This window comes from Schistocerca nitens, chromosome 10 (genome assembly GCF_023898315.1).
Source record: "Schistocerca nitens isolate TAMUIC-IGC-003100 chromosome 10, iqSchNite1.1, whole genome shotgun sequence".
Lineage (NCBI taxonomy): Eukaryota > Metazoa > Arthropoda > Insecta > Orthoptera > Acrididae > Schistocerca > Schistocerca nitens.
The window spans coordinates 78293287-78420567 of record NC_064623.1 but is presented as its reverse complement, the minus strand read 5'-3'; the positions used below and the strand labels follow the sequence as shown (position 1 = coordinate 78420567).

General features: G+C 42.3%; 1 protein-coding gene across 2 annotated transcripts; it reads right to left on the bottom strand.

Annotated features, from left to right (window-relative positions):
• Positions 1 to 50222: 50222 nt before the first annotated feature.
• LOC126210596 (glutamic acid-rich protein-like) lies at positions 50223 to 108858 on the bottom strand. Of its 2 annotated transcripts, none has more exons than XM_049939865.1 (4): positions 108778 to 108858; positions 72927 to 72975; positions 65844 to 65908; positions 50223 to 52759 (listed from the first exon to the last, which is right to left on the bottom strand). In XM_049939865.1, the coding sequence occupies exons 2-4, from the start codon at positions 72950 to 72952 to the stop codon at positions 51684 to 51686; spliced, it is 1167 nt and encodes a 388-aa protein (XP_049795822.1). In that variant the 5' UTR covers positions 72953 to 72975; positions 108778 to 108858; the 3' UTR covers positions 50223 to 51683. The 2 variants fall into 2 exon arrangements, with proteins under 2 accessions (XP_049795822.1, XP_049795821.1); XM_049939864.1 differs by having other exon boundaries at positions 108693 to 108831.
• Between the last annotated feature and the right edge of the window lie 18423 nt (positions 108859 to 127281).

Here is a 127281-nt window from a genome sequence, read left to right as displayed (position 1 = left end):
ACGTACTTTCGTCTGCTAATCGCACGGTTTTGCGGTGCGGTCGCAAAACACAGACACTAAACTTATTACAGTGAACAGAGACGTCAATGAACGAACTGACAGATCATAACTTTGCAAAAATAAATAAAGTAAAATTTTCACCCGAGGGAAGACTTGAACCAAGGACCTCTCGTCACGCTAACCACAGGACCACGGCACTCCTGACCTGACTATGCTTGATGTTGCTTATCTTGCACATGGACTACTCAGTTTGTATATTTTACTTATTTTTTCCATAGTTCCACACAACTTCTTCCTGTTTTCTCGACTGATCTGTGTTCAGTTTTTCAAGGCCTGTCCACTGTGCCAACTTATAACTAAATCTGAGGGGGGTGCGATGGGGAGGTTTCCTTGTGAGAACACAATTAAAATTTTAAACAAAATAGGGAACTTCAGATTAGCAAGTAGCTTTTGCAGAAGGAACAAGTCACATGGAGACTCATGTACACTTCCACATAGTGATATAAAGTATGAGACCAGAAACTGTTTTAATTATTTAAATGAAGAATGTGTGTTTGACAGCTGTTGTGTAGAAATAGTGGACTCACTAGCAAATGTTATAATAATCTCAATATACAGGATTCCAGGGACGTCAACAACAGAAGTATTCTTATCTAAGCTTCAAATTACACTAGAAGACCTTTGCGCAGAGAGAGAGAGAGAGAAACGAAAAAATTGTAATAGGATCACATGTATAGTAGCTATGCTTCAAGATTAACTGAATTAGTAAAGAAAAATGGTTTCAAATTGATTTCTTTGAATCTATCAGAGACAATGGGCAATCAGCAACCTGTATTGACTTCTAACTCATTATGTATATGAAAATGTGTATAAATTTTGTGTAGATCTAGGTATTTCAGATCATTGTGCATTGTTCATTGAGCTGCCACAGTCAGACAGGAACGTTTCACCTATGAGAACCCATGTGATCAGGAACTTGTAACATTATGTGATTGCCTTATCATTTTAAATCATTAATTAATCGAGCAGTCGCTCGGCAAATAATGTTGCGAAAATGTAAAAGGTGAACGACCTGTGACGTAACTTGTTTATTGTCGAAGCGCCGTCAGAGATGCAGTGAGATATTGACTTTGAAAACCGCGGCGCGAAAAACGGACAGAAGAAGAACACTTTTACACATTTTTTTTTTTTTTTTTTTTTTTTTTTTTTTTTTTTTTGAGGTACGAGATATTCTCGATGAACAGTTACTCATTCTTCTCTTGTCTCCTGTAACTTGTGTCGGACGCGCATGTCTTGCCGCCGTATTATTATTGTTAAAAATAATATTGTTCTAGTGTAAAGTAAATGTGTAATACTAAAAGTGCCTAGCAGTAGATTTATTGTGCGACGTGTATGTGAAAACGTCAAAGGAATTATTTTTTTTTTTTTTTTTTTTTACGAGAAGTGCCAGTCAAAACGGCATCCATGTTAAATCCTTCATTGCAGTGTAAGTTCGTCTATTAATTGCCATAAATTCAGAGTTAAATGGAACTGGTGTATGGACTATTCATTTACTATAGAATCTATGTCTCACTTCTTCATGAAATTATTTAATTTTCTATATGTTTCTGCCAAATAGAGAGTTCACAGTCACGAATTCTTTCGTCGAGTTCGGACGAAGTTGCATGCGGCGAAATATTTTCTCCGCGCCATATTCTACTGGTAAATGCATGATAAACTACGGTCCCTTAGGAAATTCATGTTGAGCTATCCAAAATAATTATATTTTGAATAGGTATTTACTCTCCTCTGCAATGCAACTTCCGACTGATCAGACGATCCAACAAGAAACAGCCGCACACGGTCGGCGTTCGCAAATATGTTTCCACCGCTGATTATAGCTATATGTTACAGCACAAAAGTAGCATATTGTTATAATTAGCGACTACGAACGGGGACATTTATAACTGTATGTTTATGTATACACATTACGTAAACATATCGTTATAATTGGCGCCCGAACAGGGACTCCAATTAAAAAAAAAAAAGAAAAGAAAAAAAAAAGAAACTTAAAGGAATAAAAATTTATGTAAGATAGGCATTGTGGAAATATTCATAAATAATTGTAGATAATCTTTTGCTTTTTATTTGTTACATGGCATCAAACACCATCCAATAAAATTTCCATTGAGCGAAAGAAACGAGATATTCAGAGTAAATTACGGAAGAGAGATTTTTTTTGGAACCGAATTTGTGCGAAAATCTAGTTGCAGCGCCCATGGCAGTCATCAGCAACGTAAGTTAAAATTTCGTTAGCCGTAACCAAGCTTCCTTAATTTCAGCTGACAATCAATTTGTGACGATCTTTAGTAGTTGCAGTAAAATTTGCTTTGAATTCAGTAGATTGCATTTAGATTGGTAATTTCTTTAAGTATTGTTTAAATTACATTGTTGTGTATTGCATATCATTTGTTTTTAAATGTCTGCTGCCTGTTCACAGAGCTGACCAGCCTTAGTTTTCATTTGTTTTGAACAGTGTGCAGCCATACTTTCTTTAAGGTCCAGAATAGTCTCTTGTTCTCGTGACGTGCATCTCCCGACATTCCGATCTTGTGACGTAGCAGTGACAACTGACTCGCAACCGATACATTACATCTCTGTCGACAGCTGACGGCCGTAGCTCAAACGAACGTCATTGACTTACTGTTTGTAAATAAGTGAGCTATGGCAGACGATAAAATGTCATCACTAGATTCAAATGAACAGAATGAAATGAGTGAAGTGTCGCGTCGCTTACGCTCCCGCATTAGTAGGGCTGAGACACCAATCGAAACAATTGTAGAAAGTGAAGTGGGAAATCTTACGGACTTTAGTGCCTCACACCATAATGTTACTGGTACTGAACTAGACAATGCCACCATAGTTTCTGCCACTAGTAGTCGTAGCCATATACCGGTTACAAGGGAGGCAGGTGAAAGCAATTCAGGGGTAGTGACAGACGATGTATTTAAACAGCTACTGAGTCAAATAAGTCAAATGATGCAGGACGGAAATCGCCAATTGAAAGAGGAAAATCGCCAAATGGTGAATTCCATTAAAAATGATTTGAAAGACGAAAATAGACAAATGTTAGCCTCGCTTGAAGATAAACTTTCTACAGTAATTGAAGATAAACTTTCTACAGTAAGCGAAGAAATAAAAACTGTTAGAGAAAACGTAGCCAAAGAAGTAGCAAAGCAAGTTAAGGATGCTGTTTCTCAAATGCGAAGTGGAATAATTTTCGAACTGAATGACACTTTAGCTACCATGCAAAGCGAGACAGCTGACATCCGAAACGCAACAAAGAATCTTGACTCCACCGTAACCACGGTTAATCACAGATTAGACAGAGTAACTACGCAGGTAGAAAAACTAACCGAGGGAATGTCAAACTTGACTCTGGAAACGGAAACGAAAGTAAAGGAGAGGCTAGATAGTCATGAGAGAGAATTTAGAGAAAAGTATGAGAACTGGATTGCTGGAAAGGACAAATTTGCCGAAGATAAAATTAACAAAGACCTAGCAGAGACTGTGAAAGCAACCACTATTGGTATCTTGTCAGCTCATGGAAGCTCCGGAGATACCGTAATGTCTGAACTCGGTAGCATTAGGCGTACCCTTCAGCAAGAATTACCAAATTGGAAGCAAGAGGTAACGGAACAGCTAAATAACCTGAAGGCACAAGTGAGTAGTAGTTCCCGAATACAGAGACCGAATTATCCTAACTCTTTAGCCTCAGAGGAAGAAGATGAATTATTTCGGCAATTCCGAATACCTGTTGTATCTAATGAACACACTTCACCACCACATATTCCAGTTAGTCACCGAAACCAAGAATCTGAATCAGTAGTAAAAATGATGAAGGAAGAAAGCATCGAGTTTTTCAAACCGTTAACCCGGAAAAACGAAATGTCCACCCAATTGCTTTTCTTCGTGGATTCTCTGGCATTTTTCCAAATTCGTGGACTGATAGACAGCGTATCCAATTTGTTACCGGATATATAGGTGGCGAATCGGCAATATGGGGAACCGAAATGGTTGATAAGTGTCGAACATATGAGGAGTTTGAGCACTGTTTCCTCAGCAAATTTTGGAGCGAAGGTGTTCAGAAGCGCCTTCGTAAAGAAGTCTATAATGCAGAACAATTTCACCCCAGGAATAGTAGCCTGAGAAAGTACTTCGAAAAATATCTTGGCAAGGTCAGGTATTGGGATAACCCTATCAATAGTAAAGATGTAATTATGATTCTCAAGTCTAAATTACCCATTTCGATTCGTGAAAGGCTGATAGCCATACCAGATGATGATCCAGATACCTTTCTGTCGATATTAGATTCCCTAGACCTGATCTATGACATGAGAGCTAACAAACCGCGGAATACTCCGCACAATTCTTGGCCACATTACGAGAGTAACAGCTATGAAAAGCCAGGGAACGGTTACAAAAATAATAACGATTGGCAAAACGGAAATAAAGGCAATGGGTATCCGCACAAAAGGAATAGACATAATCAACACAACCGATTCAATCCCGTGTATAACACGACTGGTAACCAACCGTACAAGCAGAAGTTTGCAAATCAGTCAAAAAGGTTGGCAACAGCAGAGCGGATCGCAATGGAATGCACCGTAGTTGCGCAGCCAACACTCACTTTACGGGCAGCAACAAACAGCTGATAACGCCCACTCATACCAACACAACTCCGCGCCTAGTAAAAATCAAGCGCAGGGAATGTACAGAAATACACAGTTTAACGGCAAACCACAGTGTGAAGGTGGATTTCACAGTAACAATTCCGGAAATCATAATAGTAATAAAAATCATCAGACCCCGCGAAGGCATTACAATCCCCCTGTATTTTTCGCAAACGCGGAAGACAGTAACACGTATTGGACACCAGAACAAACGCAGCAACATTTTGACACGAGGTTTGTGCATAACAGTAATTTTGTTCCTCAGTGTTCTCACAATGTCAGATTGGTCGAACTTTCTAATGATGAAGGACAATCCAAACCACACAGGCAGGAAAACTAAGTTCAGCATCTGAAAGCTCCCTAAGTGATGCTGTGAGACAGAATGGGGGCTACCACTTCGACGGAGAGACTAACCATGACGTACTTGTACTGAGATACAATGACGGGATTGACATGAGACAAGAATTATTACAAGACAAAGAGACGACTGACGGTGATGAACCGATAGATGACCAAGTGCAAGCTATGACAAAACTTCCTATAGCCGGAATTTTGACGACTGTAATCCTAGATACAGGTGCAAATATTAATGCTATGTCCTTATGTTTCTATAAGCAAATTAGTACATTAATTAAAATTCCAACATTACCCGTCCAAGGATGTTCAAGGTCTCTAACAACGTTGACCACCCACGCCAATTTACGCAAGAAGGCGTATGACAAACATATTAATAAGGTGTTAACTTATAAAGTAGGCGAAAAGGTCTTGCTAAAAACACACTTTAAACCATCGTTGCTCTTACACAAAAATCGAAAATGGCAAAGTCTTTTTGAGGGACCTTACGAGATCCTTCGTATACCGCATACAGGTTGTTATCTGATTTCTGATCCCGCAAATGAAAAAATAAAAGGGTTATACCATCACTCTGATCTTAAAAAAATCATGCTACAGAATAAGTCAAAAGGAAAGCTTTATAATGACAAGAGAAGGTTAGCCGCTAGTGACTAAGTGACAACTGATCTCACTTCGTTAACAAAAATGCTTAGAATAAATTACACGACAGTGAGTCTATCTTGCTATACAGCAGACAATTTAAAATATGTTATCTTCAGCCATAATTTAAGTACAGACAAGCTGATAAATGAAAAAAATTCTTGTTTAACAAACAAAGTGATCAACTCCAAGAACTCTAGTTTTAAGGAGGTAATATTTAAGAGAGAAAAATGAAATATAAAGCGAAGGATGTGCCTAACAAGCCGGCTTCTGCGATATGAAATGCTAAAGAAGTGAAAATAAAACATAGTATGTAAGAATTTTTTTTTTTAGTTCAAGGAGCAATGATCGAGAAATGAAATTTATTTTCGTCAAGGACAAGGGTCGCTTGACAATTATTGGTTCCTGATCCCACTAAAAAGGAAAACAAGTAACTAGTTTCTAAGTCAGCTATGTCTAGATTAAGTTCCAATGTACATAGAAATCTGGAACAGGTTCATCTCTGCATTAAAATAACGCAATGTTTACGAAGCATGTGAGTTACTTGTAAGTACCAACATGACCACGAAAGCGCTATCCTTCAGCTAGATAAACAAAGTAGCATTAATTGTAATTGCAATACTCAGGACAGATACATTCAAAGCCATAAGTGAAATAAATACCAAGTATAAGAGCGTAAGTGGCAAGGACAAAGCAATGATGACTTAAGGTCATATATAGAGGTCAATGCAGTGTAGCGCAAGCAGGCGTCAAGGCTAGAATAAAATGACAATGAAACAGCCGGCAAAACAACCCAACTAGTTCTTAACTGGAGCGCGTACGCAGTACCCAGACGTACGGCGCAAAGGGAAATTAATTTCTAAGTCATAAGGAACAAGGAGTTGTTTGCTAGATTTCTTCTTCTATTTACTATTATATCTATGTCTTTCTTCTGAATTTGTGTAAATACCCTAACCCGCCTAAACCCGTCCCGTAGACTTGACGTCACAGATTGAGAAATGCGGTTGACGTGGAAGGCTGGTTTGGCATACGATTTTCAAAAGGAAACGCGTGAACAAAATCGGGAAAAGCTAGTTTTGAAATGTCTTTATTTTTCCTTTTAAAGTCAATCCGAGACGGAAACCGAGATCGCGATAAGGAATTTGAATATTTTCTTGAATGGTGTTCTGTTCTCATGTGAGAGGGCGATCAAATGTGTGTGACTGATTGATCCTCACATCTAGTAAAAAGAGAATTTTTGTTGAAATGACAGTGATAACTTTAATGAATCTAATAAATAGAAAGAACGATTGAAATGAATTAAAATAATAATAATTGCTAACAGATCGGAGAAACTAATGTATTGTGACTGTGAACTAAAAGCATAATTAGTCTTAGAGAAAGATGATGAACAATGTAAAGCGAAATGTTAAAGATAGTTACCAACAAAGTAAAAGAAATTGAAATGGACATGATAATCGAAGCTCTCAATTAGCAAGCTTCAAAGTGAGACAAACTATTTGATTATAAACTGTAAAAAAATTGTGTACATAGTAGTGTATAAGTGAAGGCTTAAAATGCTGTGGAAGTCTGCCACAGACACGAAGCAATGCATCGTTGTTATAAGTAAGTGATAATTTCATTCACGATGAAGATAAAAAGTGTTAAACGTGCAGATAGGCCGACGGACAATGATAGTCCGGTTGTGTAACCGAAGGCGGTGATGTGATTACGTGCAGTGCATCGGAATCCAAGTGTGTTAGCTGCTTTGCGAAGTGCGAGCGCTAGCCTACCTTAAAATCTTCAAAATCGGCTGGAAAATGTGGAGACAGGGATGGTTTCAATGGAGTCTCTGTCCCTGGTAATCCTCGTCCCTCCCCACCAGCTCAGCAAACCACAACACCATCGACGCAACGTGTTCACTGAATCGTGCGCGGAAAAGCTGAAGTACCGCGTGGAGGCTAGTGAGCGCCTCGAGTTGCGATTCAGCTCTAACAATCAGCCTGTGTCAACGTCCATCGACGCAACAAACGCGTTAAAGTGATGTACTAGCACAGCACTCCCGCTGCAGTTCGACGAAACGGACTTTCCATGAAAGCCGCTCCCAAAATAAAAGACTCATATGAGTTCACAACTATGCTAATGTTATATCCCGTGAATGAAATGCGAACAGCCAAACCACACGCGAATAGTGACAAAGTCAAATTCCTATGAATCCCAAGTCCTAAAATTAGATTTATGCTCAGTTTTTAGACTAATGGGTATTTATATTTTTTGTTACATGTAACGTGTGTACCTAACGTGCGAGTGAGACTCGCCCGCCAGAGCTGATGAAAAGTTTTCTACTCGGAGACCGCAAAGTAGCGATCCAACTTCTCAAGGCATAAGCTTCACCTGGAGATGAAAAGTTTTCTACTCGGAGACCGCAAAGTAGCGACCCAACTTCTCAAGGCATAAGCTTCACCTGGAGAAGAATCAAATTTTAACTTACCTGTCAATACACAAACAATGAAAGCGTAAAAATCATAACAATAGTGAGCAATGGAATATGGACACGTGTGAGAAATTCCATGTATGAGAATTATATATGTATAAAAATGGGCGTGTGAGAAATTCCATGTGTGAGAAGTATATGTGTATAAAAATGGACACGTGTGAGAAATTCCATGTGTGAGAATTGTGTGTGTATAAAAAGATGAATCCTATGTGTTTTCTTTCAGGAGCAAAGAGCATATGAGCTCTGGACAATAACTTGAGGCCACAAAGATGGTCGTTATGAGCTCCGTAAAAAAAAAAAAAAAAAAAAAAGACTGTAATAAGTATAATGTATAATCTCCATTGTAAACTTCGTAGATTTACTGTCTTAGTTTTTAAATTTTTTTTGTGTATCTTTACCTATGAATGAGAGATCACCATATTTGTGTAATCCTAATAATCAAATGACAGGAATACTGTGTTTGATCAGTGTAAATCTGTAAAGTACTCAATCCCATAATGTTAACGGCGACATGTGAATCTTGGTAATCTCCTTGATTTCCAAGATTCCCATGGAAGGCAATGTAACATTATGTGATTGCCTTATCATTTTAAATCATTAATTAATCGAGCAGTCGCTCGGCAGCAGCTACAGTTAGCAAATAATGTTGCGAAAATGTAAAAGGTGAACGACCTGTGACGTAACTTGTTTATTGTCGAAGCGCCGTCAGAGATGCAGTGAGATATTGACTTTGAAAACCGCGGCGCGAAAAACGGACAGAAGAAGAACACTTTTACACATTTTTTTTTTTTTTTTTTTTTTTTTTTTTTTTTTTTTGAGGTACGAGATATTCTCGATGAACAGTTACTCATTCTTCTCTTGTCTCCTGTAACTTGTGTCGGACGCGCATGTCTTGCCGCCGTATTATTATTGTTAAAAATAATATTGTTCTAGTGTAAAGTAAATGTGTAATACTAAAAGTGCCTAGCAGTAGATTTATTGTGCGACGTGTATGTGAAAACGACAAAGGAATTGTTTTTATTACGAGAAGTGCCAGTCAACACGGCATCCATGTTAAATCCTTCATTGTAGTGTAAGTTCGTCTATTAATTGCCATAAATTCAGAGTTAAATGGAACTGGTGTATGGACTATTCATTTACTATAGAATCTATGTCTCACTTCTTCATGAAATTATTTAATTTTCTATATGTTTCTGCCAAATAGAGAGTTCACAGTCACGAATTCTTTCGTCGAGTTCGGACGGAAGTTGCATGCGGCGAAATATTTTCTCCAGCATATTGTTATAATTAGCGACTACGAACGGGGACATTTATAACTGTATGTTTATGTATACACATTACGTAAACATATCGTTATAAACTTTAGCAAAGAAAACTTGCTAACATTTTGTGAGAATCCAAAAGAGAAAATGTGGTCTTTTGATCATTGTAACTCAAGAAATAGTTTTCTTGGTGCCTTTAATGAAACATTTCCACCTAGACTCTGCAGCAACAAAATAACAAATAAATTAAAGTGGGTTACCCAGAGTATAAAAATTTCCAGTGTAAAGAAAAGGCAACAGCAAACAGAACTAAAATATAATAAAGATATTAATTTCATTGAATATGTTAGACACTATAAAACCATATTTAAAAGAGTTGTCAAGGCAGCAAAACAACTGGCAAATAGCAGGCTACTTTTAAATCATAAAAATAAGACAAAGGCTGTGTGGCCAGTCATAAAATCTGAGTTATGTGTTAAAGCCTGTAACCAAGAAATTTCAAATATTGACATTGAAGGAAATACTATTGTAAGTCTAACTCAGATACCAGAGTACTTTAATGAATTCTTTATAAATGTAGCAATGCCTGATGTAGGTGTAACAGATTATCACAACAAAGTAAATCCCTTTGGCCTAGTTGAAAACTCTGAAAACTTTACAAAATTCGTAAAATTTTCGGTGGAGGATGTAGAAAATGCTATTCTAACCTTAAGAAACAAAAAACCTGCAGGTTGGGATGGAATACCCACCAAAGTTATTAAAGTGGTAGACAATAAAATTGCAAACCCATCAGCTCAGCTGGGCTGGGCTGTTTCCCAGAGGTACTGAAATATGCTGAAGTCAGACTACTCTTCAAGAAGAGATCAAGAGAGATCATGGGAAATTATCATCCTAGCTCGATTCTCCCAGTCATGTCTAAAATATTTGAAAAACTTCCTGTTGCAAAAATCCAAAACTTCATTGCAAAATATTCTGTTATTCTAAACAATTGATTTGGTTTTCAGCAGGGGGAAAAAACCTTGGATGCAGTGAACAGTTTCACTGAGGAAATAAGTACATCATTAGACAAGAGAAATAAGGTGGTAGGAATTTTCTGCTACCTCACAAAGGCATTTGATTCTGTACACCATGCATTGCTTGTTTACAAACTTGAAAAGTATGGCATTAGTGGCAGTACCCTACAGTGGCTTAAGTCCTGCTTATCAAACAGAAAGCAAAGAGTTAGCATCTCTTCATATGGCACATATTTTTCTGACTGGAAAAAAATATCTCGGGGTGTTCCACAATTTTACATATAGCTTGTGTCAATTACGAGCCCTCTGCTTTTACATGTGCGTCCACAGTAAAGTACGAGTTTTAATTATGTTCACCTGAAGGTGGCCAGAAAGAATGGGTGCCAATAACGTCAAGCAAAAAAGTGTGTCGGAACGCAGAGTATTTAACATGTGGTGGACAAATAAGTACTTTTTTATACCATACAGTGATAAAGTACAGTACTTCATTTGACATGTTGTGAATCAATCTCAGTTGTGAAAGAATATAATACCCAACATCATTTTGAATTGAAACATGCTGATAGGCAAACTTGTATGATAACGAGAGGAACTTCAAGGCGTGAAATTTCCTAAAATCTGTGTCCAGTCAACAGTAATTTTTCAAGAAAGCAGAGACAGAGAGTTAAGTGGCTACAAAAGTAAGCTGCTTAATTTCTAAAGAAATTGCTGCTGCTGGATAACCTTACACAGAAAGATTTCTTAAAAAGTGCACGATGATCACTGTGTGAGAACTGTGTCCAGAAGAAAATCAAATTTTTGAAAGCATAATCTTGTTCAGGATGACAGTTTAAAGAAGAGTGCACGATATCTCTGCCAACCTTCACAGCCAGTGAAGAAATAAAACTGAAGAAGTCAAGTACTGGTAAATGATACTGCACAGTTTTTAGTTTTAATTCATGGTGTTGATAACAATTTCAGTATCATAGAAGAACCAGCAGGATTGTATACCAGGAAAGGACAAACAACCGGTGGAGACGTGTCTAACAGTAGTGAAAGAAGGCATCATGATGAAACTGGGTTTGACTTTTGAAAATATTGTGGCCATTTGCACTGATGGCGCACCTGCTCTACATATGGAAAGAAGATTGGTGTGGTATCATTGCTGGAAAAACAATAAGCAAATTACACTGTATTGTTCATCATCAAGTGTTATGCAAAAAAGTTCTTGGATACAATTGTATCATGGCAGCTGTGGTTTCTGTTCTAAACTACATCCAATCAAGAGGGCTTAAACACTTATCATTTCATGTATTTCTTGAAGAAACAGTGGGCACAAAATTCGGGGATTTATTGTATCAGATAGATGTTTGTTGACTAAGTCGTGGGAAAGTATTGCAGCACATTTTTGCGCTTAGATGGGAAAAACCAATGATATGAAAAACGATCCAAAGGACTTTCCTCGATTGAAAAATGAAGAGTGGATCAATGACTTATGTTTTTCTCTGATACAATGGCTCACTGAAACTAGCTAAACTCGAAATTACAGGGAAGTCACTGGCAGCAGTATGTGCCTTCAAAATGAATCCTGCTCTCCAAAAGCCAACTGCTGAAAGGAAACATGATCCATTTTCCTAATTGCAAAACAATTCCTTCAGATAAACATTGATAAATTACTTAAAGAATTTGACAAGAGGTTCGCATTGTCAAAAGAGGAGCCAATCATTCGAGGTTGCAGAAGATCCTTTTTCTGTCATCCCAGGAAAGCTAACTGTGGACTTACAGCTGGAGTTCACAGAAATTCAGTGTTCTCCATTCTATAAAAACAAGCTTAGAGAATGTGGTCTTCTTCATTTCTATAAAAGCTTGGACAAAAATAAATGTAATAGCCTGAGAGATACAGCAATAAAAACATTCAGCATGTTTTGGCAGCAGTTACATACGTGAACAAACATTCTCCGTTCTGAACTTAAATAAAAGCAGATTTCGCTCTTGTTTAGCTGACAAACATTTAAAACACATACTAAAAACTTCAATGTCAGATACGACTTCAGCCTCTGGAAAATGTGTGGCTGACATGTCTCACTTTAAAGCCTTGTGTCAAGCTATACTGTTTTTATGAGTAATACATTGCAAAAAAAAAAAAAATTACATCTGGAAAGACGATGATTTTGATCTAATGGCATATGCCACCTGGGGAATGGTAGGTGTACTGAAAATGGCTTCAGTGTCATCCGCCAACAGGTAGTGTAGTGGCAAAGCTGCCAGAGTGTCATCTGTGTCTACCTTTTAATACAGAATGCTGACAGCCAGAAGGCTCAGTGTGATGCAGATGTGCGAAGCAAGTAGGCGACTGTGGCACCGAGACGCACTTGTGCATCCTACAGCCAACTGAATTAGGTTGAAAGGGGTCATGAGGTTCTGGACACCCACATAGCACACACCTGCCAAGATCATTGTATTGTAAGGGCAGCAGTGGCAGTTCATACACAGCAAAGATACAGCGGCTTTTGAGCCCAGACATACCAACACAAACTGTTGCGAACCAGTTATTAGCAATGGGATTACGGGCACGCACACCTCTAGCCCATCTTCCACTCGTGCCACAGCATCGACATACGTGGCTCAACTGGTGCCATAAGAGGATCTTTTGGAAGGTGGAATGGCACACCACTGTCTTTGGTGACGAAACCAGATTCTGCCTGCATGCGAGTGACGGTCTTTTGTGTGTACGGCGTAGACCTAGTGAGTACTGTCTCGTAGGTGCATTCGTCCAAAACACACTGGGCTTATGACCTGGGGTCCTTCACCTTTGGTGTGCCTGGAGGTGTCACCGACCAGGGCTCGGTACGTGCCGAGGGCTCACTAACCAGCACTCGGTACGTGAGAATGTTGTCGGGGTTGTTGGACCGATTCTTTAGCTGTTTTTGCAACAGGAAGGTGACATGTCGTTCTAATGGGAAAATGACCGCACACATACAGACCGTGAAACTCGACATGCTCGGCAAGATGTGCAGCAAATTTCTTGGCCAGCATGAACTCTGGACTAGTCTCCAATTGATCACATGTGGGACATGATGGGACGAGAAATGATTTGTACAGCTTGTCAACCGACAGCTCTTACAGAACTGTATGAACAGGTTTGGAACAATATCGCAGGACAGTAATCACCATTTTACGATAGACTGGATGCCAGAGACAGTGCATGTATTGCCGCATGTGGAGGTTACACCATGTACTGATATGGATGATTCAGCATAGGTTGATACTTTGTACCTCAGAAGCACTTGTGCGATTGATCTGCAAATATAATCTTTTCATGTACTTCGTATGCACTGTTGCAACAATAAATATTGAGTGAATTGGAAACCTCTAAAAGTGTACTATTTTTTTCAGCAGAGTAGTTTGTCGTGCTACTATGCTACTAAATCAATCATCCCTTACTGCCACTAAATGTGTCTTTTAATAAAAATATTTTGTAAATAATGTATGTATTCAAGAGTTCAAAAATTATTTTTGTGTATACCAAGTTTAATATTTTTGGTTGCTGCTTACGTTCATAGTCTATATCTGTACTGTATGTTTTCTATTTCTGTGTCACAACTAAGTGAAAATATACAATAAAATAATAATTGAAATAATGATTAATTTTTATTAATTTTAAAGATTATATATGATCCAATTGACCAAGAAATTTACTATGGCTTGCACTTTAGATTCTCGTTTTTGTTTGGACCTGGACTACTTTTGAGTTGTGTAGCCCGGACTACTTTTGAGTTGTGTAACCATGATGTAGGGAATCTGTTCAAGGGAGATGAGCTTAGATGGCAATTTGTAGAGAGGGAGGAGAACCTAGATGAAGATGCGAGGGGGATATGATACTTCAATAAGAATTTGACTAGAGTGGCAATCCATCTGGAAAACCTGGCTTTCACAGGGAGTAAATTTTTCTGGAAAAAATAAGTAAAACCTCAGAGAAATTTATAAAATCTCAGGGAATTGTGTGTTTTTAACTACCATTGAAACTGAATTATATTAAGTTTTATAAGTCACAAATTTTAAAATACTTAATATCTCAAAGTGTGTTAATTGTTTGAATATTATTCCATATAAATTGTCAATGTTTAAAATTTGTGGTTGAAATACTGCTTATGGCTGGTATATTGCTCAGCTGAGAGGAAAGAGAAGTCATTACTGTGGTATGCTGGCCCCCACTCACCCTTAATTTATGAGGGGCTTCTGACACCATCTTCCTCCTCACACCTGCAATTCTCAGGGAATTCCCCCCCCCCCCCCTCCTCCCCCCACTCGCCCGCTCCAAGTTTAAGTAGCCACCCCCTGTTGACAGAGCACTGAAAGACGTAAGTCAAAAGACCTCTAGAGTAGTCGACATTCTGCCAGAACTACTGCCAGTCTTGAGAGAGTCAGCCGTGATTAAACTATTCCATCTGGTGTGCAAGATGTGTGAGAAGGTGAAATACCACCAGAGAACAGAGGTTCACACTATTTTATTGGTGGTGGGCTGGTTAAGAAGTTGGCTGTGGTGGAGCGCCTTTTGTGTGACACCGAACACACAATAAAATTCCCCAACACGTGGGTTCACACTGTGGAGAAGAGCACCTTTGCCCATTGTTCAGGAAAGCTGTAGTACTTCACAAAACTGGCAATAGTTTCAATGAAAAATAAGAGAAACTCGAAGTAAAAGGACTTGCTGCAATGAATGACAATTGCAGGCGACTGAGAAATCGGAGCAGAGATCAGAGAAAACCATCAGACACTGGTGCAACACATACGTATAATCTCCATCCACAATATCTACTCCGGTCCACTACCAGCAGTGGAGGATTGAAACGTCTGAAAAATTGTTAGGCAAATGTGAGCCCAAGATCATGAGACAAAAGCTGAGAGGCAATTTATCATTTATACGTTAGCCTCATTGTTTCAAGAGGTATGAAATCCTGAAGAAAGTGAACATGCAACTATAGCTTTTGCAGGCAGGAGCACGAATAAAAGGAGCCCGAATAAGCATGAACTGAGTGGACACCATCACTGAAAAGGATTATTAGCCTCAGTATTGAGTTTGCCTAAGTTTCAGATGCTTATTCGGGGTCGAAGATTGTGGTTTACACTGCTCACCGAGTGCTGTCTTTCCTAATGGAGAAAAGAGTGCTGCATAGGAGGCTTATGTGCTCGGTGCTCTTCTGCAGGAATTCAAAATACAAAGAAATTATGTAAAGGTGTCACAGAATGTGGTATCCAATGCTCTATCCAAATTACCCCTGCTGTGAACGACTTAACCAGAACAGGAGGCCCAGGAGTGATATTTGCCATAAATATCCAATCAGTTGGTTACACTAAGAATGAAGTACGTTACTCAGCATGAAAAATAAAAAATATATTTGTGGCTAGCAAACGAGATATACTAACTGTAAAAGAAATGAGTAGTGTATCAAGAATCTTTGTTTTGGAGAGTCAACAGAGGTTCAGCATTTTGGAAACTACATAGTTTCCTTAGAATGCAGAAGAGTGCCTTGTTTGATTCTTACTTGAAGGATATGGGAACTTTAAAGTTAATAAATATATTACACATATGATTAAATTTTATTATAAAAACAGTTATGAACACTTTCGACACCTGTGACTACTATGGTCCTTTACCAAAGGGAAGAGAGGAGTAACTTATATTGTAAACCTATTGGAATCTGGATTACCAGATATTTTATTTATCGCAAAACCAACGTATGTTTTATTTTCATTCTTGGAGAGCTTGGTTACTCCTCAACGATCAAGTTGCGACGCCAAAATATAAAAGGCCCCACACTCAGCAGGTGAAGCTGTTTTCCTGTCGTCACATCTTGACCAGCATAATATTTGTTTCCACTTTTAATAGTAGTCAAACATCACAATTATGAGGAAAATCCCAAAAGTAAGGTCTCCTGCATTTTCACTTATACAGCCAACCATTTATTTTCTATAAAAATAATTACATAATTTTAAAGGTGGAAGCACACTTTATTTTTCTACATAATGGCCATTTTGGTCGATGCTTTTTGGAGACGCTGAGGCAGTTTTACAAATTCCATGTCACAACAGCTTGCTGCCACGGCTTTCAGAAAGTATTGAACCTTGTTGTCGGCGGTGAAGAACCACTGTGCAGACAAACGTTCCTTCAACTTTGAGAACAGGTAGTAGTCCCAGTACCATGTCCAGACTGAATGGAGGTGAGGTTCCAACCAGAGTTTTGCAGGAGATTGACTGTTAGATGAGCAACGAGAAGAGAAGAGTAAGAACTATTGAAATGTGGTGTTAAAGAAGAATGCTGAAGATTAGATGGGTAGATCAGAAAACCAATGAAGAAAGAGGTACTGAATCGAGTCTGGGAGAGAAGATTTAAAAATATGTATGCAGGTTGCAGTAATTATCCAGAACCAAAGAGACGTTCATGGGATAGACCAGCCGGGAGACTGCATCAAATTAATTTTTGAACTGTAGACTACAACAACAACTTTATCGTCATTTGTCATATCTGAACTACCTGCGACGCCGAACATACAAGCTAATGCTCAAGTGCCTTGAAACATTTCATGTCTCTTCAAAGGGGGAATCATGCCAATTGTATTTAATCTTTCAGAAATAGTATACCAGGGACAAATATGACACTGTATTTTATTTTCAGAAACATCCAGTTTATTCCCAGGCCAATCATTTCATCTTCATTGCCACAATATGTGTATTAGAATTGCATTTAATACAGTTATTTCAGACTGGTGCCAAACAAATGACCATATTCTCCCCATGTGTTGTTTCTATTGCAGGATTACCAGACTGTACCTACACTATTCACTGTGAATACAAGGCCTCAGTTCACAATTGCCTTCTGCGAGACATCGAAGTCTAGTGAATGTTATTGAGCTCGAACATGTGACATTAAAAGCACACTTCCATTCCCGAGTTTCTCACAAGGCATGCTTTACAAGATGTGCACTGGGAAATCCTCAAGGTTCTAGAGACGTGTACTATCACTTCTCATCCCTAGTATTTTAGCAATATGACACACACTGCTGTCTGTCTGGTTGGTCCTAGAAATGGAATCTGTGCATCATGATAGTCCTATCTGGAATCATTAACACCACTTCCTTATCTCAATGGACATAAGGAGGTACAGAACAGCTAAGTAGTTTTCACATGTTGTCAAGCACTGATAAATAGTTACGTGAGAGTGAAGGCACACACAGTTGCTTTACAAATCAGGGCTGACAGCGTAATCTGTGTGTTCACTGTGTGGGACTTAAACACCACCTTCCATAGTATTTGGAGACACAAATGAGAGTTACATAAGCAAGGTGTATATGCTTCGGGAAAAACCCGTGATTTTTTTTATCTGGGAGAAAACTGGGAATTTTTCATTGTTTTAGTCTTGATTTAAATTTTTGTAATTTTGACTGGTAAGAAATAATAAACACCAAAATGTGTCAAAGGTTTTGGGACAAAGACTATGGAATACTTCATAACAGCAAACTGCTTCAGACATAAGCTCGTCTTGAGCAGTTGACAGCAGACTCATGCACAGTTGAGTTGCTTATGGGCAATGCCCTCTCCTGCTTCTGGCTACTTGAAGTGAGGCTGCAGTGGTAACAAGAAGCATTAATGCATGGTAAACACAAAAATTTTTCTGGCGAGCCCAAGCTGGCAGATTCACGGCATGCGCAAAGCTGTCTGGGTTTTAATTGGGAGGGGGATAGTGACCTGTGTTTACGATTAGTGATTTTGCTGTTTCCTGATGTCCTATTTCCTTTTCATTTACAGTTCACACGTCATATGAAAACAAAATGGATTTCTGTAAAACGTCTTCCATTCAGAGGACTGATGTTTTTATAGCTTCAAGGGAAAGCACACTGTTGCTTATCATGGAAAAATCTGAGAATTTTTTTTCTTATCCACATATACAACCTGATAAGGTACAATTCATTTCTCTGCTGGTTACCTTAATACTACTGTCTACCCTTCCTTTTTCCTGAAGTAATACGGGGTGTTCAAAAAGTCGCTAAGCAGTGCCGTATGATTGTTCGCCTGTCTGGTTTTTTCAACAAAACAATAAACGCACAACGATACTGCTGTGATATTCTGTACCCATTCATAGGAAAAACTGGGTTAAGTGCAATACTGGATGGTTATTTTCAACAAGATGGTGCAACTGAGCAAATAGCTCGCGTTTCAATGTCACTGCTTGCCAATGTTTTTGGTGACCGCATAATTTCACAGGGACTTAGGCCTCCACGATCGCCTGACCTAACACCACCAAACTTTCTTCTGGGGTGTAGCGAAAGCAACTGCCTATAAAAACTGTCCAAAATCCACCGATGAATTGAAAACTGCAATATTCACTTTCACTGCTTCTGTTACAGAAGAAATGAACCAACTTGTGTTTGGAAACATGATTAGACGAATTGAATTGTGTATTCAACAACAGGGGGGACACTTTCAACATTTAATGTGAAAATTTGTAAGTAAAAATAAATATTCAATAAATTAATAACTTGTATTTCACTGAGTTTCATTTTGGTATATTCACTGCGGCATACGGTATGCGTGGCTATCATCCGGAGAGACTTTTTGAACACCCTGTATGTTTCTTGCAGAGAGAGTGTGTCATCGTTACTGTAGTAGCACTGAATGTTTTAATAAACAGTAATAAAACAAAAAAACTGAAGTAAGGAAACTTGAACAGCACTACATAAACTATAACAGAAGGTACCAGAAATATGACAATATTTAAAGGCAACACAAGAAAAATTTCATCAAGTCAGTACTAATTTCACACATTCCTCTGAAAGAAGTTCCCTACTTTTGATCAAAAAACAAAGCACACACATCCATCCACAACTGTAACAAGCAGCTATACCCTGGAAATGAGGAACAAAATTCCAGCCTGAAACATCAAACTGTTGTTGTGGGCTCAATGCACAAATTGGTAAAGATAAGAAATTTAGGACCATAGTGGGAATATATCCAGCACACAAAAGAACAGACAGCATTGGCAAAAGTCAATCTTTTGCCATATCTTTAAACTAAAAATAATTTGTCACACTACTGCACTAGTGTTTTAACTAGTTGTGTGATGCTAGCAATGTCACTCTCAGCTACATTTGAGTCAAATACATGATGATGATGGAAAAAAAAATTGGTCGATGCATGCTTTACATCTGTTGAATCAAGCTGGCAAAACTACGGAGCATAGAAAGGAAATTAAGGCACTTGTTTTTGGAACTGAATACTTTCGGTATTACCTATACAGATGACAATTCACAATAATTACACATCATGTGGCTTTACAATGGCTATTGAGTTTAAAAGATTCCAGAGCAGCAGATCTGGTAGATCAGCTTTAAAACTCAGTGAACATTACGTAGTCAAACACAAGCCTGGCACATTAAACCACCGTGAAGATCCCTCAAGTAGGAAAATTAAGGTTCCACAAGGACACGATGTGCTTATTAAGGAATTAAAAACGGCATAAGAATCTGATACCAAGAACAAGAAATTAGCTACATCGCCGTATTTTATTACACGAGATGATTTCCTATAAAAAATGCTTCTTGGAAAATGGATAGTAGTTCCAAAGGTAATCCTCAAGTACATACTGCAACGTTGTGACGATAGCATACACGTGTGTCACAATTAAAAAAGGAAATTGTGCATCGCAGCCCATTAACAATGGCCGCAATGAAAATAAGTAGATTACATTCAAAACTTTAAGACCAAATGTACCTCTTCAAGCTCTACCTGAGACAGCAGGACCTTTTGAAATTTTAGCACTCGATATCATGAAACAGTTTCTCGTAATGGCGCAAAATAACATACGTTTCATCTGTTATTGTCCAGTTCTCTCACTATGTTCTTATAATATCGACTGAATACATTACTGCAGACACGCTTGCGAAAGTTTTTGTCACTCGTTTAGTACTACAATTTGGGGCTCCACAGGCCATTATAATAGATCTAAGGACAAACTATGTCCAATCTTGTGGTACAGGTATTCCAACTACATTGCTGAGGGAAAAAACTTTTGGAGGTTTCCAGTTCACTCAAGATTTATTGTTGCAACAGTATGTATAGAATACATGAATGTACATTTACAGGTCAATAGCATAAGCGGTTCTGAGGTATCAGATATCGACCCATGCTGAACCCATATTAGCACATGGTGTAGCCTCCACAGGCAGCAATACATGCGCTGACTGTGGCAACCAATCGATTGTACAGATGGCGAATATTGTCCTGCGATACGTTATGCCACAGGTATAACAACATTCTGCACATACCGAGCACTATTTAGTGTCCCCTCCAGAAACAGCAAAGGTGAATGGTAGTTGTAGCTTATCACAACCGAGACCATAAGGCCTGGAATGTAGCCAGTGTGTCTCGGATGAATCCACTGTACAAGACAGCACTCACCAGTCAATGTCGTCTCTATGAGACAGCACTCACCAGTCAATGTCGTCTCTACGAGACAGCACTCACCAGTTAATGCTGTGCATGCAAATGACTATCACTTGTGTGCAGGAAGAATCTGCTTTCATTGCTGAAGACCACAGTGCACTATTTCACTTCCAAGTGATCCAGTCGAGCCGTGCATGTCGGTGCTATGGTGTGAGTGGAAGGTGGGCTAGAGGTGTGCTAGTCCCATATCTATCAACTGGTTTGTAACAGTGTGTGTTGAACTGTCTGTGCTCACATGGCCTTTTACCTGTGCAAAGGTACGATCTGCCCTTGCCACACTTACAATCACGATCCTGGCACATGACTGTGCTGCATGGATGTCCAGAACATTGTCTACAGGTGCGAGAATGTTCACATGACCACTGATACCAGCATCATTGCATAACTGACGCAGCTTGTGTGCCAGTTCTCTGAAAGAACCATCTCGCCACTCAGAAGGCCACAATTTGACCCCTCTCAAACTCGCTCAGTTGGCTGTAGGAAGCACGAGTGTGTCTCTCTGGCATGGCTGCCTGCTTGCTTCACACGTTTGCATCACACTGAGCCATCTGGCTGTGAGTCTTCCCTATTAAAGAGTAGAAACAAATGGTCGTCTAGTAGCTACGCCACTATGCTATCTGTCGGTGGACGATGTCGAAACCATTACCAGTACATCAACGATCACCCATTTCGCATATACAGTGTATTGAAAATAAAGAAGTGGAGAACTATGCAATTTCACCCTAACAGTAATGGCAGGATTGACTGCTTCCATAAAACCGTAGTTAAAATGTGGTCGTGTTACACGAATAGTTCACACTCCGACAGGGATCATCTGTTGTCATAATTCCATCATACAGTGCCAAGATAATGAAACAACAGGATTGAGACCCTATGACGTCATTTATGGTTGCAAAATGCCTTCCCCTTTTGATATCGAGATGTTACCACCTAAAATAAATTCCAGCAAACTGAAGCAGTTGGCTAAAATATTAAAGTTTATATGGAAGAGAGTTCTGCAGAACAGTGCAGCTCCAATGTGGAGACAGCAACTCTGTATTTGAAAGAATGGTGGAATGCTAATATACCAAATACGACATTACACTATATGACGATAAACTGTCTTGAATGTGTGCAGAACTTAGAAATTTACAGTCTGTTAATTAAGATCAGTAGACAAATGTATGTGACAACTAACTAAAACATAGACATACATCATATGTGAACAAAATAAAAATGCAATTACAACTAATAATACATCCACAACATCGATTATTGCTTGGTATCTCTGAGACATGATTGAAACCAAGTTTTCCGCATATTTATGTGGAAGAGACCTCAAAATGCCTCAAATTTGCCTTGACAGCTGTTTCAAAGTGAATTTTGCTTGTGCTTGACACAGTGTCAAGGATGGGTTTCCCGAAGAAAGGTTAATAATTATTTTTTCCACTTTTGGAGTCACTTTACCAATTCAGCCACACTCTTCAAAGTCATGCACATTTTTAACCAATTTATAGCGTGTTACCCACTTTTGTACAAACTACTTTGATTTCCCCACATATTCAGATGCAGCAGCATGGCTCATTTTCTGACCTTTGAGGTAGCTTTGAAAAAAAACCAGCCTCAAAATCCGATATATTAGCTGCACTAGTGTCTTCTTGTGTATCTCAGTCAAAAATTCAAAGTAAACGGTAATGTTTCATGGATAGTGCATGAAGGACAAAGATTCCCTCCATTAGGGTGTGAAAGAACTAAGGCGATATCTTTTACCATCTGTGTGTAATGCTGACCACGCTCTTACTTAACAGAGTTTACACGCCCCTGGGACAGACGGTTTCAGATTGTACATTTCAGGTCACCTGTCACTGTCAAATTACAGCTCCCAGATTGAAAGATTGTTCGTTTTGATTGCTTAACCAAGTATAAAGGTAGCAATATATCATCCCCTCGCAGTGGCTAAAGCTAAGCTCAGAAAGTATCCTTCAGTACAAAAGCCAATGTGCAGCAAAACTGTTACACAGCAACTGACAAGTTTCTGGCACTACAATTTATGTTCTGCCACTCTGTGCAATTTATGGTCAAGGGATTAAGAACAAACCGTATCTTAGGTAGGATATAATGTAAGTATTTTCTATGTCACTCTATTGATTACCCAGATTGATGATTCTTTTGTGTGTTTTCACTGCATCAGGCACCCAATTAGCTAGAAAATTTGCTGAAGTGTTGCACGTATGCCATTGTTATAAAGTTACCTCTGTACCTTAATGATTTTTAAGCATGTGTGTTTGATGTTACAGAGAACTTATTCCCCACTGATCTGGTCAATACGAGCAACAGCCTCTCCATTGTCAACATCTGGCATCCATCATACCACCTCAGTCACAAAGCTGATGCCTTATCACCATTGGTCCCCTCTTTATGTTGTAATGTAGCTCTCTGTGGTTTAAACTCTGTTCTGTATAACCAGCAGGCCCCTGTGTTACTGCTTTTACATTGTAAGTTAGACGTGCCCCATTATTCCAAAATTAATCAATACACCCTTTTCAGCCTTGCTTCACTCTTCTGCTTATTCCTCTATATTTTATTATCCGCCTATTGAATGCTTCTGTCATTTGCTTGCATTATTTTGCTAAGTTGAGACATTGTTGCTACACCTGTTTCACCATTGTCTGGGATGAAGACTTGTTCAAAGTGTCTGAAACTTGAAAAATTGCATTATAAAAGCACAATTCACAAGCTGCCATTGTGGAAAAAGCTGCAGTATTGTTTTGAAGAAATCAGCAGAAAGAAGATCCTGCTCTCCAGTGGACCGAACCATCTGTTGTCCAACAGCACTGAATAAACTTAACACAGCATCAACCGGCCTCCAACATCGGCGACGCAATTCAGCATATTTACTCACACATGAGGAAACAGTTCAGTGTCCTGTTGACTTTGTTTCACCCTGTATCACAATGAAGACTGTTTATCCTCATATGCAACAAATTTGATGGTTGCTATCTCATTACGAACTCCACGATACCGTAAATCAAGATATGAACTACGAGGGCGGTTCAGAAAGTAACCTCCAATTGGTCACAGTGCGGGTTGTGGGGGGGGAGTAGCGACGCCATCTGTGCGTTCACGCACTCAACAGGTCAGTCGGCATCAAGCCGTGGTCGAGTGAACGTCGTACCTGCGCTAGTTTAGTTTTTGTGGCAGTTTGAAATGTGTGCTGCAATAGAAAACCCCGCCAAATGTGAAGTGCGTGCTGTCATAAGGTTTTTTACAGCCAAAGGATATTCTGCAGCAGCTATTCATCGTGAGCTTTGTGCCGTGTACGGACCAAGAGTTATGAGTGAAGGAGTTGTCCGTGAATGGGTACGTTTATTTAAAAGTGGACGAGAAAACGTTCATGATGAAGAGAGGAGTGGTAGACCATCATTGGTGACTGACGAACTCGTTCAGACAGTTGATGCAAAAGTTCGTGAAAATCGACATTTCTCAATGTCGGAGTTGTCTACTGGTTTTCCACAGATTTCTAAGACACTCTTGTACGGTTTGATGATGATGAAGAGCTCAAAGATGTGGTCACAGGCTGGCTCCAGGCACAAGCGGGTGATTTTTATGCAGAAGGAATTTCACAGCTTGTGAAGAGATACGATAAGTGCCTCAATCGCTATGGAGACTATGTAGAAAAATAGTGCAAAGATGTAGTTGTAAGATGTATATATTAAAATATTTTTATTTAACTTGGTGTATTTTTTTAAATCAACCGGAGGTTACTTTCTGAACGGCCCTCGTATTTTCCACATACTACAAACCTTATTTTACAACATAAACTTCGTTCATGTCCAAGGAGATATATTAGTGTCGGTCATAGTCTGGTCTACACAATAAACCAATTTGATTTTAATTCCTCCTAAATTCTTGCTCCATACCCTTATGAATATCTCAACAAAACTATGCTCCCCTCTTCCAATGATAGGTGAATATGGATTGGGGGTAAGAAATGAAAGAGGAAGCCGCCTGATAGAATTTTGCACAGAGCATAACTTAATCATAGCTAACACTTGGTTCAAGAATCATGAAAGAAGGTTGTATACATTGAAGAATCCTGGAGATACTAAAAGGTATCAGATAGATTATATAATGGTAACACAGATATTTAGGAACCAGGTTTTAAATTGTAGGACATTTCCAGGGGCAGATGTGGACTCTAACCACAATCTATTGGTTATGAACAGTAGATTAAAACTGAAGAAACTGCAAAAAGGTGGGAATTTAAGGAGATGGGACCTGGATAAACTGACTAAACCAGAGGTTGTACAGAGTTTCAGGGAGAGCATAAGGGAACAAATGACAGGAATGGGGGAAAGAAATACAGTAGAAGAAGAATGGGTAGCTCTGAGGGATGAAGTAGTGAAGGCAGCAGAGGACCAAGTAGGTAAAAAGACAAGGGCTAGTAGAAATCCTTGGATAACAGAAGAAATATTGAATTTAATTGATGAAAGGAGAAAATATAAAAATGCAGTAAATGAAGCAGGCAAAAAGGAATATAAACGTCTCAAAAATGAGATCGACAGGAAGTGCAAAATGGCTAAGCAGGGATGACTAGAGGAGAAATGTAAGGATGTAGGGGCTTATCTCACTAGGGGCAAGATAGATACTGCCTACAGGAAAATTAAAGAGACCTTTGGAGAAAAAGAGAACCACTTGCATGAATATCAAGAGCTCAGATGGAAACCCAGTTCTAAGCAAAGAGGGGAAAGCAGAATGATGGAAGGAGTATATAGAGGGTCTATACAAGGGTGATGTACTTGAGGACAATATTATGGAAATGGAAGAGGACATAGGTGAAGCTGAAATGGGAGATACGATTCTGCGTAAAGAGTTTGACAGAGCACTGAAAGACCTGAGTCAAAACAAGGCCCCAGGAGTAGACAACATTCCATTAGAACTACTGACGGCCTTGGGAGAGCCAGTCCTGACAAAACTCTACCATCTCGTGAACAAGATGTACAAGACAGGCGAAATACCATCAGACTTCAAGAAGAATATAATAATTCCAATCCCAAGGAAAGCAGGTGTTGATAGATGTGAAAATTACCGAGCACACAGCTGCAAAATACTAACGTGGATTTTTGCAGACAAATGGAAAAACTGGTGGAAGCCGACCTCGGGGAAGATCAGTTTGGATTCCGTAGAAATGTTGGAACACGGGAGGCAATACTGACCTTATGACTTATCTTAGAAGAAAAATTAAGGAAAGGCAAACCTACGTTTCTAGCATTTGTAGACTTAGAGAAAGCTTTTGACAATGTTGACTGGAATACTCTCTTTCAAATTCTAAAGGTGGCAGGGTTAAAATACAGGCTATTTACAATTTGTACAGAAACCAGATGGCAGTTACAAGAGATGAGGGGCATGAAAGGGAAGAAGTGGTTGGGAAGGGAGTAAGACAGGGTTGTAGCCTCTCCCCGATGTTATTCAATCTGTATATTGAGCAAGCAGTAAAGGAAACAAAAGAAAAATTTGGAGTAGGTATTAAAATCCATGGAGAAGAAATAAAAACTTTGAGGTTAGCTGATGACATTGTAATTCTGTCAGAGACAGCAAAGGACTTGGAAAAGCAGTTGAATGGAATGGACAGTGTCTTGAAAGGAGGATATAAGATGAACATCAACAAAAGCAAAACAAGAATAATAGAATGTAGTCGAATTAAGTCGGGTGATGCTGAGGGAATTAGTTTAGGAAATGAGACACTTAAAGTAGTAAAGGAGTTTTGCTATTTGGGGAGCAAAATAACTGACGATGGTCGAAGTAGAGAGGATATAAAATGTAGACTTGGCAATGGTAAGGAAAGCGTTTCTGAAGAAGAGAAATATGTTAACATCGAGCATAGATTTAAGTGTCAGGAAGCTGTTTCTGAAAGTATTTGTATGGAGTGTAGCCATTTATGGAAGTGAAACATGGACGATAAATAGTTTGGACAATACGAGAATAGAAGCTTTCGAAATGTGGTGCTACAGAAGAATGCTGAAGATTAGATGGGTAGATCACATAACTAATGAGCAAGTATTGAATAGAATTGGGAAGAAGAGAAGTTTGTGGCACAACTTGACCAGAAGAAGGGATCGGTTGGTAGGACATATTCTGAGGCATCAGGGGATCACACATTTAGCATTGGAGGGCAGCGTGGAGGGTAAAAATCGTTGAGAGAGACCAAGAGATGAATACACTAAGCAAATTCAGAAGGATGTTGGTTGCAGTAAGTACTGGGAGATGATGAAGCTTGCACAGGATAGAGTAGCATGGAGAGCTGCATCAAACCAGTCTCAGGACTGAAGACCACAACAACAACCACCACCTCACTTCTAGCATCATACCACTGTATGTTAACTGCATTACTGTGAAGTTGACTCAAGATTTCTCCAAAGTTATTCTTCACTTGCTGATACCCATCTGCTGACTGAATTGTGAATTACAAGGCTATATACTTTACACCTTCCCCATTCCCTGGAAATTTGCTCTCAAGTATATAGCTTGGCAAAACAAGGACTACTTAATTATCAGCAATTAATGGAGGGATTCAGCTTTGTCTGCTGGAGAGTTACAGACTTGCCGGTATAGCTCAAACTATATTTGCACCGATTGAACTTTATACACCAACACCTCTCTTTGAGAAATTTCTATTTTATTAGCAGAAACTAAACAACTGCTGTGACCCAGCCTTAAACCAACCTTATACACTGTGCCATACCCCACATTCTGGTTTGTGACGTGTGACAATTGGAATTACACTCCACAGACATGTACAGGGTAGTGTAAAATAATAGTGAACTTCTTTTCAAAGTATCTCATTCCAATAGCCTGAGAACTGAGATTCAGTATTTTACACAACCAAACGAAACTTTGAAAGCCAGTATTGAACCATTCCTGTTATTTATTTAAGAATTTGAGTTCTCTCTCTCTCTCTCTCTCTCTCTCTCTCTCTCTCTCTCTCTCTCCCCACCCCCTCTTTATTTCCAGATACTAACAACACCGAATTGCTCAGGTCCTCCAATCAGTTGGCTGCACAGGAACAGCAAGAAGTCACACTAGATCGAGCTGACACCCATATTACACCATTCCACCAGCATCATATCTTACTTGTTTCCACAGTGACTTTTGCCCTGCTTGGTCTTTTTGATACTGAGTGTGACTATATACTGCTGTTAAGCCAGCAGTTTGTGTAGAGAAATGCATACAGCTAATGACGTGTCTTGGCCTAGTTGCCGTGGATTGTAACAAGGTGAAGCACAAAAATTAATGACGATTTTTATTTTTCTAGTTGTCATGAACTGTAATTTTGTAATCCCACCTAGAATAGTTTACTTTAATTAAAACTATTATTTTCTATGTGTCTTATGAACCGTTTACTTTTGGGACTGTTTCAAACAGTAGTTCTTGCTTTCATGATCAGTAAAATTGGGTCAAACGAATCACCATCTGGTGTTTATTGTAAATGATTTATTATTTGTTTATAACACACATCACTGCATTGTTAATATACTATATTTTCATTTTTGCAACTTTTCTTTGTTCAATTAAATAGTTATAATAGTACCTAGAGGACATAAACAGTGGTGGTAACAAACTTGAAGTAAATGATTCATTTCTCCCTTATCAAATTTAAAACAAATTGTTGTGTCAAAATTCCATTCCATGATTTTGATCTGCCTTATTGTCAGGATAGTAACTAAATGTTGCATCCCAGTGGTTACCCAGTCACAATAAGGATGTTGGACACTGCATGCCATTTTGTCTTTGAAACACTGACAACAGTCTGATGAGGAGGCCTTTCAACATCACACACCTCATTCTGCCTGGAGTAGTGCTGCAACTGGATGTGGCACGGACTCAACAAGTTGTTGGAAGTCTCCTGCAGAAATACTAAGCCATGCGGCCTCTCTAGCCACCCATAATTGGGAAAGCATTAGCTGTGTGGGATTTTGTGCACGAAATGACCGCTTGATTGACCTGTAAATTTTCGATGGGATTCATGTCGAGTGATCTGTGTGGCCAGATAATTCGCTCAAATTTTCTAGAATGTGACATGTTGTATTGTCATCTGTAAAAATTACAGCATCATTTGGTCACCACATTGCAGAACATAATCATTTGCTGTCAATGATCAGTTCAGTTGGATCAGAGGACCCAGTCCACTCCATGTAAACACACCCGAAGTTACTTCTACATCTGACAATGACTGTCCAACCACGATAATATGCTGTGTTCTTCCAACCAAAAATTCCTCAATCCAGTGTCAAATTTCATTTGATACCCCGTATGATAGTACTTCTGAGAATAAGCTATTTGGTAATCAAGAAGTACTGTTTTTGCCTGCCTGCCTTCATCCAAAGCTTTCAGTATGTCATGTGATAAAAGTATAAGTTGGATTTCACATAATCGATGTTTTTAGAATGCATGCTGGTTGGCGTTGAGCAGGTCATTCTGTTCCAAATACCTCATTATGATCGATCTCAGTATATATTCTAATTCTACAACAACTCAGTGTTAAGGATATTGGATGGTAGTTTTGTGGATCACTTATACTATTATCCTCCTCCTCAGGTGTGACCTGTGCTGTTGCCCCCCCCCCCCCCCCTCCCCCAATCTAAGAACTGGGCAAGGTTTTTTGTTCGAGGGATCTATGATAAATTATAGTTACAAGAGGGGTTAAATCACCCACAAATTCAGTATAGCACCCGATAGGGATCCCATTGGGCCCTAAAGCTTTGTTCAGTTGTAACGATTTCAGCTGTTTCTCAACACCACTGGCACTAATACTTATTTCATTCATTCCTTCAGTGGTATGAGGATTAAATTGGGGCTATTCTCGTAGAAAATGCCACCATTGTAGCACTCACGGTTCTAAGAAGAGAAGGGTATTGCCTAAGCTGCCTCTGCTGATAGCATGATAGTGGGAAGAGTTCGAAACATCTGCAAAATGGTGGCCCAAGGTGTTGGAGATAGCAATACGACCCACAATAACATCATCTACTACTTTCAGGCTGGAAATTGGCAAATGGATCTTGGTCCCAGAGAGCCGTCGGAAGTCAGCCCACACGACAGAGGAAGGGGTGGAACTGTTAAAAGAACTAGTGAATGAAATCCAGCTAGCTTTTTTGCTATCCCAAAGAACACGGCATCACTTTGCATGCACCAGTTTATAATGAATGTAGGTTGCCATCATAGGATGATGGTTAAAAATGCGGAATGCACGTCTCCTCGTGCAAATTGTGTCGCGGCACTCCTCAGTCCACCAAGGGACTGGGACACAGTGTGGTAAAGAGCAAGTGAGAGGAATGGAACATTCTGCAGCAGTAAGGATAATGTTAGTGAGATATTCCACCTGGTTACCACAACTGGGGAAATCTCGTTCTTCAAGGGTCGCCAAGGTGGAGTAAAGCTGCCATTTGGGTGGGGTAGGAGTCAGCACATGACAAATGGTCGCTCGACAAGGCATCAGAAAGAATGAACCACTCAAGATGATCGGCAAGCTGCTTAGTGCAGAAGGATAGGTCCAAATGGCAATAGGTGTGTGAGGAGTCGGAAAGGAAAGTGGGTGCTCCAGTGTTAAGGGAGAAGAGGTGGAGTTGTTGAAGATCAGCCAAGAGGGCACCTCTCTGCGAGGTTCTGGGAGAACCCCAAAGGGGATGCTGTGCGTTAAAGTCTCCAAGTAGCAGAAATGGGGTAGGTAGCTTGCCAATAAGCTGAAGGAAGTCTGCCCTGGTGACATCGAATGATGGAGGGTCATAAAAGGGAAAAAGGCAGGTGAGGAAGGAAAAGACGAACTGCAACAGCTTGAAAATGGGTAGTCAGGGAGATGGGTTGACTATGAATGTCATCCCCTATGAGCAGCACAGTGCCCCCCTGAGATGGAATGCTGACCTTAGGGGGAAGGTCAAAACAAATCGGGAAGAAATGTGGAAGCTCAAAGCAGTCCTGAGGATGCAATTGTTTCCCGAAGGCAGAGTACAAGGCGATGCTGCGATACTAAAAGCAGCCGTAAATCCTCTTTGTGGGACCACAGGTCACAAACGTTCCACCAGAGGAGAGTCGTGACGAGGAAGAGATGTAGGGGTGTCACCTCGACAGCTGCCAAGTGACAGCCTGTGAAGAGTCACTGCTACAGGGCACAGAAGCAGGAGGAGCCTGCTCCACGGGGTCCACAGAAGCATCGGCTTGCTTGTGCTGTCGGTCTGTGGAGTCCTACTCAGAAAAACAGTTAGTGATGCGCACCAGTGACACGGACACCAGCCAGGCTAAGGTATCACGTGGCAACACTGTTGAAAAGGATCTTTGAGTCGGTGAAGGAGAAGACAGTTTGGTGGGCTTCTTCGAGCCTTTCTGGTTAGCAGAGGAAGATTCAGGTGTTGTTTGGCTGGAGGGATGTAGGAAGTCTTCACGGTAGTACTCCTTCTGTCCTTTCCGGCCTACCTGTTGTGTAGCTGGTGGCTTTGCCCCTTTAGGCAAGAATCTGACGGCTTGTTGCACAGCTGGACGGGGGGAGGGGTTAGTGATGCTACCTTGACACTGGACAATTTCACAACCTCAGAGCTGAATTTGAGGTCGCATGTCTGTGTGGGCATGTCCTTCATGGTGCGAGAGGTAGCAAGAACAGAACAAGTGCCAGACGGGAGAACACAGGATTTGTGACTAGCCAGTAACTTGTGAGTGAGTGGGTAAGGCACTTTTTCCTTTACCCAAATCTCTTGTAGAGCCCACTCATCAAGATACATGGGACAAACCTGTGAAGATTCGGCACGACTGCCATAGCAGTTGATACAGCGGGGAGGAGGAGACGGACAGTCGCCCTTGTGTGCATTCCTACCACAGGTTACACTTGTGGCTGGGTGTCGACTAGACGTTCTAGTGTGGTTGAAACGATGACACTGGTAGCAGCGCATCGGGTTCAGAATGTACGGCTGGACTGTGATAATTTCATAGTGTGCTTTGATCTTGGACGGAAGCACCACTCTATCAAAGGTGAGAAAAAGAGTGTGGTTGGTTACTAAGGAGGAATCTACCTTTTTCATCACCCAATGGATGGCAGTGACACACTGATCAGAGAGGTAAGATTGGATTTCAGCCTCTGTTAGACCTTCGAGCAGCCTAGTGTAAATAACACCACGGGAAGAATTCAAAGTTCTATGGGCATCAACACAAACAGGGTAACCATGGAGAAGCGCGAGCATTTGTTGTGCTTGAAAATCAGAAGTAGTCTCTAAAAGCAAAGTGCTATTCTATAAACAAGAGCAGGATTTCACACGGCCAGCAATGCATCAACACCTTTCCGGCTAATAACAGATTACCGAGGCGAAGGACTGACCGTCTTCAGTACGTGAGACCACGAGGAACCATGGTGCAGCTGGAAGGGTCTTTGAATCGTTAGCCTCATTACATTAATGTTCCGTAGATGTTGATTATGAAGATGGTTGGCTCATTGTGAGAAAATCTCCCACAATTGCCAGCGTCTCCAATGGCATGCTCCTTCCAACTGGGGGCCCACTTAACAAGGGGGTGCACCCGCCTTAGGTGACTGTTCACACCTCAGGTCTCACCACCTGAACACCTGACAGAGGGACAAATCGGAAACTTGGGAAGGTTGCAGCTCAGGCAATCACCCCTCACTGGGCATGGCCTGTACCAAGGGGTACGTGTGAACTCTACCTGTCAACCCGGGGCTGGGAATTACACGTTACCCAATCACCTGTTACACATCAAACACGTGGGCCGGCTTTCAGGAGGGCACAAGGAGGAAAAAGAAAAAGAGGAAGCTCAAACACTGAAGTAGAGGAACGAGAGGAGACTGACTGTAGCCAAGATAAATTGCATAAGAGAGAAGACTCAGTATAAAATATTAGTAAAACACACACAGGAGGAATGGCTTTGCGAAAAGCCTAGTAAGATCACTAGAAAGTAAGGTGATAGAAAATCTGTGTTTGAAACGGCCGCATGAAAGTTAAACAGGCTACAGAGAAACTTTTATGTAGAAATGGATAACAAGAAAGGTCAGAGGCTGTAGGCTGTGCTTATAATTTTTAAGGTGTAGTGGACCCATTTTATGCACGGAAATGTGTGTGTGGGGGGGGGGGGGGTAGAAGGACCCGTAGGAAGGACGGTCTTACCCATGGTCTGGTGGATCCATAGGAGGAATGATATGTACCATTTTTGTATGGAGGTATAAAGGATGGGACACTCACATTGCAAAGAGGACAGTATATGTACACAGTGTTGCCCAAAGAATGAGGTGTAAATGTGACTACTACAAGGATAGTAAGCTACAATGTGACAATGAGTCACGCTAATGAAGTACACTCTACAACAGTCAAAAGTAAATAAAGTTACCTGAGAAGTGATTGATGTTTTAAATGGTGTTTCCATACATGTTGACTTACTACAAATGTGAGATTTGAAGTCATGGAATGTAGTATAGAATGATGTATCAGCATGTAGCTCCCTATCGTAGACTGTTAAAATCTTAGCACCTGATTGATTATAATAAGTACTTTGCGTGCATGTTTTAACATATCCCTCCTTAATGGCAGAATCAAATTTGGGAAAAAATATTTAATTGTTACCAAAATATATGCAATGCAGTTAAGAAAAGTTTGCCTCAGAAAAGATACATCACAAAAGCGATGGCACAATTTGGTTACTAGTTTACCACACATCACAAAATTTAGTATTACTTTACTAGTTTAACACACATCACAAAATTTAGTATTACTTACTTCACTTTCAAAGAGATAGAGGGGCTGGCCAGTACTTACCTCAGCTCAGTACAGCCGATAGATACACAAAAAACAGAACCGAAAATTTACGTTCCTAGCTTTCAGAACAAATGTTCCTTCATCAGGGAGGAGAGAGGGGAAAGAAAGGGAAGAAGGGAAAGTAGATTCAGTTACTCACAACCCAGGTTATGAAGCAACAGGGAAAGGAAAACAGGGAGGGTAGCAAGGATGGAGGCATGGTTGTCAGAGGGAAGCCACTTTCATCAGCTTCAGTACCTTACTTCTACCATCGTGGTTTTGATGTCCTCCTGATGTTTATCAGGCCCTTGTGTCTGTTTTACATCATCATTGTTTGAAAGCATTGACCAGAAAAATATATCAAATTGATTTTCATGTACAAAGTGGCAAAAAAGTATGAAATCAGACTACATAGAAAAATAATACAAAGGTTTGACTTTGTATGTACATAATGGTGAAGCGACCTGACGTGATAAGCTATTGGCTGTTTTGTTTGCAAACAATGTGTGCAAAAATGTTAAAACTCATACACCAGATTAAAATATATGGTTCCATATGACTCTGCAAATGACTACAGATATATTTATAAGAAAATTAACTTATTATTAATAGATAATAATAAATTGCACAGAGCAATTACACATATCTCTGTTCACTAATGAAGCACAAGAAGAAGTGAAGTGAACATCAGAAGAGGAAGACCTCAAGTCCCTACTTTTATTTTAAAAAAGTGAATAACATTTATATATAATTTTTGCACAATCTGTAACATTACATTTACCTTTTACAACACAGATCTCTTATTGTGTTTTAATTTTGTCACACACAGATAACAAATGAAATTTAGTACATTTTTGTATTTACAAGATTTGTTGCATGATAATAAGGTATGAGCAGAATAAATAGTTATTGAGAAAAATGACAAAGGAATGATAAAGGAAACATCACATTGAAATAAATATTTACTGTTATTTGAAACAGATTATATTAAGAAAGAGAGAAAAGACAAAAGGGGTGTGATACTTCTTTCCCAATAAACCTTGAATACTGGAAAATAATTATATAAAAATGGAAAGGCAAGCTATAAGACTTAATCATGATAAACTGAACAGTTATAGAGTAAAAATAAATGACTTAGCTGAGAAACATGCTCGCCTATACAAATTGAAGTTTGTTCTGATGAGACTAAGTTCAGTGAAAATAATCATTGATGAAACTTTTAGATTAGAAAAAAATGTTAACGTTCATCTTTTATTTAAGTGGTGGAATCTGTAGCATAACATGTTCCACTATTACCTCTTAGGCTGATGAAAGATGTTCGTTAGTGTTAAAAAGGTATTCTAAGGTGTGAGTAACTGTGGGACAGCTGACTGTGTGCACCCTTTGTTGTGTATCTACCAAAGTTGGGTAAAAGAGGAGTGAACTCCAAACATCAGCAAGACATGGCAGCGATCACGCATCTCCACCTGCTGCGGAGGCCTGTTCGTGCTTTGAAGTTGCGGCTTGGCAGTGCCTCGAAACTTTAGGAGAAACGGAGCACAGGCGACAATGGCCATGTCCAAAAAAAGGAGAGATAGTCTGTAATCTTTTAACTATTCTGTCATAACATGACTGAACGAAAACTTATGTTGTAAGCCTGACTATGCGAGGGTACAGGAATATGTATACCCACAACTGTATGTGTTTTATGGAAGAAGCAGAATATTTTGTTATAAGTGGATATGTCATTTCATAGTGAGTTGGAGTAGTTGTGTGCTCTCTTTCAGTCCTCGACCTTCTGCAAACAGAAATGGAATCCCACGATCAGAAACAGCAGCACTGCATAGCAGGTCCATTGCAATGAGAAACTATGAAAAGGTGACCGTCAAGAGTAAAGACAGTAAGATTTATTATGAATAACATCAGGGTGACACATCGCAAATAACTTTGGCTGGAGCAGTTTTACCGCAAAAATCCACTATTGTTTCACTTCAAACAACAATCAGCTGGTTCACACCAGAATACGTCGAATGTGTAGTCAACAAAGTTGCCCTGCCAATCAAATCACGCTGTGGGATCACCTGATTTTTGTGAGACTGAGGGCTCACGGAGCCACATCCAAAAAATGTCGCTCCCTCCCGTTTTGAGCTGCTCCCAGAGCAGATGGTTAAATGGCTTAGCTTTCTCACCTCTGCATTCCCCTTCTCCTCCTAGATGGATCTGGGGCTACTGGAGGTACCTTCTCTCATTAGTGATTCTCACCCTGTAATCTCCCCACCTCCACAAGAAAATAAACTGATACAGTTTTAGTTACAATCCCACACTGCACTTCAGTCCTAACTACACCCCCATAGGATTTACTCAATTGAGTCAGCATAGTGCAGTCTAGTGCATGCAATAATGTTGAACAGCCAGTCCATGAGAGAGAAGTAGCGCCTCTTCTGGCTTTAATAACATTGAACACAGTTTAGGTGCATTAGAATTAAGCATTCTGCCTACACATACTGTGCTAGGAGACAGTCGTGCCATACTGTACATGACAGGCAACTAAGGCGGCCCATACGGCACACCAAACCGTCGGGCTGAGAATGCATTTTCTGTAGAAAGACTACAGTAACAGCACCAAAACTGGAAATTTCCACTTAGAGTCTTGCCAGTAGGCTTTACATGACAGAGCCTTTGAGCTCTTCTGCAAATTAGGACTGATCTACAGAGCTGAGATGCCATATTAACTAATGTAGTGCATGACTGTCAGCATATGGTGTTGACAGAAAACAAACAACTGTGGCAGGTCCAAGCAACTTTGAACTATTCTGTCTTATCACAAAAGGTAGGCCAATGTGAACTGTGAGGAAGGTTATTAATTTTCATCATTCTAGTGGTCTGTAAATGCCAAGTTTGTGTAGCTGCTCAAATGTACCAAAGTACCCTAGTACCTAAAAGCAGCACTGCAAGGTGCTCCCAGGCTCTCAACGCAAGTAACCTTTATTACTTGAATTTTTACAAATAAGCCACCCATTTCATCCACCGCCTTTCAGTCAATATGATAGCAATCGTCCAGTTCACGATGGAGTAGGCTGAAGTGACACCGTCAAAGCCCTCCCGCCAATCAAATCACGCAGCAGGATCACCTGACTTGCGAGACAGAGATCTCAGAGTCACGCCCAGAAAATATCTCTTCTATTTCGAGCTGCCACTATAGCAGACACTAAGTGGGACAGTTCCTTTATCTTGGCATTTTTACTTCTCCTCTGAGATGGGTCTGGCTTAATGGATTTATCTTCTCTCATCTCCTTGGCAATCTTCACCACGTAACCCCATTAGCAAATAAACTGATACAGCTTCTTTTTCTAAACTTGAGTACTGCATATTAATTACAAGCCCAAAGCACTTTCCAATCCTGACTACACTTCTGAGGGGTTTCTGGCAACTTTGCAAAGAATAACGAAAAATAATGTCATAGTAATAGATCCACGAGGTTCATCAATGAGATAGATGCTGACAAAATGATGAAACTGATGCATTGCACTTGACCTGATCACATGATACATGCCATGGATTGCATCTGCATGCTTCAGCTAAAACATTATCTGCTCTGGTGATTATTATAAGTATCCGGTCTGACCAAAACAGTATTTACTCCAACCCACTGATTTACAATGTGGTCTCTTGGCCTTTTTAAGGTAGAAGGCAGTGCTCTGGATCTTAAAATGGATATTCTTTACATCTTCCATCAAAGGGTCACTGACATGTTGCCCATTGGTGCTTGTCTCGGGGTCTTTGTCCCTTAGTTATTAACTGTATTTTCCGACATTCCTTCAGCGCAAATACCTAGCACTGACAAAAATTCACGCAACATTCTACCAGCGACAATGGAAATTGACTCTGCGACAATTCTAGCCACTTGTGATGGCCTAGCATCAGAAAAACTAGTTGGCGACTGTCTGCCGAAGTTTCCGAGATGAGTGTAGAGGCAACATGCTAAGAAGATTTATTTTGTCAGCGTATTCTACAACCTTGCCAATGCCTTTTACTGTGCGAATTATGTAATACTACTTTGGAGACCCAATTGTTATGGCATGAACAGCATCCCTTTTAGATACGTGGAATCTTCCCTTCAAAGCAGAATGCAAAGGATCTCACTGAAAAACTGTGCCACAGGCACAAATCTAATCACTTAATGGGGAACCATATGTGGAGTCCAGTGAAAAATGAGTATTGCCCCTCATTTTGGTTCTTAATCAACACAAACAAAGAGAGAGAACTCAGGTGGTAGCTTATGTGAAGCTTGGCTTGCCCTTTCCTTGCACAATGTCCTGTGAACCACTGAAGTAGGGTAGGTGGACAGATTGCATATTTCTATATTTCCAGAAAGAATTTGACACGGTGCCACACTGCAGACTGTTAATGAAGCAGTGCCCCAGCAAGTGTGACAGGACTGCATGTTCTCTATATACATAAACGATCTGATGGCTAGGCCAAGCAGCAATCTGCGACTGTTTGCCGATGATGCTCTGGTACATAAATGGGAGGTGTCGTCTTCTAGTGACCATACGATGATACAGGGTGGCTTTGAAAAAATTTCTATTTGGTGTGATGGATGGCAGCTTTGCTTTATAAGTGTAGAAGTGTAGGTTAATACAGATGAGAATGAAAAACAATCCTGTATTGTTCAAATACAGTATCAGTTTTGTGCAGCTTCACAGTACATCGATTAAGAATCTAGGCATAAATGCAAAACAGAATGAGCATGTGTGGTCAATCAAACTTACATCTCACTTAAGAACAGGGAACACAAGAAACAAAGAGTTCATATGAAAGAATATAGGCAGTATCTTTCCCCTTGCTCCAACTGTGAGTGGAACGTGAAAGGGAATGATTAGCAGTGATACTGGGAACCCTCCATCACACAGACAACTCTCTGTCATGTTCGTAAGGTAGCTTGCAGAATATGTATGTAGATTTAGACAGGTAAACAGACCTACAAAGGTTCAAAGTGAACAATCTAAATCTTAATCATACAGATATCTATATTATACCATTTCAAACAAGCAAAAGTCACCAACTAACATCAGAAGCAGGCATTCATGGACTGACACTGAGTGATGCTCTGTCTGTAAAATTCTTTGGGGTAGTCAACACATGGATAAATTAACTCTGCACAATTTAGTAGGTTTGGATCTTAGAAGTATTTCTGATTGTCTTCATCTACAGACAAGAGTACTGGTTTAATTTCCATTTTTTGGATCCCTGTTGTACAATGGGGCAATGCACATCATCATAATCATCCAATTCAATCACTTGAAGATGTGGCCTCTCTCAGTCAGTGTGGACCCCTTATAGTTCTTCAATTTCTGCTGATCTTGAGCTTCCTGTTGCCAATTCAATCCGGCTGCCTTTCTTAATTATCTCTTCCATCTGAGCAGTGGTCTTCCCCTTGGTCTTTTGTGGTAAATTGGACTCCAATCTAGTACTTGTTTTCACCACCAGGCATCTTTTATTTAAGCGATAGGATCAATGCAGTGCCATTTCAAGGTACACACTCTTTCCATGCCACTGACCTTTGCTGTCCATCTATGCACCTATAGTAAATAAAGTATTAATTCATCAGAAGTGAGTAAGAAAATGGTCAGTTGCTGCAAGTACTAAAATTTGTTGCTTCGATCATCACTTTAATTCAGTAATTTTTATAATTGCTGTACATCTTAAAAGGAGCTTAGGAGTACAAGAGTCAGTTCCACCATGACTTTACGATCTACCTATGATATATAAGGTACGGGTTCCAATTCGCCCCACTGTAATAGGGGAGTCCCACCATATCACCTAGCGAAACATTTGGCTTCTCTTCTGAGCTCTTTGGTAGGAAAATGTGAACACCATACTTGAAATTCAGAATACTTTATACAGTGACTGAAGAATTTTAGTCTTGAACCAACTGACATTTTAGTGAGTTTCAATGTGGTCTCTCTGTTCACACGACTACCTCTTGTGGATTAACTACAACTCATAGGAGCTAAGCTGGATGAGGACATCTTACATTTCTTCAAACACAACTTACTTTAACAAACAATATCTTGAGCAAACTGACAGTGTTGCTATAGGTAGCCCTTTGTCTCCCTAAATGTTCTGGAGATACATGGAGGACACCTTTGTGCTATGGAATTTAGGACAGCTAATCTTACTTCAGTTCTGGAACACCATAACTCCCTCCATCCATGCATTTGCTTCACCATGGAAGTAGAGAAAGTGGAGACCTCCCATTTTTAGATGTATTGATCTGTAGAAAAGAAGATGGTTCCCTGGATCACAGTGTGTTCTGTAAACCAAGTCACACTGAAATATATCTACAAGCTGCAACTGCCCATCTCAACACAGTGTTGTATTATGGAACTTTGTTCATAGGCTAGAGTTATCTCAGATTGTCAGAGTTTATCAGCAGAGCTTAGCCACCTTCGTTCTGGGTTTGTACAGAATGAATGTTCTGATAAGCAGATTCAAAAGGTATTTCAACCATCATGCACTAAACTTCAAGAACAGCCAGAAGAAATCGAGAACTTCACAAGAACGGTTTCCCCATCTTGTGTTGGTGGCATGTCATTTGAGATTAGCAGGCTAGTTAAGAAAATCATATAAAATTTGTCTTCTGCCCTGCTGTGCTGGATTCTGTTAAAGACAACCTAGGTCTGAGGAGACCAGAAATATTAAAATCCCATGCCAGTGTGGAAAATCATACACTGGCCAAATGTGTCACACCTGTAAAGATAGATGTGATGAACATAGACATCACACCAGACTAGGTCAGCCAGGAAAGTCTGCAGTTGCTGAACATAGTCTTACACAGTCTTGACACAGGACATAGCATGAACTATGGAGAGACAAAGAGCCTTTCGGCTGCCTTCACGTACTGAGACTCCATCACTAAGGAAGTTGAAATATGTGTAACTAATGACCTGATTAATAGACACACGGGATTTCATCGACTGCAAATGAACAAATCCGACAAATCAACTTAGTCGGGGAGACAAAGTCGAGACACTTAAATTGTGCACCAATACACAGCCCCTGCATGCACTGGGTCACAATTTGCGGACATGCAAAGACTGTGGCCCATTTCATCGACTTGCGGCTCTGGATGTCGAAGTCCTCTACGAATCATCTACCTAAAGTTATAGCCACACATCCCTTGGCTTTTCTAGCCAACCAGCACATATATTGACGAGCAACGTGTCAGTAAGTGCCTGAAGGTGGTGAGCAGCTCTCTCACTGAAACACTGCAGCTTTCCCAACACTGTCCAATGCGACACCTGTGAACCACTGAAGGAGTGACATTGGAAAAGTTTCATGTAGCATAGGACAAATAAAGCCACGATATAACCTGAAAATGAGCACTATGGAACTGAAAATTTTTACTTTACCTAAATGCATGATATTTAAAATGGAAAGCATCAGCATGCTACAAAAAATGGAACAGGAGCTATGCACCTGATAAACAAAAACCTCTGGCAATGCAACTCTGGCAAACTACTCAGGCAAGTAATTTTAGAATGAAAAATATGTTTTGAAAATAATTTTAATCCACTGTGAAAAAGAATTACAAAAACGGGGATAGGACAACTGGGTGAAAGCACAACAATTTTGGTATCAGTTACACTGTGAATCAACTTGCACGGTATGTTAATGGGCAAAATTATTATTAAATAATTAAAGAGAGTAGGTTTTGCAATTAAAACTTTACGATAAAATTTATGCAGTCAAAGAGAATCCTTTAAAATTATTTACTGAATTGTAGTTTGCTTCACTTCAAGATGTTTAATCTTGCATTAGTTCGTTACGAACATCAACTGAATCAGATTCACTAAAATCATTAGAAAAGATTAATGAGGATGAAATCAATGAAGAAGTAATGACACGAAATGATGTCAGTGAAAACCAGTCAGAAATGCTGAACATGCAATAGGTGGAAACATTGGTCACAATAAAAGTGCATATCACATCACACGTGATTAAGGCAGCTCCTTGTAAAAAACAGGATATTTAAGTTCGTGCCTGAGTATGGCACTAACTTTCTTTTAACCACGACATTCTCTTTTCACACAATATTAGCAGGATATTAAAAAAACTGTGCTGCACATGTTATCCCTGCATTTTGCCATATTTGTAATTTTACCTTTAGGAATGGCCTGTTTCTTGAACAATTAAAGAACTCAATAGTAAAGCCGCTTTATAAAAAGGGACAAAGGGAAAATGTAGACAATTTTAGACCTATTTCTATGCCATCAGTGTGTGCTAAAGTTATTGAAAAGGTCGTGTATGTAAGGACAATTGATCATTTTATATTGCACAATTTGCAATCAAATGTACAGTTTGGCTTTAGAAGTCATTTAACAACTGAAAATGCAATATTCTCTCTTCTCTATGAGGTACTGGATGAGTTAAAAGGTTTCGAACGCTAGGCATATTTTTTGATTTAACTAAGGCGTTTGATTGTGTTGATCACAAATTATTGCTCCAGAAGTTAGACCATTATGGGATAGGGGGAGTAGCTCACAGTTGGTTCACCTCTTATTTTAACAACCGACAGCAAGAGGTCATTATTCATGTTCCTTATTTATATAAATGATATGTCTTCTAGTATTATGGGTAATTCTAAAATATTTCTGTTTGCTGATGGCACTAGTTCGGTAGTAAAGGATGTTGCGTACAACATTGGCTCTGTTTCAAATAGTGCAGTTATGACCTAAGTCCGTGGCTTGTAGAAAATGAACACTAAATCACAGTTAGACACAGTTTTTACAGTTTCTAACACACTGCAACAAAACCTGATAGTTTAATTTCAAAGAATGGGCATATGATTAGTGAAACTGAACAGTTCAAATTTATAGGTGTTCAGATAGATAGTAAACTGCCGTGGAAAGCCCACATTCAGGATATTGTTCAAAGACTTAATGCTGCCATTTTTACTATTCGAAAGGTATTTGACATGAGTGATCCTTTGACACGAAAATTGGTCTACTTTGATTATTTTCATTTGTTTATGTCGTACAGTATTATATTTTGAGGTAGCTCTTCCCATTCTAAAAGGATATTTTTGGCTCGGAAACGGGCAATTCAAGCAATAAGTGGTGTAAGTTCACGAACGTTGTGTCGACCCCTGTTCACGAGTATGGGTATTTTGACATTGGCCTCTCGTCAGAACTGACCCCTCTCAATATATAAGAAGGAAACATTCCATGTGGCAAAAATATATCTAAAAACAAAGATGATATGACTTACCAAACGAAAGCGCTGGCAGGTCGATGGACACACAAACAAACACAAACATACACACAAAATTCAAGCTTTCGCAACCAATGGTTGCTGCATCAGGAAAGAGGAAGGAGAGGGAAAGACGAAAGTATGTGGGTTTTAAGGGAGAGGGTAAGGAGTCATTCCAATCCCGGGAGCGGAAAGACTTACCTTAGGGGGAAAAAAGGACAGGTATACACTCGCGCGTGCACACACTCGCACTCGCACTCACACTCACACTCACTCTCACACACACACACACACACACACACACACACACACACACACATCCATCCGCACATACACAGACACAAGCAGACATTTGTAAAGGCAAACAGTTTGGGCAGAGATGTCAGTCGAGGCGGAAGTACAGAGGCAAAGATGTTGTTGAAAGACAGGTGAGATATGAGTGGCGGCAACTTGAAATTAGCGGAGGTTGAGGCCTGGCGGATAACAAGAAGGGAGGATATACTGAAGGGCAAGTTCCCATCTCCGGAGTTCTGACAGGTTGGTGTTAGTGGGAAGTATCCAGATAACCCGGATGGTGTAACACTGTGCCAAGATGTGCTGGCCGTGCACCAAGGCATGTTTAGCCACAGGGTGATCCTCATTACCAACAAACACTGTCTGCCTGTGTCCATTCATGTGAATGGACAGTTTGTTGCTGGTCACTCCCACATAGAAAGTTTCACAGTGTAGGCAGGTCAGTTGGTAAATCACGTGGGTGCTTTCACACGTGGCTCTGCCTTTGATCGTGTATACCTTCCGGGTTACAGGACTGGAGTAGGTGGTGGTGGTGGGAGGGTGCATGGGACAGGTTTTACACCGGGTGCGGTTACAAGGGTAGGAGCCAGAGGGTAGGGTAGGTGGTTTGGGGATTTCATAGGGATGAACTAAGAGGTTACGAAGATTAGGTGGACAGTGGAAAGACACTCTTGGTGGAGTGGGGAGAATTTCATGAAGGATGGATCTCATTTCAGGGCAGGATTTGAGGAAGTCGTATCCCTGCTGGAGAGCCACATTCAGAGTCTGATTCAGTCCCGAAAGTATCCTGTCATAAGGGGGGCACTTTTGTGGTTCTTCTGTGGGAGGTTCTGGGTTTGAGGGGATGAGGAAGTGGCTCTGGTTATTTGCTTCTGTACCAGGTTGGGAAGGTGGTTGCGGAATGCGAAAGCTGTTTTCAGGTTGTTGGTGTAATGGTTCAGGGATTCCAGACTGGAGCAGATTCGTTTGCCACGAAGACCTAGGCTGTAGGGAAGGGACCGCTTGATGTGGAATGGGTGGCAGCTGTCGTAATGGAGGTACTGTAGTTTGTTGGTGGGTTTGATGTGGACGGACGTGTGAAGCTGGCCATTGGACAGATGGAGGTCAACGTCAAGGAAAGTGGCATGGGATTTGGAGTAGGACCAGGTGAATCTGATGGAACCGAAGGAGTTGAGGTTGGAGAGGAAATTCTGGAGTTCTTCTTCACTGTGAGTCCAGATCATGAAGATGTCATCAATAAATCTGTACCAAACTTTGGGTTGGCAGGCCTGGGTAACCAAGAAGGCTTCCTCTAAGCGACCCATGAAAAGGTTGGCGTACGAAGGGGCCATCCTGGTACCCTTGGTGTTCCCTTTAATTGTTGGTATGTCTGGCCTTCAAAAGTGAAGAAGTTGTGGGTCAGGATTGTGGTGTCACTGCCAGACACCACACTTGCTAGGTGGTAGCTTAAATCGGCCGCGGTCCATTAGTACATGTCGGACCCGCGTGTCGCCACTGTGTGATCGCAGACCGAGCGCCACCACACGGCAGGTCTCGAGAGACGTACGAGAACTCGTCCCAGTTGTACGACGACGTTGCTAGCGACTACACGGACGAAGCCTTTGCTCTCATTTGCCGAGAGACAGAATAGCCTTCAGCTAAGTTAATGGCTACGACTTAGCAAGGCGCCAATTGTATCAGTGCATGTATCTTACGAGTCTCATTTGTATAGTCAAGAGAGATGTACCAAAGGAAGCATTAAAAGTTAAGTATATTCCAAAGCTACGTATTTTCTTTATAGCAGTCATAACTTATCCTGTTCCAGACTTGACGCCAGTCGGCGTGTGTGTACGCGTGCCTTTCGGCTTCCTCCTCAGTGTGGCGTGACTAGCTTGTTACGCTACAACAAGGATGAAGCTGGCTAAGGTAATGAGGAAAGAGGTTTTAGGTAGGGTGGCAGGTGGTCAGCGTGAAAGGAAGTGCTCCATCGCAGCGAGGCCCTTGAAGTGCGGAATATTTGTGTATAAGGAAGTGGCACCAATGGTTACAAGGATGGGTTCCGGGGATAACAGATTGGGTAAGGATTCCAGGCGTTCGAGAAAGTGGTTGGTGTCTTTGATGAAGGATGGGAGACTGCATGTAATGGGTTGAAGGTGTTGATCTATGTAGGCAGAGATACGTTCTGTGGGGGCTTGGTAACCAGCTACAATGGGGCGGCTGGGATGATTGGGTTTGTGAATTTTAGGAATAAGGTAGAAGGTAGGGGTGCGGGGTGTCGGTGGTGTTAGGAGGTTGATGGAGTCAGGTAAAAGGTTTTGTAGGGGGCCTAAGGTTCTGAGGATTCCTCGAAGCTCCACCTGGACATCAGGAATGGGATTACCTTGGCAAACTTTGTATGTGGTGTTGTCTGAAAGCTGACGCAGTCCCTCAGCCACATACTCCCGACGATCAAGTACCATGGTCGTGGAACCCTTGTCCTACGGAAGAATGACGATGGATCGGTCAGCCTTCAGATCACGGATAGCCTGGGCTTCAGCAGTGGTGATGTTGGGAGTAGGATTAAGGTTTTTTTAAGAAGGATTGAGAGGCAAGGCTGGAAGTCAGAAATTCCTGGAAGGTTTGGAGAGGGTGATTTTGAGGAAGAGGAGGTGGGTCCTGCTGTGACGGAGGACGGAACTGTTCCAGGCAGGGTTCAATTTGGATAGTGTCTTGGGAAGTTGGATCATTAGGAGTAGGATTAGGATCATTTTTCTTTGTGGCAAAGTGATATTTCCAGCAGAGAGTACGAGAGTAGGACAGTAAATCATTGACGAGGGCTGTTTGGTTGAATCTGGGAGTGGGGCTGAAGGTGAGGCCTTTGGATAGGACAGAGGTTTCGGATTGGGAGAGAGGTTTGGAATCCTCAGAACCTTAGGCCCCCTACAAAACCTTTCACCTGACTCCATCAACCTCCTGACCCCACCGACACCCCGCACCCCTACCTTCTACCTTATTCCTAAAATTCACAAACCCAATCATCCTGGCCGCCCCATTGTAGCTGGTTACCAAGCCCCCACAGAACGTATCTCTGCCTACATAGATCAACACCTTCAACCCATTACATGCAGTCTCCCATCCTTCATCAAAGACACCAACCACTTTCTCGAATGCCTGGAATCCTTACCCAATCTGTTACCCCCGGAAACCATCCTTGTAACCATTGATACCACTTCCTTATACACAAATATTCTGCACTTCAAGGGCCTCGCTGCGATGGAGCACTTCCTTTCAAGCTGACCACCTGCCACCCTACCTAAAACCTCTTTCCTCATTACCTTAGCCAGCTTCATCCTGACCCAGAACTTCTTCACTTTTGAAGGCCAGACATACCAACAATTAAAGGGAACAGCCATGGGTACCAGGATGGACCCCTCGTACGCCGACCTTTTCATGGGTCACATAGAGGAAGCCTTCTTGGTTACCCAGGCCTGCCAACCCAAAGTTTGGTACAGATTTATTGATGATATCTTCATGATCTGGACTCACAGTGAAGAAGAACTCCAGAATTTCCTCACCAACCTCAACTCCTTCGGTTCCATCAGATTCACCTGGTCCTACTCCAAATCCCATGCCGCTTTCCTTGACGTTGACCTCCATCTGTCCAATGGCCAGCTTTACACGTCCGTCCACATCAAACCCACCAACAAACAACAGTGCCTCCATTATGACAGCTGCCACCCATTCCACATCAAACGGTCCCTTCCCTACAGCCTAGGTCTTCATGGCAAATGAATCTGCTCCAGTCCGGAATCCCTGAACCATTACACCAACAACCTGAAAACAGCTTTCGCATCCCGCAACTACCCTCCCAACCTGGTACAGAAGCAAATAACCAGAGCCAATTCCTCATCCCCTCAAACCCAGAACCTCCCACAGAAGAACCACTAAAGTGCCCCACTTGTGACAGGATACTTTCCGGGACTGGATTAGACTCTGAATGTGGCTCTCCAGCAGGGATACGACTTCCTCAAATCCTGCCCTGAAATGAGATCCATCCTTCATGAAATCCTCCCCACTCCACCAAGAGTGTCTTTCCGCCATCCACCTAATCTTCGTAACCTCTTAGTTCATCCCTATGAAATCCCCAAACCACCTACCCTACCCTCTGGCTCCTACCCTTGTAACCACCCCCGGTGTAAAACCTGTCCCATGCACCCTCCCACCACCACCACCTACTCCAGTCCTGTAACCCGGAAGGTGTACACGATGAAAGCAGAACCACGTGTGAAAGCACCCACGTGATTTACCAACTGACCTGCCTACACTGTGAAGCTTTCTATGTAGGAATGACCAGCAACAAACTGTCCATTCACATGAATGGACACAGGCAGACAGTGTTTGTTGGTAATGAGGATCACCCTGTGGCTAAACATGCCTTGGTGCACGGCCAGCACATCTTGGCACAGTGTTACACCATCCGGGTTATCTGGATACTTCCCACTAACACCAACCCGTCAGAACTCCGGAGATGGGAACTTGTCCTTCAGTATATCCTCTCTTCTCGTTATCCGCCAGGCCTCAACCTCCGCTAATTTCAAGTTGCCGCCACTCATATCTCACCTGTCTTTCAACAACATCTTTGCCTCTGTACTTCCGCCTCGACTGACATCTCTGCCCAAACTGTTTGCCTTTACAAATGTCTGCTTGTGTCTGTGTATGTGCGGATGGTTGTGTGTGTGTGTGTGTGTGTGTGTGTGTGTGTGTGTGAGTGCGAGTGTGTGCACGCGCGAGTGTATACCTGTCCTTTTTTCCCCCTAAGGTAAGTCTTTCCGCTCCCGGGATTGGAATGACTCCTTACCCTCTCCCTTAAAACCCATATACTTTCGTCTTTCCCTCTCCTTCCCTCTTTCCTGATGAAGCAACCGTTAGTTGCGAAAGCTAGAATTTTGTGTGTATGATTGTATTTGTTTGTGTGTGTATCGACTTGCCAGCGCTTTCGTATGGTAAGTCACATCATATTTTTATATATATATATATATATATATATATATATATATATATATATATATATATATATATATATATTTTTTTTTTTTTTTTCTTGTTAACAATATTAGCCTATTCCCAAGAATGAGCAACTTTCACTCAGTTAATACTAGGCAGAAATCAAACCTGCATTTGGATCGGATTTCCTTAACTCTTGCGCAGAAAGGTGTGCAGTATACTGCTGCATACATTTTCAATAAGCTACCATCCAAATTCAAAAATCTTAGCTGCAATCCATGCGCATTCAAATCGAAACTGAAGAGTTTCCTCGTAGGTCAATCTTATTCTGTTGAGGAGTTTCTTGAAAAATTAAGCTGATTCTTGTTGTACTGTTGATTGCGTTTACTTAAACTTATAGATTGACTTTTTTCGGATTCATAAACATTTTATTTTAATCTGTTATTACTTTTATGATGTAATTTCATGTACTGACACGTTCCATGACCTTGGAGATATGCTCCTCAATTTGGTCCTATGGAACTTGACATGTAAATAAATAAATAAATATAATAGAGGGAAACATTCCATGCGGGAAAAATATATCTAAAAACAAAGATGATGTGACTTACCAAACGAAAGCGCTGGCACATCGATAGACACACAAATATACACACAAAATTCTAGCTTTCGCAACCAACGGTTGCTTCGTCAGGAAAGACGGAAGGAGAGGGAAAGACGAAAGGATGTGGGTTTTAAAGGAGAGGGTAAGGAGTCATTCCAATCCCGGGAGCGGAAAGACTTACCTTAGGGGGAAAAAAGGACGGGTACACACACACACACACACACACACACACACACACACACACACACCGAGAGTGTCTTTCCGCCGTCCACCTAACCTTCGTAACCTCTTAGTTCATCCCTATGAAATCCCCAAACCTTCTTCCCTACCTTCTGGTTCCTACCCTTGTAACCGCCCCCGATGTAAAACCTGTCCCATGCACCCTCCCACCACCACCTACTCCAGTCCTGTAACCTGGAAGGTGTACACGATCACAGGCCGAGCCACGTGTGAAAGCACCCACGTGATTTACCAACTGACCTGCCTACACTGTGACGCATTCTATGTCGGAATGACCAGTAACAAACTGTCCATTCACATGAATGGACACAGGCAGACAGTGTTTGTTGGTAATGAGGATCACCCTGTGGCTAAACATGCCTTGGTGCACGGCCAGCACATCTTGGCACAGTGTTACACCGTCCGGGTTATCTGGATACTTCCCACTAACACCAACCTATCCAAACTCCGGAGATAGGAACTTGCTCTTCAATATATCCTCTCTTCCCGTTATCCACCAGGCCGCAATCTCCGCTAATTTCAAGTTGCCGCCACTCATACCTCACCTGTCATTCAACATCTTTGCCTCTACACTTTCGCCTAGACCGACATCTCTGCCCAAACTCTTTGCCTTTTAATATGTCTGCTTGTGTCTGTATATGTGTGTGTGTGTGTGTGTGTGTGTGTGTGTGTGTGTGTGTGTGTGTGTATACCCGTCCTTTTTTCCCCCCTAAGGTAAGTCTTTCCGCTCCCGGGATTGGAATGACTCCTTACCTTCTCCTTTAAAACCCACATCCTTTCGTCTTTCCCTCTCCTTCCCTCTTTCCTGACGAAGCAACCGTTGGTTGCGGAAGCTAGAATTTTGTGTGTATATTTGTGTTTGTTTGTGTGTCTATCGACGTGCCAGCGCTTTCATTTGGTAAGTCACATCATCTTCATCTTTGTTTTTAGATATAAATAAATAAATAAATAAATCAACAAATACGACTAGATATTTTCCCAAGCATAAATGAATCCCAATCTTTTTTCCCTGTGTGTGTGTGTGTGTGTGTGTGTGTGTCATGATGTTGATAGGCTCACTGTTGCATTATACTTTATATCACTAGCTCACTGGATACCACAAGGAGCAAACAGCATATATGTTAGTAGTGCCTAACTTAGCAAAAGGCATACCTTCTCTAGTAACTGTGCATTCACTATTAATAAATTAACAAAGAACAGCTTACATTTCACTTTATTTTTTTAGGAAAGGCATAACATACAGCAACTTTAAAAAGTCTTTAATAAGGAAGAAATGCTGAGAATTGTGCATATATGTCTTGCAAAGGCTACATTAAAATACCTCATGTTGCTGCTGTGGTACAACCTTGTTTCTATAGCTCTCATTTATCCCTATTAGCTCTTGATGAAAATTTTACTCTCATTTCCTACATTAAACAATCTTTAAATACAGTGGTGAGCATACAATTTTCAGTAAATTTGTCTGAAGAGGTTGACTGATTTTCTATAAATCTATGGACAAATAAAGATGCTCTGATGTAGATATGGGAAACATCGGTTGGTACCTGTGGTACCGCAACAGATAAAGAAGCTGCAGCAGGGGGTGAAGGAGGCAGCACACATTGTGCGTACCACAGTACTCCACTGCAGCTCAACAAGTCAATCGAAAGTACCACTAAGAGAGTAGTATTTGCTTTTCAACGAACTGTAAATTTTGTTACCTAAATAATTTTAAATCAGAAAGAAGCATCTGTTTTCCCATGGTAAGCCTTGAATTGAAATGAATGGATACTATCTTTGATAGATATTGTAAGATGCACACAAATAAAAGAAAAAGAATAAGGGAATGCATTCTATTTAAATTAGGTGATGCAGGGAGAGAGACTCGGAAATGAAATAGTAAAAAAGTTGGCAAGTTTTGCTGTCTGGCTTATGAAATAACTGACAATTGACTGACATAGCAAGAAAACATTCCCTGAGAAACATTTAATATAAATTTAATGTGTGCAGTGTGAAGAATAGCCTTGTACAAAAGTGAAACATGTTACAAAAAATGTTACAGAAGAATGTTCAAGACTGATGGGCAGATTGGATAACTAATGATGAGTTACTCAATCATATAATTAATGAAGTAGTAATCAACTGAAACATGTACAACAAAAACTTATGGCACAAGTTGACTAAAGGAAGGGATCAGCTGACAGGGGACATCCTGAGGCATCAGAAATGTCAAATTGGTAATCAACAAAAGTGTGAGAGACAGTTTTGACGTCAATATGTAGGCTCAAATGCATGTAGGTTGCAGTCCAGCAAAAAAAAAAAAAAACATGCACAGGTTTAGATTAACAGTGAGAGCAGTGTCAAAGTTTTCGGCCTGAGGACCGCAACATTATGGTTCATATTACCACATTCTCCTGTTTTTTAAGCTTTCCTCTGGTCACACACCCAAATAAACAAGGTTGTACTATTGTGGGAAGTAGCATGAGTCATACCCACAGAAATTTTAAGCACATGCGCCTGTGCCCACACACACACGCGCGCGCGCGCACACACACACACACACACACACACACACACACACACACACACACACACTCTCTCTCTCTCTCTCTCTCTCTCTCTGCATCTCTTCCTTATGTATGAACTTCACTTCTTTCGGTGTGAGCAACACCTGTATCTACGAGGTCTGCTTGTCAGCACTGTCCACATTTCTTATTTCTGTACCTACAGTCATCTGCTTGTCATCCTCCTCCTGATTTTTCATTTCTGTATCTGCAGTGGTCTGTTCGTCATTCTCCTCCACATTTTTCATTTCTGTATCTGCAGTGGTCTGCTCGTCATTCTCCTCCTCATTAATCATTTCTGTGTCTACGGAGGGCTGCTCGTCATCCTCCTGATCTTTCATCTCTGTATCGGCAGAGGTCTGCTTGTCATCATCCTGATCTTTCATCTCTGTATCTGCAGAGGTCTGCTTGTCATCTTCCTCATTTTCGATTTCTGTATCTGCAGAGGCCTGCTTGCTATCCTCCTCATCATTTAAGATAACTAACTCGACATTGCCTAATCCGAGGTACACTTTATTGTTCAAGGCCCGGATGGCTTCGAGACTCTGGTTGTCGATTACGTAGACCAGAGTCTGGCCCGAATCTTCCGATTTCGCACTGACGTTCTTCCACATGTTGGTCTCGAGGGTCTTGTTTTGAGTGCTGAGCATCTGCAAGATCTTTTTGGGGTCAGTCTTGGCAAACAATTTTTGTGTCTTGAGTAGCACCTTCGTCCCCTGTGAGACCTCTCCTTTAGGCTTTACGCAGAGCTTTCCGCTCTCCCACGGCTCCAACTGGGGTACAATCCTCTCTAGCCACCGTTTTGTCTGTTCGTTGGCACACGACATGACGAGCATGCCCTTCACTGTGTACGTACCGTAAAACTGTGGAAAACAGCCATCCTCTAGAGGTTCGAGAGCTTCTATAAGTGCATCTTGGATTTTCTCTATTTCATTTTCAGTACACTTACGCTCAGGATCTGGCGTTACTGACATCTTCTGTTTGTACAATGTCCCATCTTCTGCATCAGCTGACGAATTCTCATCTTTCCGTAGCTGCTTTTGTCTTTGTCTCTGAATATAACTTGCATCGTATTGTATTCCTTTAGCAGCTAGTTTCAGTTTGAGAGACTCTAATTTCTTCCGAGGTGATACAGCTCTCGTTGCTTGGGTCTTCTTCACTACTCTTCCTGAAGACAAGTGTCCGCCACCTAGATTTGAAAGAACAAGAGATTACATTCAGATTATTTACAAAGCAGATTTTAGTCACAGCCATATCTGGAAGTACAAGTTGTGTTCTTTGAGTAAGTAAATACTTTTGGAGTAAAGGAGACCACTTACCAAATAGAAATGTTGAGTTGCCGATAGGCACACACACAAGGAAAGAAAACTGGCTACCATTTCAAGTAATATTTTTTTGAGCTAGCATAAACACACACACACACACACACACACACACACACACACACACACACACGCCCATGGCCCCTACATGCCACTGGCTGGACACACTGTGCTGCATTTTGGAAGGTGGACTAGTCTGTCGTGAGGTTTGTGTCGGGTGGAGTGTATAAAGGAAGAGAAAGAGTTGGATGGCAGGGAAAGGAATTAGCGGTGAGGGGAGAGTGGTTAGCTGCTAGCTAGGAGGCAGCCAATTTGCTGGGTAGGAATGACGGAGGGACGAGTGGCAGGAGCACGGAGTAAGCACTAGATGCACCACTGTCCCAACTGGTCGGAAACAGTGGTGTCAGAATGTGAATTTGGAAGTGAGTGACAGGATGATGGAAGTGGTGACTGTTAGGTGGAGGGTGTGGGGGACAGTGGGTTACCAAAGTTTAAGACCAGGGCAATTATGGGAGTGAAGGATGTATTGCAAGGTTAACTTGCATCTGCGTAGTTCAGAGAAGATGGTGGTGAAGGGAAGGATCCAGATGGCCTCAGGCTATGAAGTAGTCATTGAAATTGAGCATGTTACGTTTAACTGCATGTCCTGCCTCCTGGTCAACTTTTTGAGGTGGAAGGCAGGGCAACTAACAACATGTAAGTACTGTTGATGTTTAGTTGATTTAATGTGGACAGAGGTGTGGATGGGGCCGTCGGAGAGGTGAAGGTCAATGTCAAGCAATGTGGCACCTAGGGTTAAAGGAGGGCCTGGGAGGGACACAAGGAATAGAGGTTGTGAAGGAATGCGGATATGGTGTCTTGGCCTTCAGTCAAGATGATGAAGATATCACCCTGGAATGGAACATCTGAGCATATCCTTCATCAGGGCTTAGACGAGTTCTCATCATGCCCTGAAATGAGGGACATCCTTTGCAAGATCCTCCCCACCCTTCCTCAAGTGGTGTTCCATCACCCACCCACCCAACCTACGTAACATCCTAGTCCACTCCACTCCCAACCCCTTGGCTGGTTGGTTTGTTTGGGGCAAGGGACCAAACAGCGATGTCATCACTCCAAGTGGATTAAGAAAGGAAGGTGCCCTTTGAACGGAGCATCCTGGCATTTGTCTCAAGTGATTTAGTGAAATCATGGACAACCTTAATCAAGATGGCTGGATGTGGGTTCAAACCTTCATCCTCCTAACCGACATAACATCCTAGTCCACTCCCACTCCCAACCCCTTGGCTGGTTGGTTTGTTTGGGGTAAGGGACCAAACAGCGAGGTCATCACTCCCAATGGATTAGGAAAGGAAAGTGGCCGTGCCCTTTGAAAGGAGCATCCTGGCATTTGTCTCAAGTGATTTAGTGAAATCATGGACAACCTTAATCAAGATGGCTGGATGTGGGTTTGAACCATCATCCTCCTGAATTCGAGTCTAGTGTGCTAACTGCTGCGCTACCTCACTCGGTCCCAACTCCTTGCCACATGGATCGCATCCCTGTGGAAGACCAACATGCAAGACCTGTCCAATCCACGCACCCAGCACTCTTTATTCCAGTCTTGTCACAGGATTATCTTACCTCACCTGTTAAAGCAGCCATGTAATATACCAACTCAGCTGCAAACACTCCATAGCTCTTTATGGTGGTAAGATTGCTGACCAGCTGCCCAACTGTTACTGAGAATAAAGTTGATTGTCCAGTGGCACAAAATGCTGCTAAGCATACCATGCTCAATTTCAATTGATGCTTGACAACCTGAGGCCTCTGCATCCTTCCTCTCTCTCTCTCTCTCTCTCTCTCTCTCACACACACACACACACACACACACACACACACACACTACCTACCTACTTCCAACACACCCCACACCATTTATCAAAATACAGCATTGTGTGACCGTGTGTCCAGTCGGTGCCCTGTAGGGGAATAGCACTATGAGTGCTACTTTTCCACAGCACCAGGTTCAGTATTATTATTATTATTACTATTATTATTGAAAGTGCACATAAGATACTGTGCAAGCATACAGTATGAGGAATTTTTGAGCAGCAGCTGACATAACGGCTCCTTGGCCAAGTGGTGAAGTGCACAAACTGCCAATTCATCAGCTCAGGTTTGCTTCCCACTGCTGCCATCATTTTTTTCTCATTTTATTTTATTTGTCCCAATGTTAAACTATTAATTATAAAATGTAAATATATTTGAGCAGTTCAATTCATATAAGTAAAATTAATATATTCAGTTTAGTTGTGATTACTGCCCTTGTAAATCAAAAGGCTATAGACGGTGACAAAAAAAAAGTGAACAGCCTGGTATGAGTGTACATAGGACACAATATTTCGGCAATCGACCATGTTGCCATCATCAGCTGCGCTGATGTACTGACCGACGGTGGGCTGGCGCCATGTATACAGGGTGTTACAAAAAGGTATGGCCAAACTTTCAGGAAACATTCCTCACACACAAAGAAAGAAAATATGTTATGTGGACACGTGTCCGGAAACACTTACTTTCCATGTTAGAGCTCATTTTATTACTTCTCTTCAAATCACATTAATCATGGGATGGAAACACACAGCAACAGAAAGTACCAGCATGACTTCAAACACTTTGTTACAGGAAATGTTCAAAATGTCCTCTGTTAGCGAGGATACATGCATCCACCCTCCGTCGCATGGAATCCCTGATACGCTGATGCAGCCCTGGAGAATGGCGTATTGTATCAGAGCCGTCCACAATAAGAGCACAAAGAGTCTCTACATTTGGTACCGGGGTTGCGTGGACAAGAGCTTTCAAATGCCCCCATAAATGAAAGTCAAGAAGGTTGAGGTCAGGAGAGCGTGGAGGCCCTGGAATTGGTCCACCTCTACCAATCCATCGGTCACCGAATCTGTTGTTGAGAAGCGTACGAACACTTCGACTGAAATGTGCAGGAGCTCCATCGCGCATGAACCACACGTTGTGTCGTACTTGTAAAGGCACATGTTCTAGCAGTACAGGTAGAGTATCCCATATGAAATCTACATCTACATGACTACTCTGCAATTCACATTTAAGTGCTTGGCAGAGGGTTTGTCGAACCTCAATCATACTATCTCTCTACCATTCCACTCCCGAACAACGCGCGGGAAAAATGAACACCTAAACCTTTCTGTTTGAGCTCTGATTTCTCTTATTTTATTTTGATGATCATTCCTACCTATGTAGATTGGGCTCAACAAAATATTTTCGCATTCGGAAGAGAAAGTTGGTGACTGAAATTTCGTAAATAGATCTCGCCGCAACAAAAAACGTCTTTGCTGTAATGACTTCAATCCCAATTCGCATATCATATCTGCCACACTCTCTCCCCTACTACGTGATAATACAAAACGAGCTGCCCTTTTTTGCATGATAACGTGCTCCATTGAGCGTAGGAGGAAGAACATGGGGCCCAATCAAGACATCACCAACAATGCCTGCCCAAACGTTCACAGAAAATCTGTGTTGATGACGTGATTGCACAATTGCATGCGGATTCTCGTCACACATGATGATTGTGAAAATTTACAATTTGATCACGTTGGAATGAAGCCTCATCCGTAAAGAGAACATTTGCACTGAAATGAGGATTGACACATTGGTGGATGAACCATTCGCAGAAGTGTACCCGTGGAGGCCAATCAGCTGCTGATAGTGCCTGCACACGCTGTACACGGTATGGAAACAACTGGTTCTCCCGCAGCACTCTCCATACAGTGACGTGGTCAACTTTACCTTGTATAGCAGCAACTTCTCTGACGCTGACATTAGGGTTATCGTCAGCTGCACGAAGAATTTCCTCGTCCATTGCAGGTGGCCTCGTCATTCTAGGTCTTCCCCAGTTGCGAGTCATAGGCTGGAATGTTCCGTGTCCCTAAGACGCCGATCAATTGCTTCGAATGTCTTCCTGTCAGGACACCTTCGTTCTGGAAATCTGTCTCGATACAAACGTACCGTGCCACGGCTATTGCCCTGTGCTAATCCATACATCAAATGGGCATCTGCCAACTCTGCATTTGTAAACATTGCACTGACTGCAAAACCATGGTCGTGATGAACACTAACCTGTTGATGCTACGTACTGATGTGCTTGATGCTAGTACTGTAGAGCAATGAGTCTCATGTCAACACAAGCACCAAAGTCAACATTACCTTCCTTCAATTGGGCCAACTGGCAGTGAATCGAGGAAGTACAGTACATACTGACGAAACTAAAATGAGCTCTAACATGGAAATTAAGCGTTTCCGGACACATGTCCACGTAACATCTTTTCTTTATTTGTGCGTGAGGAATGTTTCCTGAAAGTTTGGCCGTACCTTTTTGTAACACCCTGTATATAGGACAATCCCCCTCCCGCCCCTCCCTCAGGCATTTCCTATCAGTCGGTGTGGTCTGCGCCCTGCGCGCAGTCCAGGTACAGCATCCGTTCTCCCACTGTCTGGGCAATGCATCCTAGGTGATCTCGTTCAGGAAGGTCTGCCGGCACCGCTCTCGTTATTCTTCCCTCCTCCCCCGAAGTCGGTACACTCTGGGAAATATCCTTTTCCTTCTTAATCCGGGTGATCGCGGGTTCCCACACCTTGCTAAGGATGTAACCGCTGTCACGATTTAGTTGTGGCTCCCTTACTCTGATCTCTATGGCTTCTTTGATGACACAGTCCCAGTACTCTGAAGTCTGTGTCAGGACTTTGGTTTGGTCATAATCCATGCTGTGGAGTTTCGACAGGCAATGCTCAACGATTGCCGACTTACTGGGCTGTTGCAGTCTAGTGTGCCGTTGATGTTCTGGGCATCGGTCCTCAATGGTACGAATGGTCTGCCCTATGTATACACTACCGCATTGGCAAGGTATCTGATCAACCCCTGATTTACGTAGCCCAAGGCTGTCCTTGACACTACCAAGAAGGCTCTTGGTTTTGCTTGGAGGACGGAAGATGGTTTTCACTTGGTGTTTACATAAAATGCGTCCAATTTTTCCAGATAAGCCCCCACAAAACGGAATAATAGCCTAGGCCGCCGCCTCCTGAGGTTCTCCCTCAGTTTTTGCCGACGCTGCAGGTGTGGGATGTAGAGCCTTCTGAATTTGCCCTTCCTTGTATCCGTTCCCCCAAAACACTGTCTTCAGATGGTCCAATTCTTGTTGGAGACTGTCCCTGTCGGAGATGGTGTGAGCTCTGTGTACAAGAGTTTTGAGCACGCCATTCTTTTGTACCAGGTGGTGGCAGCTATCCGCATGTAGGCACAAATTGGTATGCGTCTTCTTCCTACACACGCTGTGGCCCAAAGTGCCATCAGCTCATCTTCTAATCAAAACATCTAGGAAAGGGAGCATCCCATCCGTTTCAATCTCCATGGTGAACTTAATATTCTCGTGTCTGGAGTTGAGATGTGTGAGGAAGTCTGCCAGTTTCTCTCTTTCATGTGGCCAGATAACGAAGGTATCATCCACTTATCTAAAGAAACTGTTTTTTTTTTTAGATATGCTGATTCAAGAGCTTCCTCCTCGAAATGTTCCATGTACATATTTGCAACAACGGGTGAGAGTGGACTCCCCATGGCTACTTCTTCTATCTGCTTGTAGTATTCACCGTCAAATAAGAAGTAAGTTGTGTTCAGAACATGTCTGAAAAAGTTGGTGTTCTCTTCGTCAAATTTCTGGCTGATGAGTTCCAAGGATTCTTGTAACTGAACTATAGTGAATAGAGATACCACGTCGAAGCTCACCAGTATGTCAGATTCCTTAAGTGCAAGGTTGTTGATGCGTCCCAGGAAATCCACGGAGTTATGGATATGGTGTGTACATCTCCCAATATAAGGGCTAAGCAGTTGTTTGAGGTGCTTGGCGAGAAGGTACGTTGGGGCACCAATATTGCTGACAATGGGATATAACTGAATCTATTTCTTGTGCACCTTCGGCAGTCCGTAAAGTCTAGGAGGAACAGCAGCCCTTGGGCGTAGCTTCTTGGTAATCTCATCAGGGAAGCCGGAATCCTTGAGAAGTGCCAGAGTCTTCCTCTTGACCCTCTTGATAGGATCGGTGTCAATCTGGCGGTGTGCGCTGTCACCAAGTAGACCCCACATCTTCTCAGAATAATCCTGTCAGAATAGGATCACTGTTGTGTTGCCCTGGTCTGCAGGTAATATTACTATGTCTGGATCTTCTCTTAGCTCCCGTATGGCGGCCCTCTCCCTGTAGGAGATGTTCAGTTTCATCAGCTTTGTTTTGGTTAGAGCTCTGCAGGTTTCGCGATGAACTTCTTCAGCAGCTTCAGGTGGAAGCTGTGATAATAATGTCAGCAATGGGTACATCTTTAGTTGTCGGAGCGAAATTCAATCCTTTCTTAAGAGCCGAAATAGCGTCATCATCTAGTTTCTTGTTAGTGAGATTGATGATGGTCTTTCCGCTGCCATCAGAAGGTTGTTTCTCCGATATACATTCAAACTTGGATGCCTGTCACTCGGCTGACTTCCTCTGGGTTGAGTCCGCTGTGGCCCATGTGACACCATCAACCCAATCCCACGTCCAGGGGTTGAACCGGTTGGCCAGTTGTAGATGTAACTGTAGGAGTTCTTTGTTGGTAGTGTCCAAGCACCACCGGGTGAAGCGAACTCTCTCTCGTACCAAAGCTAGACTGGCACATTTCTTGATTATTCTGGCCGCCACTGAGTCGATGTGATGCTTGACCTTAGCAAAATTCGGTACTACACTTTCTTCTCGGCACTTCATAAGAAAAACAAAAGAACACAGTAGACGAGTTCTCCGATGACGCAGCTTTTCGATCCTTTTCATGCTGCGATACATTTCCTCCCCCCAGAGGTATGTGATGTGATTCTTCAATTTTTCCTATGCACACTCATACCAGGCTGTTCACCCAAGATTTATTTCGTCATAAAATACGCCTGGAGAAATTGAAGGAAAAAAAAAAAAAAAAAAAAAAAAAAATTTGCGTGTGTATAAGGGAATTTAGCACGAAAGTGTTTTTTGCAGGTGATCTGCTAAAAAGGCTCTTTTCCAGTAGATCTTTGGAGAAGAAAGTGATCTTTAACGAGTTGGTAGATTGACTCCAAATGTAAATCGAACAATGGGAGGGTGTGGGGCAAGGCTCACCGATTTGGCTCAAACTGTGAGTAGAAGCAGGTAAGATGCTCCTTTTAAGTTCTTAGAATATTTTGCCACAGAATCAGTGGCCTTTTTGAAATCAACCATATCTTTTGAATTCAGTAACTTGTGGTGGATGATTGACTTTAGATTAAATATTTGTTCACAACATGATCTGTCCATCCTAAAACCACTTTGATATTCACCTAAATGACTGTCAAGTGTTGTTCCTATTCCATTTAGTATAATCTTGACAAATATTTTATGTGCAACTTTGTTATTACCTTTTTTGTGTAGTTGATGTATTTGGGCTATTTTCCATTCACTTTTTTATTTTTGGTGGAGACCATTCCAGAATTCCTAAAATAATTTTTTGATCTGTTGATTTTGTCGTTTGTATGCCAATAAAACCTGAATTCAGTCACAAATCTGGTTCAGTACTTGGTAAGCTCATATTTTGTTCAGTAATCAGTGCTACAGAATTGCATCAAATGCATTTCTGGAAGCAGATTCATGGACAAAAATAACAAGCTGAGCTTCACAAGGTGAGTTCGTGAACCCATATGTACGTTATAATGTGTTTGATAATGCCACAACAGACTGACATTAGCTATGTTAGTGTAAAATAATCTGCATCTGTTTCACAACCCTTCTTGAAAACAGGTGTAACCTGCAATTTTTTCTAACTCTATGTCACAACCACTTGAATTATTAAAACAAAATCAAACAAAGGAAACTCCATGATATACCGTAACAATAATATGAAAAGGATAGTCACTACTCACCATATGGTGGAGATGCTGAGTTGCAGATAAGCACAACAAAAAGACTGCCAGAAAGTGAGCTTTCGGCCAACAATGCCTTTGTTGCAAATAAACAAAACACACACACACACACACACACACACACACGACCACAATCTCTAGCAGCAGGAGCCAGAATGCAAGCAGCACCGCATGATGGGAGAGGCAACCAGTTGTGAGTAAGAAGGAGGCTGGGGCAAGGTGGTGGGGTGAGGGTGGGGGGGGGGGAGAAGTTTTGCAATGGGGGACAGTGAAGTACTGCTAGTGGGAGTGTGCAGGAACAAGCTGGACAGAAGGGCAGGTGCAGTGACAAGTCAGGAGGTTAGATGGAGGGCGGGGCAGAGAGGGGGGAAGCAGAAAAGTAAAAAGACTTGGTGTATTGGTGGAGTAGAGGGCTGTGTAGTACTGGAATGGGAACAGGGAAGGGACTAGATGGGTAGGGTGAGGCCAGAGGGGGTTATGGGAACATAGGATATATTGCATTGAAAGTTTCCACCTGCACAATTCAGAAAGGCTGGTATTGGTGCGAAGGATCCAGACGGCACAGACTGTGAAGCAGTCACTGAAATGAGGAATGCTGTGTTGGGCGATGTACTTAGCAACAGCATGGTCCAGTTGTTTCTTGGCCACGGTTTATCAGTGGCCATTCATGCGGACAGACGACTTGTGGATTGTCGTGCCCACATAGAATACAGTTCAGTGGTTCCAGCTTAGTTTGTAGATCACACGACTGGGTTCACACGTAGCCCTGGCTTTGATGAGATAGGTGATGTTCGTGACTGGAGTGGAATAGGTGGTGGAGGATGTATGGGATAGGTCTTGCATCAAGTTCTATTACAGGGATATGAGCCATAATGGAAGAGGTTGGGAGCAGGGGTTGTGTAAAGATTGATGGGGATATTGTGTAGGTTTGGTGGGCAGCAGGATACTACTGTGGGAGGGGTGGAAAGAATAGTGGGTAGTACATTTCTCATTTCGGGGCACAACGAGAGGTAGTCAAAACCTTGGCGAAGAATGTAATTCAGTTTCTCCAGTCCTGGTTGGTAGTGAGTCACGAGGGGAATGCTCCTATGTGGCTGGATGGTGGGACTTTGGCAGATGGTGGATGACTGGAAAGATAAGGCACGGGAGACTTGTTTTTGTACAAGGTTGGGAGGGTAATTACGTTCTGTAAAGGCCTCAGTGAGACCCTCAGTATATTTTGGGGTTGGGTTCTTTGGGGAAGGAGACCAAACAGCGAGATCATCGGTCTCATCGGATTAGTTTAGGACAGGGAAGGAAGTCGGCCGTGCCCTTTCAAAGGAACCATCCCGGAATTTGCCTGGAGCGATTTAGGGAAATCACGGAAAACCTAAATCGGGATGGCCGAACGCGGGATTGAACCGTCGTCCTCCCGAATGCGAGTCCAGTGTCTGACCACTGCGTCACCTCGCACGGTTAGTATATTTTGAGAGGGACCAGTCATCACTACAGATGCAATGGCCACAGGTTACTATGCAGTATGGAACGGACTTCTTGGTATGGCATGGGTGGCAACTGGTGAAGTGGAGGTATTGTGGTGGATGGTAAGTTTGATATGGACAGAGGTACTGATGTAGCCGTCTTTAAGGTGGATGTCAACACTGAGGAAGGTGCCTTGTTGTGTTGAGTATGAGTAGGTAAAGTGAATGGAGGAGATGGTGTTAAGGTTGTGGAGGAATGTGAACAGGGTGTCCTCACCCTCGTCCAGATCACGATGATGTCATCAATGAATTTGAGCCAGGTGTAGGGTTCGGGATACTGGGTGTTTAGGAAGGATTCCTCTAGATGGCCCATGAACAGGTTGGCATAGGATGGTGCCATGCAGGTGCCCTTAGCCATACCCCAGATTTGTTTGTAGGTAATGCTCTCAAAGGAAACGTAATTATGGGTAATGATATAGTTGGTCGTGGCAACTAGGAAGGAGGTTGTTGGTTTGGAATCTGTCAGGTGTTGGGAAAGGTAGTGGTTCAATAGCAGTAAGGCCATGGGCATTCGGGATGTTAGTGTAAAAGGAGGTGGCATTAATAGTGACAAGCAGGTGTACTGTGTGGTAAAGGAACAGGAACTGTGGAGACTCAATAGATGAAATGATTGGTATCTTTTGTGTAGGAGGGTAGGTTGCGGTTAATAGGCTGAACGTGTTGATCTATCAGAGCAGAGATTCTCTCAGTGGGGAACAGTAACTGCCTGCAATGGGGCAATTCTGGTTGGTTGGGTTAATGGACTTTAGGAAGCATGTAAGAGGTAGGAGTGCAAGGAGTGGTAGGGGTGAGGAGAGAGACGGACTCTGGGCAGAGGTTCTGGAATAGGCCTTCTGGATTTTTGGAAAGCGGTCACTGGCAGGATTTGTAGGTGGATGAATCTGAGAGCTGGCAAAGTCCTTCTGACAGATAATCCTTGCGGTTCAGAACAACAATGGTGGAGCCTTTGATAGCTGGTAGGATTATAAGGTTTGAAAAAGTTTTTGGGTGGTGGATTGTGGTTTTTCCTGTGGATATACAGTTAGTTTCCATGTTGAGGGATTTGGGGAATGATGGTGAGCCAAGGTTCGACGTTAAGAAATTCTGGGAAGTTAAGAGGGGGCAGTCTGTGGGCGGTGGATCACGGTTGGATGGAGGAGTGAACTGAGTCAGGGAGGGTTCAACATTGGTCTTTAGTTGAGTTTGGTTGGTAGGGTTGGCAGTGAAAAAGTGTTTCCACTGTACGGACCAAGAGAAGGACAGAAGGTCTTTAACAAGTTCTGCATGATTGAACTTGGGTGGGACAAAAGGAGAGGCCTTTGGGAAGGGCTGGTACTTCTGCGGGGCTAAGGCTGTTGAAGGAAAGTTTCATGACTATGTTTCAAGTCTGTTTAGGTTCTGGATTCTGTGTAGAGATGGGGGAGTGTTTTTGATGGTGGGGAAATGTAGTAGGTCTGCGAGACAGTGTTTGTCAACTTTGAGAGGACGTGGGGGAGGTTTAAAGGTTGTTGCAAGGGTGGTGGACAATAGTAGTCCAAGGTGGGAGTAGGAAATGAGAAGGGTAAAGAGTTTTTTGAGGTGGCGTCCCCCTCCAGGAACTAAAGCAAGATGCACAATGCCACTTCAAAAAACTGTCCACCCTGCTCGCTTCCTACTCCTGCCTTGGACTAACACTATCCACCCCCTCTCCAACAACCTCCAAATCTCCCCCTCACACCTTGTAGCTGATAAACCCTGCCTCTAAGACCTACTATATTTACCTTACCCTCAAAAATTCCCTCCCACCACAATACAGAACACAGAGCCTAAACAGACCTGAAACAGTCATGAATCTTTCCTCCAAAGCCTTAGCCCCACAGAAGTATCAGTCCTTTCCAAAGGCCTCACATTTTGTTCCACTCCAAAATTCAATCACGCAGGACTTGTTACAGACCTTCTCTCCTTTTCCCAGTCCCTAAAGTGGAAATACATTCACCACCAACTCTACCAATCAAACTGAACTAAAGACCAATGTTGAACCCTGCCCGACTCAGTTCACCCCTCTATCCAACCGTGATCCACCTTCACTGCCCCCAAACCACCTCCTCTTAACTTTCCAGCATCCCTTAACCTCAAACCTTGCCTCACCATCATTCCCCAAATCCCTCAGCATGCAAACTAACCTTACATCTGCAGGAAGAACCACAATCCACCAACTAAAAACTTAACATGACCTTACAATCTTACCTGCTTACAAAAGCTTCACCACTGTTGTTTTGAACAGCCAAGGATCACCTGGCAGAATGACTCCGCCACTTGTCAGATTCATCCACCTAAAATCGCTGCACGGTGACATCATTCCAGAAACCCACCAGGATCTCCAGTCTCTCCTCAAATGCTTAGGCCCATCCCAGGACCACTCCCCAGAACCATCTCTCTCCTCACCCCTATGACTCCCCACACTCCTACCTTCTACATCCATCCTAGTCCATAAATCCAACCACCCAGGATGCCCCATTGTGGCGGGTTACTGTGCCTGCACTGAGAGAATCTCTGCTCTTGTAGACCTTCATCCTATTACCCGCAATCTACCCTCCTATATAAAAGATCCACTGATTCTCCACAGTTCCTGTTCCTTTACCATACAATGTCCTTGCTCATCACTGTTGATACCACCTCCCTTTACATTATACATCTCTAATGCCCAAGGCCTTATAGCTATTGAACACTACCTTCCCCAAAGCCGAATGGATTCCAAACCAACAACCTACTTCCCAGTCACCATGGCCAACCATATCCTCACCCACAATTAGTTCTCCTTTGAAGGCATCACCTACAAATGAATCGGGTTATGGCTATGGGCACCCACATGGCACTATAGTATGTTAACCTATTCATGGGCCATCTAGAGAAATATTTCCTAAACACCCAGAATCCCAAATGCCACACCAAATTCAATGATGATACCTTCATGATCTGTATCGAGGGTGAAAACACCCTATCCACATTCCTCCACAACCTCAACAACTTCTCCCCGATTTGCTTTACCTACTCATACTCAACCCAACAAGCCACCATCCTCAATGTTGACTTCCACCTCAAAGATGGTACTGGTGAATTATTAAGACAGATTTTCCCAGAATAGATTTTGACATTTGGGAAGAAATTCATCTTGACCAGACAATGGTTTGAGGAGGTCACTTTGTGTAATGATAGCAAATCCTGAGGAAGAAATTAATGTACATATTGAGAAGTTCTTGTCTGTGCAAGACCATATGCTTGCTGAATTTCACACAGTGGCCTAAAAAATTTTGGTGACAAAGGATACAAACACTATAAGTAACACTATAAATATTTCTTGAAGCTCTTCATATCTAAAAGTAATATTATATTTAATGTTGAAATATTTCAAAAAATGCTCAATATGAACTGGCAACAAATGTAACAAATTTAAAGAACCGTTTTGAAAATATTACTGTTTTTTAATATTTTTCCCGAAATCTGGTACAAGAAAACTCCTCTTACCTCTTGCGCCTCGGGGTTTTAAGCCTGAATGTCGAAACACCCCTCTGCCTCTTCCTGCTGGTCCACTGCAAAAAAAAAAAAAAAAAAAAAAAAAAAAAAAAAAAAAAAAAAAGAGAGATAGAGAATTCACATTTAAGTACTGAGTGAGAATGAGTCTCAGTGCAATTAATTCTTGTAACACATGTGGTTAAGAATGACAATAGTAACCCAAAATTGAAATGTGCAGAACGGCTACATTCGTCAACATACAGAACAACTGGTATATCAAACAATGGAAAATCCGAGATGGAAGCTGACACTATCTAAATGCCTTCTTTCAATGTCCCTATCTGTCACTCAAATCCTCCTCTGTGTGGTGGGCAGCAATCTATCCAAAGTCTGTCATAGAAAAAGATTCAAGTTTCAAGTCCTAAGAATGGTAAAAGCATTATTCAAACGGAAAAACAAAAAATAGGAGGAGTAAAGGTCACTACTGCATCTTAAATCTGTACTGAATAATCACAATCTGAGTCTGCAGCATCTTGTTATGATGTGGAGAGAAAACATTTTCTCAGTGAATATCAATGTCTATCTACAGCTATATTCTGTAAACCACTGCTAAGCGCATGGCAGAGGGTACATTTCATTGTATCAATTATTAGGGTTTCATCCTGTTCCATTTACACATGGAGTGCAGAAAGAATAATTGATCGAATGCTTCTTTGTGTGCTGTAATTATTCAAATCTTGCCCTCACAATCCCTATGTGAGCAATACATAGGGGGTTGCAGTATATGCCTACAGTCACGATTTAAAGGCATTTCTTGAAACTCTTGGGATAGTTTACATCTATGTGCAAGTGTCTGCTCGGTAAGTTTCTTCAGCATCTCTGTGACACTCTCCCACAGATCAAACAAACCTGTGACCATTTGTGCTGCCCTTCTCTGTATACATTCAATACTCCCTGTTAGTCCTCTTTGGTACAGGTCCCCAATATCTGACTGACTGCCCTGATCCAAAGCTTTCAGTATGGCACATGAGAAAAGTAAGAGTTGGGTTTCACATAAATTCTTCTACTGAACAGAAGCTGTCACGAGAAAATGATTTCCATTTATTTTTATTGTGTAATAATTTACTGTTGAAGAGGATAAATATTTCGCTACATAACATTCCCCCACCTGTGGGGGCTTTACAATTATAAGTTTGCTGCACTAAAGCCTGATGACACAGCGTCATCTGTGTTGTTTCTTCTTCTTTATACGAAATGCACATACTACACACTCACAGAAGGGCAGCCGAGTCAGTAGCTACAGAGTAGTAGAAAAAAATTCATCTCACCAGCATAACTGAAACAAGTTTTAGTAGTGGCTCTGCTGTAGGACACAGCTATTGTCCCATTACCATTCTAATAGTATACATTACAGGAGCGTCGTTAGCCACAATACAGTATTCCAGTGAATTAGCAACTTTCTAGAAAATGCCTCTGGTCTGGTCTTGTAACAAGTGTACAAAGATTGCTTAATGTTGAGACAGAGAGGAATACATCAATAAGATTCGCTCTGCACTCCATTTGAAAACGTGTCACTGCCATTTGTGTAACCCGCTACAGTGTTATGTTCTCAGAACACTACAGAAGGATCTGAAAAACAGCTATGCAAAAAGAACTCTGAGACTGTGACAAAACCAAATCCAATGCAATCTCTGACTGACCTTAAAGAACTGTCCAGAAGCAGGGTCCTAATAATAGGTGACAAAGTACATTTCCACACATATTGGGGGCAGGGCAGGGGGGGGGGGGGGGGCAAGCGAAATGTTTGCTAACAGTGAGACTCAAATCCCCTGGTGCTCCAGGTGTGTCCTCTTCACAGTCCCCATGGCACAGTCTGGTGGGATATGACAAAGTAGGCTTCCTTTCCACTGTTGACGCATGTCAATATGCATACAAAACATTGTGCTGCTGTCATACCTGTTGCCGGAGAATATGGTTTCTCTAAGACTGATGTACAGCACATACTGCCAAGATGTCCTGACAAACTTTTCCCAGGGAAAGTGAACAGGACAATCTGTAACCTGCACCCATTGTGAGCATATGTGGTTATTTCAATTTCGGAAATGTGTATTAGCTGTATCAGAAACAAAGGATGGAGTATTAGGATTTAATGTTCCATTCATTATATCCATTGTGGAGGATGAACTGCTACTGTGATTTAAATTTGTAGTTTACGTAGATATATTATATGTCCAGTCTCTTTTTGTATTGACATGATTTTATGTACCATTAACTAATTTTTGAGATACTACGGGCTCAGCTTCAGGTGGAGGTCTTACAGGTACATTATTTTCTGGACCACACCAGATGCTACAATTGCACTGTAGTGGAAGCAGTGATGTGACATCTATTTAACAAAGCAGAAGAAGTCTGGTCGAGTTTTATAAGTACTGATTTTTTAAAAAAAGTAAGCGTGGGCTCTAGAATGCATAACTTAAGAGGAATGAGCACTTGTTCATCTTTGGTACCATGAAACAGGTCTCTTCTACTACAAAGCCTTTGCTTTTCACATTTTAGGGGAGGAAGTTTCAAACCAAACAAGGAAAAAACGTCTGATAAACATGGGAGTCTAAAAGAGCTATGAGCACTTTTTAGCTTCGCTGGTGTGAAACACATCTTTCCTGCTCAACAACTTGCTCATAGCTCTTGAGGTATTCATTTTAGAGCTCATTCTTACTAGATTTTTTCCTTGTTTTGTCCATACTACCTCCTTCCAAAATATGAAAAGCAAAGAGCTTGCAGTAGAAGAGATGTCTTTCAGAGTATCAAAGATGAACAAGTGCTCAGATCTCTTAAGGTACGAGCTTCAGAGCACTTATTTACTAGATTTTTTCTGACTCTGTTGTAAGTAACTAGTCTCTAAAATTTGCCTTTTTTTTTGGGGGGGGGGGGGGGGGAGGGGGATACTATACACAGACTCAGTACAGTTTTGGCTGTAAGGAATATTTCACAAGTTCGCCATGGACATTGTGAGTGAAGTTGCGCATCATGCAGCCTTTTGTGCACAGTGAGTCATAACACGACGTCCTGTGACTGAACAAAAAGTATTATTCAACATGGTGGCATTGCTGTCAGTGTTCCTCTAAGCCATAATCCGTAGACAGTGGTCATTCACTGCGGAAGTAGCCCTTGGCGGCCTGATCAAGGCATGTTGTCGACAGTTCCTGTCTCTCTGTATCTCCTCCATGTCAGAACAACATCACTTTGGTTCACTTCGAGACACCTGGACATTTACCTTGTTGAGAGCCCTTACTGACACAAAGTAACAACGCGGACGCGATCAAACCGTAGTATTGACCATCTAGGCATGGTTGAACTACACACATCACGAGCCGTGTACCTCGTTGCTGGTGGAATGAGGGAACTGATTGGCTGTCAGATCCCCTCTGTCTAATAGGCGCTGCTCATGCATGGTTGTTTACATCTTTGGGTGGGTTTAGTGACATCTCTGAACAATCAAAGGGACTGTGCCTGTGATTCAGTATCCACAGTCCATGTCTATCTTCAGGAGTTAAGTGAAGAGAGGTGATGCAAAACTTTTTTTGATGTGTGTATTATGATTTTATTATTGAAGGGTTTGTAGTGCTTATACAATGATATTCAACTTAGAATGAAATTTTCACTCTACAGCGGAGTGTGCGCTGATATGAAACTTCCTGACAGATTAACACTGTGTGCCGGACCGAGACTCGAACTCGGGACCTTTACCTTTTGCAGGCAAGTGCTCTACCAACTGAGCTACCCAAGCACGACTCATGCCCCGTCCTCAAAGCTTTAATTCCGCCAGTACCTCGTCTCCTACCTTCCAAACTTCACTTATTTATTACAGTGCTGACAACTTGGTGTCACAACCAAGCTATGGAATGTCTGTTAGAAGTACTCTGTTTTCATCTCGATCACTAGTGCCGCCTCAAAAATACACACTGTATATGCTAATGGGGACTGTATCAACTGGCTTTATAATGTCTAGCGACAAATATCAGAAAGTTCTATTAATATTGTTTCCTCGGTGGTGACGGTCAGGTGGATTACATAACAGCAAGGAGTGTTACAACTTTATTACGTTTCAGTAGAGACATGATAATGTGGTGCCACAGAAGAATGCTGGAGGGACAGGAGAGCATCACTGCATGATTGGCCTGATAGAAGGGAGAGACAGATAGGACAATCCTGAGACACCAACAAACAGTTAATCTGATAATGGAGGGTACTACAATGGGTAAAAATTGTGGAGAGAGACCAAGGCTCGACTACAGTAAGAAGGTTTAAACAGGTGTAGGCTGGAGTAATTGTACACTGAATGCACTGCAGTGCAGAGCTGCAACAAAACAGTCTTTGGACTGTGGACCATCATAACAGCAAACCTGTCACACAAAAAAGTTTACTTGAAAAAAAGAGACAGCATTGGTCGTATATTTTTTACTATTGCAAAATCGATTTTCTGTCACTGAGTGACCATCTTTAGTGCTATATTGTATAACTTAAATTGGGATGCACTGTTGTCACTAAGCTTACGGCGATCAAGTGAAGAGAGTCCATGTGATCGCCGTAAGCTTAGTGACAACAGTGCATCCCAATTTAAGTTATACAATATAGCACTGAAGATGGTCACTCAGTGACAGAAAATCGATTTTGCAATAGTAAAAAATATACGACCAATGCTGTCTCTTTTTTTCAAGTAAACCTGTTATCTGGTCGTGGTGCACAGGACAACATGGAGTCGCCAATCAACACAAAAAAGTGTTAGCCATTTAATAATCAACGTAACACATCATAATTATGTTACTGTCAGTTACTCCTATGTTAAGAGAAGACACTTGCACGACTTCCCTGCAAATGCATCCTACAGAATTACGAAATCCTCATCTTTCCCTCGCTCACACTCATACACTGGGCAGTATCTTTTTCTGGATTACTGTAACATTATTTTGAATCGTACAGAGCATAATGTGTCACTGAGATCTATGACACCTTGGTTACAAGGTGACACTGAATACAATCCAGAAATACTCTTTTACTGCTAAGTGGTACACTACATAATTGCCACTGCAGCTCAAGAACCACTTGTTATTTTACATGATGCTGTCCTTTACTATATCCCACTATTTGTAATGCTAATTGTGTTAAAGTCTGCTGCACACAAATCAACCCCTATCACTTTTACCATTAGGCGATTTGACGAGTGTTTGGACTGTAATCCAAATATGTTTATTCTTTGGAATTAGCAATCAGTGGATGTTTTGTATTTTGTAATTTAACTATGTTACACATGTTAAGTGTTTCAAAAAATATGTTGAAAAAGGCCTCACAGCGAAAACATTCAATAGTCATCATAATCTACAGTCCACAGCCCCTGGCTGTGTCTATCTGGAACACAGGCCCCTCCATCATATCATATCCCCACATCATGTTTCCCTCTCCACATTGCTCAGTCTTCTCATCTCTTCTTCACACATTCCTTCACCCAATGACCCATCTGCCTCTCCATTTCTTTTGGTCTCTGGCTTGCTATTGTCATTTCACGAGCCTGTCCCTGTATTCTGTTAACTTCTATTGTCTTAACATGGATGTACCACCTTAATTTTACCTTTTATATTGTCTCTTGCTAGGGGTTCTCCTCCATTATTTCTCTCACCAGCAAATCCTATCCTGCCTTTTCTTCATTACACATGTTTCAGATACTTATGTATTGGAGAGTAATATAGTTGGTATAAGATTTGCATTTTCCGCTCTGCAGGAATCCGTGTGCTTACCTTCCCATTTCACCTATCTCTTTATTTTAAACACAAACTTCTGTTATGCTCTCCAAGTACTTGAAACTCTTCCCTTTCTTTAGCACTTGCCCTCTAAACATTTCAGTAATTAAAATCCACTTTCAAATAATATTTTGTATGTAGTATATTATATTGTAGTTAAAATATTTGTTTTGCATTTTGGTATTTGTTTGTGGTACTCTTTGGGCAGCATGTGGTGGTTAGAGTTTGCCGCAGATGCCCTTACATCACAGCAGGCATGGTACGCAGCTTCTGACACTGCACAGACTGCTTATGGGAAGCCTCGGATTGAGCGACCATAAGATTTTTGTCAGTGACGATGTTCTTCAACACTATACTTGTGAATACTTCTGTAAAATATCAGAAGATCATTTTATTAGTGTGAACGATCTCTCCGTTAAGATTGGATACCTGTACATTGTTATGTAATAAATCTTCAGTTATATGAACCAACTTAAAGTTATTTCAAGAGTAGAAATTGAAGAAAAATTAATAAGTAGTACACTGAAATTAAACCTACATCAAGACTGTTTTGCGATTTTGCCTCCCAGAACCCTCTCATCTTACTTGAACCCAGATTTTTTTCACGCTATCAGTCAAAACCAGTTAATAACAAAAGCAAAGTAAAGGGATATTTTGACCTATACAATGGCTTCCAGTGTGGCAGAAAGTAATTGACAACATAATTTGTGGTGACTGAACCAAGTTGCATCAACTTTATCAGAATGTTAACTTTCATTGCATACTGTTGCTCGACGAGTTCTTCACCTCAAAATCACGATTTCTACAATCGTGGAATCAGAAAGTTACTCCATTGTTGGCAGACTGTTATAAATAGTGAAGGAGAATATATTATTGATGACTTAAGTATCTGTTATGTGTATCTATTGTGTATGTTTAACTTATGAAAAAATGGTACAAACTTATACAACAAACTAAAATAACCCTGTTGTTACACAGAGGACGGTCACTCTGGCCATATAGTGCACATCCGAAACTTAATCAATTGCTGTCAGTCAGTTACAATGAGAACTAAATTTTCCTGTGCAGTTTGAAACATCAATGTTCTACTTTAAACAAACCGTGCTCCTAAATTGATGACAAATAACACAGTCCCACTGCTGTAATGTATGAAGTACTGCACTATCATTTTCTCAGTCAACAAAGAGGCAATAATGGCAGTGTGATTAAAAAAGCTCTCCACTTAGTGGTAAACACAGCACGTATAGAGTTACCTACATTATTTCAGCAAAGGGAGCATTTAGAATCACATAATACTTACTTTGTCAACCTTCTGTCTCGAAACATGACTGTGTAAATCACCACAGCACCTGAAATCAGTGAAGAGCAACTATAAACTGAGTACTACATATCACAGTAATAATACAAACCACAGGTTGCTTTACAGTTTCACATAACAGCAAATGAGCTGCCATCTGACCAGGACACAGTAACATAGTTCCACACTTGTACTACTACTAGCTCTAACAAACATTAATTATTTGTCTTCAACAGTACTCGACATCTAAAGTGTTTTCGTTTGTTGCTGTATGGTACAAGAATAATGGTAACAGACTAAGGTCACGTAGTGAATAATGTAGTAAATCACATTCTGGAGAGTAGATTTTCCAGTCCACTATTAATAGGCTAACTCTTAATAACAACAAAACACAGTAGTTCAATCCGCCCCACACTGAAATTCAATTCCATCAGCAACCCAGATTTCAGGGACTGGCAGTCAATGGTAATCTGTCACAGAGTACATACATTCTTCATCTTTTGCAGGAGCTTTAATACAGTTACTGGAAGTAGTGACGAATCTGATACAACTCGTCAGCTTTGACCATTGAAGCTAATCGACAAGACAACTATTTTTTGGCACAATGTAACCTCTGTATATTTTAAACTAGCAAAGATCCTCGAGAGAATATGAGGATTTTGGACAATGAAATTCTTGTTAATTCCTTGAAAGTTACTGAAAGCTTGAACATATCAAACTAGTGTCCAAAAATAAGTGTTTTCAGCATGGGCAAAAATATAACTATAGAATACATCAAAATTATTCACACATATTAGTAATCTCTCATTCTACAACTTCACAAACCGATTATTCCACCCTACTTCCCTGATGTTTTTACTGGAGCACTTTAAATGGTAACTTATTCTCTGTCTTTCTACTTACGTGGTCATGCTATTTAGATTGGTATGTTTGCACATCATCAACCACTTTTTCTATATGCCATTGTCCTGAATCTGTCCCTCAGAACAATGCCCCGTAGAGTGTGTCAAAATCTCATGTGTGTGCTGTTTATTCTGGCTTTAGAGAAGAGTCCAATATTCAGTGCCACATACAAGAGCTGTTTTCACTATCATATTGTCAAATCTGAGGTATTTCTTACCGTACATCATTCGGTATTTCTTACCGTACATCGAATGTCTATCACAGTTTCTTTTTAATTTTCCAATGAAGTTATCACAATTTGTTGAATTCACCTCTATGTGTCTGTCTGGTTTACAAAATGCATCATATTTCTACACAAATATATAAGGTTTGCAAGATGTTCTGTTGTTTTGTTACTGACTGAAAATTTCACTCTTTACCTTTTTTTTCCTGTTGCAGCCATTGCCCTTGTTCCACTTTTTAAAATTTCCATGTGGTACATTTCAGCAAGTTTCAAAATTTGCAAGTTTTAGGATCATCTTTACTCTCAGCTATTAAAGTTCGATTAAAATAACTTTGCAACTGACATTTCAGTCGGTCGAGTGGTAGAGACTAGCCATCTGCCAGTCACAGCTGTTTCTTGGGATCCGTGGGCTCACTGTGTCGACTAGGTACATGTACAGCCTCACCGAGTGGTGCAAGATTACACAGGTAGAGGGGGAGCCAAACTTGGAGTGATTGCACAAGAAAGTGGAATGCCACATACTAGCCAGCAACACTGCCTTACACTGCCAATGGTATTTGCCAATTAAAAAGTTATTGGAGGTAATAAGTCATCAGCGCCAACCTCTTCTTCTCCAAGTAGCACCTGCACCCAACATTTTCAGTTATATATCGATGTATGCCAATCTCTGTCTTCCTTCCACAGTTTTTACCCTCTACAGCTCCCTACTTGCTGTCAGTGCTTTCCTCCCGTACCCTTCCTCGAAGATTATGTGGAGAACCTTATTGTTCCTTATCTTCACAGTCCACCTAGTTTTCAACATCCTTCTACGAGGTGCATTCAAGTTCTAAGGCCTACGATTTTTTTCCTCCGGACTGGAAAGAGATAGAAACATGCGCATTGTTTTAAAATGAGGCCGCGTTCATTGTCAATACGTCCCAGAGATGGCAGCACCGTACGGCAGATGGAATTTTACCGCCAGCAGCGAGAATGAGAACTGTTTTAAATACTTAAAATGGCGACATTTTCCTTACTCGAACAGCCTGCAATCATTCGTTTTCTGAATTTGCGTGGTGTAAAACCAATTGAAATTCATCGACAGTTTAAGGAGACATGTGGTGATGGAGTTATGGATGTGTCGAAAGTGTGTTCATGGGTGCGACAGTTTAATGAAGGCAGAACATCGTGTGACAACAAACCGAAACAACCTCGGGCTCGCACAAGCCGGTCTGACGACATGATCGAGAAAGTGGAGAGAATTGTTTTGGGGGATCGCCGAATGACTGTTGAATAGATCGCCTCCAGAGTTGGCATTTCTGTGGGTTCTGTGCACACAATCCTGCACGACGACCTGAAAATGCGAAAAGTGTCATCCAGGTGTGTGCCACGAATGCTGACGGACGACCACATGGCTGCCCGTGTGGCATGTTGCCGAGCAATGTTGACGCGCAACGACAGCATGAATGGGACTTTCTTTTCGTCGGTTCTGACAATGGATGAGACGTGGATGCCATTTTTCAATCCAGAAACAAAGCGCCAGTCAGCTCAATGGAAGCACACAGATTCACCGCCACCAAAAAAATTTTGGGTAACCGCCAGTGCTGAAAAAATGATGGTGTCCATGTTCTGGGACAGCGAGGGCGTAATCCTTACCCACTGTGTTCCAAAGGGCACTACGGTAACAGGTGCATCCTACAAAAATGTTTTGAAAAACAAATTCCTTCCTGCACTGCATCAAAAACGTCCGGGAAGGGTTGCGCGTGTGCTGTTTCACCAAGACAACGCACCCGCACATCGAGCTAATGTTACGCAACAGTTTCTTCGTGATAACAACTTTGAAGTGATTCCTCATGCTCCCTACTCACCTGACCTGGCTCCTAGTGACTTTTGGCTTTTTTCCAATAATGAAAGACACTCTCCGTGGCCGCACATTCACCAGCCGTGCTGCTATTGCCTCAGCAATTTTCCAGTGGTCAAAACAGACTCCTAAAGAAGCCTTCGCCGCTGCCATGGAATCATGGCGTCAGCATTGTGGAAAATGTTTACGTCTGCAGGGCGATTACGTCGAGAAGTAACGCCAGTTTCATCGATTTCGGGCGAGTAGTTAATTAGAAAAAAAATCAGAGGCCTTAGAACTTGAATGCACCTCGTATAGTACTATGTCCCAAATTCTTCAATTCTCTTCTTTCCCGGTTTTCGCACAGTCCACAATTTACTACTGTACATTGATAAACTCAAAAGGTAGCAGAGATACAACACAAGGAGCATAAAATTAACTTACAACTTGAACTTTTAACAAACCAGAATGCAGCTAAAAGAGTTGAGGGACAAGAAAGGGAATCAGCGATGATGAAGTTAGTAAAACAGGGTTGCAGCCTATCCCAAGTGTTATTCAGTCTGCACACTGAGCAAGCGATAAGGAAACTGAAGAGAAATTTGGAAAGGGAAATGAAGTTCAGAGACAAGAAATAAAAATGAAACTTCCTGGCACATTAAAAATGTGTGCTGGACTGAGACTCAAACTCGAGGCCTCTGCTTACGTGGGCAAGTAATCTACCGACTGAGCTTCTTGAGCAGGGCTGGGTAGCTCAGTCAGAAGAACACTTGCCCACAAAAGGCAGAGGTCCCGAGTTCGAGTCTCCATCTGGTACACAGTTTTAATCTGCCAGAAAGTTTCAAATTGGCAAGCACACTGCTGCAGGGTGTAAAATTTATTCTGAAAACATCCCTGGACTGTGGCCAAGCTGTGTCTCCACAATTACCTTTCTTCCTGGAATCCCAATCCTGCAAGTTTTGCAAGAGAACTTCTGTGAAGCTTGGAATTTAGGAGATGAAGTACTGGCTCTGAGCACTATGGGACTCAACTGCTGTGGTCATTAGTCCCCTAGAACTTAGAACTACTTAAACCTAACTAACCTAAGGACATCACAAACATCCATGCCCGAGGCAGGATTCGAACCTGCGACCATAGCAGTCGCACGGTTCCGGACTGCACGCCTAGAACCGCGAGACCACTGCGGCCGGCAGATGAAGTACTCTTGGAAGTAAAGCTGTGAGGACAGGTTGTGAGTCACACTCGGGTAACTCAGTCGGTAGTGTACTTAGGGCAAAGGTCTCGAGTTCGAGTCTCGGTCCAGCACAGAAGTTTAATCTGCCGAGAAATTTCTTACCAGCGCACACTCCACTGCAGAGTGAAAAATTCATTCTGCCAAGAAATAAAACTTTGCAGTAATCCTCTTAGAGATAGCAAGGACTGTGAAGTTGAACAGAATGGATAAAGAGGGTTCAACAAGTGTAAATAAAAGTAAAAAGATTGTAACTTTGTCAAATTAAGGGGTTTCGTTTAGATGGTATAAAATGCATACTGGCAACAGTGAAAAAAGGCTTTCCTGGAAGTGGTTGTATGGAATACAGCCTTATAAGGAAGTCAAATGTGGTCAATAAAAAGTACAGACAAGAAGAGAATAGAAGCTTTTGCATTGTGGTACTACAGATGAATTCTGAAGATGAGATGGGTAGATCATGTAAACAATAAGGTGGTACTGAACTGATTTGTGGAGAAAAGACCTTTACAGCACAGCTTCACTGAAAAGAGAAAGCAATGGCAATGCAATCTAGTTGTGTTAAATCGTGTATGCTGAAGGAGTAGGTCAGGAAATGAGCCAGTAAAAGTAACAGATGAGTTTTCCTATTTGGGCAGCAAAATAACTGGAATTGGCTGAAGCAGACAAGGATATAAAATGCAGAATGCGTTAATGTGTAATATATATGAAATGTTCAGAAGGTTTTTTCAAAGGTATTTGTCTGGATTATAGCCTCGTACGGAAATGAAACATAGATAATACGCAGTTCAGTCGAGAAGAGAATGGAAGATTTTGAAATGTGGTGAGGCTGAAGATTAGACGAGTAGAACAAATAACTAATAAGGAAGTATTTAATCAAACGCGGGAAAAGAAATGTATGGCAAAACACTGTAAAAAGAAGGGACTGGTTTATAGGACACCTGCTGGGGAATCAGGGAATAGTGAATTTGGTAATGGAGGGAACTGTGGTAGGTGAAAATTGTGGAGGGAGACCTAGCCAGAAGCACATTACACCACGTCAATTGGATGTAGGCTGTGGTAGTTATTCGGAGACGAAGACACTCGCACATAATAGACTCATGTGGAGAGTTGAAAAAAGTAAGTTACTAGGATCACACACGGTGTCTACTGATTTACACGTGCCTCTAATTCACATCCCGTAGGTTCTTACACTGTCCTCACTGCACATCTGCCCACTTGTGGTTCATAATATCACAGTATTTAAGCAAACACAAGTTAGAGGAGTGATATGCATGGTGTCAGCATGTTTTAACCACTGGTTAAAAAGGCACACAACCCTGTACAGCGTACATTTTGCACCAGGTTGCGCAAAGTGGAGACTGTCATGGCAAAGCAGAAGTTTTCAAACCCATTTCACCTGAGATATACTACGAACCGTGGACACAAGACAAAGGCAGATTCTATGATACTAGGTAAAAGGAAAGTGTTTATCATACACCACACAGAAGACTATTAAATATCCGGGTATACAGAATAGGTTTTGAGATACATGGTCCGATCATAGACTCTCCGTATAGTATGGCACAGTGTGTTGCCCCGGCTAGCAATTGTTTGTCACAGACACAGCTAATGTTAGGAGTGCCCCAGGGAGGTGTGATGGGACTGCTCCTGTTTTCTATGTTTGTTGCAGCTCTCTCAAATACGGTGGCCGGCAATCTGGCACCGTTTCCTGACGACGCTGTCGTGTACGGCGAAAGTGTTGTCGAGTAACTGCAGGGCACTTTTGGATAGCTCGGACAAAATTTCTATTTGATGCCACAAATGGAGGCTCACTTTAAATTTGGTAAAATGCAATTCATCGGAGATGGGTAGGAGAAACTTTCCTGTGGTGTTCACTTTTAATGGCATCTCACTTGACTTAGTTACATCAATTAAACATCTAGGTGTAACATTCTGACGCAGCAAGTAATGGAGTTAACACGTAATAGAGTCAGTTGAAACAATAGCAAACATCTGACAATTTATCAGTTGAGTTCGGGAAAACTGTAGCACATGTAAAATGTGACAGCACATAATGACCCGATGATTCTTTCTCGAGTACTTCGAGTGTTCGGTATCCCTATTCAATATCGTTAAAGAAGAAGTTAATACAATTTTGAGGTACTTAGATTTTTATAGTTCTATCAGTAGGAGTGAGTTACAGAAATGCACCATGAGCTAAGTTGGGAATCTTTGGAGGGAAGAGGTCTTTCTTTTGACAAAATACTACTGAGGAAGTTTTGAGAACCAGTATTTGTGACAGATTACAGACTGATTCTACTGTATCCAACTTTCACCTCACATTTATACAAGATAGAGATCAGGGCTTGTGATGTGAAATGTAAACTTGTGCAATAACTCTTTCTACCCGACCTCCACTACTGCATGTAACAGTAATGATAATTTTGTGTGGCTCTACTGAAATGTAATCCAACGTTTTTTTTTTTTTTTTTGTTTTTTTTTGTGGTTTTAGGGCGCAAAACTGCTATGGTCATTAGCGCCCGGTCCGTGACTGAGGAAATAATAAAAACTGAAAATGGAAAACAGCAAAAATGGGAACGAAACTCAAATAATTGGAGACACTAAAAGCAGAAACAAGGCTTAAAAGTCCACTACAGAGAGGGGTTGATGGTCCCCGATAAAACTTCAAATGACTGACGTCATTTCACTGTCACTAATAAACTGGAGAATGCGGTCGGCTGAGCGCGTGTCATCTGCTAAAATCGACGATAGATCAGGCGATAGCTGGAGACGGGAGCGTAACGGATTAAAATAGGGGCATTCAATTAAAAGGTGTCTTACCGTCCACAGCTGAGAGCAGTGGGGACAGAGTGGGGGAGGATCACCGCTTAAAAGATGTCGATGGCTAAAAAGACAGTGCCCTATCCGGAGTCTAGCTAAAATCACCTCCTCCCGACGACGCGTTCGGGAGGAAGAGGTCCAAGCGCAAGGAAGGGCTTTCACTTCCCGCAATTTATTTCGGGGAAGTGTTGACCAATGTTCAAGCCATAAATGAGCAACTTTGCGACATAAACCGCTCTGTAGATCGGTGAAGGGAAGCGACTGAATAGCTGGCCGAGGAAGAGAGACTGCAGCCTTGGCCGCTATATCGGCCGCCTCATTCCCACAGATACCAGCGTGTCCCGGGAGCCAGAGGAACGCCACCGAGACGCCCCCCAGGTGGAGCGAGTGCAGACAGTCCTGAATCCGGTGGACCAGAGGGTGCACAGGATAAAGAGCTTGGAGACTGAGGAGAGAGCTGAGAGAATCCGAGCAGATTACGTACTGTATACACTGATGGCGGCGGATGTAGTGGACAGCCTGGAGAACAGCGAAAAGCTCCGCAGTATAAACCGAACACTGGTCGGGAAGCCGAAAGTGATTTGGGGCGTCGCCAACAATATAGGCACTCCCTACACCCAACGATGTTTTCGAGCCGTCGGTGTAAATAAAGGTGGCGTCCATCATTTGTGCACATAGAGCAGCAAATGCCCGACGATAAACAAGTGAAGGTGTACCTTCCTTGGGAAATTGACAAAGATCACGGAGCAGACAGATCCGGGGACGGAGCCAAGGCGGTGCTGTACCCCAAGTTGTCAAGAAGGTTTTAGGAAAGTGGAAGGAAAGAGAATGGAGCAGTTGACGGAAGCGGACTCCCGGGGGTAGTAGGGAGGAGGAGCGGCCTGCATACCCTACATCAAAGGAGGCGTCGAAAAAAGGTTCATGGGCTGGATTAGCAGGCATGGAAGACAGATGGCTAGCATAACGGCTCAGAAGGACCGCTCGCCGATGGGACAGCGGAGGTTCAGCAGTCTCAGCATAAAGGCTTTCCACAGGGCTAGTGTAAAAAGCTCCAGACGCTAAACGTAATCCACGGTGGTGGATAGAGTCGAGACGCCGAAGAATAGACGGCCGAGCAGAGGAGTAGACTATGCTTCCATAGTCCAATTTCGAGCGCACTAAGGCGCGATAGAGGCGGAGAAGGACCACTCGGTCCGCTCCCCAGGAGGTACCATTCAGGACACGGAGGGTGTTGAGCGTTCGCAGACAGCGAGCCGAAAGATAGGAAACGTGGGAGGACCAGCACAGTTTTCTGTCAAACATAAGACCCAAGAATTTAGTGACGTCTGAAAACGGAAGGTTGACAGGACCTAGATGTAAGGAGGGCGGAAGAAACTCCTTACGTCGCCAAAAATTAATACAAACGGTCTTACTGGGAGAAAAACGGAAGCCGGTTTCGATGCTCCAAGAGTGGAGGCGATCGAGACATCCTTGAAGACGGCGTTCAAGAAGGCTGGTCCGTTGAGAGCTGTAGTAGATCGCAAAATCGTCCACAAAGAGGGAGCCCGAGACGTCAGGAAGGAGACAATCCATAATTGGATTTATAGCGATGGCAAACAGTACAACACTCAGCACGGAGTCCTGGGGTACCCCGTTTTCTTGAGAGAAAGTACGGGAGAGAGTAGTGTTCACCCGCACCCTAAATGTTCGCTCTGCCATAAATTCGCGAAGAAAAAGGGGCAGCCGGCCTCCAAAGCCCCAAGAGAACAGTGTGCGGAGGATGCCTGTCCTCCAACAGGTATCGTATGCTCTCTCCAGATCAAAAAATATTGCTACCGTTTGGCGTTTCCGGAGAAAATTGTTCATGATATAAGTGGAGAGAGCAACAAGATGGTCAACTGCAGAGCGATGCTTTCGGAATCCGCATTGGGCAGGTGTTAAAAGACTGCGTGATTCCAGCCACCAAGCTAAACGGTAATTCACCATACGCTCCAAAATCTTACAGACACTACTCGTGAGAGAAATGGGGCGATAGCTAGAGGGGAGATGTTTGTCCTTTCCAGGTTTCGGAATGGGAACGACGATAGCTTCCCGCCATCGTCTGGGAAAGGTACTGTCGGTCCAAATTCGATTATAAAGGCGAAGGAGGTAATGCAGACTATGGGTGGATAAATGCAGCAACATTTGGACATGGATACCATCCGATCCAGGGGCGGAGGAGCGAGAAGAAGAGAGGGCATGTTGGAGTTCCCGCATGGAGAAAACGGTATTGTAGCTTTCGTGATTTTGAGAGGAGAAAGCAAGAGGTCGCACTTCCGCTGCACGTTTCTTCGGGAGAAACGCTGGCGGGTAATGTGAAGAGCTCGAAATCTCAGCAAAGTGCTGACCCAATGAGTTAGAAATTGCGACGGGGTCCACTAAGGTATCATGCGCGACAGTGAGCCCCGAGACCGGGGAGAAACTAGGCGCGCCTGAGAACCGTCGAAGCCGACTCCAAACTTCCGAGGAGGGAGTGAAGGTGTTAAAGGAGCTAATAAAGAATTGCCAGCTTGCCTTCTTGCTATCGCGGATGACGCGACGGCATCGCGCACGGAGTTGCTTATAGCGGATACAGTTTGCCAAAGTAGGATGGTGACGGAAAATGCGAAGAGCACGTCGCCGCTCACGGATTGCGTCACGGCATGCCTCGGTCCACCAAGGAACTGGGGGGCGCCGGGGCAATTCGGAGGTGCGTGGTATTGAACGTTCCGCAGCTGTAAGAATAACGTCAGTAAAATGTGTGACCTCATCGTCGACGCTGGGAAAGCGACGGTCATCGAATGTCGCTAGAGACGAAAAAAGTGTCCAATCGGCTTGGGCAAACTTCCAGCGTCGCGGGCGCATATATGGCAGTTGAGGCTGCAGCCTAAGGACACATGGAAAGTGGTCACTCGAGTGTGTATCATCAAGGGCGAACCATTCGAAGCGCCGAGCAAGCGGAACAGTACCGATCGCAAGGTCCAAATGAGATAAATTTGTCGTGGAGGCAGACAAAAACGTGGGGACCCCAGTGTTGAGACAAACTAGATCCGCTTGGTGGAAGACGTCTAGCAATAGGGAGCCACGTGGACAAGGATGTGGAGATCCCCAAAGCGGGTGGTGGGCATTGAAGTCCCCAACCAGCAAATAGGGGGGTGGAAGCTGACCAAGAAGATGAAGGAGATCAGCTCGTGCCATCGGTGTGGATGATGGAATGTATACAGTACAAAGAGAGAACGTGTATCCACAAAGGGAAAGACGGACGGCGACAGCTTGGAAGGAACTGTCTAAGGGGATTGGATGATAATGGAGAGTATCATGGAGAAGAATCATGAGTCCTCCGTGGGCTGGAGTGCCTTCCACAGAGGGGAGGTCATATCGGACGGACTGAAAATGAGGGAGAACAAAGCGGTCATTAGGACGCAGCTTTGTTTCCTGAAGACAGAAGATGACCGGCGAGTAGGATCGTAAGAGGATCGACAATTCATCCCGATTGGCTCGAATGCCGCGGATATTCCAGTGGATAATGGACATAGGGTGAACAGAAAATGGAGGAATGTAACCAAGGGTGCTGTCAACTCAACGACTGCTCAGAGCTTGCGACCGACAGCATGGAATGGCATTCAGCCGAAGGCAGAAGATCCTGATCCATAGGTTGGTCAGGAGCAGCTCCTGCCACCAGCGATCGGCCGGTTGACCGGCCACCAGCAGTGCGCCTCGGCGACACTGAAGACGGCCGCGGGCGATTTCCGCCAGGTGGCGCTGTGGATGGGACACGCCTTGGCGGAGGAGGAGAGGAACTGGGTTTCTTTGTAGCCTTCTTGGAAGTATGAGGTTTAGAGGAAGGAGGAACCGATGGTGGTGAAGTTGCCGTACGTAAAAACTCTTCACGAGTATGCTCTTTCTTCGAAGACTTGGTGTCTGACTTTTGGGCTCGAGATTTAGCAGAACCCGACGAAGGGTGAGCCAAAGAGTGGGCAGGCGAAAGTGGTGAAGTTGAACGGGCGATCTTTGCGCTGGCCGATCGGACGACCGTGGCACTAAAGGTGAGGTAGCAAGTCTGCGTGGCCGCCTCCTTTGTTGGCCGAGGAGAAGCAAGGACAGTGCTGTATTTGCCTGTCTGAGGCACGGTGGGCTGTCGACTGGCGAATAATTTCCGAGCAGCAAAGGTCGACACCTTTTCCTTCACTCTTATTTCCTGGATGAGCTTTTCGTCCTTAAAAACTGGGCAATCTCTAGAGGAAGCAGCGTGGTCACCCATACAGTTGATGCAGCGAGGGGATGGAGGTGGACAAGCACCCTCATGGGCATCCCTGCCACACGTAACACATTTGGCCGGATTAGAACAGGACTGGCTGGTGTGATTGAATCGCTGGCACCTATAGCAACGCGTAGGGTTTGGGACGTAAGGACGAACGGAAATTATCTCATAGCCTGCTTTGATTTTCGATGGGAGTTGCACTTTGTCAAATGTCAAAAAGACAGTGCGGGTTGGAATGATCTTCGTGTCAACCCTTTTCATAACCCTATGAACAGCCGTTACGCCCTGGTCTGACAGGTAGTGCTGAATTTCTTCGTCAGACAGTCCATCGAGGGAGCGTGTATAAACAACTCCACGCGAGGAATTTAAGGTACGGTGCGGTTCCACCCGGACAGGGAAAGTGTGTAGTAGTGAGGTACGCAGCAATTTTTGTGCCTGGAGGGCACTGTGTGTCTCTAACAACAGGGTACCATTCCGTAATCTGGAACAAGACTTTACAGGACCTGCAATTGCGTCGACACCTTTCTGAATAATGAAAGGGTTGACTGTGGAGAAGTCGTGACCTTCGTCAGACCGAGAAACAACAAGGAACTGTGGCAACGATGGAAGAACTGACTGTGGTTGAGACTCAGTGAACTTACGTTTGTGAGCAGACATAGTGGAAGGTGAGGAAACCATTGCGGAAGAATCCCCCATGATTACCGGCGTCTCCGATGGCGCACTCCTCCCTTGTGGGGGCCCTCTCTGAGGGCACTCCCGCCTTAGGTGATTGTTCACACCTCAGGTCACACCTCCCGACAAACGGACGGAGGGACCAATCGGCACTTTCGGAAGGTATCAGCTCGGGTAATCACCCCTCCCTGGGCCTGGCCGTTACCAGGGGGTACGTACGTGTCCTACCTGTCTACCCGGGGCGGGGAATTACGCGTTACCCCGTCACCGGCTACGCATGGAAGTGCGTGGGTCGGCCTTCAGACACGCACAGGGAGGAAGAAAGGGAAAGGGAAAGGGAAAGGAAAAAAGAGGTCTCAAACGCCGCAGCGGAGAAAAGGGTAGAGAGAAGAGGTAAGGAAAAGAGAAGGACAAAGGAAGAACGAAGACTTACAAGTAAGGAAGGCGAAGAATGTGGTACATTTACAAGCGTCCGTCTCCGGACGTAGGCACAAACCATTCCCCCAGAGGGGGAGAAAAGGAAGGAAAGAGCCAGAGGTGAGGGGGGGGGGGCGAAGATGGGGGACGGGGAAGGATGCGGAAAGGGAAGGTATGCAGCCCGGAAAGGAAGGAAGGCCACATCAGCTCGGGGTCCCGTGCTCGCTACGCACGTATCCACAAAAGAGTTGTGGATCCCCTGGGGGGGTAATCCAACGTGTCATGAGTAGTAAGAGCTCTAGACAGTTACAACTAACTACAGATGCTTGTGTGTATTATGTCTGCAATATCCGTCTACCATCTCAGTGCATCAAACATCTACGGCTAGTCGGGTCGGTTGGGGCTAGACAGTTTACGTGATTACCACGGTACCTACTTCACTGGCTCCTCGGAGCACACACAGCCCACACATTGCAGCAGAGATTATGTACATCTCATCATAATCAAAACACAAAGTCTCACTGATCTATTACCCTAGCTCTGCCCATCCATAAAAGAAAAAAACTTGCAAACTACTACTCTGTCACTCCTGTCTGCCTCTGGAACAGACTACCCTGCACTTTGCACACAATACAGTGTTCTGCTGCTTGCTTTAAGATGAAGCTGAAACACTTCCATCACTCTCATTGGTTGGCTGGTTGGATTGGAGAAGGGACCAAACTACGCAATCATCAGTCCCTCCGACCTGGGAATAACTAAAACCGATAAAACATCACACTATAAGAGGGAGCTACAATGGCCATAAAAATTACAAACTATTGACAGAGAAGGAAGGAAGAAGGCAGAAGAAGAGAGGAGGAAAAGATAGACACTCAAGATAAAACAGAGCCCATAATGAAAGGAGTGGGAAGGCAGAGGGTGGGGGTGAACCATCAAGCCCAGTCAAGGCCAGTCCAATTGGGGTGAAGGGGGGAACAAGATGGCCTGCCATCCCCTCCACCCACCGATAATGTTGAAGGTCCAACCCTTAAATAAAGCGATAAAAACCGCCATCGTGAAGAAACTGTAAATCTAGATCAGCTGCTGAGGCACTGTCAGCTAATACCAGGGGTAGCGAGTCACGAAAGCTAAAAGTCCGTCGCAGGGCGGCTAAGTGGGGACAGTCCAGTAAGAAGTGAACCACAGTCAACATTGATCCACGACGACAGAGAGGGGGATCCTCACGACAGAGGAGATAACCGTGAGTCAGCCAAGTATGGCCGATGCGGAGCCGACAAAGGACGACAGAGGGCTTGCGAGAGGCCCATAAGGAGGACCACACCATAGTTGTAGAATCCTTTATAGCCGAGCTTGTTCGGCGAAGAAAGAGTGTGCCATTCTGCAATTTAGTCGGTCGATTGGAAAGTTCATTGCCAGGGATCCCAACATGGCCTGGGGTCCAAATGAAAACCACTGAGCATCCACATTGATCAAGTCCTGGATAGCTACGACCAAATGGGTAGAGAGGGAGGCACTGGCTGATAGCTTGCAAATTGCTCAAGGAGTCACTAAAGATAGTGAAGGACAGTCCTGAGCAGAAGTGGACGTTGTCCAGTGCGCATAAGAGGGCGCGTAAGAGGGCTACCAATTCTGTAGTAAAAACACTACAGCCATCTGGCAAGGAACGAAGTTCCGTGTGTCTCACATAGATGTAAACATAACCAGTGTGACCAGCAACCATGGAGCCATCAGTATTAATCACTTCTGAACCCTGGAATGAACTGAATTGGTGGTGAAGGGCCTCCAGAGGGACAGAATCCTTTGAACTGATGGAGAGATAAAGACAGAGCTGTGGCCAAGAGATACACCACAGAGGGGTATGTGCGTGAGTAGAGAAAAGAGGCGGTAAAGGGAAGTGCTGGAGCTCAGAAAAGAGTGACTGAATGCGGGCAGCCATGGTAAGTCCACATAGTGGCTGCCGCCACGGGAGGCTGATCTCCGTGTCTGGATAAAGGAGACCATAATTAGGGTGCTTAGAGGTGCAGCGAATGTGGAGCACATAAGATATCAGCTGTTGTTGGCGCAAAACTCGCAGCACTGGAATCCCCACCTCTGCGAGAAGGCTAATCACGGGGCTAGTTCGGAAGGCACGAGTCGCAAATCGTACCCCACTCGTACCCCACGATGGTGGATGGGGTCTAGTATCTGCAATGTCGAAGGTGATGCAGAACCACAGACAGGACTCCCATAGTCTAACCGAGACTGGACCAGCACTTTGTACAATCGCAGTAGAATAGAGCGGTCTGCACACCAGGTAGTATTGCACAGACATGTAAGAACAATGAGAAGCAACCAGCATGTCCTCTTCTGCTGGGAAATATGAGGGAGCCATGTCAACCGGGCATCAAAGACCACACCCAAGAAGCGAGGGATTGGCCATCAAGGAACAGGTCCGGATGTGGTTGGACAGTACGGCTACAGCAGAAATGCATTACACACAACTTGGCCACCGAAAAAAGCCATGGGACAGAGCCCAAGATTGCGGTAGATTGCACCCTGTAGAGGGCGTTCTGCAGTGCCCATGATGGAGGAAGCGATGTAGATACAAAAATCGTCAGCATACAAAGAGGGGGACACTGTCGGCCCAGCAGCCACCACCAGTCCATCAGTGGCTACGAGAAAGAGAGGGACGCTCAACACAGAACCATGTGGAACCCCATTTTCTTGCCAATGGGCAGTCCAGGACCTGTGTCGGGACAAAGGGTGAGGTTGCTGGAGAATTCCCACTCGCTAAAGGATGCATTATAAGGCTCCAAGCAGCGAGAAACGGAAGACAAAGGCAGTCGTTCCGAGCACTCTTTCAGGTGGAGGAACGTGGATGGAAACTGAGTCGATGCAGAGGCTTGGGCAAAGTGTTGAGCGAAATGCTCTGCGACAAAGTCCAGATGGGTAAGGAAATCACAAGGCACAGAAATTCCTGAAATGCTTGTGGGAGGACAATGTCCAAAAATTCATCTGAGTTTCGCACAAACTTGTGAAGAGAATGACATCATGAACAAAATTCAATACATGTACAGCAGGAGGAACAGAACAAAAATACACGAGGAGTTCTTGGGTACTGAATTTGGCCGGAGCAAGACAGCTAAAATTAGATAGAATACCACAATGTCGCAACTAAATCTGGCTATTAAGTGTGTGCTGAGGATAGAGTCTAATGCTGTGCATAATTTCCACTTTCGTTACCTACGCAAAATATTGTATGGGCATGCAAGTGTGAACACAGGTATTACATAAGCAAACACCTATTCCTTGCATAAATGCTTTAAGTCTACTTATTTATACTAACGAAATCTAACACATTAAAATGAATACAACAATAGGAATGCCATTCAAATATGAGCACCCTGGGATCACTCAGTTATGTTCTGATAACTGCAAGCAACTGGTTTTCTCAAGTACTTCCACACTAATCTTCAGATGGTTGCCACTAATTATGCCCCAGCTGATGCCATACCATTTTTTTGTCCATTACTAATACTTTTAAAAACAAAGCAAATCCTTTAATTCTAACAATGCAGGAAAAGACAGAGTGCTACTTACTGTGAAGAAGACACGTCAAGCTGCAGACAGGCACAATTAAAAGACACTTACATAAAGCTTTCGGCCACAGCCTTCATCAGTAAAAGAGAGGTACATACCATTCACATGCACGCGCACATCCAGGCATGCACGCACGCACGCACATACACACACACCTCATTGTTCCTTTTCACCCATCTTTCTGTACATTTTTAATGTATTTGTGTGTATTTTTACGTATTTGTGCATGTTTTTACATATCTGTGTGTATTTTTGTGTATTTGTGCATGTTTCTGTAAGTCTTTTCATATTTTATACGCATGTTTATGCATCTCTCTCAACCATCAACACCTATTTTGCACATTTCTGCGTCATCCCATTTCCTTTATGCCATTCCTGGCACATTGGACCCTTGCTCCCTCTTTCTACACCCATTCAGAAAAGATTCCCTTTTCCTGGCTAAAAGCCAGTCCCACATCCTGTTTCTCAAATGCTACCTAAACTGTGGAATCCCTCCAACTGGATTCGTTTCTCTGGATTGCAACGCGCCCCCCTCCCCCCTTCACAATGACATACACCTTTTCAGATTCTGCCAATCTCTAGCCCTCAAAACCAGATATTGCAAAAACACATCTCCAAGGCACAGGCATCTCAGAACCTCCTCTGTTCCCTCTGCAAAATACCACTACTCTACAATCCCTACTCCATACATCACATCTCTGAAATGGGATCTCTTGCTCTCCAGCAGCTGGAGGAGCATTCCAGACACCATCTCCATAAGTTATCCTACCTGCTGACATCCCACTGCTGTCTCCACGCACCACTGTCCAACCCCTATCACACCCACACTTTTCCCCCTTGTCCACCCCTCATTGCAGCTAAACCCTGCCTAGCTGATCTTTTCAACTTGCCCCATCCCCCTAAACTCCCTACCAACTCTCTATCAAAACCAAAGCCAAAACATTCCTGTAACATTGTTGCTAACCTTTCCACCACAAGCTTCAGCTACACAGAAGTTTCAGTCATGTCCAAAGACCTTACCTTTAGCCCTACACCCAAATTTAACCATGCTGGACTTATCAAAGACCTACTCTCCTTCTCCTAATCCCTGCAACATCCAAATTCCAACATTGAACCTTGCCTCTTCCATTTCACACCACCATCCAACCATGACCCCCCCCCCCCCCACCTAACCACCCACTGGTCACCTTCTAGGAATTCGTTACTTCCAACCTAGCCTCACCATCCTTCCCCAGGTCCCTTCCTCAGAACATCAACCTTTCAGTAGAAGAAAGAACAGCCATACATACCTCAGAACAAATCCTGATCTAATCATCATACCTGCAGACAAGGGTTCCACAACTGTTGTTATGAACCACAAAGAGTACCCAGCAGAAGCCCTCCGCCAATTACCTGACTCCGCCACCAATAAACTCTGCCAGGGTGATTGATTCCATCCCAACACAAACTCCAATCCCTAATTAAAGCCTTAGACCCTTTCCAGAACATCTCCCCTGAATCCAATTCGTTCCTCATCCCTATGACACCCAGCACACCTGCCTTCTACATGCTCCCCAAAATCCACAAAATCAACAGTCCTGGACACCCCATTATGGCTGGTTATTGTGCCCCCACTGGAAGAATTTCAGCCCTTGTTGTCCAACACCTCCAACCAATTGCCCGTAATCCAGACTCCCATGTCAGAGATGCCAACCGCTTCCTATGCCATTTCTCCACCATCCCCACTCCTTTACCTCCTGGATCCCTACTCATCACTGTTGACGCTCCCTCTCTATACACCAACATCCCTCATGCCCGTGGGCTTATCGCTACTGAACACTATCTTCCCCAACGCCCTTTGCACTCCATATACACTACCTCATTCCGCAAACATCTTACTAACTTCATCCTAACCAACAACTACTTCTCTTTTGAAGGGAAAGTATATAAACAACCCTGTGAGACAACCGTGGGCACCTGCCTGGCACCTCCCTATGCCAACCTTTTTATGGGCTATCTAGAGGAGACCTTCCTAGCCTCCCAAAACACCAAACCCCTAGTCTGGTTCATGATCTGGACTCAGGGCCAAGACACCCTATCTCCGTTAATTCACAATTCAACACCTTCTCTCCCATCTGCTTCACGTGGTCCTCCTAAACCCAGCATATCCTAGATGTTGACCTCCTCCTCTTTGATAGCTCCATCCACACCTCTGTCCACATTAAACCCACCAACCACCACCAGTGCCTGCACTTTGACAGCTATCATCTACCATCTTTTTAACTTCTAAAAATCCCTTTTCTACAGCCTAGCCACCTGGACATTTCATATCTGCAGAGACAAAAACTCCCTTGCTCAGAATGCTGTGGGCCTTGGCAAAAAGGCCTTTACAGAGAGGCACTATGCCCAAGATCTAGCCTGCAAACAGATCTCCCATGCCATTTCTCCTCACACCCCCAATCCTCCCACCACCCCCAAGAAAAAGCCACAAAGCAGTGTCCCCTTGTCACCCCAGACTTGACAATTGAACCACATCCTTCACCAGGACTCTGATTACCTATCATCATGATCTGAAATGAGGGACATTCTATCTGAGACTTCCCACCTCTCCTACAGTGGTGTGGAATCAGCCACCCAAGCACAAACAACATCCCAATCATCCCTGTGCCTCTCCCAATACCAACCCCTTGCCGCAAGAATCATATTCCTGTGGAAGACCCAGATGCAAAGCCTGCCCAATCCAACCATTCAGCATTTCCTATTCCACCCTGTCACAGGTTTAATCTACCCAGTCAGGGGCTGGGACACCTGTGGAAGCAGGCATGTCATTTACCAGCTCAGCTGCAATCACTGCACAGCTTTTTCACAGCTTTTTATGTTGGTATGACTACCAACCAGATGTCCACCAGGATGAGTGGCCACCACCAAACTTTGGCCACGAGCAAAGTAGATGACCCTGTGGCGCAACATGCATCTGGACATAATTTATTTCAATGGCTGCTTCTACCCGAGCCATCTGGACCCTTCCCGCCACCAACAATTTTTCTGAACTGTGCAGATGGGAGTTATCCTCACAACACATTCTCTATTTCTGTAATTATCCTGGCCTCAACCTACAGTAACATATTGTCCCCACACCATGCACCCAACTGTTTCCACCCCCGCTGTCATATCTCCCACCCAGTTTATTTGCAGTCCTCTGCCAATGCACCTGCCTGTCTTTCCCCACTCCTCTCCTTTTTTTGCTCCTTTAATATAATAATAATAGATCTTTTTTTAATGCAAATCATTATTTATGAACTACTGATGTATTTTTAAAGCTGCTTCTATGAAAATTGGTATATGACATCTGTTACAAATAAAACAAAAAGTGTTTCAGTGTTTTCAGAAATTTTGACCCCTGAGGGGTTGAAATAGGGGATAAAATGTTTTAAAAAATATTTCACTACGAAAGCAATGCTAAATCTATGAAAATCTGAATTTGGCTTCTCAGTCAGACACAAAAAAATACATATTTCACTGTTTTTGGAAATTCAACCCCTATTGTGGTGAAATAGATGATGAAAGCTTTTATGGAAATATTTCATTATACACGCACTTTTGAGATTGAATTTATGAACATTTGAATTTGGCTTCTCTGTTAGAAATAAAAAATACCAATTTCACTGTTTTTGAAAATTCTACTCCCAAGGAGGTGAAATGGAGAATGAAATGTTTTGCGAAAACATTCCATTATGTAGGTATTTTAAAGCTAAATCTCTGAAAATCAGTATTTGGCTTCTCAGTTGGAAATGAGAAAATATGTGTTCCACAGATTCTTGGAATTTCAACCCCCGTGTGGGTGAAACGGAGCGAGACTGGTTCACTGTCTCATCATCGCCCATCGCAAACTGCTAAGGATTGAAACTTAAATTTAATGAGGGTGTGGATCTTATACTGCAGGCACTGTTTAAGAAAGAGTTGTTCAAAATTCCACTCCTAAGGGGGTGAAGTAGTGGATGAAAAGCTTTTTGAAAACATATCACTATTAAGTCAATTTTGAGGCTACTACCACGAAAATTGGTATTTGGTTTCTCAGTAAGAAATTTAAAAAAATGTGTGTTCCACCACTTTTGGAAATTCAACCCCTAAGGTGGTGAAACAGGGGATGAAAACTTTTTAAAAAATATTTTGTTATATTAGAAAATTTTTGAAGCTAAATCTGTGTAAATTGGTGTTTCATTTCTGTTAGATATGTAGTAATGTGTTATGGGATGGACGTTTCTATGGAAATATCATGAAGAGAAAAAAAATTACATGACTAACAAAAGCCTTTGACTTCAGTTACCACAATCGTTTTTTTTTTTTTTAGAAGTACATTTAGAACAGACCAGTCTTCTATGGCCTTAATTAGCGTGCAAAGTTCAGAAGGTGTTGCAATTTGTGAACAACATAAAAATTTCATGGTGTGGGTTCCTGTTGTTATGCCCTAGTTCATGAACCCGGGCAATGTATGAATGGCCAAGTAAGTGGTCCTGACAGTCAGGATACCAGTTACATTGGAATAAGGCTGGGCATCTCTGACATATTCTGAGTCGTGGTCACTTTTGTGCTCAGACAGCAAAGACTACCAAATCCACCGGTTAGTCCCTCAACCGTTAGGGTAAAACCCAATGGGACCCGGGGCAAGTAAGGCTAGCAACCTACTTCCCTGGTACTTTAAACATGATGCTGGCAACAATCAGAGCAAAATGCCTCAGACCTTTGGAGGTGACGGAGTCCCACCTCTAACTGACAAACCAGGGACTCCTAAGATACGACTCGGCAAACGAATGTTAACGAGATGGGGAGCTATTAATATCAATGGGGGCTACTCTGGGAAGAAGGTAGAGTTGGCAGAGGCTGCAAGTAAGATGGGGTTGGACGTTTTAGCTGTTAGTGACATTCGGGTAAGGGGTGAGAAAGAAGAGGAAGTGGGAGAATACAAGGTTTACCTGTCAGGATTCAAAGCAGGAATAGCACAATGGGGTGTAGGGCTTTACACCAGGAAAGAAATGGAATCCAGCGTAGTTGCAATAAGGTACGTAAACGAACGACTGATGTGGATAGATTTGACAGTGTCTAACAAGAAAATTAGGATTGTGTCAGTATATTCACACTGTGAAGGGACAGATCAAGATAAGATGGATAGTTTTTATGACGCACTCAGTGCCGTAATTGTTGGAGTAAAGGACAAGGACAGTGTCCTGCTCATGGGTGATTTTAATGCCAGGATTGGAAATCGAACAGAAGGGTATGAAAAGGTTATGGGTAAATTTGGAGAGGATATAGAGGCCAACAGGAACGGGAAACAACTCTTGGATTTCTGTGCCAGTATGGGCTTAGTAATCACAAACTCCTTTTTTAAACATAAGAACATTCACCGGTATACTTGGGAAGGCAGGGGAACTAGATCTGTCATTGACTATATAATAACAGATCAGGGATTCAGGAAGGCTGTGAGGGATACACGTTTATTCAGGGGATTCTTTGATGACACTGATCACTATTTAATCTGCAGTGAAATCGGTCTTGTGAGGCCGAAAGTGCAGCAGGTCAGGTCCATATGTAGGAGGATAAGAGTGGAGAAACTTCAGGATAAGGAAATCAGGCACAAGTACATAACAGTGATCTCAGAAAGGTACCAGTTAGTTGAATGTAGTCAATTACAGTCATTGGAAAAGGAATGGACAAGGTACAGGGACACAGTACTAGAAGTGGCTAAAGAATGTCTTGGAACAGTGGTGTGTAAAGGTAGGATGAAGCAAACAGCTTGGTGGAATGATGCAGTCAAGGCAGCCTGTAAAAGGAAAAAGTTGGCGGCTCAAAAATGGCTATATACTAGAACTCAGGTGGACAGAGAAAGTTATGTTGAAGAAAGAAACAAAGCCAAACAGATAATTGCAGCATCCAAGAAGAAATCATGGGAAGACTTCGGAAACAGGTTGGAGACTTTGGGTCAAGCTGCTGGAAAACCATTCTGGAGTGTAATTAGCAGCCTTTGAAAGGGAGGTAAGAAGGAAATGACAAGTATTATGGACAGGTCAGGAAAACTGCTGGTGAATCCTGTTGATGCCTTGGGCAGATGGAGGGAATGTTTCGAAGAGTTGCTCAATGTAGGTGAAAATATGATCAGTAATGATTCAGATTTCGATGTACAATGGGATAGGAATGATGATGGAAATAGGATCACATTTTAGGAAGTGGAGAAAATAGTCAATATGTTGCAGTGCAATAAAGCGGCTGGGGTGGATGAAATTAAGTCAGAACTCATCAAATACAGTGGAATGTCAGGTCTTAAATGGCTACACAGGATAATTGAAATGGCGTGGGAGTCGGGACAGGTTCCATCAGACTAGACGAAAGCAGTAATCACACCAATCTTTAAACATGGAAACAGAAAAGATTGTAACAACTACAGAGGTATCTCTTTAATCAGCGTTGTGGGTAAAATCTTCTCAGGTATTGTTGAAAGGAAAGTTCGAGTATTAGTTGAGGACAAATTGGATGAAAATCAGTGTGGGTTTAGGCCTCTTAGAGGTTGTCAGGACCAGATCTTTAGCTTACGGCAAATAATGGAGAAGTGTTACGAGTGGAACAGGGAATTGTATCTATGCTTTATAGATCTAGAAAAGGCATATGACCGGGTTCCTAGAAGGAATTTATTGTCTGTTCTACGAGATTATGGAATAGGAGGCAAACTTTTGCAAGCAATTAAAGGTCTTTACATAGACAGTCAGGCAGCAGTTAGAGTTGACGGTAAATTGAGTTCATGGTTCAGAGTAGTTTCAGGGGTAAGACAAGGCTGCAACCTGTCTCCACTGTTGTTCATATTATTTATGGATCATATGTTGAAAACAATAGACTGGCTGGGTGAGATTAAGATATGTGAACACAAAATAAGCAGTCTCGCATATGCAGATGACTTAGTTGTGATGGCAGATTCGATTGAAAGTTTGCAAATTAATATTTCAGAGCTAGATCAGAAATGTAAGGACTATGGTATGAAGATTATCATCTCCAAAACGAAAGTAATGTCAGTGGGAAAGAGATATAAACGGATTGAGTGTCAAATAGGAGGAACAAAGTTAGAACAGGTGGACAGTCTCAAGTACTTAGGATGCATATTCTCACAGGATGGCAACATAGTGAAAGAATTGGAAGCGAGGTGTAGCAAAGCTAATGCAGTGAGCGCTCAGCTACGATCTACTCTCTTCTGCAGGAAGGAAGTCAGTACCAAGACTAAGTTATCTGTGCACCATTCAATCTTTCGACCAACTTTGTTGTATGGGAGCGAAATCTGTGTGGATTCAGGTTACCTTATCAATAAGGTTGAGGTTACGAATATGAAAGTAGCTAGGATGATTGCAGGTACTAGTAGATGGGAACAATGGCAGGAGGGTGCCCACAATGAGGAAATCAAAGAAAAACTGGGAATGAACTCTATAGATGTAGCAGTCAGGGTGAACAGGCTTAGATGGTGGGGGCATGTTACACGCATGGGAGAAGCAAGGTTACCTAAGAGACTCATGGGTTCAGCAGTAGAGGGTACGAGGAGTCGGGGCAGACCAAGGAGAAGGTACCTGGATTCGGTTAAGAACGATCTTGAAGTAATAGGCTTAACATCAGAAGAGGCATCAATGTTAGCACAGAATAGGGGATCATGGAGGAATTTTATAAGGGGGACTATGCTCCAGACTGAACGCTGAAAGGCATAACCAGTCTTAAATGATGATGATGATGATGACATAAAAATCTGATTAAAGGAAACCAAAAAAATCTTTGCAGATCATACAGCCTACATGAGCGAAGCAACAGGCACTAAGCTAGTTTTTAAATAAGAAATCTGTAAACACCTAGCACGTAGCCATTTTCTTTCTTCTTCTTCTTCTTCTTCTTCTTCTTCTTCTTCTTTTTGTTTTAACTGAATATATGAGGTCTATGTATGTTATGTTGACATATTCAAAATCATAACACTTATTGGAATATGATCTATGGAACAAGTAGATAAGAGAACCAAACTCTGGGGGTTAAGTTGGCACTGTTCCAAAAGTTCCCAACAGAACGTTAGCAAAACCAGTGTCTGCCTCGCTGTATGAGAATGGGCTTTGTCATCCATGAGAAACATGCCTGCTATCAGGAGTCCAGGTCGTCTGTGGCATACAGCTTGTTGCACTTCCCACAGAATGGTACAAGAATTTATGACATTATGGGACCCTTCGTGAGGCTGGAATTTTTCGCAATATGACACACTACACAGCCTAAGAGACTATGAAACTGTGTCAGATTTTAGTTTTTCTGGGAAGGAGGACTTATTTCATTCCACAGAGGAGTGTTACAAATCAGGTTGGTAGTGGTGGACCCGTGACTCGTCCCCTAAAATGATCAGTGTTATAAAATCATTTCCTTCACTGCAACATTATGTGCTACACAGATAGCCCATTCTGTTTCATTTGTGAACTATGATCGAAAAGCAGGAAACTTTTTATAAAGTAAATTTGTAAATTTTTGTAAATTCAACCACATATGAATGATGCAGTAAGTGGTTCCACATGAAAAATGTAGGGCAGGTACAGTGTCATTGTCATATGACGAGCTTCATGGATCATTTCCTTCACACTTTACAATAAATCATCACAGGAAAATTCCACTGGGTGATCATGACACTCCTAATTTGTGATTCTTTCTTTTACTTTGTTCAATTCCTGTATACGATGGAAGAAAGCCACCGGTGAAATCAGTCGTGGACTGGCTGTCTTCCATTTGATATGTGCTACCCCATTCCTGAAATGAACTTGTGTGAAATAAAAATTTTTCTGCTACCTTAATCATCAGTATGTTGTCGAGTAACCTTACCTAACAGGGGCACTACTAAATGGTTTACAATAGTAATTATTTGTGCATTATTTATTAATGAACATGAGTCAATGAACACAGGATCTCTCAACATACTCCCAACTGGTGTCAGTACACCACAGCCACCTTCCTGGAAACTTCATTATTGCGTCACGGAATCAATGTTTGAGAGTACTAAGCACCCACTCATAGATAGTTGCCTGTAAGACTTCTTCATTAGCCCACAGCACATCCTTTGTATTATCGAATCAAGCACACCCAGATGGAACAAGACCCAGTGAATAATGGTGGGTGTGACACAAGAATGAGCCCCAGTAATGTCAACTTTGCTCATTATTCAAGTGCTGATGGCAATTATCTGCCCCATAAACAGGAGCTTCTTGACCACACACTGCTGTTAAACATTTATGAATCTATTGTTCTGACTACTTCCTTGCAGAAAAACCATGCAGCCCTCTTTGTCCACGATACTCACCTCGTATCTCATCCATTCTCTACTTAATAAAAAACTGGTGCTGTCCTTTCGCTGTACTCACTGTTCACAACTGTCATCTAGCGTTTGCATGGTGTTCTAGAATAACTTCTTATTTCTGAACACCCCTCATATGATACAATGTCAGTTCAGTGACATGTATCCTGACTGGTATTATAATGTTCCCAAAATAGAATGCATAATATTACTTGGTTAGAAAATATATCTACAACAACTGTTACAGTGTATCTTGTGGATTGGCATGGCTGATAAATGAAGTTTCAGGTCTATGTACAATTCAAACTCCCTGCCTAAATTTTTCCATAATTGATTCTAGATTTCCAGATGGATGGCTCTTGACACTTTTCCTCACAAGCGGCTTGTAACCAAATTGTGTGCTTATGGAATATCGTCTCATTATGTGACTGGATTCATGATTTCCTGTCAGATGGGCCACAGTTCATAGTAACTGAAAGAAAGTCATCGAGTAAAACAGAAGTGATCTCTGGAATTCTCCAAGGTAGTGTTATAGGCCCTCTGCTGTTCCTTATCTATATAAATGATTTAGGAGACAATCTGAGAAGCCGTCTTTGGTTATTTGCAGATGATGTTCACATTTATCATCTTGTAATGTAATCAGATCAAAGCAAATTGTAAAACTATTTAGAAAAGATATTTGTATGGTGCAAAAATTGGCAACTGACTCTAAATAATGAAAAGTGTGATGTCATCCACATAAGTGCTAAAAGGAATCCGTTAAATTTCAGTTAGGGCCTACATGATAAATCAGTCAAAGCTAAAGGCCATAAATTAAATACCTAGGAATTACAATTACAAACAACTTACATTGAAAAGAACACTTGCAAAATGTTGTGGCAAAGGCGAACAAAAGCCTGTGATTTATTGGCAAAACACAACAGATCTAATAGAGAGACTGCCTACACTATGCTTTTTCCATTCTCTTCCAGAGTACTGTTGCACATTGTGGGATCTTTACCAGACAGAATTAAAGGAGTAAATTGAGAAAGCTCAAAGAAGAGCAGCACATTTTGTGTTATCGAGAAATAGGGGAGAGAGTGTCACGGACATGATGCAGGATTTGGGATGAACATCATTAAAACAAAGGTTTTTTTTTTTGTTTGGGGTTTAAGGGCGTTCAACTACTGAGGTCATTAGCGCCCAGTCACAATTGTTAGAGCACATAGAATCTAGTAAAACTCGAGGGGGGGGGGGGAGACACAAGAAAGTTCTTATAAAGATGCAGATATAATAAGTGAAAGAGTTAGATGTCTTTGGACAATCCAGTCAAAGTAATGAAACGAAGAACACGAGCAGCTGCTCGAGCGTCATCCGCTAAAATATCCTGTAAAGTAGATGGCAGAGACAGGACAACACGAGATTGACTAAAACGGGGACACGACAATAAAACATGGCGCACTGTTAATGCATGACCACAAGGGCACTGCGGGGCTGGGTCACCGGAGAGCAGGTAGCGGTGGCTAAACCGGCAATGCCCAATCCGCAACCTGGTCAGAAGGACCTCTTCTCGCCGAGATGGTCGGGAGGAGGTTGTCCAAGCAGTTGGGAACGGTTTTACTGCCCGGAGCTTGTTTCCTTGAAGTGAGGACCAAGTATCCCACCACAAGGACACAAGCCTCTTACAAACAATCCCACTAACGTCAGATGACGGGACACAATGGGAGGCTGGCCGAGGCAGGAGGACTGCAGCCTTGGCTGCAGCATCAGCAGCCTCATTCCCAGGCACTCCTACATGGCCGGGAACCCACAGAAAGCTGACAGGAGAGCCACCCTCAGTGAAAGAATGGAGGGACTGCTGGATCCGTTGCACCAAGGGATGGACCGGATATGGAGTTCCAAGGCTCTGAAGAGCACTGAGTGAATCAGAGCAGAGTACATACGATGAATGGCGGTGGCGGCGGGCATACTGAACGGCCTGATGGAGAGCAAAAAGCTCGGCCATAAAGCTGGAACAGTGGTCGAGGAGCCGGTATTTAAAGGTGACGGTCCCGACGACAAAGGCACAGCCGACACCATCATCAGTTTTGGAGCCATCAGTGCAAATAAAGGTGTGACTGGCAAGTCACGCACGAAGTTCGACAAACCGTGAGCAATACACTGCAGCCGGAGTAACCTCCTTCGGGAGCGAGCTGAGGTTGAGATAAACATGAACCGGAGCCTGGAGCCAAGGTGGTGTCGGGCTCTCACCCTCTCTGAAGGTGGTAGGGAGGGCGAAATCCAATTGTCGAAGCAGGCGACGAAAGCGGACTCCAGGGGGCAGCAGGGCAGACACATACAACCCATACTGACGGTCGAGAGAATCGGCGAAGAAGGACTGATAAGAGGGGTGGTCGGGCATTGACAACAGCCGGCAGGCATACCGACAAAGCAGTACGTAGCGCCAGGAGGTCAATGGTAGACTCTCGACGGGACTAGTGTAGAAAGCTCTGGTCGCAAGACGTAACGCCCTATGGTGGATGGAGTTGAGACGGTGTAAGAGGGATGGCCGAGCAGACGAGGCTCCCATAATCCAGCTTTGATCGGACTATGGACCGATACAAGCGAAGCAGGACAGTGCGATCCGCTCCCCAAGATGAACCACTAAGAACTCGGAGGACATTAAGGGAACGTATACAACGGGCAGCCAAATAAGAGACGTGCGGAGACCAACAAAGTTTCCTGTCCAGTGTGAGCCCTAGAAACTTAGTTGTTTCCACAAATGGGAGAACAACGGGACCGAGATGTAAGGATGGTGGAAGGAACGCTTTATATCGCCAAAAGTTGATGCAAACCGTCTTCTCTTCAGAGAACCGGAAGCCATTTGCCACACTCCATGAGTATAGGCTGTCTAGACAACGCTGAAGGCAGCACTCCAGGAGGCATGTTCGCTGGGCACTGCAGTAGATCGCGAAGTCATCGACAAAAAGAGAGCCTGAGACATTAAGTGGAATGCAATCCATAATTGGATTGATCGATATGGCAAAGAGGGCTACGCTCAAGACGGAGCCCTGAGGCACTCCGTTCTCCTGGAGGAAGACGTCGGACAATACGGAACCCACACGTACCCTAAACTGTCGATCTGTTAAAAAGGAATCAATAAAAAGGGGCAGGCGACCGCGTAGACCCCACCTGTGCATAGTGCGGAGGATACCTCCTCTCCAACAGGTATCATAAGCCTTCTCCAAATCGAAGAACACTGCGACCGTTTGGCGCTTTCGCAAAAAGTTGTTCATGATGAATGTCGACAAGGTCACAAGGTGGTCAACAGCGGAGCGGCGGCGACGAAAGCCGCATTGAACATTGGTAAATAGCCTCGAGATTCAAGAATCCAAACTAACCGAGCGTTAACCATGCGCTCCATCACTTTACAGACACAGCTTGTAAGAGAAATGGGGCGGTAACTAGAAGGAAGGTGTCTATCCTTCCCGGGTTTGGGTATAGGAACAACGACGGCGTCACGCCAACGCATGGGGACTTGACCTTCGGTCCAGACGCGATTGTAGGTACGAAGAAGGAAGCTTTTGCCTGCCGGAGAAAGGTGTGCCAGCATCTGAATGTGAATGGCATCTGGCCCCGGAGCAGAGGACCGGGACAGTTCAATTGCACGTTCGAGTTCCCACATAGTAAAGGGGGCATTATAAGTTTCCAGATTCAGCGAGTGGAAGGAAGGTCGCCGAGCCTCTTCTGCCTCTTTCCTGGGAAGGAAGGCAGGGTGGTAATGGGCAGAGCTTGAAACCTCCGCGAAAAAGCGGCCGAAGGCATTGGAGATATCCACAGGATCAACAAGGACCTCATCACCTAAAGTCAGGCCAGGTACCGAGGAGTGGGCCTTAATGCCCGACAGCCGGCGCAGGCCACCCCAGACGACAGAAGAGGGAGTAAAACAGTTAAAGGAGCTGGTGAAAGAGGCCCAACAAGCTGTTTTGCTGTCTTTGATGACTCTACAGCATTGCGCTCGGAGTCGTTTGTATCCAATACAATTCGCCAACGTAGGATGGCGGCGAAAGGTGCGTAAAGCACGTCGTCGAGCATGGATAGCGTCTCGACAAGCCTCATTCCACCAGGGGACGGAAACGCGACGTGAAGAAGAGGCTGTACGAGGAATGGAACATTCGGCAGCATTGATGATAACAGCCGTGAAGTATTCGACCTGACTGTCACAACCGAGAAAATCGTGGTCTGGAAAGGTCGCCAGGCAGGAGTAAAGTCCCCAGTCAGCTTTTGGTATGTTCCAGCTCGAAGGACGTGGGGATGGGGTGTGGTGCAGGAGACTAACGACACAGGGGAAGTGGTCGCTCGAATAGGTGTCAGAAAGGACATACCACTCGAACCGACGGGCAAGAGTGGTAGAACAGATCGAGAGGTCCAAGTGGGAGTAGGTATGAGTAGAGTCTGAGAGGAAAGTCGGGGCGCCAGTATTGAGGCAGACAAGATTGAAATGGTTGAAGACATCCGCCAAGAGGGAGCCTCTCTGACAGGATGCAGGAGAGCCCCAAAGGGGTTGATGGGCATTGAAGTCACCAAACAATAAAAACGGCGGAGGAAGCTGAACAATCAGGTGCATCATGTCAGCCCGACTAACTGCGGATGACGATGGAGTGTAGACGGTACAAACGGAAAAAGTAAAGGCAGAAAGAGTAATACGGACAGCTATTGCTTAGAGTGGGGTGGTCAATGGGAGGGGACGGTAATAGACATCGTCCCGAAGGAGCAACATGACCCCACCATGAGCTGGAATACCGTCCACAGGGGGGAGGTCAGACCGCTCCAAGCTATAGTGGCTAAAAGCAATACGGTCAGTTGGGCGCAACTTGGTTTCCTGGAGACCAAGGACGAGCGGACAATGCAGGCGGAGGAGCAGTTGCAATTCCTCCCGATTAGATCGAATACCTCTTATGTTCCAATGTAACAAGGCCATCGCTAGTCAGAAAAGAGGAGGAACGAAACGGGTGAAGAGCTGGTCACCTCGACGGCCGCGGAGGGCCAGGTGTCGAGGGAACAACGCTACAACCGGCGGGAGGCGGATCCTGTTCCATCGAGTCGTCACCAGTGGCGGCCGCTTTCCCGGGTTGCGTAGGAGGGGCAGCATCATTCGCCGACGAGAGGCCAGCTGAGCGCCTGGCAGCAGAGCGTCCCGGCGAAACTGAGGACAGCCGGGAGCAGAGACTCACGGATGGAGCGTCAGACGAAACATGCCGGGGTGGAGAGGGGGATAAAGATTTCTTCTTGGAGGCCTTCTTGAAAGTCCGATGAGGCACGGGGATGGTGGGCTGGACCCGAAAAGGTCCTCACACGCGGGGTCCGTGTTGGAACGCCGGACCTTGGAAGCCGGGGTCCGGAACATTTCCCCGATGGACGCCTGAGAAGAGGATCGCTTCTCAGGCAGCGGAGGGGGAGGAGGAGGAAGGGTGGCCCCTGGGGCAGAGGGGGCAGGGGCCGCGAGGGAGGAGGATTTGGAAGGGAGGGATTTGGGAGGCGGAGGCATAGACCCCGGATGGGGTGAGGAGGAGGAGGGGGGACAGGATAGGGGTGAGGATACTGTGGAAGGAGTGGACACGACTGAGGCAAATGAAGTTGTCAACGTCACGGGAAGGAGGCGGTCATACTTCTTCCTGGCCTCAGAATAAGAGAGGTGACCCAAAGTTTTTATTTCTTGAATCTTCTTCTCCATCTGATACGCGGGGCAGTCTAAAGATCTAGGCGAGTGGATGCGAGGACAACTGACGCACCGAGATGGTGGGGTGCATGTATGTTCCTCACGAAGAGGACGTCCACAATCGCCACAAAGGGGCTCAGCCTCACACCGTGACGACATGTGCCCAAAGCACAAACACCGAAAGCAGCGCATAGGAGGCGGGACGTAAGGTCGCACGTTGCACCGGTAGCACATCACCTTTACCTTCTCCGGGAGAACGTCCCCCTAGAAGGCGAGGATAAAGGCCCCGGTGTCGATGCGACGGTCTTTGGGGCCGCGCTGGACTTGCCGGACGAAATGCACGCCTCGGCGCTCCAGGTTGGCCCTGAACTCCTCATCAGATTGCAGCAGGAGGTCCTGATGAAAAATAACCCCCTGCGTCATATTCAGTGCCAGATGCGGGACAATGGACACTGGGATGTCCCCTAGTCTGTCGCACGCCTGGAGCGCCACCGACTGAGTGGCGGAGGTGGTCTTTATAAGAACGGACCCCGAACGCATTTAACTGAGAGCCTCGATTTCCCCGAAGATGTCCTCGATGTGCTGGACAAAGAACATGGGCTTGGAGGTGGCGAACGTCCCCTCATCAGTCCGAGAACAGACTAAATAGCGGGGGAAGTACTTCACCCCAAGCCGGCGGGCCTGTCCTTCCTCCCAGGGAGTGGCCAAGGGGGAAAGGGCAGGAGAACCAGAACCAGAGTCTTTTAAAAAGACTCGGCCGCAGAGTGACCCGATACATGTTGATGTTTCATCTGCGAAACGTCTGCCCTGATACCACCCACTCCGACCAGGGGCTCTCCCCACGGGCGCCACCCAGCCTCAGCAAGGGCCACCTGACATGATGACCGTTGCCGGGAGTCCTGATGCCCCAAGGAGACGAGCATCTACTCCTTGGCCGACGTGGGGAGGGTGCAGCTCAAGTATCGGCAGTACGATCCCTGTGTTGTCAGGGGGCTACAACATAGAGGGTACATGACGACCCCACCACAACGGGCTGGCTATCGTGCTGGATTTCGGGTGCCATGGAAAGTCCATCATGATCGTAGGTGCAGATGGGGACGCACTATGGGCATAACTTGTGCAACCCATCAGGCGTTTAGGCCCAATTTGAGGAATAGTGTGTGTGGTTACAACGCCGTTACAATGCTGAGTGCCAAGGTCTTAGTGCACTGAGGACCAGTGAGACACCACGTAAGGCGTCCTTCCCCAAAAGGCTCGTACTTCTGTAGAATTTTGAAAAATGGAGGTCAAACCCCAAGGGGGACCATCACATGGAAGGCCGAAACGGTTGAAACTCCTTTTAGTCGCCTCTTACGACAGGCAGGAATACCTCGGCCCTATTCTTACCCCGGACCCACAGGGGGAATTAAAACAAAGGTGATTCTCATTGTGATAGGTGTTCTCACGAAATTTCAACTGCCAACTTTCTCCTCCATATGTGAAAATATTTTGTTGATCCTGACCTACACAGGGAGAAATGATCATCATAATGAAATAACAGAAATCGACAAAATAAGGCAAACCATAACTCGCACAGAGAGACATAGGTGTTCATTTTTTCTGCATGCTGTTTGAGAGTGAAATAATAGAGAATTATTGTGAAGGTGGTTTGATGAACCCTCTGTCAGGCATTTAAGTGTGATTTTCAGAGTAATCACATAGACGTAGATGGAGTTAATAAACAGACCCATTCAGCCATGTAGATCACGCTGTTTGAATAAATAGTTAATGTTTCATTCTTGATCGCCATTACACATGTGGTAAAATGGACTTTTTATTGTGCCATACAATGTGTTAGCCTACAGTTTCTTCTCGTTCTATTTATAGATGGAGCATTGAAATAATGACTACGTCTCTGATTGTGTGAGTCGCATTTAGCATCATTTTGTCTTCTTTGTGTATCTGGGCACGAATCTATGGTGCTGATGGATAAATGAGGCACTCATGGCTACACAATGGTAAGCCACACACTGAGAAATATTGAGATTTATACACTTTTCGTATCTAATGGAGGATGGCAAGCCACTGGTGGAGTATTATTTGAAGAAATTACATGGTGGCAACACGCACACACACACTGTTGTTTTGTATTGCACCAAGAAACAACACATCATTTTTGAGCTTTAGTATGCAAAATGGCATCTTGCACAGGAGTCATTTATATGAAAATATGCATTGTGAAGCTGATATGGGAACCCATCATCATCAGAGGTAAAGCAACAACAAAATGCAATTAAGGCTATTATGGCTTATCATGACAGCACAGTACATTAAATAATAGTATTATCTAATGGAACAATAAACTATGGGACAAATTCTTAGATATTTATCTGGAGTTCATTAACCATAAACGATTGTTTTTCTTGTGATGGCATCACTAGGTGTCTACTATACGTTTTACTGTGGCTCGCCATTACATTGCTGCTAAATTGCTGTACTGTTCAGTGAAGTTTTGTAGGTTCATGCTATTAGTATTTTATTTCCCAGTAAGGAGGCAGAGTTAGCTCCTAACACAACAGAAAGAAAGATAGTTAACAGATGAACAACCTATTAACTTTTCACAAACCAGAGTGTTCAAATTTTTCTGAAACACACTGTTTGTAGAGAATTACGTGAAATTAATTTCAAGAATGGTGGTCATCCTACACAGTAATCATCGATTACGACCTTAACACCAAAAAATCATTGTTCTGTTCTATACAGCCTAATCCATAGATCTACAGACTTGCAGTTCATCATGGATATTATTTACCCCTGACTCAGTATGAAGCCACAGAGCAGACAGATGAACCTGAATTAATTGATGGTCGTATCTTAGATTACACCGAGAGCAATGTGAATAGTTCTCAGTGAAGCTAAACGTTGGTGCTGAGAGTTTGGTGATGTACAATGACATGGCACAAAATTATATGTATTCCTTGTATTTAATACTGTTTTTCACTACATGCAGTAAGTAAAAATGTTCTCCTCATGTCACAAAAATACCTTAATGTTTACTGTAGCTTAAAACACAATAAACATATCTCTCATATCCATCATCTGATTTACAAAATTATTTTAATCTTCACGTCTCATAAAATTACTTAAGTGATTCACCGTTATCGAGCCTCAAGCACTTCCAATGTAGTTTTCCCTACGAAATTAATTTCTTTGAAGTTTTTCATAAGACTTTTTGAACAAAGTCTACAACAGGGCAGTGGCAGTCAGCTCTTTTTCCCTACGATAGATACATTGGCAATGTGTGGGTTCTGCATAGTCAATGAGAGGATAGCTTTGTGTAACTAATGAGAGGGAAGACTTGTGGCTTATTATTTTGAGCACCAAAACTGGAACTATCCGATGCTCTTTGCTGATAAGGAAGGACGAATAAGGTTTCATGTTTCATTGGTGGTGAGTTCATTATAAATTGAGACAAGTAGATTAGGAGTGGCTGGGAAATGAAATTAGCCACATCCTATTTAGTGGAAACATCCTAACTTTAACCAATCATGATTGAGGGAAACTGTGGAGAACCTCAATCCAGATTTCTCCAAGCAGAGATTTTAATTTCCATCCTCCTAAATGAAATCTCGGTATCAAACACTGCACCACCTCTTTCAGTCACAGGCTATCTGCAGTTTGGTATTATTATCTTACATAGTCTCCAGTTTGCTTGATAATTATAGCTGTGAATTCTACTGAATGGAACTTTCTGAACACACACACACAGTGAAGTAGCAGACATCATAATTTATCAAAAAAACACAAAGGGGATATGAGCCTTGCAGATTGCAGATATCCTAGTAACAGGATGTCCAGTACATGAGGGGTCATGGTATATTGGTAATAAAATGAAGATGGAAATCATTGTGGAGCTGGGCTTCTAAGAACAGTACAGAAATTAATTCAAACATGATGGAATGGTACAATATTATGACACACACACACACACACACACACACACACACACACACACACACACACACACACACACACACAAACCTCAACCTCAACCTCTGGCAGCTAAAAAATACACATATGGAACATATACACAGGATTAAGTGTGGATGGGGCAGGAAATCGGCCATGGCCTTAGCAGAAATATTAGCAACAAGGGAAAATCATAGAACCTCATGTGAGGATAGCCAGAATATGAAACTCGCTTCTCCCAAATCAGATTTCAGAGGATCTTCACAGAAATTCTAAATTTAATGATTTAGAGTAGTGTACGATTAGAATTACAGCTGGAATACAGTAATGTGATTTCCTGTACTGCACATAAATTTCCATGTACACTCCAATTTCTTTCTACATCCCAGAGACAGTCTCCTTGGAATATAGCTTTTTTTAAAAAAAAGCTTACTTCAGATGATTTTCACTGTATAGTATCGCACTTTTCCGCAACACAATACATATATAGTCCAAACAGACTTTATTAGCAACGTGCCTCTAAATTCTCTCAGCAGCTATTGCTTACATGATGTTTGTGACAGGTGTGGTAACACACGTAAATATTACAAAACCACTTGCGCGAATATAAGTACGTAGGGTAACTTAAAGGTATAATGAAAAGGATTGTGCGAAATTTTAGAAGTGTGAATAGCAGTCTTCGAAAATTTTGACAAAACACACTAAAGGAGCTATCATTCATTTGTTCTACTGCTGTTCTGTTATTACGTACTGGTTTGTCTACTCTAATGTGCTTATGGCCTTCGTTGATCTGTTACATTTAATATACGGCAAACGACTTCAAGAAGAATCTTCTCTACATTACATTACATTACAAAATACTTAACTCTAGCACCATAAACATTATTTTCAAATGAATGAGCTTACGTTTTTCTTGATAAGTGCCTTAATTCATGCAGTTGTGAGTTACAGATTAGTTTATTGACTATATTATGAATTTATTACCACTCACTAAATCATAACTAGTTTTCCGCACCTAAACATCATTTGAAAGTACCAATACCGACAAAGACGTTCATTTGCCGGTAACCAGACATTCCACACTTGTGTCTAGGGACAGCAAATCTTGGTGCTGATCGGACACTTTCGAGTCTCCCGCTCGTAGCTTTTCTTCATGATATAGTGAAAGCTTACAGAAGGCTTCTTTGCACTTTCGCTTTTTTTATTATTCTTTAGTTTGAAAAATGTAAAAATATAGTTGAAATTTCTGCTCCGCAACATCTGACAGTAATAAAGCTTACATCGCCAAATTGCTCAGGTTGCAACCTTCATAATCAAAATTTCCATAAAATTAACCCTCCTATCACAAGGCGGTGTGAGATCCGACACGTCTTGTGTGTTTTCATTCGTAGAGGAAACAGCGTTAGTGTGTGTTATATACCGCATGTAAACCTTATGAACCTACAAGCTCATCTATACGAGGAAAAAGTTTTTATTTTTTATTTTTTTTAGCTATGTGTCATTTACGACACGGCCTTGTGACATGTGTCCTGATATCCACTCTGTGTCGGGAAAGTTAACAATACTTACAAATGATCGTTACTTTTTTTTCTTTATTTTAGGAGAGTGAAACTCAGCTGAAGAGCTAAGGAATACATCTTCTTATTTAACCCTCAAATCACTAGTACAGATTACATTTCAACATCATTCTCTCTAACTTTTAATGCCGAGCGCCTCGGATGTTGCTATCGCAGAATATTACGTAAAGAATGATGTTGTCACAACGTTCTTCTACTCTCATACCAAATCTTAGGCTCCACACATGTGAAATTTATACCAAATTTCATTAAAATCGAAACTGATGAAATAATAAATTTATTGATTTGAAAAATACGATATAGACTGTCTCGACTGATGTATGTGCAATTTAAATATCTCATTTCTATGACGTAGCCTTCATAAGTTTACCAATCGTATCAAACAAACACACTGACATTACTTTGTTATGGTTCTCACCGTGCTTTGACAGTTTGCTTTATTTTTTTGACTAATTGTCATTAACAAATGACAAATTTCATTTGGTTTTTATTTATCAGCAAAAACAGTAATGACAATCAGACTGCACAGCAGTTTTTATTCTTAATTCTCCCTGTAGTATTGTGCTAAAGTAGTTTTCTCAATAATCCTGAACTCTAACAAAATAGTTTGCATTTTATTACCAATTTCTGAATTCGAAACACCTTTAAGAAGAAAATTGCCTAGACCACTACTACCGAATATGCACCACAGTCTACTGTGATATGCACTATAAAACAGTTTGCATGGTTTTAAAAATATTTCACATTGAAAGGTGGCTACATGAGTCACAGCGCCAGAGATTGCGCCAAAGATTATTATTCCGCCGCTTCCACTGGTGCAGTTACCATACTACCATAGCCTATTAGCCTTTATGGTGGCAGACGGTGAAAGCGCAGTGGTGAAAGCTTGACAGTTTACACTTGGCAGTCGCTGTTACTTTCGGCTGAGTCTTGTGTGTACTGTTCATTACTTCGCTGTTTTTGTTGTTGTTACCGTGTTGTTATTGTTTGGTCCGGTTCTCATTAGAAATATGGAGCAATACAATTGCAATTTGTGCATTGCAACATATAGCAACAACAGAAACTTATATCGCCACATCCGCTGCAAGTGTGTTTTGTGCGAGTATTCCACTCCCAGAGCACATTCTCGAAAGCGCCATGAGAATGCTGTACATATTAGTACTGTGTGCTTTATGTGACTTTGGCAGCTCAAATAGAAACGGAAAGCTTCAGCATTATTCATTGCTCTATGGTCTAGTTATCCGTGAAGAAAATCATGAATTTTGTGATCAAAGTAAATTTTATGAATGGAAACGTGAATTACAAAAAGATACTGTGAGTGAATTTGTACATGCATGAGGACAATGTAATAAAAAGTGCGGATGGAAGCAGTAAGTTATATTTTAAGTGCCACCAAGGTGGAGATTACAAACCCCGTGGAAGCAATGAGTGTCACTTAAAACTAATGGGCAGTAATAAAACTGGTGGTCACTGCCCATCTAGAATGGATGTGAAACTTTATCAATCAGCCCAAATGAAAGTTATCTTTTGTAGTACACATGTGGGTCATCAGCAGGAGATGGGCCGGTTGAGGCTTACGAAATTTGAAAGAGAGGAAATAGCAAATAAAATTGCTATGAAAATTCCGTTTGATCACATTCTCGACTCCCGATTCAAGATAGTGGTTTGCAGCGTCATAACTTGCTGTCAAGAAAAGATATCCACAATATAGCACAAAGTTACAACCTGAAGGCTGAGGCTATAAGACATAAAAACGATTGTACTAGTGCGGAATCGTGGGTGAGGGAGATGAAGGAAACAGGGCTGTTGTCCAGTACTACAAACCACAAGGTGTTGCATCACAAGAATACAATCGGAAAAATGAAGATTTCATTTTAATAATAATGAACGAAGCTCAAAAAGATATGTTGGTGAAATTTGGAGGTAACTGTGTTTGTATGGACAGCACCCATGGTTTAAATGACTATGGGTTCGAACAGACAACTTTATTGGTGTTAGACAAATTCTGGCAGGGATTTCCATGTTCGTTCATGTTTTCTAATAGAGGAGATCTTCCATTTATGGAAGTTTTTTTAAGTGTCATAAGAAACACACTCAAGTCCCAGTACATATAAATGTGTTGATGTCTTACATGGCAGACGTATTTTTCAATGCCTGGTGCAAAATAATGACTCTACCCAAGCACAGATTGTTCTGTTCATGGCATGTTGACCCTATCTGTGTAGGGTAAAGGGACAAGAAAATCAATTGCAAGTGTATTAGCTAAGTAGAATATTAATGGAGCACAACAACCGAGAAAGTTTTCAGGGAATTTTAGAAGAGGCTATACACTGCATGTAAACAGAACCGGACCTTTCGGAATTTGGGATGTATTTTGAAAAAAACCTACAAGGCCACATCTGCAAATTCGGCATATTGTTACCAACAGCACAACACTCCAAACACAAACATGCACTGAGAAAGAATGCATGGTGTGATCAAATACACACATTTGATGGGAAGAAAGCCCAAGTGACTGGATGTGGACATCCACGCACTTACGCACTACTTGCGAGACAAGTTGGGTGATAGGTTGATTCATTTGAATAAAGGAAAACTGGAAAACTGACCACCAAATTATCAACCATAAGGCAACGGCATCTATCATCAGCGTGTTGCCAGGATTTGAATCGCGCGCCAAAAACAAAACAACCAATCAGAGACTGTGCTCGACATCTATTGAGCAGCCCAGAGAGCATCACAGAGAGGCCCAGAGAGCATCCCAGAGTGCCCCAGAGAGCTAAAACACCAAGAAGAATCGCTTCTCGGCTTTTGGCAAGATCAATGTGTAGTATTTGTGGCCCTTAAAAGGGCTGTTTGTTGAGAACTGCTTTCAATGATTATATAAAGTACAATCACCAACAATGCGACAATCTTCCAAAGAAGAAGGGCCACTAGCCTTCACCCATAAGTGAACGCTAGAATCAGAATTTATCTTACAACGTCTACGACAAGACAAAGACAAACTCCCGTGCGGAAGTAGGTAGGAACCCTCACTAGCAATAATAATCTCAGAAACAGGTATAGTACGGTAAGCTAAGATTTCCCGAGTTTCAAAGGATTCCATATTCATTTAGTTTGCACATTTACAGCTGAAAAAGTTGATAGCAAACCTGAGTCCTCAGACACTGACTTGATTGTCTGTGAGCCAGGTAGTTGCAATAATCAGGACATCATAGTAAAGGAGCTGCAAAACCCTGTCATGTCGTGACTTGATTGTCTGTGAGCCAGGTAGTTGCAATAATCAGGACATCATAGTAAAGGAGCTGCAAAACCCTGTCATGTCGAGACACTTTAAAAGCCAGAAACACAAGTGAGAAAAGCTTTTGCAACAGTTTAATCTATGTTCAAATGAAGCCACATCTGAAGAGGTATGTGAAGTCATCAGCAAATGTCTGTCCTCTCTGATACCCACTCTTCAAGCTATGCAATCTACATCAACTAAATTACCTGCCCTTTCATCAAACAGTTTCTCAATTTGCCTCAGAAAAGGTTTGTGGCCACCAAAAGGAAACGGGAAACAATGTGTGTGCCAATCATGAAGCCAGACATCTCGGAAAGAAGAAATATTGTCACTGGACTATTACCAACACATCAAGATAGGGATTGAGCAGTGACTGTTATACACTTTGCAGGAGCCTTCAATGTTCAGACTTGGAATGAAGACTATACACAGTTCATGAGTCAATGTTTAGAACCCTTTTATTCTTGAATTGATTTATTGTTCCATTTTCATCTACAGCTGCACAATGTGCAAGAGATATTTGGATTTTTATGTTAATATTAACAGTTTTACATATAATATACCTTTGTACATAATAACACACATTAATATATTAATAAACGACGAGTACTTAAATAAATGTTGTTACACTATATACAGAGAGAGACTACTGAATGAAACTACATTGGGTTAACATAGAAAAATTTATATTTGTAGGTATTCATTTACTATGTAAAAGCAGTGATCAACCAAGTACGACTTCAATTTAGATTTGAAGTGACCAATGTTTTGTATGTGTTTAATGGTATCTGGTAAGGCTTTGTATAGTTTGATACTAGGATGGATAAGACCATTTTGAAATAACTTTGTGTTGCTGCTTTGGACATGTACATCCAATTTTTGTCTTGTATCATAGCTGTGTATTGTGTGATTTTGAGTGATGAGTGGTCTTTTTGTATGTAAGTTTTGTATAAATACATTATATTTTCAAGTATATATATGCAAGGAAGTGGCAGGGCCATCCTTTTTTGAAACAATGGTCTACATGATTTGCGATTATCTACTCCTACTCCTTCCATTATACTTACAATTTTTTTATTTTGAATGTTTTGATGGCTGGCCGATGTGGCCGAGCGGTTCTAGGCACTTCAGTCTGGAACTGCGCGAGCGCTATGGTCGCAGGTTCGAACCCTTCCTCGGGCATGGATGTGTGTGATGTCCTTAGGTTAGTTAGGTTTAAGTAGTTCTAAGTTCTAGGGGACTGATGACCTCAGATGTTAAGTCCCATAGAGCTCAGAGCCATTTCAACCATTTTGAATGTTTTGATGGCATCTCCAGAATTTCCCCAGAACGTAATCCCGTACCAGAGGTGAGAGTGTACCACTGCATAATATACACACTGAAGAGTGTTGTGGCTGGTACAATTTTTTAATGTATGTAACACAAAACAAGAAGTACTTAGTTTTTTGTTCATTTGCTCAATATGTGCTTTCCATTTCAAGTTGTATTGTAGATGAAGTCCAAGAAATTTGGTACAGGCTGTTTTGGCAATTGTCTGTCCATATAGCTCTAGATTGGGTGTATCAGATTTTTTGTTTGTGCTGTGTGTATATTGTGTGTACAGTTTTTCCAGTGTTCATTATTAAGTCATTGTCATCAAAATAAGATGTTAGCCTGTCAGTGAATTCTCTTATGTTTTTTATAAAAATACATAAAACATATTTTTTAATTGACTTGTATTCTGAAGTTTTTCTCATATTTTGGAGATGAGGAGCAAGATCAATCACCTCCTTAGCCTCTCCATTTCTCATTGGTGAAATACGTATCAAAAGGTGGGTAATTCTTCGTTCTATTATACAGGATGTCCCAGCTATCTTGTCCACCCAAAATATCTCTGGAACAATAACAGCTATTGGAAAACGACGTTCACCAGTATCAATGTAGGGCTGGGGCACATGAATGTACATATTTGGAAACATTCTAAAACAAAAGCATATGTGTTTTTTAACACAAACTTATGTTTTATTAAATGGACCTCCTATATTTTTTCTGCAACAATCCATAGCATGACAAAGCACATACACAATGGCGTTGATTGCATCGCAATATTCCCATTACATCCCGAGATATTAATACGCGAAGTTGACGCTTGAAACACCCGACATGCGCTGCTAGCGTACGTCCTGAGGCTCAGGCGTGAACCCCATGCTGCCCGCAATCGCGATGTGATTGACATGTGTAATCACCCCTCCATACTTATCAAGAGGTCCGAAACGAATAATACGGTCTGCTGCCATCAACTCCCATAAGCACATAATGGTTTCCCTCTTGCACGTTTTACGTATCTACATACACAATATGAACCAGTACCGATCGGTGTACACGCGTCAGGTTGTCTTATTTATCCTGCACACCCAAAATAAGGTTTATATAATGCGTTATATGACCCATTGTGCCTGTCGCGCAGGGCCTGGCTCTACCTAGTCAAGTGTACAACGTATTTCCCACTACTGCCACAGTTACCACTTCGCCTTGTTTATGATTTGCGACCCATGCAAACTCCTGTACTCCACCACACTCCGAGCATCCCATTTGTTGTTGCTTTGGCGTGCAGTACACCGCTTGCCAGTGTAGTCGCGCATCAGAGTAATCTAGTGACGGCACGGAGGTAGTACACATTGTGAATAAACGTTGTGTTGTGGAACTTATACTGTACAGTATAATGTACACACATGAAGATATGGTAGAAATGCTGCTGATCTATGGAGAATGTACGTTGACGGGAAATACGTTATGAGATTGCTTGTTTGTTGATAGTACTGTTAGCGAACATTATGATTATTAAGTTAATATGTCTGTTTTCTACCCTACTCTACATACCTGTACTGTATCCTGTTGTAGGTGGACGAAATGCTGTTCAGGCAGAACGACTGTACAGAAGACGATTCCCTGACAAGCCATCGCCTTCGCGCCGGATGTTTGGTGATCTCACATCTCGTCTACGTGAAACGGGAAGCTTAAATCCAAGACCACGACATCGTCCTAGAACACGCACAGATGAACATGCTGAAGTTGCTGTGCTCGCTACTATAGCTATGAATCCTCAAATCAGCACGCGTCAAATTGAACGTGAAGTTGGTGTGTCGAAATCAAGTGCACAGCGTATTCTTATACGTCATAAATTTCATCCTTACCATGTTCATTTACACCAGGATCTTCATGGAAATGACTTCCGCAATAGGGTAACATTTTGTCGGTGGGCTCAGCAAAACCTTCTGACTAATCCAAATTTTTTTGCAGATGTTCTCTTTACCGACGAGGTATCGTTTTCCAACAAAGGAATTGTCAATATGAGGAATATGCATTATTGGTCCGCAGACAATCCAAAATGGCTCCGTCAGGTAGAGCATCAACGTCCATGGAAAGTTTGTGGGATTATTGGAGATACCATTATCGGACCTTTCTTTATAAATGGCATCCAAAATGGCAGACAATACTCCAGATTTATACGACACAATCTTCCTGTTCTCTTGGACACCGTACCTCTGAATCGGAGAATGGTCATGTGGTATCAGCATGACGGATGCCATGCACATAACGCCTTATGAGCACGACGACTTCTGAACCGTAAGTTTCCTGGTAGAGGGATTGGATGAGGTGGCCCAGATAGGTGGCCTGCCCGATCTCCGGAACTTACATCGCTGGATTATTTTCTTTGGGGAGCAGTGAAGGATGCTGTTTACCAACATGAACCAACAACACGAGAGGACATGAAGCAACGCATTATTGATGTTTGTACAGCCATCAAAGAGGAAACAGTAGCACGAAGTAGGGCATCCTTCATCCGCAGAGTGACCCTATGTATGCAAGCCAATGGGCATCACTTTTAGCATGAGATGTGAACGCTATGTTTAGTATGTAGTGCTGGTATCACAGTGGAAGTTTCTACAAAGGGCCATTTTACCCAGTGATGTTAAGAAACATTTGTTTGCAACAATTTGTCATTTAACGCATTAGATAAACATAACATTGATAATTATGTGATAATAAAACTAATTGGTTAAACATGTTTACATTCATCTTCTATGTCCTACCTGAACTTCCCAAATCAAAACATTTTTACCTAAACAACGGTAAAACTTTTAGTCCACTTGCTCGTTTCACTAAAACCATCAACATGAATTTTACTATTATGAGTGAATGATTAACTGTCACTTGCGCTAGATCTACAGTAAAGTAAAGTTTTAACGTTGAACGGCATTACCTTTTTAGTAACGGATTAACGATAAGCGAAGTTAACTTTGTGACTAACGTTGCGGTACACATATATGTTACAGAACCGCATCACCCCTAGCCTATGGGATAAATACCTGCTGGAATGTACGATGTTAATGCAGGATGGCAACAGACCGTATTATTCCTTTCGGACCTCTTGATAAGTATGGAAGTGTGGTTACGCATGTCAATAACATCGCGATTACGGGCAGCATGGGGTTCACGCCTGAGCCTCAGAACGTGCGCTAGCAGCGCATGTCGGGTGTTTCAAGCGTCAACTTCGCGTATTAATATCTCGGGATGTAATGGGAATATTGCGATGCAATCAACGTCATTGTGTATGTGCTTTGTCATGCTATGGATTGCTGCAGAAAAAATATAGGAGGTCCATTTAAAAAAAACATAAGTTTGTGTTAAAAAACACATATGCTTTCGTTTTAGAATGTTTCCAGATATGTACATTCATGGGCCCCAGCCCTACATCGGTACCGGTGAATGTCGTTTTCCAATAGCTGTTATTGTTCCAGAGATATTTTGGGTGGACAAGATAGCTGGGACACCCTGTATATACCGATACATATCTGCAAATTTTTACAGCACTCTTGGAGGGTATTTAAAGAGGTACTTCATACGTAAATGGACTGGGGAAATAATCTAATAATCAGTACAGAGGGCATAACCTCTATCATACAGTTCACTGGTTCGCAAAGTATGGAAGAATGAAAATCAGCTGAGAAGCTACTGAGTATAGATTTGTTTTATCTACATTGCCACACTACTGATATATTTCAAGATCATTCTCCTTTAATATAATTGTGGATTTATCAAATGTTGCCATTAAAGAATCATGTTGACAATGATATACCACATACCAAACTTCTTGTCAAGCCAAATTTCATCTAAATGGTAACTGATGAAATTTTAATAGACATTTGAACAATCTGATACAGAATGTCTTATGTGCAATTTAAATTGCATATCTGAAGCAATTAAGATTACAAATCTTATCAAAGAAAGATACTATCTTCTACTTCGCCATGGTTCTAACCACATAAAAATGGAGCTTTGATGGTTTCCTTTACTTTTTAAAGCCGTTATCATTAACAGCAATGATTTTCATTTGCTTTTTCTTTATTATAAAAAAAAACACAAATGTCAATCAGAGCGCACAGGCAATTAATGTTGTGAACTCGCACTGTTACACTAAAGTACTTGTAAATTCCTGTAAACAACAGTTTGCATTTAACTAGCAATTTCTTAACCCGAAATATCTTTAGCGACTAAATTTCCTATGTCACTACTACTGAGATTATAGAAACAGATAGCACAATTTTTAAAATATTTCGAGTACCAACAGATAATGTATAGATCTTACTTTAATAATAGGCTCATTACGCTAATTACCTTATTTCGTAAAGCCTGCCAGCTGTTTCTGACTCTTCAGTCCAGTGGAATATATTAATAAATACTTCACCTCAGGCTCATGAAATAGCAATGTCGAAAAGGCTTCCTTCGAATCAGGTTTTAAATTTAGGACATTTCGAGAAAAGCAGACGCTAGGATGGCAATTGAGGTGTGAAAAAGATCATACTATCTGATTAAAACTTGAAAATAAAAATATGAAATGATTTATTATCTAAAAGTAAGAAATAAACAGATTAAAGATACATCTGACATGCCACGAATGATGCGTGACTTCATGTACAACAAATGAGGCAGATCAAATGTACTTTGGCCACACCTGACAAATATACTTTGACATGCAATGTAAAAACTATGGATATAACTTTGTAGATAGAACATATGATAAGGATTATAACGTAAAGAGTTGAAAAATTTTTTTGAAAATGATCGGTCTCGAACCAGAGCGTCACTTTCAGGTGCACAAGTCACAGACGCTACCCCTATGCTGTGTGTCACAGGAGACGTGGGCTTACATTTTTGTACTTTCACAGTTAATCAGTCTTATATATCTGTCGGCTATTGAGAGTTTGTGGTCAGATAACAAATGCATGTCTTCACTTCATTGATGAAATAGTCAAACGTTTTGGCGAGAGCTCGTCGTCTGCAGACCCGAAGTCTGCCGAACCGAAGTTAGCCGAGTTCACTCCATCGGCTCCCGATTTGTAGTAGCCAGACAAACCAAAGACTGCGATTCATTCGCAGAACACTTAGAAGGTACAACAGATCTTCTAAAGAGACAGCTTAGACTATGCTTGTCCGCCCTCTTCTGGAGTATTGCTGTGCGGTGTGGGATCCGCATCAGGTGGGACCGGCGGATGACATCAAAAATGTCCAAAGAAGGGCGGCTCATTTTGTACTATCGCGAAATAGGGGAGATGGTGCACAGCCATGATACGAGAATTGGAGTGGCAATCATTAAAACAGAGCCGTGTTTCGTTGCGATGGGATCTTCTCATGAAATTTCAATCACCAGTTTTCTCTTCCGATTGCGAAAACATTCTGTTGGCACACTCCTACATAGGGAGAAATGATCATCACAATAAAATAAGAGAAATCAGGGCTCGCACAGAAAAATTTAAGTGCTCATTTTTCCTGCGCTTTCGAGAGTGGCACAATAGAGAGACAGTTTGAAGGTGGTTCAGGGAACCCTCTGCCAGACAATTTATTGTGAATAGCAAAGTACTCGCGTAGAGGTGTGTAAAAGTTTAATTTTGATTCTACTTTTATCCTCCAGTGATTTTGATGTTACTCATCTTGTTTGGATTTCCAGGACTTCAGAAAGTAATACTACTTGTTTATTCAGGTGCCTGGAGGACACTGACTATAATTTGAAGGGAGCCCTCAAAAATTTTTACGAAGCTTGGAGGAGAGTAAAATTCCAGAATCAACATTCGTCAACTGAAAATAGTGTTCAGAAAACTAACTAAATTCTAAGAGAGGGCTATATCATAGTGTTGTGTATACATTGACTGTTATTTTAGTCAAGTGCCTGTAAATAATCATTGCAGTTGTGATTTTGTGTGTGTGTCAGTTAACATCAAGGTATACGGAAGTTTGTGTTGAATGGGCTACATGTGGTGTACACTAGATACATCAGAACGATTCCAGTGTGGGTTATAAATTAAGCTCTTTGTATGCTCGTAATTTTTTATAATGCCAGAGGAGGAGGAAAGAATTTCCACATGTCTTTAACAGTGAGTCTTTAAGCCATAGTATGTAGATCATGCTTCTTTTATATTATGCGAAAACTCATTTTCCCAATATGTGTAACACATTCCAGTGCTCACACATTATGCTCTTCCTTGGAATGTATTTCATAAAAAAAATATTTATATGCCAGTGTTTGTGCCATTATATGCTGTTAACTGTGTGTAAATATTTTATTCATTCTATACATCTTGCGTTATTTGTCCAGTATTTCCTGGCAAATGTTATTTAGCTACCAGATGGAATTTTGCCAATAAAGTGCACTTACACTGACAGTCAAAACGTTATGACACTCCCACTGCAAGATCAAATGTCTCCTGCTGGTGTTGCGGGCACATGCTGGTGTTGCGGGCACATGCTGCTGCAGTACGGGAACCTATATGAGTCTAGCAGAGATGACTGGAGAATCATTCGTGAGACGATATGGGCCACAAATGGGGTACACCACTGACATAATCGACAGCGACATAGGGCAGATTGTTACAGCACCTGGAAACGAGCACCTCATAAGTGGTGAAATGGGTTAGCTTGTCGCGTGCTACCGTCGTTAGCATCCTGTAAATTGGATCTGACACCAGATGGCAATGTGGGTGCACGCATGAGTGTTTCGAAGCACATCACTGAACACATCTCTGCAGCAGACAAATCCTACACATTCCCTTGTGGACGATTACAATTGCAGTGGGCTGCACAAAATGAGCAGTGCGTAATGGATGCAGTCCAGTTGAGACCGTATTGTGCTCTGAGAGATGTTCACCTGGGCTTGTTAACTGAAGGTACTACAGCACAAACCTGTAGACTGGGTGATATGGCATCTTCCATCAGGATAACTGTACTTGCTGTGAGGCCAGAACTGCGCTACAGAGGTCTGCGGAGCAACCTGTTATTTTGGCCACCAAATTCATTTGATCTGAACGCGACATAACACATCTGGAATGCTATCAAGTGGCGTCTCAGTGATCACAAACCACCAGCCTGTACTTTATGGGAACAGCATGACCTGTGCACAGACACGTGCCAGACACCTCCAGAAACCTACCGAGGACTTGTCAAATTTGTGTCACACAGAACTGTATTTCAAAGGTCTACTGACACACTATTAAGCAGGGGGGCCAGAATGTGTTTGATCAGCAGTGCGTCATTATAAAATATTTTTTTTTTGTGTTATTTGGGACAACACAGTAATAACGGCCAAGAATGAATAATTCTATTTGTACCAAAAAACAGCTGTGCAAGGATGATGCAAATATACAGAAAAATGGATGTAGCAGCACACCTCTGTCCAGAGGATGGACTTATCCATCAAAGAGAAGTGGGGAAGCATGGAAGGTAATGCAAGTAATTCAGAAAGAAGTTAACTGGGATTTCAGTAATTTGTTGTGGAACATGAAATAACAAATGTTGACATTCATAATAAGGACAGAGCTAAAGTTATAAATAGGAGTACCAGCCAATCTTCAGGAAGCGTGCAATGGCGAGTCATGAAGAACTCTACTGGCACTGAGGTAGGGAGACCATACACACAATGAACATTCTTTTAGGAGTGTTATTTTAATCAGTGAAGAACTTCTCTCAGTAAGCGAATAAAAACAGCTCACTCAACTGAAGCTGTGTACTTGTCACCTCATTTTTCAATGGTACACACAAAAACTGTAGAGAACCTTACATTTACAACACAAATTGCTTGTAAATAAAAGTGATGTTTTCAATCACGTATCTCTTTCTTTGGCTTGGACAATGTTTGGTTAACGTGAAAAAAAGTCAATTTGCACTAAGGTTCGGAGTCTGTGTAATGTTTGTGAATCAAGGCAGGGTGTAATTAAATGACTTGCAACCCCTTCCCCCCTCCCCCTTGTGTATACGAAATGTCTTCTTCATTCCTGTTCATATCTTTTATATGAACGTGTGGTGTCTCTTCTTTTGGACATGTCCGAAAGAACAGACACCATGCAGGATCTAGAACTGTTGTGTAAATTGAAGGGGATCACCGCTGTCAGCTGCAGTGGGACATTTGTGGAATCAGTGGCGATGAGCGAAAATATGTACTGGACCGGGATCTGAAGCTTGGATCTCCTGCTTACTATCTCGGGACACCTCACAACCTTTCCACATTCCCACTGAGCACCACCTATGTGCAGTTCCTGTCCATTTCCTCAATTCCCTGAAGTGTAAGCTTGTGTGTGTGTGTGTTTGGGTGCTCATGTTTGCACAGTTTACTTCTTAAATAATTTATGGTCGGCATTCTCCAAGTTGATTACTTTCACGGTTCTGCCATGCAGTGCCACAGTACCATGCTGTTGGACTTCTTCACCTTGTTGTGATGTGCAGGAGCTAAAATACAACTTTGATCTAGTTAAGCTATTAAATAACAAATATACTTCTGTGTGAGCTTGTCTTTATTTACAACCAAGTCTTAATTTGCAGTGAACAGGTCTTTCAAAGTATATAGCTCTCGGTAAGTCACAACACGTGCGTGTAATGCTTCTACACAGATTTCTAAACCAGGAATGATAGTTCTCATGTCTGATCAACTGTTCTGCTGGTTACATTCTTGCCAATGCCTCCTTTTCTTTGAAACTTCCAAGGCAACACCAAAGCATAATTGAGCCTCCACAGCATGTGGAGATGTGCAGTCGCCGTTGTGCCTTGCCAGGGTCCAGAGCTGGCGTCAGTCATGTCCTACCTGTTTATATGCCAAACCAAAGCGTGTACAGTGGAATGTTCCACACTTAAAACTACATAAATTATGTTTTCGGTTACCACCAACATCTTTCATTGGTCTAAGAGGATAGATAAAGGTGGAAACCGTTATTCTGCCCAATCCCATGTTGACGCCACAGATCCTGCCTCTTCGACAATTAGATGTTATGGGACTTAATTAGTCATAATATCACATAACAAAAATTATTCTTTAAATAATAATATGTTTCTTATTATTTTCATCTTTAAATTCCCATGTAAATAGAAGCCAGTCTCATCTCTGAAAATGAATTGCCATCAAGTAATAATTCAGTCTGGTCAGGCAAAGTATAGGGTTACACTGAATGTACTTTCTTCTAATGTTTCCGTAAATGTTCAATCAATCCTTTGTTTGTTAGTTTCATTTTAAATTATAATAAATACACTTTTTCATTTTGTATTTTATTGGTCCCTCTGTATAGGATTCCTCTGGATATTGTTTCCCTTTAGTAATGAAGAGTACTAGAAATAGAGGAATGACTATATTATGGTTATGCGAATGTGACAGCATTCTCTTTACTTTTAACTTATAGATTACAAGAACATAACTTTTCAAATATAAAAAATCATTAAGCTCATCTTTACCACGTTACATGTTAACATTTAATCTCTCAAATCTCAGATTTGTAATAAGTCAAATGCATGCGGAAACATGGATGCAAAGAGCCATCAATGCCCAGGTAAGTCTATTTGCTTCTATTTTGGAGGACATTTCAATAGCGTGACTCTGCAGTCACTGTGCAGCTTCCTATCTCTGTAAGAGCTGTGCTTACACTTTGTTCTATGGGCAGATTCTGCGTAAATACCTTTTCAGCTCTACAATGCAAGTGTCCCTCTATTCACCCCTCTACATTAAGAAAAGTGGTTCAAATTATTCCTTCTATGGATTCACCTGGGCTGGGCATAGACCACTTGCCTAATGTTCACCTCTGTAAATACCTGCAACAAATTCAGCCACATCCCATCTTAAATATTTAACAGCACACACAGCCTCTGATGCTTATCTTTACATCTCCCCGTGACAAGGTTTCCCCGTAGCATACCGACGTTTCGAGGTTACTCCAACATATGTTTCCTGTTTTCACCTTTTATAACTTCTACTTATGTTTCATACAATGTTACACATTACCTTCCCATAAGCACCATTAATTAATTACTGTTTTCATGAATTCATACTTAATATTAATTTCTTGGGATGATTGCTTAAACTGTACCCCTTCCCTATTTTTGTGGTGTGTGTGTGTAATATGTCCACATATACAATAAATCATAAATGACTTTACATCAATTACTTAAGTAGTAATGGATTCTGTTGATAACATAAAGGTAGGATACTGAAATATATATTCAAGTTAATGATCACAGGAGAGAAAGAGAAGAAAAAACTGCACAAGGAAAAATGAAAGTTTGAAGCAGCTACCTTGGAACCTGGCAGCTGTCAATCTGATTAATCTGCAAAGGTGGTAGGTTCTCCAGAGGGTTTCAATTTCGTTAACACGTCAATACTATACAAACATTTCTTGATCCATTCTGTGATCTGCCAGAAACAAAGTGTAAAAAAGTGTGTCTTTCCTTTATGTTTACATTATGATAATGCTACGTAATCAATATACTCCAGAGGCTTCCCAGTGCTCATGCATTATGCTCACAGCTCAAGTGATTGCTTGAACCCAATAAATACCTCCATTAGTAATCAAACTTTCCTGGCGCACGCGCACGCACGCACGCACACACACACACACACACACACACACAAAGCTTAATTTGTTTTCCGAATATTCATTACCATTCAAATATTTTTCATAATCGGGCTTACACTCGTTGTATACTTTAGTACACTCACTACGACACCGAAATTCTTTTTTGTTTGCTATATAGCCCTGGTACATTCAATTTTTTCCTTTACTTCCTGTTCACCTAACTCATGTCAACTTCCCTCCAAACTAAATGAAATGTTTGAAGCACCAATTATTTCACTAAATTATTTACTTTGTTCAAATACCTGTACTCAGCCTCATAAGTCTGAAATTTGACTAATTAACTACTTAGCTTCATTGTGTACCTCTGTAAACTGTTCTTTCACTACATTTTTTAAGGGGTTACCCTGTTTATTTAGTTCAGTTTGTAACTTCTTAGGCAAATTTAATATTATTGTATCTATCATAGATATCTATTTTAATAGCTATCTTCTTCCCTTGCGTTTTTAAATCTGTAACACTATTAGACAACTCTGCTTTAAAGGTTTTAATATCATTTAACAACTTTTGTTTAGTGGCTGTAATACTATTTGATAATTTTTTAATTTCGCCGCTCAGACTTTCATGAGAGCCCTTAACTCTCCCATTTTGTGTGTAGCAACTGGCATATAGTAATGACAGCAATATATTCCCTTCATAGCATTTAAATACTATTTCTCTATTTTGACACCAACTCACAAAAGTAGAGAAATGTATACTTAAAAATCTTCATAACTGAACTATTAAAAAAAAATCAGATTGATGCTGTTTACAGCTCACTTTATCAGGCGCACTGCTAGCCAAAGTGTCTCACATGTACTGCACGATGTTACCGTAAGCTGCCGTATAGCCAGCTGATCGACCACTGCACTGTGAAGTGAAGCTGTGCTGTCGTGCTGGTCGGCTGCCGCAGGTATGCTCTCCGCGATCGCTGTTGCTACTGTAATCTTGAAATCACAGGGTGAATTTCTTTTGTGTCACCTATGAGAGTCTTCTTCACATACATGCCAAAGATTACTTAAGTATGTGAATATATATTGCTGTTGACCTCGTTGATACTGTCAACAACTATTCTTTAATCAATTCTTGAGAGCAGTCGGTGCTTCTTCTGTTTTAAAACAAAATATACTTAAAATGATGGAAAGTCCGGATTGGAATACTAGCAATTGTGAAAACGATAGATTGTTACTCACCATAGATTGAGACGTCGAGTTGCAGATGCGCACAACAAAAAGTGTGTTACATACTGAGTTTTTGACAAAAGCCTGCTTCAGGAAGGAAAGGAACACACACCCACTCACACAACCAGGCACACTTCACACACACACGACTGCTCTCTCTGGCCACTCTGGGCAGACGGCAACTGTTGCGTTGAACGAATGCAGCAATCTCGAGTAGGGCAGGGAATGGCGACTGGTAGCAGGGTACGGGTGGGGTGGAGTAGAGTAGAGTGCTGTCTGGCAGAGTGTGCAGAGACTGGAAGGTGGCAGGACAAAGCTCTCAGGTGCAGTGTCTGGAGGTTGTGGAGGAGGAGGAAGGGGAACGGGGAGTAGAAAAAAGAGAGGAGCAGCCTTGGGAGAAGACTGGTGGGTGTGTTGGCATGGGTCATGAACTGAGAGGAGGCGATACAACAGAGAGGGAAGGAACTAGTGGGTGGAGAGTGTGGGGACAGTAGGTTATCGTAAACTGTGGTTCATATAACTTAGAGAGTGGAGAAAGTGTTGTAAGCATATTAGCTGGCAGCTTTGCCCTGCCATCTTGTAGCCCTGTACCACTCACCCAGACAGCACTCTTCTCTCTCCCCACTCACACCCTGATATCCTTTCGCCTTCCTTGCCCCACTTGCTGCATTCGTTCAACACAACAGTTGCAGTCTGCTCAGAGTGGCCCGAGACACCATATTTTTTTTCTGCAGAAGGGTTTGGCCAAAAGCTTAGCGTGGAGCACTCTTTTTGTTGTCCCCATTTACAACTCAATGTGTCATGTTTACGGTGAGTAGCAATTTGTCCTTTGCAAAATAAACTTACTACTTCTTGATAATTTGATTTAAATTTAGGCCCGCCTATATCTTATCTTCTCCTCATATTTTCATCAAAATTCAAGACAAAATTTCTTTATTATCATGAATGCTCTCTTCTTATACTTCTTATAGTACCTCTAACTGGCATCCACTCGTGGTCGCAAAATGGAGTGTAACAGGGTGTGATCTGTCATCCTGATGTGTGCATGTTTGCTTTACTTCTTAAATAATTACCATTGTTTTTGCTTTACTTCTTAAATAATTACCGTTTTGAAGTTAATTACATTCATGGTCCTGCTATGCAGTGCCATAGAGGCATGCTGTTTGACTTCTCCAGCTTGCTGCAATGTGCGGGTGCTAAAAGAAAGCTTCAATTTATGCAACATACTAAATGATGAATGCACTTCTGCAAGAACTCTTCTGTACTTAAAATGAAGTCTTAATGCTTTACAACCGTAAACACTATTTGCAATGAACTTATCTTTGGTAATTATAGCTCTAAGTCACATGTGTCTGTAATGCTTGTACATTGATTGCTAAATCAGAAGTGACAGTTCTCCAGTCTGACCTTCGACTGTTCTGTCGTTTACGTTCTTGCCAGCATCTCCTTGCCTACTCCTCTTTGAGACTGCCAAGCCATGATGCCAAAGCATATGCAAACCTCCAAAGTAGGTGGGGCCGTGTGAGCACTGTCACACCTAGTCGGATTCTGGAG

Coding starts and splice junctions, on each gene's coding strand:
- LOC126210596 (XM_049939865.1), bottom strand. CDS start 72,952: ATGTTTCGAGACAGAAGGTTGACAAA. Junction 65,909..72,926: donor CGAGACAGAAGGTTGACAAA/GTAAGTATTATG, acceptor TTTTTTTTGCAG/TGGACCAGCAGGAAGAGGCA. Junction 52,760..65,843: donor AAAACCCCGAGGCGCAAGAG/GTAAGAGGAGTT, acceptor TTTCAAATCTAG/GTGGCGGACACTTGTCTTCA.